Here is a 144,179-nt window from a genome sequence, read left to right as displayed (position 1 = left end):
GCAAATGCTTTGTAAACATTTTGGGTACCTTTAGTTTGTTTCTGAATAGCCGGGGTGATAACTTTAAGCTCCTATGTATATAAACTTAGAATACTTAAAATTTAAATATCCTTTATAGTACGTAGCTCTCTCTTTAAACGTAAATTTAGACGTTATATTTTTGTAATATTGACGTTCATATGAATAAATTAATTTCGATTTGATTTTGATTCAACTTGGCTGTTTTATTTAAAGATTAAATCAGAAAGTTATACTAGTTGTATGTATGTAGTGTGGACCCAATTTTCACACTTAAACGCTCATTTAGTCCGTTCTGCGTAAATTCCTGGTTAATTAGGTCAGCCTGGCTCCTTCCGGATGCTCGACGAGAAGAGACAAGCTGTATGAGTAGTTTATTATCTGACTGTGATGAAACACCTGTGACGGTACTCTGTAACGCCCAATAGCGACAGCTAGCAGTTTTATCAAAATTCGATATATTTCTGTAAATATCCGTAGACGTGTCAAAGTCATGGAATTGCGTGATCGATAAACTTAACATCGAAGTAAATAATAGCGGGTATAGATTGTAGAGTACCGAAACTGTAACTTTTATCCAAGGTACTGTAGTGAAAATAATTTGAGTGAATAATAGAAAAAAATATATATTTAAGGAAACAATATTAATGAATTTATGTGAAAAAATTACTTAAGTCAAATAAGTACCCCGTAAATTTGATTAAAAAAACTAAAAATAGATATCGCGTAAGGACATTAACAATTTCCTATTTAAACAAATAAACCGGATATTGTTTCACAAGTCACCATTGTTACTAGAGATTAGAAATGTTTCGCGTAATAGAAAAGTATTATTTATCTTAATTACTTACTTACCTTTCATTCCATTTCTTTAGTTATCGGCGGAAATTTATTTGAATCGGTCTAAATTAGGCTTACAAGATATACTTGACCATTTCATCTAGCCTTCGTACGTACGTTTTAAGTAAAATGTAATGGACAAAACCTTCAATTCAGACTTCAAATAATACAGAGTACGGTTAGAAACTTCTACTTGATATCATCTTAGTGGTAGCTAGGTAGGAGAATGGTTTGAACATACATAATATATACAGGTAAAATCTGGTCAGTATTGCTTATGTAATTCTATGATGCCAAATAAAGTTGGAGGTGCTTTTAAAGCCTCTTTTAATATTAATTGTTTTATTTTACTTTTCATTTTTAACAAAAAAATATAAGTAATTGAATTTTATATAGATAACTCTGTATCTATACGTACAGAGCCTCATATTATTGTGTTTAATTTCAACCAAAATATCTGTTCGGAATGACTACTCTATATTTAGGTATTACGCGTTCAATAACTTTTAAAACCACTACAAGTAAACATAAATAGAGCAATGAAGGCTTGCCCGTCCGAGTTGGGGACAAATTGCTTGTCCGCTAACGACTTTGACTAAACTGCTACAACTTGAGATTACGTACATAATGTTTTAAAATTTAATGCCTATTCAAGACAAAACTGTATAGGAATATAAACCCTTACCACGTGAAAACAAAGGTAGTTTTAGGGTGGCGTTTTTTGTATAATTTTCTAAGACATGACAATAGATCTTCAAAGTATTGTTAACTCTTAGTATGTAATAACTTTAAGTACTTGGGTACTTAGATTCGAGTACAGAATACTGTGAGGTGTAGTGTAGTAACGTCATAACTGCATATTGTTATATTTTAATTCGAGATAAAAATTCATTCGTGTGATCTAGCCTCAGAACGTTTCGACATTTTTAGTTTGGCAGAAAAATTAATTCAATAAATTTACGAAAAGTAATTAGTAGTTCTAAACGAAACCATAAGTGCCGTATCTCACGTATCTTGTATATTATTTACAGTGAAATATTGCTGAAAGTTGGGCGTCGGACGGCAGTTAAGGAGGAGTTCCGATGAAATATGTCTTGGGGTGGACTGGGGTGGCTTAAATTAAGGACGTAGCCTTAAGCTGGCACCGGCTTACGATAGGACTTATTAAGTAATTAATTTCTCCGTATGGTCTTAATTTAAAAGAGGATTATTTTCCGAAATTCGCGAGATGAGTGCGATCTTCAATTGTTTTTAATCGCTGTTTTTAAATGCTCAGTTCAAAAAATTATACCGATAATTCTTAATATAATATATCTTATTAACGATAAACATTCCATGTACAGTACATTACATTAAAAACGCCTTATATCATGCTTTTAAAACGAAATGGAATGTTTATCAAATATTATCAACAATGATGATGACAGGCATGTCCGGTAGGTATGTTAAGAAATATCGCTATAAAATCACTAATGTCACTCAAATTAATTGGCTCTCTCATACAAGTTTTTATATTATCCTAGTTTTATCTATCGTAATTAATCAATAACTGCAGGTTATTGCTTAAAGTTGGAGATTGACGGACTAATAAGTGGGGGTGTGGCCCCAGGGGGCGTTGCACCCCTTCGCGATAGGGGTCGCAGGGGTGAAGATAAGGTACGATTTAAGATGAAGGGGCGAAATTGCAAAATGGCGAAATTTGGTCTTCAAAATATCTTTTAATAATAAGTGAATACATCTTCAACGATAAACTTTTTTTTTTATTACCAATTGAATATACAACAAAAATAAATTCACCTTTTCAAGGACCTATTATGTATTGATGAAAAAAAATCAGTGGCGCTACAGCCTGTTTCATGATTATTTGTCATCTGGTAAGTAGGTGATCAACCTTCTATACCTGACACAGGCCGTCGACTTTTTGTGTCTAAGGCATGCCGGTTTCCTAGCGATGTTTTCTTCACGTTTCGAGCGAATGTTGAATGCGCAAATAGAAAGAAAATCCATTGGTGCATAGCCGGGAATCGAACCTACGACTTTAGGGATGAGAGTTGCAAACTGATGCCACTATGTCGACACTGCTCTATACGTATTGGTGAAACCGTACAAAATTCCACTTGGCAGTTTTTAAGTATATCGCGTTCATACTGACGCGGTCTTATCCTTAGATAAGACATCTGTAATGCATCATGTACATGTATATATGTACATTGCAGTACAATTCTATTGGTACTAGAAAGTTAGAAAATCGCTGAACTTACACATTCTTACACACAAGGGCCGTGCAAGTATAACGTATGCAGATTTACAGACCCCCCCCCCCCCGCGCTAATCTTGTCAGCAAAAGTAAGCAAAGCCCTCATAATAGTACATAAACGTATTAATTTTTTGGAAGGAATTCTCGAAAATAATATTTTCGTTTTCTAGCATAGACAATGTGTGGGTAATATGTGTAAAAAAAGTAAATAAGTACTGTTGTTGTATGTCTATGGTGTTTACGTATAGTGCTTACGTATTACTTGAACGACCACTTGAAACGGTATGTTATATTATTAGGAATTTAATCCCCTTTTAGGTGTACCTATTTAGTCTGTACAATGCGGAAAATATTTAAAAATAAAAGCGACTATGAAAACCCTTTACGGGCGAGTAAAGATTATTGAAGGGCTCGAGGATCACTCAAGGAAATTGGGTCATTTGTCCCTTCGCTCCCACTTGTACGGCGACTTGCTTTAACTCTATTGATTTTCTGTTTCCCTAGTATTTAGAATCGGCAATGAGTTTTACAAATAGTTTTAAACTAACAATAACGTAGTAGGTATGCCTATAAAGGCTTTTAAAATGACGTTAATCTCGGTATTCATATAACAACAATATTAATTCAAAATGTCAATAGCTGGTCCAATTCTGATAAACCGAAAATTTTAACCTTTTATCCAGTTAAGAATATGCTAAAGTAAAATTGTTAATTCAGTTACATTTTAATTCGTCTGGCGACGCTGTCCATGACGTGTCCGTAAAACGCTGCTCAAAACAGAACAATTTTAAATGGTTTATCAAGGATAAAAAGTCAATTTTTTTTGACAATTCAACGGTTTTTGATAGATAGATTTGTGACATATTTGACAGATATCAATTAATTAACAAAGGTTATTACAGTCCTTATGTCGGTAAATGTTTAGTCACTGGACTGGCTACAAGCCTGAATATGAATCTTAGTGTCGGATTGTATCTGTTTGGTCTTATTTATTTTATACTACGTTCGGATGTTTTCCTATACAGTGCGAACGAGTGTTAGATGCGCATTTAGAAAGTCCACTGGTGCACAGCCGGGGATCAAACCTACGACCTCAGGGATGACAGTACCTGAAGACACTAGGCCAGAAAATTCGATTAAAAATAATGAATTTAAACTTGCAATACTCGTATACACAAATATAAAAAAGCCGTTCAAATATTTTTCTCTGGCTCAAATATAAGATTATTTCTTCTACTTTGACTTTGTTCCCTTTGGAGTAGAGACTCTTGGGCCTTGGCCGCTTATTAAATATTTAAGTTGACGCTTGGTACATAGTAGCGGTTACCCCAGAGATCGTGCTTTCCTCGCTCAACGAATAAGTATCACAATACAACGAGAAAATGCTGCCAGAGTTAAAGGTACACTGGCACAGGGACCAAACTTATTATTACTATGTAGGTTAAGAAGATTTTTAATACTGTACTGTATTGAAACAATTGAAAATGTTCTCATCGCTTTACATGTATTTAAAGTCATTATTATCCTCATATGAAGAATAGATGGTGTAGAGACGAGGCTCATTCTTGTGGTTAGTAGCCACTCGGTCTATATTAGGTCACCCCAGCTTGCGGCTAATGAACTATTACTTTCAAACTTCACTTACATATAAGTCTTTATTGATATTAGTTTTCCAATAATTATATAGAAATTAAATACTGTAGGCTACATCGTCTATTTCAAATTTAAGTCTCATCTATATATTAGTTTTTTTTTATTTATTAAATTATACGTTCAAGCTTTTTTCCCTAAGGCAAAGACCTCCACTTGCTACGGTCCTGACATGCCTCTCTCGCTTAATCCACTTTCATGACGTTCACCATGTATACTCATAAGTTATAGGTACTTTTAACTTGTCCCTTCTCTAGTACTTGGTGCAGGTATGTCCGACAAAGCCTACTCAATCGGACTTCATCATACACGGTTTCCTTGTACTCGTATATCCTACTTGTAAGCCGCTTTTCACTCATCCGCTTCTGGCCAAACAATCTGGTTAGTAAAACATATAATAGTAAAATAATTTATCGTAAGATTCCCAAAGAACTTCAATCATAATTACCAAAGTTAAATTGAACATTAGTCGTCATCATTTTACGGTAAAAAAAATGTATCTCACACAAGGGTTACATTATACATCTGTAAAGATCCAAGCAAGGACAGGCTACTTATTTATATACAACATTTTCCTCTAGCTATGGTATATTTGGAAATTAAACAGGTTTCGTTAAGCAATTGAAACTCAGACAAAGAGTGTGTGGAAAATTTAAATCCGACCCGCAGCTGCGAACTTGTAGGACCTTAGGAACAAACAAATCGTACCACCTCCCCGGGTAGGGGGGGTTAACAGGAATGGCCGCCTTATACGACCGCATCTTACAGGCCCCAATTCCTACTTCCTTTCCATTACACAGCCAGAACTGACTACACATAATCGAGGAACTTCCTTACGACTATACCCTTCCGGAATCAGCTCCACTATTAACCCGCGATAATACCAACTTTATTAGCGCACTCTAGAGCATACTTTCCGTTGTCGTGTTCCAACGTAATCATCAATGACACCCATTGTGAATTAGACTAAATCACTTCATATTAAAGTCGAGTTTTCCTTGGCGGTATTTAATTTTCCAATTTTCCTGACGCTACAGCAGTCGGCCGAGTTAAGAACAGCGCCGAACAACTTGCGACGTTAACCGCTCATGTTTGAATAGTTTTAGTTGTCAGAACTTGTTTGGCCGACCGTTGCGGGTTCTTACACAAAAGACGAGGGGGTGAGTGATGATAAATGGTGGAGTATTAATATACGGACGTGTTATATAGTACTTTTATGATCTTAGTTGGGTTGAAGTATAAATCTGCTTTTCCGGTCAGCATCCCTTGATGTTTATATTTAGTATTTCAAAATGGTTGGGTGGTTTAATGCTTTCGCTATTAGTTCAAAGATCAGGGTGTTTTTATTAACTATTACCTATTTCTGGGGATTTATATACACTCCCTTGTGTGGACAACCTCCCACAAAGCCTTAACCCAGGAATGTAACATTGTATTAAGTTTTATACTGAAAATTAGACTATATGAAATTTAATAAAATAATAAAGCCTTTTAATTCTTACAGCTTATAAAACAAGAAGTTAGATTAACAAACTAAGTTTATTACAACTAATAGTTGTAACTAACTAACTGCAATGCATAATAAACTAAGTTTGTATCCTAAATTTACTTGTATTCGTTTTATCTATTATATATACATACAGTTAAACTAATATTCTTCATTCCGTAAGAAGTCTGTAGGTTAATGCCTCCTCCAAATATAGCCAGTCCTCTCTAGATTGGGCTACTTGAATTAAGTTGGAAGCAGCTTTTTTATGTCGTCTTCCCAGTACAGGTCTACCTCTCTTTCTTTTACTCTGTGGACCCGCCCATGTGGTCACCGTTTTAGTCCATCTCTTATCACCTAGAACTTTAAGTAACATTTGAAATTTAAGAAAAGTATTAACATAGCTCGAGCACAATTTGATATTAGTAAATAAAATAAAAATATTATTATAAGAATTATTTGCAAGACAGTACTTCTGCCAAGAATGCGGCTAGATTATCACTATTGTGGATAGCATTTAGAATATTTGTATAAATATTCTTAATTGAGCGCGTTATTGCCAACCCTCTCAGTTTTCATAGACATTTCTATTTTATAAGTGTCCTTAATAAAGTAAATTGTCACGACTTATATTGAACATTTTGAATCGTATTCAATCAGGCATGAGGCAGACAACTATAAGTTTAGCAATAGTGAATCATTTCTGTATTTTTTGCCATAAATCGATGTAATACTAAGCGACAATCTTAAATCACAGGTTCTAAATTCAAAAAAACACAAATTAGCCCGTGGCAATTTTCACGCGGCAATTCTGAGAACAATAAAAGGCCCTAGGAAAGTTATTTATCTCGGAGTGGTTTGGCAAGCCTTATCTTTTACAGAGCCAACACAATATTCATAAAGCGTCTGTCGACGGCAAGATTTTATTACAACGCGCCTCTAGAGTATTCTACTTTGTATATTGTTTCGCTGCATAGCTTTACAATTTCTTTTTAGTTCCGCTTAAAGATATTATAAGTAACTTACATAACAATAACATCAACATATATTGGTGCCATTTTAAAAGCTATAAGTAATATAAATCATTAAACTAATTCTGGTGGAAATACCTTAAAACACTTAAGGAAATTAATTTTTAATTAACAACATATATATCGCACAGCGTCAATGTCTTGCTTGTTCATTTAGGAATTAAATGGTTTTGTAAAAATATACAAAATTATATCGATACAAAAGTATCTAAGGTAATTAGACCAAGTCACAAATAAAGTTATAAAACATTTGCTTGCGTTGTAGTGTTTTGTTTTTCAGTGTCCAGCCATATCTATTACACCCCAAACATGAAAATAGCAAGTCATCAAAGGCGCGGTACCTCTTATATTGATCGCGGTTCGGAACATCTAATAATACACAATAATACATGGATCTACAGTTTGGAGGTTATAAAATATTTAAGCAAGTGTTTTTATATATTTATTTTATATCTAAATACGAGATACTATTGTCATTGCTACGAGCGGTTAAAGCTGTAGAGTGAATTTTGACTGTCTCATGGACTTTATAGATTTCTCATTACTCAAGTAAAATACATTTTAAATGTAATAAGAGGCTAACGGTTAGGCGGCTCCACAAGTCTTTAAGTGATACCGCCGCCCATGGTCACTCACATTGCCAGAAGGGATACATATGCATTGTAAGACTATTTAAGTAATAAACATATATAAATAAGTTTAGCGTTGCACATTTAAATCCTAGTACAAATATACCTTAAACAACGACTGGAGCCTAAATATAATGTTACAATTGTTTTCTTTAAAACAATCAAAATATTTATTAATTGTAACACATATTGTAAAGGAAAATAACCCCTTTTCAAATCACCTATGATCCCCATGGCTTGAACTTCACCTAAAGGGTCATATTGTTATTATAATGTTATAAAAAAAACCACTTACTTTTACGGTACTTTTCTAGAGTAATTGATTCGAAGATATATTAAAATTTTACATAATAAAGCAAAAGTTTGAACGTAAACAATGATAAAATTTACGACTTCATTTAAATTAATTACTAACAATCTTGAAATAGAATAACATTGCCGTTAATAATAATAATAATAATTTATTGCAAAAATATGGTATAAAAAGATTGTACAATAATAATTTCGTAAATTCTGCCATACAATGGCGCGCAAATTTGTCTTTGAAGGAGTTTTACATTTTACAGAATAAATATCAAATAGGTGTCTAAATTTTTAAAGCCAAGGTGCCTTTATAGCGAGTATTTAGACCATAAGTTTGACAACAATTAAACTTAACTTTATAATGACATTATATGCCTATGTACGAGTTTATGACTGATTTTTATAAGGAACCGATCTAAATGTACCACTTTCTTTTGCAAATAAACGATTTGTTTATTTAGTTTAGCATCCTTCATTAAAATCATTAAATTTTAACCAAAACACTATTTCTTTTTGACATATTGTGATAGTTTGAGAAAAGTTTACAAATTTTATGAATAACGAGACAATCGAAAATTTTGCCTCTCTAAGATTAATTCATTGTTAGTAATGTTAATGTAATTAAATAAATTAGCGGCGCTACAATCTTTTTAGGTCTGGGTCTCAGACTTCTGTATCGGTTACATATTTCAATCTAATAGGCAAGTAAGTGATCAGCCTGTGCCTGACACACGGCGTCAACTATTTGAGATTAAAAGCAAACCGGTTTCCTCGCGATGTGTCGCAAAGTCCATGCAAAGCTGGGTATCGACCTCAGGCATGAGAGTTGCTGAAGCCACTGCCGGCCAACACTACTGTCAATTATTTTTTTTTATAATTGTTTGCAATGGCAATAATTTTAATTGCGCAAGCACATTTTTTTTATCTTTTAGCAGTGAGAGTTTACATCATTTGTGTTAATTTAATAAATTTTACGTTTCTCCCATTTCTTGTTATTGTGATGAGTGTTATTATTATTACAAAAAAACCTAAAGCGCTAAACAGAGTTCTATTATTTTGTATTCTTAGAAATAATCTCGTACGTTGTAGTCTTGTCTCTCATCTTTGACCTTAGGTCGCGGTAACCCTTTTTTATCTGCGTTCTCACGTCCAGCATCCAATGGGTTGAATATCCAGTTGGATTTGACCGTTATCCTGAGAAAATGTTAATAAAACCTGTCTTTGTAGATAATAAAAATCTATACTGATGAATGACTGTTATGCTAACGAATCTCGCGGGACGTCAAAAATATTTTATTCCAACCAGAGACAACAATTTTTTTTAAAGATTTTTCTGCCTAATATTTACGTACTTCTATTTTTTTAATGTCCCAATTCATGAGTTACTATAGAAGGAAGTTTACTCGTTTACCCGTTTATACTTATTGTAATTTAATTTCCAAACGGCTGGAACGAATTTAATGAGATTTGTGTTCAAGTAGAATCGAAAATGGTTTAGATTTAGTTAGATGATTATTTTTGAATATAAGGCGTATGTGACAGGACAGGGATATAAAGTGCATTTTTGACAGAGTTCAAAATGGAGGACAAATTATACATTTCCGTGTATATTTTTTTTTAAACATAATAATTGCAATACTTAATAAATTTTACAAATTTTGGAATTTTCACAAAGCGTTATCGTATATTATAATTGCTGAGCAACAAGATACTTTAATAATAGTGATCAAGCGAGTTTCAATATGATATGAATTAATTTATTATAATTTAATAAAGGAAAATTTTATGTCAAACTTACTGTACATATATTATATAATATTAATAATAAAATACTTATCCTAGTACATAAAAATGTAAAGTAAACTATAAACACTAATAGTTACCGGCAAGCTGGTTAATTTCTATTTTACAGCTTGACCTTCGACATAGGCCTCTTATAAGAGCTTGCACTCTTCTCGGTGTGTAGGTACACATAATAACATTGGGCCAGCTGCTCTACTTATATAATCATCCCATCTTTTATTTGTCTACCTCGTTATGTTTTGTCATAGCGAGGAAGCCGTTCTGTCGCTTCTTTCGTCCATTTATTTATTTATTATTTATTAACACTTCGTTACATAACAATATAAAAAATTGAACATAATTAAATCAAAATGACGGCAACTGGCGGCCTTATCGCTTTCGAGCGATGTCTTCCAGGCAAACATAACTTATCTTTGTCTCATAATGTGTCATTTCCATCAATATTTTATTAGAAGTAACAACATTTCTAAACTTTGTCACACCTTTCTAGTATTACTGTATCTTTCAATTTTAGACCAAGAACACTCAATAACCACTCGCTCAATCTGCGACTATAAAAATGTCTTAGTCTCCGGAATGAATATTCCAGCACTCCCTGTCCTGTGCCACCTTCCGCCAATTGCTGGACAACTCTGTCGATCCAGCGATACGTTCATAACCACCAAATCATATTTACACAAAATTCTAGTTTTTAGAATGTACATTAAAGACCAACAACACAAATACAAAATTCAAATATAATTTAACATTCGTACATACACTAAAAACGGAGAAGGTATAAGATACGTGTGGGGGGTAACGAAATGTTCGCGGGAGAGGGTTGAGGCTTACGTGAAGACAGCGAGACGAAGACGTGCTAAAATCTATATGGAGCTGTTAAAATGTACTTTATTTATGCTTTCTGTGTTTATTAATTCTTAATGTAATCTTGAATACAGCAAATGCTGTCTTGTTTTGGTAATCGGGGCAAAGTTTTTGGCGTAACATAAGAAATTGTGTAATTAACAGACTTATCGACAACCTCTCAGCATTTTACTCTGAGTTGTCTAGATACCTACAGCTGAATTTCATCGGGAGTCGAGACAGAATACGAAAGTCACCTCGTTCGTCGTTCTACAACTGAGCGTTTTTTTAAGTCAGTTTTTGCGGCGCACTAGCACTATGTGGAACCGGCTGCCCACAGATGTATTTCCGAACCAATTCCACATAGGGTGCTTCAAGAAAAGAGTATACAAATTCTTTAAACGCACTCGCGAGCCCTCTGGCATTGAGAGTGTCCATGGGTATCACTTATCATCAGATAAGTGTCCTGCCCGTTAACCCTCTGTTCAACTTTAAAAATATACATTATAACTTTAATACTATTGATATGATATTATAAGTGTCTCATCTCAACATAAAGAACTCTTGGAAATATTTACATATAAATAAGCTATGTATTTTTTGTTTCAGGTCACATCTGAAACCATGTAAAAGGCAAGCAGTCAAAGAATCTAATTACAATCATTTCATACACAAAGTTAACATTCATTCAAAAAAACTGTGAATATGTGAAAAACAAGATATACAAGCTTCAACATGCAGTTTATTTACGGAACATCATGTCAACACAACGTCAAACTATATTCATGAGCTTACTTCGGACTATGCCTGTGACGTATTAGCAGCTCCATACAAATCCATCAGGGTCCACTCGGTTGGAGACCGGGCGACTTTCGTGAGGGTGAAAACAGTTTGAAAGTCGGGTCGGTATTGATCGAGTGTCTTGCCTCCCGACCCCCGCACCCCGCACCAAGGAGAACCCAATTCTGAGGATCTGCTTATCTTTAATATGGGACTATTTACACGGCTACGTAAACTAATAACTGTAATATATAAACAGTTTATTAGGGTTTCTGAACTATCATAACCACTATATGTTTACAGTTATGTTCGAAATTTAAATAATTAACTAATGTCCTTTTAATGGAGTAAGATATAAATCAAATGCATCGAATATTATCCTAAAAATACTACATCCAGTAATTGAAGCAGTTAAAGTCTGTAACAACAGTACCTCATACTTAGTTAAGTTAAATAAGCTTGTCTTTTAAACTTTCATTGATCAAAAGAATTTCACACCTCATACCAAAAGTCTTATTTTAAAAACAGTGTTTTGGGTACCGTCTTCGGAATTATTACTTTATTTCTAGGTGTTAAAAATTCTACCCCTTAAATTTACTTCAATTAGTATAGAATTCTTAAACAAAAAAACTGTGTAAATTTAAAAAAAGAACGTCAAAATTAAAAAAATAACTTTGTCAGCGTTTAAAAATTGCCAGTTGTAAATAACACGCGGCGCGACGTTCGGAAACAGTATACTTTCGCCCGCGCTCGTCTTACACAGATGATTAATGTGTGTACGATGTTAATTATCCACTAGAGACCGCCGATCGATTAAATAGGAAGATTATTTGTGTACTCGTGAACTGTCAGTAAGTAACACAGATTATATTTCTATAGACATTTCACAGTTAAACCATAGACGATTCGGAATGTGTTATGTCAAAAGAAAATATATAAATTGAATGAATACTGTGTAATATAAAACAGCATTCCTTAAATTTTACTAATAAACAAAAAATAAATAATTCATAAACGGTAAAACTATTTTCGAAGAGACTGAAATGATTAAATGCAAAATCGAATTTCAAGTTAAGATAAGAATTTAACGCCGATACCCAATTAGAATTCTCTAGAGCATCCGAATTACACTCGCCCTTATCGAAAGGTTCTATTTAACGCTGTCCAGAATAATTAATGTACATCCAACAAAGTGGGCATTAAGAACATGAAAGGGGCGTAGATCGATATGGTCTCCACTTAAGGCTTGCTTCTTGCGTGGGCGGACTGTCCAGTTTCGTTGCGGTGAACACGGGGGGTTTCTTCTTTCGTTCCTTAACCCCCCGGCTCCCTGCGGCCGTCCAGTTTACGAAGAACTCCGAGAACTCATTGCTTGTTGCTTGACCATGTAATTTATTACGAGAACCGCGGGGAGAAAGGGGTCACATTACATTGGTAGTGTATATCTTCTTCCTTTCCTTGATGGGTGGGTTGGGGTGGCGTTTGCGTGTGTGAGTGGGTTCCGAAACTTTAAGACTGTTAAAGGGGTCGCAATCAGAACTAGCTAGTGCTTTTCATTAGAGGAAACGGTTATCACTGTACATGTTTTGTTTGACGAAGCGTTTGGATAATCTCTTTGTTCGTTTGCCTAATGGTATTTCAGTTTTCGATGAATAGAGTTGACATTAGAAAAATCGCCAATCATAGTTACTTTTAAAGCAGAAATATTTCGATAAAAATAAATATACTTGCTAATTTAAATATGAGTGATGCAGTGATGCTAATACTGTATGTAATGTGTAATATATCTATTAATATATTGTATGAACAAAAATCAGTGAAGTATTTTCGAAAATTTAAAACAACCAAAAACTTTTTCTGACGCGTAAACGGTCAATTTTAATCAGTCTATATATTTATCTTCATAAATACTTACGTCTGGGAAAAGACCGTAATTTACAGTAATTTAACAAAAGAAGTTAAAGTAAATCCTCGCTTCCCTAATTAGTATTCACAGCTGCGACTCCTCCACTTCTTTACAGACTCAATGTTGATAGCGCGTGGCGGGAATTCTAGATTGTCAGTTTAAAATTGCTTGACCAATGACAACTCTCCACGAAATTGATTATTTGGAAAAAAAATGCGAGGCTGTGGTATTGTAATGTAGCTACTATACATATTTTTAATAATAATATATGTCATTGTTTTCTCCCAGTATGGTATGTATAATGAGTCGAATAAATTAAATTCGTGCGTAAATTGAGATATATAATCAAAAAAGTAAATTGACGAGATTCAATTGGGAATCATAGTTAGGCTTTTTCAGTTGTAAATAACAACTGAAAAAGCCTGAAAGTCTGTCAGAATTATGGCCATTGATTCTTCTTGCGTTTGAGCGTTTTTAAATTGTTTACAATAATAGGTTGGGAAAAAGTTTCTTCGCATTTTTTAAGCAAATTCACAAAAAATTTTAATATAGTTTCTTTACGTTTAACTAAAATATGTAGATACCATTTTTTGTCATGATCCCATTGCTATAGAAATTTTTGTGCTTCTGATCAAAATACCGCGACAATTGGTTTTGGCAAAGGAATTCTAAAGAGATCGAAACATGTGGAAATCTGAAGGTGAGGACTATACGGTGGATGCATTAACACCTCCAAGCCAATCTCTGTTATTTTTTTCTGATTGGCTAAAGATGTGTGAGGTCTAGCGTTATCATGTTGAAAAACCACACCCTTTCTGTTGATTAATTCCTGATATACCGATTTACTCATCTTGACACTACGAAAATTAAATAAAAATCACACATTTTCCTAATTTGAATTTGGAATTAGCTTCTTTAAAATTTAAACTTTTAATGATACCAAAACCAGCGAGATACAAATAGTATAGCCAAAGAGATTTTATTACAATTTCATACATACTATAATGCAAAAAATCTTTTTCCCCAATCTAATAATAATATTTCCCGACACACAAATAAGTAAATTGACGTGATTCAATTGGGATCCATAGTTGGGCTTTTAGTTGCTATTTTTATCCTGAAAGGCTTTTAATATTCAAACAATTAATTTCTCACTTTGATGTTATGTAAGCATAAAACTTAATAATGTTCCAATGAGAAATATAATAACAGATAATTTTAGAAAGCTTTTAATTTACTTTAGAGCAAAATGGCTCGGGTTTACCCCTATTTCTTAGTACCGATTTCGTTCGAAGAACCTATGTGCCTACTTAACTCCTAATTAGAAATTCTCTCACGCAATCGAAACGTTAATCACCTTTTACAATAGAGAGTATCTGCAATAAAGAAATTCCGCTACGTACTTGTTATACTCGGTACGGACGAAACCCGTGGAAATCTCTAAGTGTCCCGCGTGAAATCGTAAACGGCCAAGCTGGCTGAATACAAAACATCGACCCTCCCCAAATCCCACCCGTCTTTGCCCTTCCTTAATGTAACAAAGAGACCCCTCTTATGGTTCAATGTGTTGGTCCCGGACTGTGTGTGAGTTTAGTTCCACGTCAGTGTGTGTGCGTGAAATATTTGATATTAATTTCAAGGCCTGTGCCAGATAAGATTATATTTTAGACTGAATAATTTTGTGCTCAAAATAATTTTGGTGATATTTTGTTACGATAAAATGAAATTGTACGCAACGAATAATTTAAATAATTGGTTTAACGGGAGTTCTATTTATAAATTTTCAATTAAGCAAACATTAAAAATTGCTTCAAAATAACGTCATCGTAGCTAACATATATTTTTATTAGTATTAATCCTATATAATTAAAAATGTATGTTATCACTTCACATATGCTGTGGTTTTGAGGAACATAAATCATTGGATTACAAGTATCGATCACTTTCACCAGAGTACAAAGTCGTAAAGCACTATTACGACCGTTTTAATGTTATCTCATTTTTGACTTCCTTGGGTACTGTAACTGTATTATTTCAGATTTTTTTAAAAACATTTTACAATCAAAAATTACGAGGATGTCTTTATTCTACGTACTTTATTTTGTGCACAATGTTAGTAGTACTTACAACCATAAAGATAGTTTTAGTTCAAATTGTAATTCTACCATAAAAGTTATAAAAATCTAATAAAATATCTCTATTTCACCATCGTCGGAAAAAAATGCTTTATTTTTGGTATGTATATTTTTATACGAAATGTACTCACTAGATTTTACTTTTACGCTTTTGTTTCCCAGGGCAACCAAAATTATGAAGGCCATTCGGCATTCTTTATACAGTTAAAGAGTTAACTTATTCACTTTATAGAAGCGATATTAAGAATATCAGTCCTCAAGAAACCTTTGACGCTAAATTAAAACCTAAAAACATAAATTCAAAAATTGTGTAATAATCGAAATAAAAGTCGATCGAACTGCGTCCATTATATATTTTCTCTAAAATTTTCACATCTATTTCTCCTCAGGTATTCGCATCTGAACTCAAATAGCTAGCCTGTTAATAGCAGAAAAACCACGTCGCGGCGGCACTTTGCGGAAGGCGGGAAAGTGAAAACTTTTCTCGGGTGAAAAACTGCTCCCATTTAATTTATTTGCAATTTAAATCAACCGCCATTTAACCGCTTTTATTTTTATTACATTTAGGGATCGTTAATGTTGCGATTTGGATTGAGATAACTAAATAAGTTATATAATATATCATCATAATTTTAAGTTATTAAATTAAAAATAATGGTTTTTATAACATTTAATTTCTAAAGGTTGGTTAAGCATGCGACTTCGATGTTTGAGGTCGTGAGTTCGACCCACGGTTGGTTACGCGATAGATACGCACACGTCAAACATTTTTGCAATAAATTTATTAAAATATATTTCATAAAAGTTGCTATCTAAAACAAATCTCTTAGCGCGGTAATGTTAATAATAATCAAACAAAGAGTCGTGCTACGATGCTACGGCGTAGCATAATTTTTATGGAACTGAAATTTTCCGTATTCTGAATTTAGGCTTTCTATAAAAACTGATCAGAGTGCTTAATTTCGTGAGTTTTGGTTAATTGCTTCAGGTATTCTATATATATATATATATCCTAGTGAAGGACATGACTTATTATTAAAGTAAAAACAATGGTATAAGCTAGGTCCATACATACAGCTAGAGATTATATAATTATCGTGAAACTAAATTTAGTCGAATAAAAAAAAGTATTGACTAGAAATTATTTATATTCACGTTAACAATGTCCGCACATCTTATGCTATTACATTGTCGGTTATCATTAAAAAGCGTCAGAGCTCAGGCGGGAAACTGAGAGAGGCTGATATTTTTATACATTTATAGTAAATTATTTCCATCCTTCGCCTGTTCATACGATTTGCATATTTTACAGAAGACGTATTTAGTACTCGGAGGAATTTAATTTTTCCATTTTTATAATGATTTGTTTTAATTGTTCTAAATTTGCAAATTTAAATCTGATACACTGATACTAAAATAATACATAGAACTGAAGCTCTATGGCAAATCAATTAAATATGTGGAAGACGAATAAATGTATTTTTTTCGTCTTCCAGTAGGCCATACCGTCTTGTCTGACATACTGTTAAAAAAATCGTGTTTCAAATCAGGTCATTCAATCAAAAATATCGAATTCAATAGACAAGCGACCCAATTTTTTTCTTCTTTGTACCATAAACTTGCATTTCTAAACTTAAAATAAATAGTTGATTAGACAACGCGAATTATTAACACAGATACTAAAGGACTTAGTTCTAGATTAAAAGTAATAAATAATACTCCGTAATTGCAACGTTTAAACAATTTTTTATATAAAAATATATAGCTATTATATGGTTTTCCCAGTTAGTGTATACAAGGTGTATGAATGAAAAATTAACATTAACCCCTTTATTGCATACCCTATTAGCATAATGAAGCCGGATTTCGGAAGAGACGAACATAAATCAGACAAGTGGAAGCAGAATTCGCAAAATAAAAATTTGCTATTTTTAATCATTTTGAGAGTACTTAGAACTTATAAAAATACATGTATGTTAAGAGAAATCAAATTTTAAAAAAAATATCAGTATAACGTACAACTCGAAAAATATTGTGATTTTATTTTTAAAAAAATATTTTAAATTTTACAATTACTGACCTTTTCCAAAGCAGAACTAAGTTCTGGTTGAAAAAATCAACAAGTTCTGTTTGCGATATGATTATTACATAGTTCTACATACCAATGAATTGAATATCTATATGTGATTTTAAAATAAGTGCGAAAAATTACAAACCTGTAACCTGTAACCCTCTTTCATCTCTAATCGTATAAAGTATCTTTTAAAAAAAAGTAACAATGTCAAAACGCTTTCGGCGAACGTCGTGTAATTATATTTATAACGCTCCGATGATGCGATAAATTTTATAAAGAAAGTAGCTATTATATCTTTGCCTTTTAGCACAAAATAATTTCTGAAAATTCCTTATAGGGGTCGTATAACTACGCTACATATATACATAATATGATGATTGTGCACTTCACATATTTGTGTATGTATTATTGTGTTTAACTAGACACAGCCTTTTTGTGCGCTCAGAAAGAAACTTAATGAATACAGGAAAAAAATGTTTAACCTTAAATTATAACTAAAATGTTAACAGAAGAAACTATTTTCAAATTTGTCTACTACTTTCCCAATAATACGTATTGGACAGTATATTGCCATCTATATTCGGATAGTTAAAATAGTTCTTCTTCTATTCGATACTAGATGTCACTATATTTAATACAATAACAATTCGCAAGAGGCGCTTTACTGAAAGTTTGTAGTGACATCTACCGTCGAAAAGAAATATAATAACAGTACATACAGCATTAAAGATTTATTTTATGTGTTTACTCATGGCCTGAAATTAAATCAAATACTCCAAAATATTTTAACGTGCCAATTAACGGATTTATATTTTGCGGTTGATTATCAGTATAATAAAAAAAGAGTTATAAATTTACTACATTATTAGATTTTCTAACTTCAAGTAATTACTTGACAAAAAATGCAATGCAATTAACGACATTAATTTATAATTTTGATGATAATAATAATTTTGAAAGTTACGAAAAAAAAATTTATTTATTAAAATATTCATCATTTCCAAAAAATATGAAAAATAAATTCAAATTTAACAAATTTGTAAAACTTGATTCAATAAAGCAAACATGGTCAATAGCTCAGCTGCTGGACCGGTCCACCCTTACGTAAAGCCCTTGAGGGTATTCAAATTCAGCCAGTACTAAATATGAAAAATGTTAAGGATAAATAATATCGCGTGTTTCATGTATATGATAGTCTCACACTCAGAGTAGTGTGATAAAAATTAATTAGTGATCTTAATAAAATATAAAAATGTATTCTTTCAACTTCAGGCAAGCAAATTATCGTCAGAAATCTTAACTTAACTTAAAGTTATTTTTTAAAATCTTCTACTGCTTGCTTATATAATAGCTTACTGCAGTCTTTAATATAATTAATTATCGTTTGAACACATAACATTTATAACAATGTATTTATATAGTCTGTATTAACATATTTGTGGGTTGTTGTCAATGTCTATAGAAAGTTAAATATCTGTGGTTTAAAACAATATTAATTGACATCATGCTTTTTGTCTTAAAACTATTTATAAATTCGTGAACTTCAATATTTAATATCTTATATAGGCATAATACGTAATATATTTTCTATACAAAAATACATGCTCGCATAAATTGCAATTAAAATTACACAGTACTGTTGATCATATCTTATGAGTCAGTACCGTGCGTAAAAACAAATACAAAACATTGAATGAATTCGGGGCAAACTCAGGCCAGTATTCGAAAAACTAATTTTATCAAAAACTTCTTTTAAACGTAAAAAATGTTACACACATTACAAATAAATCTACGTGATGATGTAAATTTTGATAATGTTACAACTATTTTGTTTCAAAATTTAATCGGAAAGCATATTAACTACGTTACAGAGCACGAATTATCTATGTCAACATAACCGGTGTTCCGGTTAAATTGATACTCGATAGCTATTATACAACGCCAAACAACGCGAGCGACTAAGGAAATAAAAGAAGTCGAGGACAATCGCGCACAAAGTTTTTAAACATTTCCATATAAATTAACAATGATTTTAGTGGTTCAAAATTTATATTCAATATATGACAATATGTAAATCTAACATTTAATCATTTTTAAAATTGATATGATAAGTTTGTTCAGCATGCATAATGCAACTAATTATAATTCCGAATTGAACTTGTAAACAAATTATTTATTATTATGCATCATTAAATATAACATTGTCTTAAAGGAAACATTGATTCCATAAAATTCTTAATTTAAATTTGAATATTTTTACTTCTATACGTTTTCATTCATAGAAGCACTTTTAACACAATTAGACAAATGACAGCTGAAATTTGACATATGATTCAATTCAATACAAATGTATCGAGATATTATGTATTAAGATTATGCATTTAATGGAAAATATACGCCTGTGGCATTATTGTACCGTTAAAAGGTTTTTAAATAACTGCCGTTAGAATGTAGTTCATATTAATTACATATTACACGTGTGTGTCAATTTAAAAACCTACTGACGATTTTTGTCACGGGCGTAATGTCTGTTCCTAATAACTTTTAGACTACTTACACACCTGTTATGTATCAAATTAAATAATAAATATTGGTAACGTAAAATTAAAACTCGATAAAAGTTGTTGGGAACAGTGGAGGTTCTATTTCATTATTACACTTAACCTGTATTTATCATATATCAATAAAATTATTCATCAGCTAATAACATTTTTTTACTTATCACTGAAACACATTTCTACACGACGGTACCTGTTGAGTTTAATTCCCACACGGCATTCAGTAAAAATCGAATAAATCAAAATAGCTAATACAAAAGTTTATTCAAAAAAACCAGTTCTAGATCACAGCATCCGCGGCCGCGGCCATCTGGACTCAACTTTTGTTTGAAAACGACAATTTTTGATAACCGGTTCCCTTTTGATGTTCAGTGGGTTTTAGGTCATCAAGGGATTTAAACATTTAGTTCAGAATTGATTTTGAAACGAGATGAGTGTGTCAGCCGAAGGTGAGTTCTTTTTAAACATTTACTAAAATTGTAACGACAAAGAATTATGTTTGTTTATAAATTTCACTATTCTAACGCTACAATAATCTTGCAATATAGGTTATAATATTGCGAAAATAGTTTTAAAATATCCAGTCGGGACAGGCTAAATAGTATAGTGTAATAATTGCCGACTTAAATTCTTTAAAAAATATATACAGTACATGACTTTTATCTGTAATATTAAACGATTCATTGTGTGTAAACAATTAGTGATTATTCCTTGACGGATATTACAATGTGTTTACGTATGATTAAAATTAATACAAATACCATTCATTGTTTACTAATAGCGTTAGTGTTCCTATTAATATTTCTAGCTGTGTATTTTGCGAAGAAATTAAGTATGTTACGAAAAACCTAAATTAAAGGTATGTATTATTATTAAAACTTATAGTTATTTATATAATTCTAAATTTTTTCCGACGTTTCGCGTACTTTTCAGCGTGCGTGGTCACGGTGACCTAATATAATACATAGCTTTAATCCGTTCAAAAAGTGTTTTTCTTAATGTGTAAAAGCTATTTTAACAAAAGACAATTAACTATGTGCTAGAAAATTAATTATTTGTGTATTTCGTTGAAAAAATTAGAATTAGTCCCAAGGTTTAACCGTTCTACCACCAAACTTTCCAAAGACGCCCAATACGTGGCACGGTATTTGAGTATCGATTTTAAGATCCCCTTTCTCCTATTATTATTTTTTTACATAACAAAGAAAATATAAGGAGGAGTTCGTAAGGGCCAAGCGCCCCTCGCGAAATGTTTGCGTGTGTGCGTCGGTGTAATCGCGAATAGTGGCGTGCGTTTGTGTGCGTGCAACTTTGAGACGATCGACGGAGTCGGGCGAAATAAGGGTGATTTGTTGAGCGAACAGCTACTCTTAAACATTGGTAAATAAATATTGAAATAATGTCATAAAATAGCTTTTAAGGACTCAGTTTAAACTATTATAAATTCTGGTTTTTAAATAAAAGTTTCTGTGCCTATAATCTGAGAAAAAAAAATTTAAACTGTTAAGGTGCTTTTAAAGCCATGTTTCAGCTATCTCAATCGGTCTAAATAACCCTTAATATATTTGATAATCGTTCATTTATTTTCCATTTAACACCGGTTACTAAGGTTAAGACATTGAATAGTTAAATAAGATTTACAGTTTATTTTATGATCGATTGGGGGATACGGAAGTAATGTATCAAAAATATTAATATTACGTTCGAAATTACCTTTAATAAGCCTAATTATATTCGCCGTAGATAGATTTGAATATGATAATAAGGTATATATATGGCATGGTGTATTTCAAACAGAGCGTTTATGTAGTTTGAAATAAACTAGAAACGATGAAAACATCTCGGTCGAGCTATAAGAAAATAGGGGCCAAAGAAAGCGTCTCTTACCTTCCCCCTTCTTCACGCACACCACCAAGGACATTTGTGTTTTTAAAAAATACTTATACACATATATAGCTTGAGCTATCAATACATTCATTAGACGCATTTCTTTGATACAGCCAGCGCTTTTAGCGAACGAAACTACAAGATATTATACGCAACGATATTATTTTGACTGGCAATTTTGAACTTTATTTGCATTAATATAGTACACGCAATTTGTGAAGTAGAATAAAGTAAAGTTTGCGGAGAAATAATTGCGTCTTTACTTGGGGATTTTTTTTTTCTTTACAATTTTAGCAAGGGTAGAAAAGTGTGTTCGTTTGATGTACGTCTTTAAGATGGATTTGGGAAGGGTTGTGCGTAGGTACGTATGAAAACATCAGTATTTTATTGTTGATATTTTTCACGGAGTTTGTAGAATTAAATCGCGTCTTATATTAAAGTATATGGTGTATAAGGTAGCTATGTATCTTTCTTAATAATTCTTATTTATCTTACTATATACAATTTTATGTACTTTAAAAAATATAAGCATTGTCTTTTAAGCTAACCGCGAACAAAAATAAATATAAACGCAGTGTATTTCTAAGAAATATATTATCTATGTAACAATGCGTTAAAAGGAGTTATCGTAGTTTTATATAACGTTGCCACGTATTTTTATGCAGTTTTTTGTAGTGCAGGACGCTCATATGATGTTATGTGATACTGCTTCTGTAGATACTAACATTGTCAGAAGGCTCGCAAGTGGATTGCCTTGGAAAAAATGGTATGCTGTTTTCTTAAAGGACCCTAAGTTGAAGTTGTTCGGAAATACTCTCGTTCGTCATAGTGGTGGTACAGCAAAAAGTGCTTTAATAAACGCTTAGCTGTGGAACGACGGACGTTCTATAGACATATGATCTATATCTGTACTCTATTGATGTTACTCTAAGCATGTATGGATATAAGATGTTATTGAATTCGAATTCATAGGCAAGAGGAATGTAAGGGGACCAAAACCACTAATATCGTAGATACAACTATAAATTATTATAAATCGTCTGTTAACATACAGTTACATATATTGTTCATCCTTGTATAAGTTAGGTTAGGAACACAAAATTTGGTAAAAAAGGATTGAAGCGTATTCCTTTGAACGCCTACGTCACACGTTCTATACCTACAATATGTAATAAGAATATTTCAATTGAGAGAATTTGAAAAAGTTATGCGTGGCACGTCATTAATTTGAGAATATTATTGTTTACGACATTGGGGTATACATATGCATCTTAGTCATTGATAATTATTAGGACAAGTTGGCAACCTTCAACCTTTGAACTCAAATCAATTAGCGTAGGAGAACTTTCACATAATACGCCTTGTGCGTTAACCACGAAGAGGGTTGTGTTCGTTGCATAATGTAAATCATCCATATCTCAAGGTCTTATTTATCATACCATGTGAGAAATCCTATGTTTTAACACCTAAAACATAAGAAGCTCCAGTCATTCAGTAGATTACTACGTTTCGTTATGTTAAACCATTATATAAATTAATAATAAATGTACTGATTAAATTACGAAACTATTCAGTGCTCATGAAACGGATACGGTCTGCTATTGAAAAGGCGACCTGCTGAGACGAACGGCTTGTACTCGAAGCTGTGGTGTAAAGTACAGACTTATACATAAATTTAAAATAATTCCATCCGCAATTTCGCGTATTTGTCAAAATTTTCGACCCATTCAACTGTATTGTATATCGGGGTATGTACTTAAAACTAAGAGACACTGACGGCCAACCTAGAGTTATCGCCTCTCCAACCTTGAAGCGAGTCATGGCATTGCAGCATTTCTTCCGCATCCGCATCCCTGACGTTGCCAAAGGCATGATTTCTTCATTCCACCAACACCCTGTTTACCATGGAATTTACCCAGTATAATGAATTGAAGGTCATAGCGGTCATGACGCAACACGTGTCCCATGTACATAACACTCCATTGTTTAATGTTCTGCATATGCAGACCTTCTTTATCCAGCTTGTACGAAGTATGCGACGATAGTACCACATCTCAATATAATAAATAATACACCTGAACATTTTTAAATTTCGAACTCTTTGGTCATTTCAAATCCATTCGTAAAATAAAATAATTATTCGGAAAATTTATCCAAAATGTCGCTGTAACTCTATAACTTGTGGTGTAAATGTTTTAGCTATTTGTTATTAATATTATTCGGTGAATGAGCTCTGTCTATGGAAAACGTGACTAATGTTGTGTCTACCTTCGGCTATTTTAAACCTATATATGTTCATACTATACCGTAATATATGCTTTTAGTTAACTTAAGTAAATAGTCATGCAATTCTCATTTTTTATTAGCATCTAACCGCAAATAGCACTCAATAAAGTTTCATTCATGTACTTTATATATTATATTATATACGACACAAATTGTGATGAGCAAAAAGATGGGAAAGTGAATATCAAAAGTAAGTAAATGCGTTTTTTTGCAATAACTAAAAAAGACCATCTCTTCGTAAATCAACGGCTAGGGGAAGACACCCTTCAAATGTACTCAATGAAACGAATGCTGAGCTCGCTCTATAAATTCGCATTTCGATATGAAACGCCTATAAATAAGTCTCCATTCCCCCTCAAAAAAATGGCGGCATCTTGTCTTTATCTTTTCCTTATGTAAATGGAGATGAAATTCAATGAGGTTAAGAAACTTTCCCGCCACGGCGCCATTCCCCGGCTATCCACAGACTTCATTTCAATTTTACGTCAGAGACAAAGAGAATTTAAAATTGTTTATGATTTCTTATTCTAGTCTGTTACAAATATATAAAATAAGAAAAAAGTTTAACCAAAATGTTTCCATACCAGATTAAAATTAGTTTATTTTTTCTTCAATACATTTGGCATTGATTGTTTCAGTTTTACAATATTGACATTTAACATATTAGGTCTTTATTTTTATTCCAGTAGTGAACTAGACAGTTATTTTGTAAGTGGGTTTGCAGCTGCCTTTATTTTTGTAAAATCCTGACAATATTCATCAACATGAGCTATTTACAATTCATAAAATACAATTTAATTTATGCGGCCTAAAATATTTGCGGACATTAGATAGAGAATACATAGATGTTATAATCTTTGTATTTGGTACATTAGAATTGAGAAACCTGTAATACTGAGAATAATTAATTACTCATGTTCAAGAATAGACTTGAGCTAAGTCTAAAGTAGTTGCCAAAATTTCTAAACATACAGTCAGCAACACAGTTGGGTATGTTATTCTAAATTTTTATTTGAAAAAAACCTAACAATACGTTTACTAAGTAAAATATTGTCGTTATTTATGTTGAACTGGATGGGAAAAGTTTTCAAATCTTAAATAATATTATCGTAATTATGTAGTATAATACTATACTAAGGAATGATATATACATATGGAAGGTTTTGACTTGCGAGTTCAAGTGATTAATAAACATTTGAAATATAATCGAAATTATAAAATAATTATTTAATCAAAGTAATGTTACAAATTAACGTTATTATAAATTATATATTATAGGACTTTTTATGCGAATGCTCTGTACGGAAGTCTTGCTCCCTCATCACAATGGCTCCACCGGTTTCCGAATCTCCCCTGAATGTACTACTTCCTTGGCCTTCGTGCCACATAAATTATTATACTGTATGCAAATTTTATTTGTAGTATAGTGATCACATTTACTTTTCCCTCCTCTATAATATAAAATTCTTAAACCATATTCATATGTAGATAGAGATTTTAATTTCATACTAGTTATGTGTTTTCTAATTAAATATCTTGCCTCATAGATCTTTCTTCATTGTGTAATGAAAGACTAGTGGACGTGGCGACATTGATTCTAGTCTAAAAATAGTTGAAGATCTATCCAACTGTATATGTATTATATATTGATTTTAATTTTAGTAATATGTTTTTTTTTTGTTACTTACATGCCTACCACTTTCCAAAGGCTTGGAATACGAGTGTACTATTGTAATACGAATTCAAAACACGGCATTCCGCCGCAAGGATAAAGGGATAATTAATATAAGTTCAATAATAGCCCGCACAAAACACTCACGAAATAATTTTTTTTATTGCAATAAAGTTCACAAAAATAATATTATGTTGACTTCATTTTCTAAAAACTAATGAATTAAACTAAGAAAATGTTCATTAACAGTCTTAGTGTTCTGTAATGAAATAATAAAAAATTAAATAAAATGGCCGATGATCGAAACAATTTTATGGGCGTCTAAACAACTGTGCAAAAGTGAAATCAAAGATGGCGATCGGCCGTGTCAAAAATTACTAAAAAGGTATTTATTGCGAACGCACGGAGATGTTTTTTTTAACGTTTCCAGATAAATGTCAAGAATATGTATTGAGGGAGATACATACATCTATGTAAATTTTCATTAATTTTACATTCGTAATGGGGACATTCAGACTTGAATTAACCGTATTGGAATTTGGCACACGAGAATTTAATTTTGACTGGAATCTTACCTTTAGTGTTGCCATACCTTAAGACCTTCTACTCCACTGACATTGTGTCCAGGGACTTTTCTATATCTAAAATTTTTACTCTCTCTTAATTTTACTTTTAGAAGATATTACTACAAATAGTTCCCGAATGGTGTGTTACGGGTCTCGCAAGATACGTCCCGGCTTTATCAGTAAATTGAACGACAGTAAATGCTCCTTCAATAACAGTACATGTCACGCAGGTCACATACGCACTTTTCTTCGCATCGAGTCCAAAGACAGATTCCAAGTGTTTTATAATGAAATTCTTTCTTCTATGTCACTTACACTAGAATAGTTCACGCTCTTTGTTCTTTTGATAAATACGAAAATGAGGTAGAAAAAAAATCCACTTCCGACGAAGAAGATACGTTTTCCTGTGATTTATATTTCTACTAATGTCTGTTATTTATTTTATTCCGTTTTTAATTGATGAATTTATGAGGACTGGATGTTGACGTTGCGCTTACCCACAATCGAAATATAATAAGACCTGAAAGGTCATTGATATAGTCATCCAGCTGGTCATCTAATAATAAAAATATTTTAGTTTTGGAAAATAAAAACCTTAATCACTTAAAATACATTTTCTTCTGACTCGGTTTCTCATTTAGGGGCCTTTGAATTTGTCCCGGAATGATGTACTGTCATGTTCAACAAATTGGTTCGTGTTTGGGCCGTCTAGACTTGCTAATCTGTGACCTACTTTAGCTTCGATCTTAAGTAATGGCAAGTAACTTTTACAGTGAGAGGCTTCAGTCAAAATTTACGATAGTCAAGTAATCGTATGCGTTAATAATTTTTATATCAAGGCGACAAGAATATTATTATACGAATTCGATTTGAACAAGTCGAAGTTTCTAGTTGGTTCACGAAGCGCTTCTTAAACATACATAAATGTATTAAAACGTTTATATCACCATAGCTACTCCATCTTACATGTTGCTCAAACAATAGTTATACACGCTTATATTAGGTAAAGTATTTTTCATATCTTTACAAAACACATTTTATTTGTGCAAACAACATTATAATAAAAAAAAAACGTAAATATCTCTCGCAATCCCAACCTTATAAAAGTGTAACGTTAAAGCTTAATTATAATATCCATAATCCACATCCGTCATCAAAATAATTCCCTCCTGCTTTCGATTTAAAAAAAAAACGTTATTAATTAATAAGTGGCAGGCATCAACTAAATCTTAGGGTACAGAAATGACATATTCATTGTTTATTACTTAAAAAAACAGTTTTACTTCAATTCAAATTTCAAGTAACGTAATTTAGCCACAGCCACAAGCCTCATATGGGTCTTGGGATTCAGATTGGATCCGTTTCTCTGACATTTTTATTAAGTTTTAAAACAGGCTTAAACATATAATAAAATATGACGTAACCTTTACACACATACACATCAAATTAGAACCTACATATACCGCAGGAACAGAGGCAAACCTGTTTCATAGAGCCTTTGGTATCTGAGTCGTCAATTTATGGGGTTGAGACATGCTGGTATCTCGTTTTCACCGTAGAAGCAAGTGTTTGTTGTGCATATAGAAGAAAGTTCCTCTGCAACAGTGATTCTGGTTTTGTTTATATTCAGATTGAGACCGACTTGTGTACATTGAGTATTATGACAAAGAGAACGATAAATAATGCCAAGACACTACCTGAGTAAATAATTATTTAACAATCGGGTTGATAGTATTGTCTTTTCTTAACATAGCTTTCACACATTTAAAGAAAACACTTTTTTACCGGATTGAAGCTATTTATTATTATAAACTTATATCAGGAGGGATCCTCTCAGAATATCGCGTTTTGAAAAAGTCTCATCGATATCCAGATTGAGTATTCTGATAAACGAGCTAGGTCTGGTGATAATTGCTCTTCCACACTTTGGAATCGATTTGCGTTTAGTTTTTATAATTCATTTGTTTTGTTTATTTTGCCTATAAGTGCTTGTCACATTAAAATTTCGTTTTATTTTTCTTGTACTAATGTTTCACAGTGCGGATCGCTGGCAAGCTTTTAAAATAAATAAACAAGTTCTGTAGGCAATCAAACAGACAAGAAGTCACTCAAAGAATCTGCATTACCTGAAAGTTGTGATTTTTAAACTTCTTGATCAGATCTCGAACGAAAAAAACAGCGATTAAAAAGAGGGACGGAGAGTTTATTGCCAGTTCTTCTCTTCCATTATGCCATTAATTTGAGAACTGGCAGTAAATGTAAAATTAAAAGCATTTATTATGTATTTCTTTTTTGACGTTCATAAATGTTCATTTTACCTATATGAATAAATGATTTTGACTTTGACTTTAAAAGTAATTCTTTACTTTTAAATGGACGTTGTTTTTGACAACTTCTGCCGTATCTCCTATACAAATGTCAAAATTAAACCATTGTACCAATACTGCTCTTAGATCTTAGTAAGCAAGTGAAACTCACTACAAACTCGTTACAATTATAGAAAATATATTTAAAGAATTCATACAGAAGGATGCAAGAAGGCCGAGAGGGCGGGGGGCGGTACTTCCGGCGGAAATGTGCCCTTACCTTCCTTTAATTGCTATCCAGATGAACGTAATCACATTCATGAAACCATTTACATATAGGAAATTTCTATCAGTCATGAAATTAAGCATAAACGTAAACATAAACATTTCTTAACCATATTCTAGTCTGTACAATCGTGACTTTTGTATTTCTTATTAATTTGTATCCCATCGCAATTCATGAATCCGTGAGATTAGCTTATAGTTCTTAGTTTTTTTAGCTTTTTTCCTTACTAGTATTGCTTGGCAGAGATTGCTTGTCGAGACGACCGTAATATGTTATTTTTCTATAAATGTAACGAGTGTAAATAAATAAAAAAAAATGTTTAATTACTTATGAGTAATTTGTTCAATACTTATGCTATATATGTAAGATAATATTATAACTTATTAGGCAGTTTCGTAAATGCATAAATAAATTAAACAAAGGTATCTCCTATCTTTAATTACCTAGTAATAACTCGAACAACTAAGTGCTTAACAACTGGCTAAGTGAAACTTCGGCAACAATTTGTATCGATAACTTAATTTGCTAGACAATATCGCTGTACAGCAATTACTGTTCAAGACAAACTATAAATCTGGGCAAATTCTCTCAACTATTTATACAATAAATCCAATTGCCAACTTGGTAAAGACCGGACTTACAACCGAAGAAAGATTCGACAAGGCCAGTGACTAAGTAGGCATGTGCTATAATTGTGTCGGTGAATTTTTATCGATAGTTTTATTTACAGCTAATTTTCGCGCGTTAATTGGGAACAAAAAAAATATTAAACAAAACTTCGATCGGTTAGACAACTATACTGCCGACGTTTTTGGGTAGAAACAACGACCACACCACATCATATACAACGCAAAACTACATACAAGCTACCCAAGAAAGACTTTTTTGTCCCTTCGTTTTTTTCTCTTCGCCTCTGCGCTTTCAACTTTATCAAAAACAAAACTTCTCTTCTATTTATATACAATCTTAAGCAACATATTGTAAACCTGATGCTCAAACCTAAAGTATTCTTGTGCAATAGTACCTAAATTAAATATAGTAAGTGTTTTGTATATATATGCACTTTCTCATGTACAGTTATATTATGTGCTATAAAGATTTTCTTTCTAATATGGAAATCACCATATTCCTTATGAATATATATATATATATATATATATATATATATATATATATGAATTGTTTAATTTATAACAAATTATTCAGTTTAAAAAAATAAATCAATGGCGCTATAACCTTTTAGGTCTGGGCCTCAGATTTCTGTATCTGTTTCATGTTCATTTGTCAATCTAATAGGCAAGTAGGTGATCAGCCTTCTGTGCCTGACACATTCCGTTGACTTTTAGGGTCCAAGGCAATCCGGTTATCCTTCACCGTTCAAGCGAATGTTAAATGCGCACATAGAAAGAAAGTCCATTGGTGCACAGCCAGGGATGGAACCTACGACCTCAGAGATGAGAGTCGCACGCTGTAGCCACTAGGCCAATACTGCTATAATTAAATATATTTTTTATATAATTGGGATACCAAAAATAGAGCCACAAAATAACTAATATAATTTTTAACAATTCTGAGTAATACTAAAAATCCTTTATGAAAGAATAAAATAATAAGTTAGTGAAAAATTTATAATTATCGACCAGTGGCAAGTTCACGAAGCTGTTTCATAACAATGTGTCCAAGTATTAACAACTTAAGTCCGCAACTTACCGGACCGGCCTTGCTTACGAAGTTCATCGTAGTTTTGCTTGCAACACTATAATGTTTATGATATGGTCCAGTAAACACCCTAATATCTATGCTATTTAAGTACTGGCCAGTTAATGGATATTGTAAAAAAAAGAATAATTTTTTTTATAAAAAATAATCATACGTCCACATAAACATAGTATTTTTTTCATATGCTTGGGTGTACTAAATAGATTTCATTATGTGTATTCTAGGTATTGAGTCTACACTTTTAAGTTATATTTTCCGTTTAATCATTTGAAAGCCTTTTATGTTCTTATTGTGTAAAAATAAAAGAAAAACATCGACGATAAAAGTGGAATCAATCTCCTACGTAGACGTAGACTTTTGTGATCGGATTGTCTTCGCAGATCTTTTTAGTTTATATTCGAACAACAAAGTGTAGCGTTTTACTTTTACCTAACCGAAAGAAACATGGTTCTTGAGTTGTTCGGATCGGACCTGCAGCTGAGTTTCATCATCGGACGTCGAGGCAGAATACGATATTCCACCCGTACCACCTCAACGTCCGCCGTTCCACGACTGAGCGTTTTCCAGGTCATTTTTGCCCACTAAAGTATTTCCGAAACAATTCGACTTAGGGTCCTTCAAGAAAAGAGCGTACCAATACTTGAAAGGCTGGCAATGCACTCGCGAGCCCTCTGGCGTTGAGAGTGTCCATGGGCGGCGGTATCACTTAACATCATCTTCCTGCCCATTTGCCCCCCGTTCTATAAAAAAAAGAACAAGAAACTTGTAATTTTATATTAGTTATATCAAGTTTTAGTGGATATGGAAAAATTGTTTTTAAAATCATTTAGTAGATTGCTTTACAATCAAATTTAACAGAAAACTACTAAGCTGCGAGAGCAAGCGGGGAACTTACTGACGCTGTACTGTGCGAGTAGTCGAGAGAGTGTAGAGAGTTTTAAATAGAACACGGGCATTTGCCCGAATGGGCAGAAGGTTCTCCAAATGTTTTGTGATACCGCCCGTGGACACTCACACTACCCACCGTAAGAATTGGTACGCTCTTATCTAGAAGGACCCTTAGTCGAGTTGGTTCGGAAGTACTACTGTGGACAGCTGGTTTCACAAATTAGTTGTACGCGGCAAAAATTGACTTAAACCGTTCAGTTGTAGAACGACAGATATACAGGTAATACGGGTGGAATTGTCTGGAACTTACAGTTTTAAAATCGATGCTAGCAAGTATGCGCTTTCCGTCTGGTTATATCTTCAGATCATTTTTAATTAATCTAACCCCTTCGAATTTCTTGTGAGTCATACCTAAAATCCCATTAAGGACTTGGTAGAGATTTACTCTGTATTTTCATTTAAATAAGATTCAAAGGAACTTCTTTTGTATGTTTTTAATATTATTCTCATAAGCAGCATTAAACGACTTGTATGTTGTATGCGACATCATTTCTCATACAAGTTTTGAAACGTTTGGTTCGTTATAAATTCGTAATTCTTGTATTTAACTGGATTCTCTTCATTTACAAATACGAGGCCAAAAATCCTACGCGTTTCAGGAATCCTAGCGGCCTATGAAAACTCAAGTTGTATAGTGTATAGTTCTATCTAGTTATAATAAACATAACTTAACTATGGGAGAGGATCTTGAATTAATCTTCGTAAACATAATTGAATGATCACAATTATATATATAGTTGTTAAGTGACCCTCCGTCTGCCGCTTGTTTGCCGTAGAGATGTAGTTAAGAGGTCTTTGAGTGAACATTAGTGACCACTCAAGATAGTACTACATTCTTGACCACTTTAGGGTTGTCATTTTGTTAAATACAGATAAGTTTTACCTTCACATATTGTTACTATGAATGTTATATTATTTCTAGGAAATAAGTTATACAAAGTAAATATAGGTAATTACTACCATGGAAATTATTAACATATAGGTAACAAATATACAGTATATATAATTTTCCTGCCTATATAGTAATAATAAAAATGATTAAAAATTAATGAAAAGAAAATTTAAACAAATTTAAAAAGTTTGGTCCCTTTGGCAGTGTACCTTTAATGCCGGCAGCATTTCCTCGCTGTATACCTACACATTAATTATAACTTTATCACATAGTAAATCTTTTTCATTTGCTCTATAACGTAGAATACTGGCTTCGACTCCCGTGGAAACAATGATTGACCTTCACTCCACTCTTTATTTTAAAAAAAACGTATAATTAAGACAAACCTAACGTCTTGAAAAGGGCATACATGCACAATGTATGAAAATAATTATTGAACTAATGAATAGAATAACAGAAGTTTGTAATTAAAGATAAAACAATTTTGTAAATGTTTTAATTTATTACCTATTATTGAATATGTTCTGTTGTTTTAATATATGTATTTATTGCATAGTAGGTGATGTAAATGTAAGTTACCGCATTGGACTAATCTGTAATGGTGGCATATTTTGTTCAATAAATAAGAAACAGTCATTCAAACCACGATTAAACAAAATATTCTATAAATAATAGCCTCCTTTCGATAGTAATCTCTAAACATTAGTCAGTATTTTTATTTACATAAGTTAATATTTCCCTCTTTAATATACAAACGATTTACCCCAATCCAAGTGTATATACGTCATTTAATAAACTCTTAAAGAGATTGCCAACCCTGGCGTGGCAGGGGTAGCTTTCTCCCCTACTAATTTGCTAAGATTCGTGCAGCCCGCATCTTTGATTAGGAATCTATGCGTCCCTAAACGGGCCGTCTATCGATTGCTCATTTCAATCAATATGTATATTTACGTAGTAATAACAGTAAATGTCTTGTACAATTGGACATCAAGGGGAATAATTAAATGAAATAAAATAAACTGTAATCTCTTCCAAGTTATATTAACTGAGAATTATATTAAACTAAATTGCGATTACACTATATACACATTACACTATACCTATGAAGAATGCGATGGTAATAATTTTCGTTTTATATTCGTAGGTGTACATTGTACACCTAAATAAAAATATATAATGTGTTCACGAATATTTACAGTATCCCGTATACACACTACAGTTTACAGTATTCTTAGACGTCTTTGTAATTTTCTTCCCTTTAGCACTAAAACCTCACTGGCACAAACTCTCCTTCTGCCATTACTGGACCGCGCCGATTTCTGCTCTTCCCATCTAACCGAGGAATTTCTTAATAAACTGGATCGTCTACAAAATATCTGTATCCATTTTATATTCGGTCGAAGAGTACGACCGTATCTCTGCTTTCCGTAAGCGGCTAGGCTTACCCATTCGTCAGCAACGTGATGCTCACGATCTCCATTTCTTATATTCCATCCTGTTAAATCCTGAAACTTCTTCCTATCTCAAAAACGATTTCAAATTTTTGGGAGCCCATAGCTACGCTACGCTCTTCCGAAAACTATATCTGTGAAATCCCATCAAATAACTCTTACTTGGCGAATCCTTTAAAGCAGTGAGGCTATGGAATTCACTTCTCGTCTCTATTCGCTTAGCTCTTTCGCTGTCTTACTTTAAATCTCTACTGTACAAACATTACCTATCTACCTTGTATCCCTAACTTTCGTATTAACTGATGTAAGACTGATCTAAAATTATCGTGATTTTTAGTTTAGTTTTTTGTTCCTGTTTTAGTTTTGTCTAAATAACTATATGTATTATGTATTTTTCACTTATTCCTTACCTTACCTAATTTTTTTTCACAGGCCGCCATTTGCCCCTTTTATATTTAATTATGTCAATTGTAATGTTTTTTTTTTCCCTTTCTTGGCCTGCACGGTTTGTGCGTCAGCCATGAATTGTAATGTTTCTGCAACGAAGTGTTAATAAAAATGTTTTTTAAACTCAGCACGTTAGAAATAAATCACATACAACTTTGTGACCCGCTCTCGGCGACAATGACAGTGACATCGAAATGTCTCGGTGTTAAAGCTATGACATTTACGTATTAGAAAAAAAATCTTACTAATGAGCGTAATCTGTTATCTGAAAACATCAATGAAACTAATATGAGGCGCATGTTCGTCAAGAAACATGCATTCATTCTTAAAAAATTTTACATTTCGGGCTTTAGTATGACACTAGTTTTAAAATAATTTCAAACTTGACAGAGAAATTAATAAATGTGCTACTAACTGCAGGTTATAGGCATCAATTCCTTGCCCAGTAAAATCATAATATTAAAAATAAATGTATCCAAAAAGTTATATTGATAAACTTAAAACATGTTGAAGTGACATCTAGTATCGAATAGCAGCAACCTCAAAACTATGCTGTATCCATAGTTGCAAAATACTTTCGTAAATAAAAGGAATTAAATAATTCGTTAATATTTTGAAAATAAGAGATTTTTGGTCACATAATAATCACAGATAAAATATTACATAAATCCTCTTTCGTAAATGTGACAGCAAAAAAAGAAGATTACCTCACGTTGACAGTAGTTACATTTTCTACTGAAAGATGTTTTATTGGAAGAAATATACATTTAATTAAATTATATTTATCGTATGTAATATGATTAGACGCAGACTATTTAGAATTGTAAGTATTAGGATAATTTAAATAACATGCCGAAAATAAATTAAAATACCAAGTTTTATTTATACTTGTGTTTTTAGATCGCACGAGCAACATCACGGTATATAGGACAGTATCATATCGTATATCTCAAACATGAAAACCAATCTATGGTTCAAGTTTCAAGGTATTTTATACTCATATCCATAAATTTCTTAAGCGACACTTATTTTTTAAAAGTACTTATGTTTTAGAGATTAATCTATTACCATTTAACTCTGTCCGTATGATTTTACAAGTTATAAGTTAAGCAGTATAAGTGTCTCATCTAGTCGTGAAATATATATTAATATATAATTTCTAGATCAAAGTTCAATTGAAGCTACTGCTATAGAGATACTCTCACAGCCTTTAGCCGCGCACCACGACTATGTGAAACCGATTTCCAAACCTATTCGACTTAGAGTCGTATCAAAGAGCGTACCATTTTTTTAAAGGCTGGCAATACACTTACCACTCCTCTGGTATACAATATAAGAATATAAGTGTTTATAGGTATCACTTAACATCAGGTGAGCCTTGCTCGTTTTCCCCCATATATAAAAACAACTACACGCCAGGATCTTGAACAAAAATGTGTATTATTTGCTGTCCTGTAATTTTTTTCTTTGTTTAGGTTTACGGATAACGTAGAAATACCGGTATACAGCCACCAGAGACATATCCATACGAGCAGGTTTCTGCTTGCTGTCGAAGATGTGAAGGCACCGACGTTTCCAGACTCTGTGTCAAGTGGTGATATAAAGTGAGTTATTTCAGCTGACTTCAAAAATTAATGATGAGGTTATCAGTACGGCGTGTGTTTTTTGGGTTAGTTCAAGCATAGCTCCGCCGTCCGGGGGCTGACTTAGGTGATCAAGAAAAAGGTTCTATAAGATTTTATATTAAACCTATATGAAATGAAACTATTAATTAGTGTCAAATGTTTAAATTTGTAGTCTTTAAATAGAAACTGATGATAATCAAAGCGTATTTGTTTACGTTTTGTGTAATTTAATCCAACACTGAAAGTATTCACGGGTTTCTTTATATTATTAAAAATTATTGCAAATATTATGTGTCGTTTATATACGTATAATTAATTAGTTTAAGAATGTATTGTACATGTATTTATTTCTATATTAATACATATTATATTTCAGTACCTTAGATGATATTAGCAGAAGATTGTGACAAATACCTAGCTATTATGGAACGGTTATTTTTCTTTGGCTTTAAGGTTGATAAAAAATGAAGGAGATGCAGTGGCAATGGACGAGGTGGTGCTGGAGATTGAGACCGATAAAACAGCTCTGCCTGTTATGTCGCCAGGCAATGGGAAGATCGTTAAAATGCTCGTTAAAAATGGACAATCTGTCAAATCACAGCAGCCATTGTTCCAGGTATTTTCAACTTTATAGATAGAGACTAATAATTTTAATGTTAATCTCATTCTCGTTCTCTGACAGTAGCCAATAAGATTAATATAAAAAAACAGTCAGGTTTGTCAGAATCTTATTATATAATTCGACAATGGTTATACCGATTTTCATTTGGTTGATGTATTAGTCTCCGGATTGGAAAATTCTAACAGAAAATAGAAAAAAAAATCCAATACAAAATTTTCATGGGTTTCGTTACTGTCAAACATTTAATTTTCATCCCGTCGATACGGTAAACTGCCTTAAAGAACGCATTTAAATAAAGGTTTCAAATCGGCAAGATATTATATAAATAGTCTGGCCAAGTTCCTTTACAATTTTTTTTAATTATTTTAAATTTTAAAAACTTCTTTCGATTTTGTGCCATTTCACATATTTTTGTGTTCACAAATTACCATATGGAATGGGGTGTTAAAGAAAATAGGATTGCAGTGATCGCCTTGCACCAAGTGGGTAAGGAGCCGTCGGTCATACTTCAGACACATAAAAAGCTTGGTATCAGCCGTATGTTCGTATATCGTACTATCAACAGATACACGGTCACTTCCTCTATCGGCCACGTGCTGTTAGAACTACAAAGGCCGTTAATGCTGTTGAAGCCAGATTCCGTCGAAACCCCATTAGGAAGAAAATAATGTTATCGCGAGAAATAATATGGATGAATGATGATTTTAGATTTTTTAAATAGAGAATAATAGCAGTTCAGATTTCATTTGAACATCGACCAACTCGACCTGACACGACTCACGTGGCTGTTCTTATTTTATAAACAATTCCAAAACAAAGTGCTCAGGGGAATAGTCAATGCTCCCTGGTACATTCACAATAACGACCTCCATCGAGACCCTTGTAGAGGATGTCGCCACAAAAATAAAAATAGACTGCTGGAGTCCTCGAACGTAGGCTCCACCCACACGTGAATATCGAGGCTATTCAACTCCTTGACACCACGGGCAAAGCGACAAAACGATTTGAACCAGTGACCACTTAGTGTTACTGCATGTTCATATTAACTGCTAAACAGTGAGTGAAAAAATAGAACACAAGAACAGAGTGTCTTCCCGTTAATAGAGACTGTAAGTAGTGTTATTGGACACATTGTTATGTTAAATATCCTTTTAGTAAATTAGGTGAGACTTAAATTACTTATTAGTCTTAAGTTAGGCTAGATCGCTCCATGATGTCTTAGTAAAGACACATGTGTAAAAGAACGTGGCTGTTCTAAATTTTAACAGCTGAAGGTGCGCGTTTCACCAAGAGATACTTGGATCTTTTTATCCTATCTTAGGTCTCTTGGTACATTCCGTACTTATTTATATATTCACTATTTATGTGTTAGGGTACATCTGTATGGCTTAGAGATCCGTACGGTTGTTAGGTTCTTACATTTCACCATCTCGTCTCGTCTCGTTCTTTCTTAGTTATCTAGTGCAGCTTCCTCATACATAAACTACATATACTATACAAATACTCTTCACATTTAATACATATAAGTTTTACCGCAGTTTTCACAGTCCACTGGCTGGCAACCTGTACAATGGTCTTTCGAGCTGGGTCGAATGATAGAATGTAGCCTGACCCGTATTTCTTTTTGTGTTAATTTCTTAATGAAGTAATGAACTTAATACTTATTTTGTATTCATTGTATGTTTTGTATTTTTTTTTTGTGTTTTATATGTATCCTTTTATATATTATGGTAACGAAGTGTAAATAAATACTTTCATAAAGGTATCACTAAGTTCAGCTAATCTGTAACATGACATTAATTGACTGTTAGGCGGTCTATGTTCGCTGAGTCAGCTACTCCATAATATAAATGCTAGATGATGATTTTATTTTCTAAACGATATAAATATATTATTATGTTAACGTAAAGAGTACCTAAATTTATAATTTTCATGTATAGGTAATTAATGTAGAATTTATCGTAATTATCAAAACGATTGTTTTTTTTTCAAAGTAAATACGAGTTTTATCCAAATATTAATTTTTATACATATTTTCAGGTAGACGTCACTGGCGTGGCACCAGCAAAGCCCGCTGCGGCGCCAGCTCCAGCCGCTGCTCCTGCCAAACCAGCAGCCGCCCCTGCCGCTGCTGCTCCCGCCCCCGCCGCTGCTGCTCCTGCCCCTGCCCGAGCTGCCGCAACACCTGCTGCTGCCGCGCCAGCTGCTGCTCCAGCTAAAGCCTCAAAAGCAGCCGGTCCAACGGCAAGTTTTAGATTTTGAGTTTACATATAATATTAATATTTTTTTATAATATTTCCAGCACTGCAATTAGGAAAGATTTTTAAGGTATTTAATTAAATTTACAGTTGGCAGCACAGAGACTTGGCGATCCAACACAAATGATATCCGGCTCACGTACGGAGTTTCCGGTTCCGATGAACAAAATGAGAAAAATAATCGCCGAAAGACTGAAGAATGCACAGAATACGTGTGCTATGTTGACAACCTTTAATGAATGTGATATGAGGTATCGATAAGAGGAGTTATTTATGTGGTATCTTTGCCAAAAAACCTTAATAATATAATAAGTACTGTAAGTTTCACGTGACGGTATATGAATAACTTAAATTAATAATCTACCTAGTCCAGCCATAAGTTCTGTTACAAATGATAATGATTTTTTTAATGAAATATTATTAAAATGTATATCTACATATTTATTAAAGTCTCAGCAAAAAATATTCTATGACAAATTGCCATCTTTGGCTTTTATACAGACCTTTAATCTGTTTGGCCACGAATCTATGGATTAACGCACTGTTTCCAAGGGAAATTTCGCCACTACTTGCTCCTACTATTACTAAAGAGACTCAATGTTTCGTTTAAATCAATCAATAGAGGACATGCCTCTAAAATTTACCATAATTTGAAGTCTAACGGGTTGAGGTCTGGGCTAGATGAGGGCCAGTTTTCACCTCTTATAAAGTCCGGAACGTTGGTTTCAAGCCACGATTGGGTAGTTCGTTCGTCCTTGTGACCAGGTGCAGAATCCTGCTGCAAAGTCCACTGTATATTTTTAAAAATTGTATTGCTGAGAGGTTTCACAACATGATCCACGACTATATCTTGATCACTTCGGCTGAAGTTTTCACTCTTTTTTAACAAAAATATAACCATCACTATATCATTTTGGTTATTGTCTCTTCTTCTTCAATCTTCTTCAGTCGTGTCTATTTTTTCATCGGTAAAGAGGATATTTCTCTGCTTTTACGCAGGTGTATCGCGAAAGAAGGCGTTTTGATCGATCCACTCTCTTTAATTGTAAAGATTGATTTAGGACAAGTCATATACATGAAGATAAGCACCGAGCTTCAGGTCTTGTTTAGTATTACGCGACAGAGCCCTAGCAGGAATCATTATTTCTCGTGATAACATTTGTTGCTTCCTAATGGGGTTTCGACGAATTCTGGCTTTAGCAGCATTAACCGCCTTTGTAGTTATAACGGCACGCGGTCGCCTCGATCTTTTCACACCAAGCTGTGTCTGGAATATCACCGACGGCTCCATACCAATTTTGTGCAAGGCGATCACTGCAATCCTATTTTAAAGAAAAAACATGTGAAAAGGCGCATAATCGAAATAATTTTTTTAAATAATACACGTGTTCCAAGTTCAAAATAATAAAATAGTTTTAAAAAAACTTTTACTTCTTTTAAAACTATTTTATATATATGAGCTGTGTCAAGTGTCAGTGGCTTCAACGTGCGACTCCCGTCCCTAAGGTCGTAGGTTCGATCCCCGGCTGTGCATCAATCTACTTATTTCTATTCTATTAAACATTCGCTCGAACGGTGAAGGAAAAAATCGTAAGGAAACCGGCTTGCCAAACCCAGAAAGTCGACGGCCGCGAAGTGTGTCAGGCACAGGGCCTATCATTGACAAATGATCAGGAAATAGTTTTTATTTAATAATTTATATAAAAATAATCTGGAACTGGTGGTAACGTATCAGTTGCGTTCGAATAAAAAAAAACATACTGGATTTCCTGTTTTATTTGTTTTAAAATTTCTACTTTCAAGTAAGCTGATGGAGTTCCGCAAAGCGAATCTGGCGGCGTTCACGAAGAAATGGGGAGTGAAACTATCCTTCATGTCACCGTTCCTCAAGGCATCTGCAAATGCTTTACTTGACCAACCGGTCTTGAATGCTGTTATCATTGGACCTGATGTTATTTACAGGTGCGCTTAAACCATACCCATTTTCTTATTTTTGAAATGCTTGTAAATATTAAGTGACTGAACATGTTCGTTAGCGCTCATTTCCAGTGGCGGATTTACCAGCAGGCGGAGCTATGCTGGAGCCTAAGGCTGCAAAGAGAACCGAACATTTTTTTTTTTTGCTTCTGAGATTTCTGCATGACGGTTTTCTCATGTTTTAAAGATAGTCTGTAACAAATTTTGCCAATGACTTTCCTCTCTAACTTTTCATTGTACATTATGTGTAGCAAACTACAATATAGTATTGTCTTTTGTTAACATAGCTTTTACACATTAAGAAAACACTTTTTAAACGGATTGAAGCTATGTATTATTATTAAAAACATATATGGTGGCTGGTGGTTGATTAGTGGTTGTGGGTGTGTAATATGTGTTAGAGTGTGTTAATAAAACGTGTGTGAAGAGAGAAAGAATTTAATTTAAACTCTACCTCAAATAGATAACAGTGTACTTACCAACTGTTTCAATCTTTATAGAGACTATGTGGATATATCTGTAGCTGTGGCGACTCCAAAAGGTTTAGTAACACCTGTGTTGCGAAATGTAGAGTCGATGGACTACCCTCGCATCGAACTTGCGATGAACGCGCTCGCGGAGAAAGCAAGAGCGGGTAACTATGTATTTGTTTAGATTGGATTGAATGGTGGATCTTCCTCATTCATAAAAAATATATTGGTCTAACTGTATCGCTTTAATTGAAATGCATCTGTCTCTTTTTATAACAACGTTCACACAATTTGACAGAAAGGGCTGACTGTAGTTAAGACTGCTATTACAGTTCTTTTATAAATAAGTGGGATGTACACGGACGCGGCGTTTTATCATAAAGCCTTAATTCTTAAAACGAGTAATAGTAGTCGTCTATATTTGTATTAAAGTCCTATTAAGAGAGTCACGAAAGACTAAAAAGTCCTTAAAGACTATAAAGGCAACATGTTGAATGAACACGAATAACCTGCATACGAGCAATTCGCCAATGTTTCGGGTTTTATCTAACTATGACACGAGGATGTTCCACCTCAGCTAAGAGGATGTGAGGAAATATTTGAAGAGGTGGGAAGACTTTGACTTTGTTTAGCAGTAATAGTTTAGTTAATAATTTAATATCAAGTATTAGTTGTCGTTTGTTTAATGTTAAATTTGAGTTTTCTTTTTGTCTATTATTGTAATTACTTATGTTTTCTGTTTACTATATATTGTTTATCTATGTAATCTGTTTTGGTTTTGTTTATTGTTTAAGTGTTTTGTTTTATAGTATTGTTACGAGCAAGGGGATCGGTTAAAAAACGCCTCAGAACTCTTCGATTGTTTATTTTTGAATTACTCAACGAGGAATTTGTTTATTAAGTATAAAGCCTCAAATTACGCGCAGAAACACACTAATTACTAGACACAAAATTCGGTGACTAGCTTCTTCAACTCCACGCACTTCACACAGTACTTTATCACTTATCTTCACTATTCGCACTTTACCACTTCGAAATTATGTGATTGGTCTCGTTCTGGCTCGCTTATAGATCCCAGGGAATAATCTTGAACGATATTCAAGAACTCTCTAGGCAGAATTGCTATTGAGTAGCGATTGCACAATTCTAGAATTTTTTATCTCTTTTGCACATTGCTCCGTCATTGTCGTACGGCGTTCTAGAGTGTTCAATCTGGCTTCGAGAAGGTTCTGATCTTCCCTCTCGCTCGCGTATCATTACATATTTGTCCCACACCTAGAGAATTCGGTCTATACTATTCTTATTAAAGGGGTATAACTAGTTCTGAATACGCCTGAAAATGGGTTTCCTGAATCTCGACTATATATATGTTCTGTAACTGCCTGAAAAAAAGTTTTGGTCTCCTAAAAACGAGGGTTACGAGGGTATACAAATTAAGTGCAATTTTCTAATAGGTGATAGAGCCTCTCCTGAAACCATAAAACACTTTCAGCTTACTGAAATAATTTCCTGTAGAAAAATCGAGTCACATTTCAGTCAACCCGTCTTTGTAACAATATGTTAGCTGTAAGCTTACTAATAAATAAATAACTTGAGACAGTTCGTGTTATGAGCCATGCACCCAGATTAACGACAATGATATTTTTATCTTATATTATTGATATTTAATTTTACCTACTACATTATTATTATAGTATAGTTATTAATACATTGTTTTTCTACATAAAGGGAAAATGCAACTATCGGAAATGCAAGGAGGAACATTCACAATTAGCAACGGAGGTGTCTTCGGTTCGCTATTGTCTATGCCTATAATTAATATGCCTCAGTCTGCAATTTTGGGCATGCATGCGATTTTCCAACGACCAGTCGCAATAAATGGCAAGGTAATAATTTTGGTATAGTTTGAAATAGCGTTTGGTCGAATTGTGTACTAGAAACTTCTAATTCCATTTCACACAAATCAATAATTTGATGTTCAATTGTTTTTTCACGCCTTACGATTGTGATGCCTGCGTTACACTTCAGGATTTAGACGTGACTTTTATAAATAATGCAATTCATGAAAATTCAACATAAACAGTTTGAAAAGATATAGGATATACGCTCATACTATGATGGAATTTCTACTAATTGGACGTACGACTTTAACCATACGCTACGTCATGTTATTGCATGTGAGACGGATATATTTAGTTTCACACTGGCTGAATTCACGATTGCATTATTTATAAAAAGGTTTAGGTTTTTGTTTTGTTTTTATTATGCTTTTAGTTTAATTTTTATATTAATAAGTAAGTAAGTTTCTGTAGTATTGTCTTTTGGTAACATAGATTTTACACATTTAAAGAAAACACTTTTTTACCGGATTGAAGCTATGTATTATTATAAACTTATAATTATTTTATATAATTTTAGCTGTGATACTTTTTGACATTCAACACCTTTTGCCTTTAGTTACCGTGACCGCGCACGCTGTAAAAAAAGTTTTCTATTGTGTTAGTATTAAGTTACTGTAACAATAATAAAAAAGGAAATAAATAAGTTCCAGGGTCGAGTCTTAACAATAAGTATGAATCCCGTAATTCGTACAAAAACTCAGCTCTACCTTACCCTAAGAATACAGCTATTTTGCAATACCAGACAGAGATAGATATATCCATGTTTTCATAACGAAAACAGTCCAATAACATAGATTAAAGTGATCTCTGCCGTATTGTATTTGCGCTGTGGTAAATAAAACTTATGAAATCATATATTTTCAGGTTGAAATAAGACCTATGATGTATCTAGCGCTGTCGTATGACCACAGATTAGTAGATGGGCGTGAAGCTGTTCTTTTTCTTCGGAAAGTGAAATCGGGAGTCGAAGATCCAACATCAATTATAGCGGGACTTTAATAGCTTATGTCTAGGTTTAGGTAGATTCCAGAACAACAAACATGTACTGTTTCTTCAGGTTTCTTACACAGCACATTCCCCTGTCGATATCACAATACAGGGGAAAGAGCTATTGGTTTGGTGGTATTTCATAACACATTATTGAGAACACTGCCTAGCATGATCCCTAACATGAATCTTGTTCCGAAATAATAATTAGCTAACTAGGTTCTAAATAAATTTGATGTAACTAGTGCCGTGCCGTCCTTTGTATCCATAAAAGATACCATTTTGCATGCTCAAGTTGTCTGATTTTACCCGTTTATATATTTTAGCTGTATGTAACAATTTGTTGTAATAAATAAAAGTTATAGCGGCTCTTTTGTACTCACTCTTATTCCAATTTATATAAAATGTACCTTGTACCCGATCAATACCAACATTAAACCATTACAGTCTTACTAATAAAGATTTATGCACATCATATAAGTGTGAATGTTATTAATAATTCCAGAATAGGCAAGTCTGATGTATTCCGCTGTAATAACAAGTGTTTTGTTTGTATGAAGACTTGTACAATGCTTAGTTTAAGCATTGTACAAGTCAAGTCGCAGAGGCCTAGTTTAACGGGTGTGTAAGACATAAATGGCGTCTTTGATCTGATTTCGTATTTTTTGACAATTCAGTTCAAAGAAAGTTTTGGGTAGTAGGTATTTTTGTTTGTTAAAAATTAATAATTTTCCTGCACACTCCGTGAATAGGAAGAAGTATCTGCCGGGATTCATAAGTGAATTTAGAGTTGTGATTAGGGCTATCGACTGCACCGACCTGTTAGAATTAAAATAATTGGTGGTGAAATTGGGAAATACTACATAAACAGGAAAGGATTTGTATCCTTCAATGGACATCTTCATAGATTAAATCCAAAAGCGACGAACAAAATAGAAAGTGATGCTTATTTTATTATTATTATTATATTCTTTTATTATATTATATATATATATATTATTATTATTATTTAATTACTAAATGACATAGCGTTTACGACACGTAAAAAGGAAATAAAAGTCCTTGATAATTAGTAAGTAGGCACAGATACCGGAAACCTTCTTGAGCATTAAACAAGGGAGTGAGGGAAAGTTTGCGCATCGGACACAGAGCGGGATACAAACGTCAAATGATTTACCAATCACACGATCGACAAGTCACTCTCCCGCCACCGCGCACCGGTACCCGTGCAGTATTTTACACTGTTGATATTTTTTCAAAATGGGAAAAAACTACAAACCTATTTACTTGTTGAAATGGAGGCGAGAGAGGACAAAATGGGCCTTCTTGCGAACGGCGGCTATGTGCTTACGGAAAGACATGCCGCTATCGAGCGTGACTCCTAGATATTTGACGGACTTTTGCCAAGGGATGGCTTGCCCGTATAGGGTTACCTCTGTCTTGAGGTGAAATTTATCCCTAGCGTTAGCACCGGGGGTTGCCCCTGGCAAAGAGAACTGCTACGCTTTTCTCGGGATTTATTTGGAAGCCCCATTTCCGAAACCATTCGCCTAACGACGTGGTAGCGGTCTGGAGTCTGTCCACGATGACACCTCTATCTTTGTGGGTGGTATAGAGAGCGGTCGGACAAGAAGTCGTGTACGATACGCACGAGTCTTAGTGGCACATTAAGGTGGTAGAGCTTGTAAACCAAGCCGTTGTGCCAGACCTTGTCGAAAGCTTTCGCTATGTCGAAGAAGAGCGCACCCGTGGCGCACCTCGGTTTCAGGGAGCTATTCATCCCGGAGAGGATGTGCTCCGTGATTCGATGGACTTGATGAACGCACGAGTGGGCCGGCCTGAAGCCAAACTGCTCATCGGGAATGAGCTCCTTATCTAGGGCAAAGTCTAGGAGGCGCTTTTTAAGTACCTTCTCGTAAAGCTTGCTAAGCGTATTGAGAAGGCTGATAGGGCGGTAACTGGAGGGGTTGTTACGGGGTTTGCCTGGTTTGTGAATACCAATGACAATGGCCTCTTTCCACTGCGCCGGGAAGGTGCAGTTTTCAAGGAGGCAATTGAAAATGGACACTAGTAGGCATATCAGATGGGGCGGGAGGCACCGGAGGACCTTGTTCGAGATGGCGTCGAGACCTGGAGATTTACGAGGCAGTGAACTCTTTATTAGAGTTTTGACCTCGGCGATCGACGTAGGAGGGAGTGACTCGGGAGGGAGGGGCAGTGCTACGATGCGTTCGACCTCGCGGTTCACGTGTTCGACGTGCGCCGGGTCGCTATGATCGAGATACGGGGTGCACTGCTCCACTAGGTTGACGGCTAAGCACTCGGCTTTTTCGTCGTCGTCGAATGCGTCAGGCAGATTTGGACGCTTGAGAGGGGGCATGGACGCCACCGTGTCGGTTTTAAGGGAACGCGCGAGAGACCAATAGGCCGTGTGCCAAGGTGACAATTCGCTGGTAAGACGGTCCCAGCGTTCGTTTCTAATTTCCCGCATGTGCTCTTTGACCTTGGTCTGAATGTGATTAGTGACCGAGGAGATCGCGTCTAACGCGTGAGCGGACGAGAAAGGACAACTTTTTGCCGCGCCTCGATTTTATTGTCTACGCACCCTTCGCATCTTGGTACCACATGTTACCACTAGTGGCCAGTGTAGGATAACTTTTGTATATAAATCTACAGTTTTTAAAAATTAAACACATTCCACATTCCATCTTCACCTCTTCTCAACGAATTATTAGGAAGTTTTATTTTAACCAAATAAGGACTAATCAACATAAACCAAAACAACCTAAAGTGGTGACCCCGAGAAGAACACCAAGAAAATTGAAGATGACGAACACAGAAAATTCCGGTGCAGAGCGTCAAGTTTCATCACATCCGTCGAGCCAAGAAGTCTCCGGTATCTCACTGTCGCTCCGTGTGCCGCCATTCTGGCGCGACCAGCCGCTCCTCTGGTTCTGCAGTTTCGAAGCAGCAACCGCCGATCTGAAACGAAGCCAGGCCCAGCTCGGCCAGATGGTCATCGCACAGCTTGAAAAGCAAGATATCCAAAACATCGCTGATCTCATTTGCTCGCCGCCGGAAGCAGATTACTACAACGCCATTAAAGACCGTTTAATATCGCTATACGAAGAATCTAACAGCGCACAAACGAAGAAGCTACTGTCGGAAGTTGAGCTTGGAGACCAGAAACCCAGCCAGCTGATGAGGCAAATGAAGCAGCTTAACAAGGACAAATTTCCCGAGAGCACCATCAAAATGATGTGGCTCGAGCATCTGCCGCCACACATTCGTTCCGTGCTAGCCGTCAGCGAAGCGTTTAAAATCAAAACGACGCTTGACGACCTGACCTTGCTCGCGGACAAAATGATGGAAGTCCACACGCCGTTGCAATACATCGCTGCCGTCGCAACGCCTTACGTACCTGTAGCATCGCCACCATCTTACCAACAACAACCAACCATCGACACCCTCATCGGTGAAATAAGAAGGTTGTCTTTGGAAGTTGCCGAGCTACGAGCACAACCTCGCGACAACTATCGCAACAGTCGTTCTCGCCACCATTCACATTCACAATCACGCTCGCGGAACGCATTAACAAATCGAAACGAAAACCGACGAGAGTCACAGATGGAAGATCGAAGCCGGAAAAAATCTCCAATGCCGTACTGCTATTACCATCATCGCTACGGTATGGACGCGAAGAAATGCGCACCACCATGCAGTTTCAAGCCCATAAACCAGTCGGAAAACTAAAAGTAACGTTGGCCGCGGCGGGAACCGGCGTTACCGAATCATCACACCGCTTTTTCGTTACCGACAGGGTAACGAAACTTACCTTTTTGGTCGACACAGGAGCCAATATCTCCGTGCTACCAAAGACTAAAGGCTCACGTGAAAAACCACTGCCATTTCAACTCTACGCCGCCAACAACACGGTCATTCCAACATACGGAGAGAAGTCACTCCAACTTGATCTTAACCTCCGAAGACCATACACATGGAAATTCGTCGTAGCAGATGTGTCTAAGGCAATCCTGGGAGCAGATTTCTTGCAGCACCACCACCTCATTGTCGATGTCAAAAACCGAAGATTGATCGACGGGAAAACAAAACTGGTAACAAACGCTCAACTCAGTACTGCAGACATACCTACAGTTCGTAGTATTGACATTGAGCAAAATTACCACAGTATACTAGCAGATTTCCCAGGCACAACCAGAATCACTTCAATGAAACTTAAACCCAAACTACCTAAAAATCTCAAAATGCAGCCGCAGATGCATTATCACGTGTCGAAGCAATCACCTGTCCATCGCCGATCGACTACAATCTACTTGCAGAAGCTCAAGAACGCGATAGCGATACCATTAAAGCACTCAGTCTACAGAGCAACTTATGTTTCAAGAAAGTCAACCTGCCCGTCTCAAATACCAAATTACACTGCGAAACTTCAACCTCACAGTTACGTCCGTACCTACCAAAAGAATACCGACGTACCGCATTCAACGCAGTACATAACGTTAGCCACCCTGGAATCAAGACTACGAGAAAATTAATTACGCAACGTTACTTCTGGCCCTCAATGAACGCAGACGTCGGCAAGTGGGCAAAAGTATGCCTACAGTGTCAGCGCGCCAAAATACAACGCCACACATCAAGATTATCAATTTTTTCACCAACCGGACGATTCGAACACGTTCACATTGATATCGTTGGTCCGCTACCTACCGCGGCCAGCGGTCATCGATACCTCGTGACAATGATCGACAGAGCAACAAGATGGCCCGAAGCATACCCATTATGCGAAATATCAGCTGAAGACGTCGCCAAAGCGGTATACGAAGGTTTGATTTCCCGTTTCGGTTGTCCTGTAACAATAACAACGGACCAAGGACGCCAATTTGAAAGCAGAGTATTTGCATCTCTTTCTCGCTTACTAGGAACCGAAAAAACGCGTACAACTTCATACCACGCACAGTGTAACGGTATCATCGAACGATGGCACCGTGTGCTTAAAGCCGCATTAAAAGCAAGACTACAGACCGCAAGAAGCTGGATCAACGAGCTACCAACCGTCCTACTCGGATTACGCGCCGCTATGCGAAGTGACACCGGCGTAAGCGCCGCCCAACTTACCTACGGATGCAATATACGCTTACCCGGTGATTTCTTATCAACGACCCGCAATGACGTCATCATGGACTCTGGCTACATCGATCAGCTGCGCGACGCAATACGTAACCTGCAACCAATGCCGAGTCAACCACACAGCAACACAAAACCCATATTTGTACACCGCGACCTGCAATCATGTGAATACGTATTCGTACGCATAGACGCCGTAAAGAAGCCATTACAAGCACCTTACGACGGACCCTATCGCGTGCTGAAACGAGATAGCAAGATATTCACGCTGCAGTTACCTAACCGTGAAATGAATATCTCTATCGACAGACTCAAACCTGCCTACACTATCGCCGAGCAAGATGTGCCTACTGATACAACAACGAGTACCTGCAACAAGCAAAACACATCAAGTGCGAGCGAACTACATGAACCATCAAATAGCCTGAATCATCAAGATGACAACAACCTGAAACATCAAGGCACTGGGAACACCTCAATACCTACAAGAACAACTCGCCGAGGCCGCGTTATACGCCTGCCGGTACGCTTCGCTAGAGGGGGAATCCTGTAGGTGATTAGTACGTGTCGTAATGAAACAGTGATGTGTCCTGACAAGGACAGTTGTAAACGTTATCGTCATGAAACAATAATTTGTTCTGAAAAGAACAGTTAATTGCGTTATCGTTAGACCACGATATCGAACTGTTCTGAGAAGAACACGTTCGTACCCTTCGACAGTTGCGCGCAGAAAAGGACAACTTTTTGCCGCGCCTCGATTTTATTGTCTACGCACCCTTCGCATCTTGGTACCACATGTTACCACTAGTGGCCAGTGCAGGATAACTTTTGTATATAAATCTACAGTTTTTAAAAATTAAACACATTCCACATTCCATCTTCACCTCTTCTCAACGAATTATTAGGAAGTTTTATTTTAACCAAATAAGGACCAATCAACATAAACCAAAACAACCTAAATTTTTTTTGTTTAAATGTGTATGGGACTTATATAATCCAGTTAGACAAGATATCTTAACATAATTTATGTTATAGTAGGCAAGCCCACGGTGCTAAATGGGGATTTATTTAAGGTTTGTTCATCAAGTTTTTATATCATTAGTTATTTCTACGAAATGTCTTATTAAGCCAATTGCACGTTTATTTAAGTATTATTTGTGATTGTTACCTTTTGTTTACTCACTAAAGTTATTTCAAGTCTTGACTTTCTAATATGAGAATGTTGGGGAAAATAAATCCGTATCCGTTTGACCCGTTTAGTTATTCTATTATGTCCTTCCTAACTAAGGAATATTTTAACAGTTTTTTGACAACTTTAATTTGGCTGTATTGTAAACCAATATCATATGGCAAAACTTTTTAAGGGACGCCAAAAGAACTTCATAACGCAGTTTAGAAAACCAGGAATTTGGCCTTATGATCCAAATGTTTTTGGAGTCGAAGATTACGTTGCACCAAAGATGACAAAGAAGTGAAGACCATCCTTTTCCTCTACTATGAATGGAGTGGACTGGCCACCGTCGACAGTGGGCATAGATCACTTTAAAGGCACTTCGTCGACTGTAACCGTCTGCGCTTTAAAAGATTATCCAGCAACAACAGTGAACGCAATGGAGGCTGTAGCTCAGTCACTCATTTAAGAAATAGAGACTGAAAGATCATGTTCACTTTTGCCCAATTCCGATATATAGAAGAAGGATCTGATATAATCAATGCAGAAGTTGGGTGCATGTAAAGTGCACTTCTCATGTGTTGTAGGAGTTGGCAGCTACTTCCATGATGAAGGCGAAGACTTATCTTAATTAATTCAACATTATCCTTTTTTCCCTTGGAGCGAATTCGCTTTGCCAGGAGGGTCCGGGCAAAACCAGTTTAAAAAAAATATATTTTTTTTATTTCCACAGCAGATTCAAATAGTTTTGTAGCCGGCTACTCAGCAGTCACCAGTTAGTTATCAAAGTCAGTCTGTGAATATTTTACATCCACTTGATCTGTAGTGAATATCAACAATTGTCAACTGTCACGTTAATCATTATTGATAATGTTCTGTTTGTATTCTCGCAAGTAAAAAATTGATCAAACTTGTTTATTTCGCAATATTGTTGCTGTTTTGCAAAGAGTTGAAATCTGAGTAGTTTTAAATAATTATAGTTTCTAGTGTAGTATTAGGTACTTAGTTATGCTAATATAACAATATGAGACGAGGTCATCAAGGTATTGGTGGATGGCGTAGTGAAAACCCACGAATCTTCAGACAGCGAAACTGTGGTAATTCACCATACCGAAGTCAAAGAAACTATAACCAACTAAATACTAGCAGGTAAGAAACAGCAATATATACCTACTATTTAAGATACCCCAGACTTATTGTTTTGCAACAAATACATTGCCGCCATAACTGTATTTATAACTATGTACACATAATTTGTTTTTTTTACCAATATAATCAAGACCCAATAATATAATCTTCCTTCAACAATAGAATAAAGACTAAACTTATTTTAAATGATCAACAGATATCCGCTAGGCTCCAGGCCTCATAGACCATATTTCAACCCTCACATTAGAAATAAATATGGAAGTCAGGACCATGAATGGACTAGATATAGACAAGAATCCCAATTTTCTTTTGCTAGAGCAAAAGATAAGGAACCATACCAAAAATCTTTTATGAAAGAAATTAAACATGCAGACAGCTCTAGTAATTATAAAGGGTCTTCTCACAATTCTGAGGGATATTTAATAAACAACATGGGTGATATTGATCAGAGACAAATCAATCAAAATAGAATTCATACAATATCACCTTGGAATCACGATGTTGATGAAAGAAACTACATTGAACATGAAAAATCTCAGTATAATAAACAGCAATATGACTACGCTGGTCATAGGCCACCTTCATCAGACCATTATGGTGGCAATCCTATACCTACAAATGAAAATTCAAACACTTTTAGTAGGTCTGTTGATGACACAGTTAATATTATAAGAAAGAGATTATTAAATCGAGAAGAAACACACCAAACAAATGAAGATATAAAGGATAATGCCAATCATATGCATGAAAACATTAAAGCCATAGAGGGGTATAGTCAATATGATCAAAACCTAATAAAAAAGAAAACACCTAAGCCAAGAAAAGTGAGTTGTGAAAGAATTAAAAATAAAATTGTCCATCAATTATTTAAAATGGACAAAGAAAAAATTCATAAATTACTAGATAACCCAAACTCTTCTACAAAATTTGAATATGCTCTAAATAGTCTACTAACTGAGTCTCAAAACAGTTTTAACCGACATAAGAGATCTGTAGCTGAGAAATCACTCTGCTCATCAAGTAAAGATTTTATGCAAAATGATAATAACACGATTTATGAAGATACTTTTATGAAACAGATGCAATGTATTCTTGATCCACAAGATACTATTTTATTAGAAGATATTAAACCAGTTGTTATGGCAGAGTTAAGCAACCTCTTACAATTAGATGAAGTTGATAGTAGATATTCTTACGACCAGCCCTCTAATTATTCCTATCATAATGATAAGGATCCAGCTGAATATCCTCAAGATTTCCATACATATAACTATTTAAATAAACAAGAGTGTGATAATTATTATGAAAATTTTGAAGTAGAGGTGAGTAATCAGACTCTAGAGCATTCTCAGCCTTTATATGAAAGAACTGTCCGAAATAAAATTATTACATTCTCATCTGATGCAGACACAGGAACAGGTCAGAGATCTTCTACTGTGATTGATAATAAAGATATCTCTCCAAGAAATGAACCATCAAAATCAAGTGACCAAAGTGCACCACTCTTCGAAACTAATGCTGAATTTTTAGATGAAGAAGATACCTTTGCCGAGTTAGATAGACAGTATCATGTTGTTGTTGACCATAATTTTATTGAGGATGATGAGTTATCCAGCCCAATTCAATTTTCACCTTCATCTCGACCAGAAATAAAAAGCGATACTCTCAAAGGTCATGTGATCAAAAAAGAAAATGATATATTGACAGCTCCCGAAAAAAATGACCCACATCTTAAAGACACGATAGTTAATGAATTGCAACATTTTGCATCAATAAAACTTGAGTCGCTTAGGGTTCCTACAGCTGAAGTTAATAGTGATGAAAACTGTAATGGGCAAAGTGTGACATGGTCAATGACAAAAGAAGCTGAAGAAAATCAATCATTGGATATTGAGACAAAAAAGAAAGCTAACGAATTTATACATTCAGAAACAACTGAAACATCAACCCCAACATCTAATTCAAGAAAACGATCTATAGACCAAAGACCATCTCATAGAAAGGAAAAACGAAAAAAATCCCAGGACAAGGATGAAAATAAAAAACTATGTCAAGAGAAGTTTGCTGGAACCATAAATAAAGATAAAATTTCTAGTAATAGTGAAAATGTCTTAAATACTCTTTCAAAAACATGTTCAGATCCTAAACAAAACAAAGAAAAGAATTTCCACTTAGATAACGATAAACAAATTGACACTAATGACAGAAATAGTTCGGAAAAGTATGTAAAGGACAGAGAAGCACTCATTAAAGCAAAAACTTTAGAAAACAGAAAAAGACAAAACTCTACCTCATCAAATCATTCCACCAGTCCTAAGAATTTAGCATGTATACAAACCACAACCTCAAGCAAAGTTGATTCAAAATCTTCATTGAAGTCTATAGATATGTTTACAGAAGTTCCCAAAAAAGTCAATATTCATCAAGCATTCAGGAACACAGCTGTTAATAATACAGGCAAACAAATAGCTCAGATATCCCCTAAACCTTTATTACTTCCGAATCACAAATTACAAAAAAAGCATGAGGGTTACTATGGTCCAAAGAAATTTTTATCAAAACAAACACAAACAGGTAAACCTTCCGTAACATCGCAATTTACACAAACTGGTAGAAAAAAGTTTGTTGCAAAAGCTATTCAGGTAAATTTAGAGAAACTTGAAAGTAAAAAACATACTAGATCCACTGATGCCTTAGAAAGAATGAAACAAATAGATTTAGAAATACAAGAATTGCTTCAAGAAAAATTTAAGCTATACAGCTCTCTAGAAAACACAGGTGGTACTGCTCATATACCAATGCAACATTTAGGTATGACTGTGTTAAATGTGAGTTCCTTTGAAAATAATAAAGAAGATAATGAAGCTGATGATATAGAAGATACCATTGTTGACAATTTTACAAATATTCCTGCTGAAGAGTTAGAACAAATTACATTTGAAAGTGTAGAAAACCACAGTCCATCCCCTGCTAGAAGTCAACGACGACAGAAACAAAAAGTCTGCTCTAATATAGATAATGATGTTAATTCACACGTGATGAATATACACAAAGCCAAAACACTTAATTTTTCGCTTATTGAACAGATTATTACTGACGATAGACCTCTGGAAGATATTATATCACTAGATAATCTCGAGACTACTCCGAGCAAATGTAAAAAGAAGCAAGTCAAACCAAAAAAGGCAAAAAGGAAAGCTGTCAGTAAAACGAAAAATAAAAATTGTCAAGTATATAATAGCATTGACTTAAAAGAATGTTACATATTATTATTACGTGAAGATTTGAGTAAATATATGATTGGTAATAAATTTACAACAGAAGGAGAGACAGACAATACAAGTAATATTGAAGTGAAGGCAGTTCTGGAACCTGAAGTAATGGAATATTCAATTAGTCCAATTGCAGAAGGATCAGATGTTGGATCAACTTTATGTGAAGAACTAGTCGAGGAAACAGTTATCAGCAGCGAGATTCAATTCGACATGTTGGACGTTTCTGAAGATATTGTTATTGGTGAAATCTTTGACGACAAAGCTGCAACTGATAAAGTAGAACATGTGCCAATAAGTGAAGAAATAATTTTGGATAACAGTCAGTCGTCAATAGAGGATGTCACTACGCCGATTGAAACACGAGGCGGCGAATGTAAACTGTATGATTACCTTGCTGATGAAAATCTGCAGCGCGATTCACTTGTTGCAAATGGAAACGCTGATGCTATTCTGGCTATAGAGGTGCGTAATTCTAACTATGCTGTTAAAATTTTCCAATGTAGTAACGTAAGTCGATCGATATTGATAAAAAAACAATAAGCTCTATAAATGACTTACACTATAATTCTATATTTAATTTTTTTTTTTTTTATTTATTCTCTAACACTGTTTTTAGATTTGTTAAGTGACATTGTCTTATAGAAAAGTATCTAATTGTATTGTCTTTTGTTAAAATTGCTTTTACACATTAAGAAAAACACTTTTTGATCGGATTAAAGCTATGTATAATTATGTAAATAACTGTAAGTTTTATTAATAATACATAGCTTTAATCCGTTCAAAAAGTGTTTTTGTTAGTATTTAATTGTGTTTTCAGTGTGTTGGACCAAACTTCTTAGCGGCTGGTCTCGACGGAAATGTTTATTATTTTAACGGTGACGGACATTTGATTAGCACGCTCAGGGGATCTAATTTAGCAGTAACATGCCTTTGTGTTGTTAAAGAGAAGTATGGTACTACGGTGTACACTGGCTCCCTGGATTCACGTATACGTAATTATGATCTAGAGGTATTTATTTATTATCAGTTGGGTCTAGGGTTTAGGTAGTGAGATAGTATTATTATAATATTAAATAAATTCCATACTAAAATTATACAATAACCTTCATACTAAATAAAAAATCTGATAAATCAGTTCCAATATATAGTATAGTTATTTTTAAGAGTTTTATTTACATAAAATACTTTGTATTAGGGATGGAATTTTATATAGAAAATAATAATTTCGGAATCGGCACTTAGAAATATGTTATTTTAGATTTTTAACATCCAATGTTCGTGATACATCTTCAACATATTTTACGCCTTTATTTAATTACTATATTAAATTTATTATAAGTGCATAACAAATATATATACATAAGGGCCCGTGTTTTACAGAAAATAAAGAGAAATAAAAAGTCGTTTGCCCATAGACCTCAGTAAGATCGAAAAGATGTAGGTATATATGCTTAGTTGGAAATGCTTCGTTAGCGCGTTTCAGGGTGTGACGTCATCGGAGTTATTTGTAGATTGTAGGTGTCGCTCCATATCTGATATTCAATTGTTAAATGTTAATAATTTTCAGTTTCAATTAGGATATTCTCAACATAAAGCAAACATTATGGGCAACCCTATTCTTTTGTTTAAAATTATATAATTTGTACTGCACCAGCACATTGCTCACATATTTTTATTCTCATTTCAGACGGGACTAGAGAAAGGCCCCGAGTGTAATGTACTAAGTCCCATACAAACGATGGATCGCGCTTGGGACACGGTATTCGTTGGTACAAGGACTGGTTTTGTACTTCAATTTGAATGCAAAGTAAGTTTTTTTTTATATATAGACCAGTGTGTAATTAAAATAACAAAGTTTATCTGTACTAATATTATAAAGAGAAAATATATATATTGTTTTAACTAAAGAATAAAAGAAATCAGTGGCGCTACAACCTTTTTAGGTCTGGGCCTCAGATTACTGTTTCATGATCATTAGTCAACCTAATAGTCAAGTAGGTGATCAGCCTCCTGTGCCTGACACACGCCGACCTTTTGGGTTTAAGGCAAGCCGGGTTCCTCACGAATTTTTTCGTTACCTTTCCAGCAAATGTCACATAGATAGAAAGTCCATTGGTACGCAGCCGGGGATCGAACCTACGACCTTAATAAGAGTCGCACGCTGAAATCATTAGGCCAACACTGCTTTAACTTACTATTTAATACAAAAACTATTGGACTGTTTTAAAATTTATAAATTCCTTCAAACAGTAGGCTCTAAATGTATCTGTAGAATTTTGACTGTTGCCAAAAAACAATGTTCCTATAGTAAAAAGTGTGGCTAAATAGACATGAGTCCTATAACATATCAATTCTGGGTTTGATTCCCACTAAATGATTTTTTTATGGTTAAAGGCTTAAATATTATGAATTATAAAAAAATCTTATTTGTATGTGTATGTGGGAACTTGGCACCCTGGAACTTAAATGACTATAATTCCATTCCAGAACAACTTACTTATACCGGTGAGTACAGTGAAGTTTTCGGACCAATCAATCTTGGCACTGCGGGCAATGAAGGAAGGACCCAGAAAGGTTTTGTTGGTAGCTGCTCGCTCTGAGAATGTGACAATAAAAGATGCTCAGACTGGCCTCTTACTCCGGACCCTCAATGGACCTAAGATGACAGTATATACCCTGTTGTATGAAGATGGGAAGGTTTATTGTGGAACCAGCAGCCATCAGATACAAGTTTTTGATTATACTGTGAGTAATTGACCTATACTCTGATTTTTCATTCCGTAGAATTCTCACATTTCATAAGTAATGCTACTAAAAAAATTCTCCACCGAAAAAGGGACAAATTTGTACAAATTTAAGGCAATAAAATAAAATGTACGTATTTTTTATGTTTTACTCACAAAAACGTAAACCTTAATATTTACTTACTCAAGTGACCCAATACAAAAATAACAAATATTTCAATATCACGAACAATATATCGAATTAATTTTCATTACTTTATTTTATTCTTTTACTGGCATCACTGCCTATTAATTCCAGCTTTAGCTGACCTTTAAAAAAATATAAAGTATTATGTTTACTTGAGCGTTTTTGCTGTTTGTGATGAAAAATAAAATTAATAATAATATTATTATTTACTTAATAAAATTTTGAATATATCCAACATTCACTAACAAATGAAATGTATGCATAGACTATGTTCACTCGAATTAAAATTGAAAAATGTGCCAAAAAGGTTTGCAATCTCTGACATGTCAAAAAATGACGCTGTCAGAATTCTACGGAATTAATAATCAGAGTATAGTCTATATGAAGCCAAAAAACATTAAGATTAGTTTTATAAGCAACTATGGCAAGAAATCCTTAGAACCCAAACACCAGAATTACAACAATAAAAGCTTTAAAACTACCTTGTCGTGTTTAATTATGGCGGTTACTTCACGATGTGTGAAGTAACCGCCATAATTTCAAAGTCAAAAATCATTTATTCATATAGGTAACATGAACACTTATGAACGTCAAAAAAGAAATACATAATAAATGCTTCTAATTTTACATTTACTGCCAGTTCTCAAATTAATGGCATAATGGAAGAGAAGAACTAGCAATAAACACTCCGCCACTCTTTTTAATCGCCAAGTTTTTTTTTGTATTACACGTGTGTAAAGGAGCTGCAACCATTACACCATGTTCCACATGACATCAGCAGGAGGCATGGTGAAATAGGCACACACACTTACATTCTCGTGGGAAAAACATGCAAATACATAGTCAAGAATAACTAATATCACCGCGTACACGAATTCAAGTACGACCACTCACCACAAGCAATGACATTTAAGCGAGCATGACGATCCTTGAAATGTGAACTTGACTATATATAAGAAAATAATAATAACTCTAATTATATCGAAATAATTTGATACCACATGGATCACGGTTTGTTCCCACTTTACATTAAAACAGTAGTGGATGTTAACTAACGCCCCAGAGTCAGGAAATTGCTGCATTGCAGCTGAGAGATTCAGTCGTGTTACCTTTTTATACTGGAGCAATTTCTATCCAAGCACTAGGGTCGTTTAAATATTCATTTCTATTATTATACGCTTTAGCAAGCAGTTTTACTTTAATATACGATTTATTTATTGACAACGCTTGTATCTCACTAGGGATTTTGTTGAATTGATTGAAATTTTTGACCCAAAAAATCAATAATTTAAATAGAAAAATCAGTTTTATTAATACTGGTTCAGTACTTTATCTGATGATGATGATCCATTCATTTGGTTGCTGTAAATAATAGAGGATTTTATTTTTATATTAGGTCCTTACATATGAAATTGGCGTTTTGTATGGGAGGAACAAAAAGTCGAATATTTTTTAATATAATATATTTAATTAATCAAAGTATGAACCATTGTTTTCTATGCACTTTTGCCATCTCATAGGTAGTTCATTGATCCCTTTACTAAAAAAACCAGTCGAACGGGAATCAATAAAATCTGTGAAGGTGATTTGGACTGCCCCATCAGAGTTAAATTTTTTCCCTTGCAAGAAGTTGTCCAAATTTCGAAAAAAATGGTAATCTGTTGGGGCAAGGTCCGGGGAGTACGGAGGATGTCTTAGACATTCCAATTGAAGCTCTTCTAATTTGGTAGCCGTCTGTTGTGCAGTGTGTGGTCTAGCGTTGTCGTGAAGTAGCAGTGGCGTGGAGCGATTGACCAGCCTAGGTTGTTTAGCCGCTAGCTTTTCCATCATGGTTTGCAATTGCTGACCATAGACATCAGCCGTAATAGTCTGGCCAGATTTGAGAAAACTGTACTGAACAATACCGGCACTAGTCCACCAAACGCTTACAAGTAACTTTTTTGGGGTTGATTTTCGCTTGGGGCAGGATTTGGCTGGCTGGCCAGGATCCAACCATTGCGCTGAGCGCTTCCGATTATCGTAAAGAATCCATTTTTCATCACAGGTAATACTTCGGTTTAAAATACCTTCATTATTGTGCCGGTTCAGTAATTTAACGCAGCAGTCGACGCGGGTTTGCCGGTTTGCTCCAGTCAATTCGTGAGGTACCCACCTTTCAAGCTTTTTAATCTTCCCAATTTGCTTCAAGTGAATTAAAACAGTTTTATCACTAACACCGCAGCCTGCAGCTAACTCGGACGTGGTTTGCGATGGATCCGCTTCCACAATAGCCTTCAATACTTCATTATCAACTTGGGTCTCAGGCCGTCCACGGGGCTTGTTCTGCAGGTCGAAATTTCCAGAACGAAAACGTTGGAACCAAAAACGAACTGTGTTTTCTTTTGCAACATGACCGCCATACACATCATTCACCCTTCGAGTCGTTTCCGCAGCACTAGTGCCACGGCGGAACTCGTACTCGTAAATAATGCGATACTTTAAGTTTTCCATTTTGTAAAATGAGTGACGCAAACAGAAAAAAAACAGAAGAAAAAAACAAATGAATGACGGTCATCGAAGCGCAAATACATGAGTAAATAGCTGTACAAATTTGAATTTGGAATTCCTTACCAAAGAGGAGAACATCGTGATTAAAGTGGCCAGTACGAAATACGCCAATATCATATGTAAGGACCTAATATTAACTACTCGCGTACAAGAATAGAAGCGAAATAATTAAATTTGAATTGCTATGTAACGAATTAATGCAATGTAACAGTCGCAGAGAGTGCCTACGTCTGGCTATACTCTCGGGGCGTAACTCCCACGATCCTCCTGGGCTGTACAGGAGTCATGTTTAATATATACCTAAGAAACATGTCACTGTACAGATATTTCAATATTTTTTATTAATAATAATTTTATTTTATTATATTTTCTAGAGTGGCACCCATGTCGGAACCCACGAAGGGGGTAAAGGCGCAGTGTGTTTACGGGCGGTGGGAGGACTTTTGTTCGCGGGCTGCTACGATGGATGTATTTATGTATATAGGGAGGGTGAACCCAGGCCTTTCGCACAACTACGCGGACCCAGCCTTATGTTATTATGCCTGACTATAGTCGGTACCAAGGTATGTTTTTTCAAACACAAAATTTGTGTTATAAGGATATTAAATTAGTATGTTTAGTAACATCACATCAGACAAAGTCACTTTTCGCTGAATTCACAGGAATTTGTATGAGAATGAAACGCTCACGCTTTGTCACGTGAACGTTTCATTCTCCTCCTCCTACCTCCATACAAATCGTTTGGCGTTCTTTTTTTTATGGAACATAAGATACAAGTATCACTTACACCACGTCATTAAATTTAAATAAGTAGACAGCCCTACTCATCGGCAAAGAAGACAGAGGATGTAGGCCGAGAGAAAAAGCCGGCGTAAAAAACTCTCGGTACTCTTAATTAAGTAGCAAATCATCAAAGAACACTTATTTTAAAACTAATTAATTGAATTTGATTTAATATCGGCAAGCTAATTAGTTTGTCTTCATTGATCAGTATGATTTAATATAGATTTCTGCTTTGTTTCAGATTATCGCTGGTTTCAAAGACCGGAGTCTGTATATATGGAAGATACCATTAAGTATATTGCAAGAGATGATATTGTAAAACCTGTAATTAATTAGTAGGTTCATAGTTCACCTTTATTCTTGATTCATTTACCTCGTTTGTACATAAAAGAAGGATTTAATAAGATGAAGTTTGTTTTATTTATTAATAATATATATATAGTAATTAAAATTAGTTTAATACAGAAATTTCACCGCATCATTTAGTAAATCTTGTTTGCCATGTGTCATAAATAAATGCAAGCTACCTACTGTCCACTAAGTTCTAAGGAATATTAATTTATTTTTGGTTAAATTTTAGAAAAGATTGTTATATTTGTTTGGAATAATAAGCTGAGATTTTATTTAGTACTTAGGAGCTTGAGACAGAATCGCTTTTCGACAGGCGTAACCCTCTATTGCCAAACGAATTAGTATCAAAATGTTCAGTTGACAAAGCAGCTGCTTCTTCATAGTGATGGTGTGCGACAAAACATACATTAAATATGCTAGGTTTTGAGGTGTGAACAGTTCACCTAAAACACTTGGAAGTCCGTCTTGTCTTAATAAGGCTTTCCTTCCAATAGAATGGTCAGGGCCACAATTCTGTGAGACCCCTGGGTCATGGGTTTATTCCGTCAATGACGACCTTGATTCTTCGATCAGCTAAAAAGCTGTGCAGTGGCATATTTTCTCAGGGAGCCTATAGGATGTAAGCTTCCAGAGAAGCGCTTTATGCTACACCCGATCGAAGTCTATCGCTATATTCAAATTAACTGTTATCGCCTACCCATTGTACTCAATTGCAGTCTAAGTGTGAGGTAGACCTACTGAGCGGCCACGACGAAAGCCGTATTGAAAATCACTAAATAGCTGGTGGCCCTCTAGGAGCTGGCTGATGATAATAGTTTTTATAAAGAGCAAGGAGACTATGGCTATTGGATGGATCAGAGCGATCTCTCAGCAGTTTGTGAGAGTGCCGAGCGAGTACAGGTACCGGGAAAGGCGGGCAATTCAAAAGCGCGCAATAACTGAGGGAATATTATCCTACCTTCTCCACTTATGATTGACCACAGAGCATAAGTCAGCAACGTAATCAGCAGCATCCTGCAAAACTAATCAGCCAAAAAACATCACATGCCATCGCAATCTATTTCTCTCAAGTACCAGTTATTTTATCTATACAAAGGAACACTCATCGAACTATCCTATTACAGTTATTTTTGAATTTCATTTTTATTTCTCATATTTTTACTTTAAAAATAAAAGTCAAAACAATATTATTAATTATTGAAATAATATACTGTTTTTAAATTTTATTCCGATTATATGATATTGATTGTCATAAACACGTTTCTGAACAAAATATAATTTTTGCCAAGTGGCAGTACATCTGTCATCTGTGCATTTATGACTTACGTCAGTGTGGGTGTTCACGGCAGCCATTATTCCTAATTTCTACGTAAAAAATTACTTTAGTTTTCTATTTTACGCCGCACTTTTTCGAAACAAAGGAGTTCGTTATTTTTGATAATTTGTACTACTTCATCAAAGTGTTCGAAATAAAATTATAGTACAAAATGAATCCAGAATAGTAAGTATTGGTGTCACGATATTGTGTGAAACAAGGATGGGCTTAAATTTTATTCAAAAGTTAATAAATTTTATCTAAGACTACAAATGCTATCGTGGTATTTTTTGATTGACTACTAAAGATTCGTTTGTTCATGTTAATTTCTTTGTCTAAATGTAATAAGAAGATGTGGTGACTCATAAAGTTGACCAAAAAAATCGAAACGTAATCGTTAACAATGTGAATGGCGTTTAAATAAACTTAAAATTGAATACATTTGAAACTTCCGGATTATGTCTTACATTTGATATCTCATATTGCAATGTTTGTATTATTAAAGTGTGATTCTTTGTCCGTGTTCTTAATACGCCTCCTTTATTGCATGTGTTATTTATACACGTAACTAATGAACGCAATACGTAGAGCTTTAAGAATGTCTTGTTTTGGTTTTCAGCGACTACTTGTTCAAGCTTTTGTTGATCGGCGATTCCGGTGTTGGAAAATCGTGTCTTTTGTTAAGATTTGCAGACGACACATACACAGAGAGCTACATAAGTACCATTGGTGTGGACTTTAAGATAAGGACTGTAGAATTAGATGGCAAGACAATAAAATTACAAATATGGGATACAGCAGGACAGGAGAGGTTTAGAACAATCACATCATCATACTACAGAGGAGCCCATGGAATCATCATTGTTTACGATTGTACAGACCAGGTAATTAAAAAGAATTAACGTATAGTTTTCTAATTCCCAGTAACTAAAACCAAAAAAATACCTGGGTACACCCTTGTCTACAAAGCTGAGTGTTAACTTAAATTAAACTTTTAAATAACATTGTACTTATACATATTAAAATATAATGAGACAACTATCTTGACATGATATTACATTATATGAATATATTTTACATGAAATAATTGTAAACAACAAAAATGTGTGTGATTGTAAACAAAAGCTAAGAAAGCTTTTTATGCCTTTAGTGACAGACAGTATCCTATGGTAGGAAATTGTTGCAAATTATTTCTTGAAAACAATAGCTATACCCAATATATTTATAGCTAAATAGTTACTACAACCAAGGTTATAATAAATGAAATCCACTGTACTATTAATTTGCTCAAAAGTTTATGATTGTGTGCATTTGTATATTAAATTCAACATTCTTTATTAATTGATGATAATTTCGCCTTGATATTAATTATCATCAATAATTCATGAAACATATTGGATGTTTATAATTAATTCAATATTACTTACTCTTCATGATTATTATTTCTCATGAAACTTATTAAGGTGGGGTTGTCAAACTTATATTTTAACTTTTTGTATGTTAAATGTCTTTAATGTATAAAAAGAAGATCAAAGCTGTAAAGATGATAACTGAAAAACTTTGACTATAATTAATCTATGACATCTTCTCCTTTTAATTGTTCCGACACCAAAATAATAATCATAAATGGTCTGCTAATGAATAATTAATATTAAACTACTTATAGCCTATATATACCTATGGTACTTGTATTATAATTTTTTATGAAGTTGGCCATGTATATATCTTTGTTTGTATACTTTAAAAAACTATTACATACCCCTTTTTATTAACTAGTCTAACATAACAAACTTTGTGTGCCTTTAAAATACATTAATCTTTGTTTATATACTTATGAAATACATGCATCTTTGTTTATATTTTAAAGTTAAAGAATTTGTTAATCAGTCTTTCGCAGCAGTAATTGTCAAGATAATTTTATTGTATGGATTAATCTTCAAAATATTAATGTGTTTTTCTATTTTTAAAGGACTCATTTAGCAATGTCAAGCAGTGGTTGGAGGAAATTGACCGCTATGCATGTGATAATGTCAATAAGCTGCTGGTCGGCAACAAGTGTGATCTCACTACAAAGAAAGCTGTTGATTATACTACAGCCAATGTAAGTTCACGAATACTGTTTCTGTACCAGTAGCTCTGTTATATGCTTAAAAGTGTAAGGACATGGATTTCTGTATGAATATACTGGATAAAATCCCACCTTAGTGTGACTTCCTTATGTCAAATGCAATTTGTTTATGACATTTGGGAGTACTTATAGAGTACTATAGTAATACTTATAGCTAAGTTTCAACTGTCATTACTACCTTACGAGCCAATAGTTACTTGCAATAGATATATTTTAAACAAATATTTTATACTAACACTTGTGTTGAATATTCTATGGAACTCATAGCTTCACTCTAATTATGATATTGATAATTTATATACAGACACAGGTAGCAATTTAAAAATAAGTATACTTAAAACAATAACATTATAGAAGTGTAATGGTACATAGGCGAGGCTTTGAATATTTCTTAGTAAACTATCAGTTTACTCGTTAAGGAGTGGCATCCATTATTGACATAAAAACCATGTTTGGCATTGATTAAATTATTTTAAATACTTTGTTTGATTGGTGTCGTTTTAGTAGTTAGATTTGTTAGTAACAACTATACTTTTTCTTAGGTGCCTTTTGCATGCTACATAATATGTGATTCCACTAGTGTAATTTTTAGATAAATGCATCTGCTAATGTTTACTTAAGCTAAAAAGCAGGTACTTAAGAATGAGATTAAGTTGAATGACACCTTATCTTTAAAGGGCATTGAAATTTTGTTTTTAGTACATTATTTTTTGCAATTATATTAAGAATTTGAATTTAATATAAATAATAATAATAATAAAGCCATTTGATTTCGAATCTTTACAAATTTTTAAATAATTTTTTTTCTTGTCACTCGTTATCCTTCCTTCGGTACAATTAATTTTAACACCTTCACAGGTATGGGCCTCCTCTAGGTTTTTCACTTATATCTACCTTTTTTTACCTCACCGCTTCTCCTTATTACCCTTGATCCTATGCATATAGTTGGTCCACCTATTATCTGTGCATCTTGTCAGTTTTGTTTTAGAGCATAATGTAATGTAACTTTTGTTTTTCGTTCTATTTTTTCGTTTTTTTACTTTATGTATTCTTATTGTTAGTACGCTTCTTTCCTTGCTTTCTGGAATGCTACTAGTTTGTTTTTATTTTTGTGTTGTATGTTCATGTTTGGCGGCCGTATGTGAGAGTAGGTTAGATACAAATATCAAAGACAATTTTAAAGGCTCCAATATATTCTTATGTTATTTGAATGTAATTCACGAAATCACCAGAAAAATATGATCAAATTGTTGAATGATGATCATCAATATTAAAAAAAGATGTTAATTTGTCTCATGAAATAACCCCAGTTATAAAAGTATTTATTGATTGGATTGTTTCTGTAAATGTTAACATCCTAGCACCGACATGTATACAACAATATTCCAAACCATTGTTATGTGCAATTTGATGATTGAATCTTTATTTTCCAGCAATATGCTGAACAGTTAGGTATTCCATTCTTGGAGACCAGCGCGAAGAACTCCACGAATGTTGAGCAAGCGTTCATGACGATGGCAGCTGAGATTAAGGCGCGCGTTGGTCCGCCATCTGCCGGTTCACCGACATCCAGTATGTCCGTCAAGATCGACCAGGGACGGCCCATTGATACCGGCAAGTCGTCTTGCTGCTGAATATTACTCACACTTGGTAAGTTACACACTATTAAATACCTTCAAAAAATATTGATCGTGTTTTTATCCTATTACTTATCTTATCTCCACAGATTAGACAATAATGGTAATAAGTTAGAATAAAAGTAGTCAACTAAATTACAATGAGCGGGGTCTCTTGTAAGTTACAGATTTATGATTATAGATTTTGTATTTTATAATGTTTATTTGACACAACTGACAATTTTTTTTCAAGTAATACATATATACACCCCAATTATTCTACGGATTTAACTTTTGAATTTCCAGTGACTTCGTGCAAAAACCCGAGTCATAAATGCAACCTATCGTTATCGTTAATAATTCAAATGCGGTGTACAAAATACATAGCTATTCAGCTTGATAGTTATTATGCCTTTGTATTTCTATATAAAGAGATGTACATACAAACATTATATATATATTTATATACTTTTCCATCTCATTTTAGGCTGGCGAGATAATGGAGCCGTCCGGGCCACAGCTCGCCTCACCACACTATTAAACGCAAATACAACAATCGTTTTATTGCATTAATTATTATAAACAAATCTAAAAAAATAGTGAACTTATTTTAAGCTAACTTCTCTTAAGTTGCAACGTCCAACATATTGTTAGTTCAACGGAACGGTGAAATGTATGGGTGTATGTTTATACATATTTATATATAATGATTATCGTAGGTATAATTTTACGTGCTCCGTGCAGATCATCCATGCGTCGCGGGAAATTTCATGTTTTTGTATTTAGGATTATAGTGAAATAATAAAAATCTAAAGGTTCACTCGGTATGTTTGTTCTGGGCTAATTAGCCGGCTTCTTCACTCGAGGTACTAATTTTGCACTGAGTGTTATTCCATTATATTTGTATTGATCCGCAATGGCTATACCACATTTTGTGTTAGGATCCGATTTCCTTGACTGTGCCGTGTGTGATACAACTAAAATAGTTCCAGGTTTCTAGCATTACCGTTGTTCATATCTTCATTACTTAACACAAAATTGTAGATATAGCAAATTGGCCTTAGCGTTAGACGGATGTATAGTAATAATGTTTAGTCAACAATTTGGATTCAGCGGGAACATAGTATTGAAAGACATTCATTAATATCACTGCAGTGGTTGTCGTGCGATTTTTCAACTTTCACGTTAATTTTAAAGTCCTTAAGTATTATGAAATTATTTTAATCGCAATAATACATGTGGCATTTGAAAAATTGCATGCTAATTTTATTGATTGATCATATGAAACTTAATTATTTTTGTACTGTTATTTGAAGGAGTTAAGTTTAGTTAGATCCGCTAACCCACTGTAATTCTGTATTGAGGATTTCTTAGAAATTAAAACAATATGCTATTAAGGATGTTTTATTTACAATCTCAATACCCAACTATTGTTGTTATTTAATAAGAAGGATATAAACGAGAATTATAACAGATCGTAGTAAACACAAAATCACTAGATTTGAGGCTAAGGGCGTGTTTCACAATGTACGGATAAGTTCTACATAAGTTCCAAATAAGCTTTTTGTTACTTATTGGTAGGATAAACACTATTGTTCACGACTGTCAGATAGCGCTATTCGTCGCATATAGTCCATCATAATTTATGAAACGCAAAGTTTCCTAATCGGAACTTTTATCTTCCAAATAATTTGTGTTGAATAGCTATTTGGTATTTATCCGTACATTGTGAGACAGACCCTAAGTGTTATAGAAAATCGTAAATGATTAATAAATCAAAGACTTTGTTCGGTTTTTAAAATTATACAAGTTTTAACAATCAAACTGGAGATTCAACAACAACATCTCATCATATATTCATAGTCGTGGCAGAGGCCGTGCAAGTTGAGAGGACATTGGAGAAACTCTGGACATAGTATTGGTAAATTATCTGTAATAAATTAGAATCATGAGAAGTATAGGAAACTACCTCTACCTACAAGGTTGAGATTCAGATATGACATGGAAGTCATAGTTCGAGCTAACGTCACGTATACAGATATATTCCCAGTTTTATTAATTTTTTACACTTTTCACATGGTATAAAGAAAATTGAACATAACATACTGTTCATTTTCACTTACCTTTAGTTGGCGCAGCTCTTTAAAATAGTAAACGTAAGACATATGTCTGCTCAAAGACCTAAGTTCTAGTTAACAGGTAATCGACTTTATTTTAATTATATTGACAAAAAACTAGCCCTGTATTGCTCAAATAACGTGAAGCTATTTAATATAATAATAACTAGAACTTTGAAGATTATGGCGTAGAACGCTGTAGGGCTGAGTTCGATCCCAGCGAAATAAGATTTTTAGAAATAAGGTCTATAGGTGGTCTCAAAAAGAATCATGGTAATTCAAAAATATGATCTATGCGCCATTGGGCTATTACAAGACTTACCGAACACATGCTTACATCCACAACAGTACCCATGTATTATTGCTTCATCGTCCTCGCAACCTAGCGGTGGACATCCATTGCACCATAAACCAACACCCAGCCAGGGCATATTCCCTAAATTAAAAATACGAAATATAAATGTATCCAATTCAAAACTATTAGGAAGTCGGTTGCGAAACTAATATTGGTTTTTTCTTTCTCAGACGATGTTTTAGACATCTTACATTATCTTAAAAGCCTTGAACAATTGTATGCTGATTTGCTATCGAATAGTTTTTAATGGCGGAAAACTTAGTTTATTTGTCTCAATACTTTACAAAATTGCGGGGACATTTATAAGATTTCAAAATAGACGATTGTTTTGAAGAATTTTATACTCCCATTTGTTTACTGAGCTCGTCATATTTTAAAATTATTATTAGTATTTAATTAACACGAAATGCATATTCTAACTAACTTCCGATTTCTGATAGATTTCTTAACTCTGTCCTTGATTGTGATATGGTATATGTGTCGCAGTAAAGTAGTCAGAGAGTTAATTGAATCTCTAGACAGTTCGAAGTTCCGTCAGACAAGTGAGTAAACGAAATGTTTAACAAGTTTCCTAAACGTTCCTAAGTAACAAGACTTACCTAACCATTTACAATAAAGCAAAACACGGAATATCCAAGCTCTCAGTTCTTCACGATCACACTAAAATAACAATAACAAATGAAATAACTATGGCGGAGTCACGCTGGCTTTCGGTCAGACAGATAGTTAAACATTTTCGACGCTGCTTTATTTAAATCAAAATACTAGTGACTTGATTGAATATCAACATTTAAGTAACTGTCAAGAGATTCAATTAACTACTCTGCGACATATGCATATTGTTTTTGCAAAATCCTGAACACAATTATTAGTTAGTATTAGTTAAAAATTTGTAACTTTACTTACATCTGGGTGCTTTCCGAACAACACTTATACCAGTTTCCATGGAAGGTTTATAGAAAAAACTAAAAGTGCTTGCTATAAAATAGCAAAAAATGTATACAATTTTTAAATTCATGACTACGAGTAAGCTTCTTATTTTCCTGCTTTGGTTTATATTATGGAGTAAATGACTTAATTAGGTGACCACTTATAGGTCACTGCCATACAGATAGTTCTAATTACCTTTTATGAATATATTTTAACATTTATAGTTATCTCTACCTTTAGAAGTATTTCCCTTCCCTTTAAAAACATCGATCTGATGACAATTCACCAAAATATGGACAGTGTTTTAGTGACACTTCAGCTAAATACAATTTCTTAGGAAAAAATATTAGGTAAAATAACGTTGCCAAACTCATTTAGTTTTTATTTATATTAAATCAACACGATATTCAAAGACGAGACCCGGCGCCAAGGACACTGTATTTTTTAATACGAATAATGAAATTCAAGAATCACGAATTTTGCTTCTTTATTCTAGGCTTTATGATGTGAGCAGCTGTAATTAATAAAATACAAGAAATTTTTCAACATTTATTGAATTCAACGTAACTATTTGGCACAAGTCTAATAGAAGGAAAATCTATTGTTTTGGCAATTTTTTGATAAAGTATTATAATTATTACGCAATTTAAATTTTACAATGCATTTAGTGGCAAAAAATCCGAAATAATTTTTGTTTTGCTGGGAATCGATAGGGGTAAGGGTAAATTGTAGGACTTGATAATATAGGTATAAAATTCTACCACTTAACCATGGAGGTGGTGTAAACACTTGTGCAAATGTTTCGTCAGTTTCTAGAATAAAATGTGGGTACAAAAGATGATTCTACAATCTTATTTCTAATAAAAATACAATAGAGAAATATGAATGTTAACATTCATAATAAACAATTTCTTGGTTATGGCAACCGGAGAGTTACTTGTCTATGGCAACCACAAACTTTGTGGCTTTGACATTTAAAAGGTTTCTTGGCACAGATAATTATATTTTTTTTTTAAATAGAAGCTCGTTCAATCAGCTCTGTGCACAGGGAATGGTCGAGAAATTCATGAGATGGGACCGGCGGTAAGAGGGCGCCACTGTCCCAAGTTTTGTTTCCCAAACAGTTGCAGGAACAAACCTGAAATATTTTTTTAAATATTGTCATATGAATTACATAAAGTCATATTAGTGTCTCATTCTTACAAATATAAAAAAATATCATAATAGTTATTACATTTGAAATATTAAAAAGTTTACTCCTATAACAAGGGGCCTGGATTTTTATGATTAAAGTTTGTAAGTGATAGATATTTCAAAACAGTTTCAATCGAATTTCTGGAAAATGAAGTAAATTGTGTTAATATCATACTGAAGCCTGGTCATCGTGGGATCTCTGTCGGGTAGTAATAATATGACCATCTATTGGCAGCAACGTCTTCGATCCATCCTTGTCTTCGTCACGAGCGCTTTCTTCGGCTTGCCTGGAAATATTTCAAAGTTAATCTCTTAAGTTAATTAAATTCTACTGATTGTTTTCATTGTTATGTGTGAATGCACAACTAATGAGAGAGTTTTATGAAAACATTGTACTGACTAAATGTAACTTACATAGTCATAAATCGTAGAACCAACAAGTTGATGCTGGCTGCAACCACGGCCAATCCAAACAGAATGAAAACCAAACTCAGCGCTACATACCCCGGCTTACTTGTGAGGGCTTGATCATTCTGTAAGTATTTTCGTGTATTATTTTGTATACTAAACAAAATTGCATTTCATAACATATATACAACATGTAACACACTTGCTAGATAAAATGTGAAAGTGGTTTAGATTACATATACATAGACTCACATAAATCAGCTATTAGTATGGTGTACTACAATAAGCCTCATAGCCTAGCGGTCTTATTAAGTGTCTGCTAGGTGAGGGGTATCGGGTTCGATTCCCGGTTCGAGTACAAGTTTTAATTAAATTTAAATTTGTTCTCGGTTTTTGGGAGGGTTTTGCGGTAACGGGGCACGGTCGAATTTCTAAGGCAAGCAGTGACTATGCTAAGAAAAGACTGTGTAGGTTTAGAATGTATCAATACGTTCTAGGCTGACGATGGAAATTACAAGGTCAAGGCCATAAACCCCGCGTGATGCTCAACATCCAAGGCGCGGGCCTGCGTAAGCGCATTTTTACCTCATTAAAAAAAAGGTGTACTATTTCTACTACTCTACCTGTAAAGCAACATAATCTCCAAATCCTATAGTAGTAAGGGTGACAAAGCAGTAGTAGAAGCTGTCAAAATAGCTCCATCCTTCATATCTTGAAAACACTGCTGCACCTGTTATATTTTAATGACAGCGATAGATTCAATTCCCGGAAAGATCTTCCAGACAAAAAGCTGTACTAAAGAATTCGTAACAAAACATGTGGAAGTCTACCATATTGGAGAATTAGGGGACATTCCGATGCAATAATATATGGTCATATTTTATTGATAATTTTCATTCTAATTCATGTTTTTATAAAGTAATGATAAAACTTTTATGGTCAGACAGTAACAAATGCAACGCAAGTGTTTGTTAGATTATTAATAAAATTATCAGTACAGTCAATAAAATACAATAATATAGTCATTCACAAATGTTTATTCGAAAAGGAGTCCGTCATCTTTATTTGAGTGATGTACTTCAGTCTATCATTGTCTAAAGAATTTTTTGTAAATATTTGACGGGTCTGAAATATTTGTCATGATATTTCAAATTATTGCATGTTGTCGAGCAAGATCGAGTAATATTGATTTTATTAAATTTATCGAGTATTTTTCATGGGACGAGAAAAAAACTTAACGAGTGCCACATTATCGAGAGATTGTATTTAGAATTAGGATAGGGTTAAAAACGATTGATATATCTCTTAAGTTTAAATTTTAGAGATTAGGATTTATAAGTTTACCTGTTGTAATTATAATAGAAGACAACATTCCAGTGGCAAACATAAGATTCATTTCCGTTGCCTCAGTGGTATTACATCGCAAATAACATTTAGCTCGCCGTATAACCACTGACGCGAATTTGTTCAGACGCTCACCAATACTTTGGAACATTACTAGACCCAGGGGTATGCCAACCTAAAATAATAACAACAAACTCATTATTTATTCTTTAAATAAGCAATAAAATTAATTTGTAATTCTATAGCATAATGAACACACAATTAATCTTGATATTATAAACGTTATTTTTTATGTACATACATATACATTTCGTATGGATAAGTAATAATGAAAGAAAAATATTTCTGTTCACAGAGGAGTTGTGACTTGAGAGCTAATACACAAAATAAAAAAATGTGTATATGTACTAGTGTACACATGTAAGTGAAACTTCTTTGACGTTATTTTTCTAAAAATGATCTACTATATGCAACTGCAGGGAAATTGGTTAAATAAAGTTAAACAAAAGGCTTTTATTATCATAGACATGAATAAAAGTAATATAATCATTTCATTTCACCTTCTTACTACTAAGATTATTATAGAATTTCATTAATTGTAATAGAATTATTACTATCATTGTTATCGTTATTATATATATTTGTTATTAATGACTTCAAATCTCTTCGAATCAAACGTGCTAGGGACAAGAAAAAGATGGCAAGTAACGGAAAAATGTGACGCGTAAACGAAAAATGTGACGGTTAATTGTTTACCAACGCCGATAAAGAAGTTTCACTTCAATAAAAAACAAAATTTAACAGAGACAGAGAGAAAAAATCAGTCCAAACTTAAAGTTTACAACATATACCTTAATGTTAAGTATTACAACTCAGATAAGAATATTACTTAGAATATATTCATTTGAATATTAAATTATTATAAAAGTATTAATAAAGTTCCATATTTTTTAAGTTATGTCTGTACTTACCTCAATTTTTCCTTTATATTACCTAAATTATTTTTAAATATGGTTAAGGCAACAATAATGTTTATAGTATACCCAATTTCTGGCGACATCCAGAATCATTATGTCCTTAAAAGTCTGCAGTGGTTCAAATTAAAAACAAAATTTGCCAAACTATGGGTAGAACACTAAAAATAATAAGGAATAAATTAAAATGAAATAAGGAAATATGTGTTTGCAACACCATCCACTTATAAAACTCAAGATCAAGGTTAAATTAATAACACTCAAATAAATTAAACAAAATAAACACCGTCAAAACCGAGAACAACGATGTTGTTTAGAACAATATACTGGTTATATTGCCAAAATCAAAGGTCCCAAAATTCTATTATATATTAGGTACTTAATATCAACGGCTGTTACGACTATTGGTTTTTACAACCAAATATGAGTAGTCCCTTTGATGTCGTTATAACAGATTTTGACTGTAATTGTTTCACATAAGCAAAAAAAAATGGTTTTTCAAAGCTATGGCAATAGCAGTTCCCTCTTTATAATATCTTTAAAGAAACACAAAAAACTTACCATAGCATATGCCATACAAAAAGCTTTGCCACCGACAGTGACTGGAGTAGAATGGCCATACCCAATCATGGCTAGCACAACGGTTGCAAAGTAGAATGCACCAGCAAACTTCCATTGAGGACCAGCTTTGTGAGGCTTGTTCTCTATAATCACTATTTCTATCATATGATAGTCTTCTGGTGTGATATTGTATTTTCGTACCAAACCATTCTTCATGTCTGAAATACCATAACAAACAATATTGAGTTAAAGTATTTTTTTTTAAGTAGGGTTGTCTGAAATAAGATTAATAATAATTCTGGTAGTTTATAGTTCTCCTCCAAAGATAGAAGATAATGGATGACAAAAAGGGATTGGTCAAGTAAAGCACTAATGGGTAAAAAAAATTATTTATCTAAGATACAACAATTCGTAGCCATTTTCTCGAGCACATTACAAAGTGTTTAAGAAAACAGCTTAAGTTCTTACCAGACAAAACTTCCCATCTTTTACTTTCTGTGTCAGACTCCAACGCATCAAAAACTGCTGCTCCTATAAGTAAATAGGTAAAGGTGCAAACAACCAAAGACAGCGTACGAACATTTTGTCGTTTCATTCTTTTCAAATTTTTATTCACCAAAATATCAATAATTTCAAAACATTTCTTTTGTTTTTGTTTTCAGATTTTATGGATTTAACTTTTTTTTTTAATTTTATGACCTGGCAACATAGACCTTTAAGTCATTGGATTTAACAGGCTTAAAGGTCTCGTTACCAGGCCATAAAATTTATTAAAAAAAATTGGATTTAACTTGTTAAAAATGTTAAACACAGATGTTAAGTGTTAATAATAGAGTACAATGTATATGCTAGCCCTAATCATGATAGGGACGAGATGGCATCGTTTATCACGATTTGATTTTCAAAGCTCCATCGATTTCAAGATTTGATCATCAATACATTGATTTAGTTAGTTACCCATGGTCGAACGTCAGCTTTGTGTTCAATCATTGTCAGTCATTTGACGATTCGTTACTAGAGTGACAATGTTCATTTTACAAACGTGTGGACTGTTCACTCATCTCATCACTGGTGTGGCGGGTCTACACGGCATTAAATTCGTTATCCGATAAAATTTTCAATTAATTTAGTTTAATAAACATTACACAAAGATTGCATCATGAAAGTAGTTTGTAGTAAAACAAATCCACCGCTCGGTAAGGGGAATTTTTAGTGCACTTAATGCACTTATATTTTCATATGCCGTAAAGTTCATTAGTTCTAAAAATATATTAATTCCCAGGTGGTTTGCTAGCAGTGGAACTCTACCGGTCCTCAGCAGGAGATGTAGAGATCGTTTGGGGTGCCGAATCAACCATTACTCTTCCCAAATCTACTAAAGCACTGGCATATGGGACTAGTAATGATTTGATACGGATTTTGGAGAATTATTTTAATAAATCTGTTGGAACCTTGCAGAGGGTAACAATGAATCATTGGCTTTCATTCAGCCTTATTTTAGAAGAGGATATTCAGGAATCTTTGTGCTACTTGAACAAAACCCTTGGACCATTAACTTACTTGGTGGGGGAATCATTATCAGTGTCTGATTTGGCTGTCTTCAGTGTTTTATATGGTAAATTACAAAGTCTTGGCATATTTAATGATAAAAATAAATAAAAATCTTAGATGCTTTTGATTAATTATTAAATATTCTTGTGACTTCAGTCAGTCTGCTGAAACATAAATATTTTTAATACTTTTAGCCTCAAACAACTTTAAGGAAATATCTAAGAAGAACCCTCTAAACAATATATTAAGATGGATGAAGCTTATTCAAGCTCAGAAGCCAGTTGAGAAAGCTCTGAAAGAAATACCTTCTGATATACTGGAGAAGATCAGTAAGGCTTCATTTAGGTTTGTTATCATTTTTTTTTAAACAAAACAATTCTAACCATACAGGAAAAGACAGGTTTACCTACAAAGTTGAATGCCCATCTGTTGTCACACAAATAACTGTTTTAATGAAGCATAGACATTGTATTTTTTTTATAATATGAGTTTGTTTTGATCCTGTAAGAATTAAATTACTTAAATTTGTTACAGGAGATCACCACCTTCTAGTAAAGAAACAAGTTCTGGTCGCCAGCAAGAAGGAAAATTTGTTGAGTTACCTCATGCTGAAATGGGAAAAGTTGTGGTGCGTTTTCCACCTGAAGCGTCTGGGTATGTAAATGTAACATCTTTAAATTTTAATGTGGACAAATTGTAACAAATAACATAGTTTTAACTCCAAAATAAAAATAATGATACTGTCATGGCAACCTTCATAGTGTTACAAAACAGGTCTCTAACTGAAATAATGAGGCACAAGTAGTACAATATAATTATTTTTGTTTCAGATATTTGCACATTGGACATGCTAAGGCAGCTTTGCTCAATCAATACTACCAGCTGGCTTTCGAAGGCAAGCTTATTATGAGATTTGATGATACAAATCCTGCTAAAGAAAATGCTGATTTTGAAAAGGTAATTCTATTGGAAGCAGTGTTCAGGCCTAGTGGCTTCAGCATACAAATCTCATCCCTGAGGTCGTAGGTTTGATCCCTGGCTGTGCACCAATGGACTTTCTTTGTATGTAGGCATTTAACATTCGCTTGACTGGTAAAGGAAACATTGTGAGGAAACCAGCTTGCGTTAGACTCAAAAAGTTGACGGCGTGCGTGGGGCACAGAAGGCTGATCACCTACTTGTCTATTAGATTAACATATGATCATTAAACAGATACAGAAAAGCCCAGACCTAACAAGGTTGTAGCGCCACTAATATATATTAATTTTTAAATTAATTCTATTAAACATTGTGATAAACTGTTGGCATTGGTTTAGTGAATGTTTAAATTAATGCTCACCCATACATGAGATTATAGTTTTTTTCTTATAAATATTTAGTTTTACTTAGTATAGTTTAAGTATGAATGTATTGTTTGGGATCTCATAAATCTCCAATGGGGGGTTTAGGGAAGGCATGCCATTGTGGAATTAATTATAATAGTTTTTTTATGGACCTACCAACAAAAAAATTGTTTCAAACAGGTAATCCTGGAAGATGTAAAGATGTTAGAGATAAAACCAGATATGTTCACACACACATCTCAATACTTTGACCTGATGATGCAATACTGCGAGAAGCTTATAAAGGAAAGCAAAGCGTTTGTAGATGACACACCAGCAGAGCAGATGAAAAACGAGAGAGAACAGAAAGTTGAAAGCAAGAATAGAAACAATTGTATGTATTTTCTTCTAGGAATATATAGTTTTTTTGGTTTGATAAATAAAATAAATTATGCATTTTTTAATCATATATAGTCTTAATATGCTGTTATAGACATTAACATTTCAAATAGTTATTAGAATTTTTATTTATTACTAGCGGCCTGTTGCAGGTTACAAAGGCTGGACTTTATTTTGTTATATTATATAAAATAAATTATTATATATGAATATAGCCTAGGTTATGAATATAGCCTAGGTTATGAATATAGCCTAGCCTTAGTTAGAGCATTCGTACAGTGAAATAATGTAGTATAGTTTCTCTTATAATATTACTATAGATAAGGAAACAGAGCCATCACAACAAAAAACATAAGACATACAAGATAAAAATATATGTGTCCTTAACCATGTTTCATAAAATAAAAATAAAAATAGTTGAAAAAAAAAACACTTTTTAACCGTATTGAAGCTATGTATTATTATAAATTTATAATTATTTTACAACAACTCCGGGGAAATAAAAACAAATAACACAACATTCTCTACAGCTGTGATACTTTTGACATTCAACACCTTTTGCCTCAGTCACAGTGAGCACGCGTTAAGCACGCGAAACGTCAGAAATTTTTTTTATGTAAAATATTATTCTTGATATTCTTTCAATGTGTAAAAGCTAAGTTAACAAAAGACAATACTATATTTATAGTTTACAAATGTTTATATTTTATAAATGATAAACTTTTCATTCTGGCCATGTATGAGATTTAAAAATGTGTAATTTTTGTAATTTTTAGCGGTAGAGAAAAATCTTCAACTGTGGGAAGAAATGAAAAAGGGCAGTGATATTGGCATACAAAATTGTGTGCGCGCTAAAATTGATATGCAATCACCGAATGGATGTCTTCGGGATCCTACCATCTACCGTTGTAAACCTGAAGTACATCCAAGAACTGGAAACCAATATAAGTATGTATTTATCCATATAAAAACAACCGTTTTACTATTTATTTATAAGCTTTCTATATATTTCGTATATTGCATAATAACTCCACAGACTTTTCAATCCAAAATTCTCCCGTGCGTGGTGCACGAGATATATGTATGTTTTATTGATAATATTGAACATGCGTCAAAATTTATTAGCGATGTTAAAGAATTGATCACGTGTGTTTTCGTTTTATGTTATACATTTATTTAACTAGAATTGATGATGCCATGGCGCCCATAGACACTAGCATTGGTAGAGGGCTCACAAGTGCCGGCCCTTAACAATTTTAATAATTGAAATATTTAAAATTATTTCAGAGTATACCCAACATATGATTTCGCTTGTCCAATAGTGGATGCGATTGAGGGCGTGACTCACGTACTACGTACTATGGAGTATCACGACAGAGATCCACAGTTTTACTGGTTTATAGATGCCCTGGAGCTACGCAAACCATACATATGGGAGTACAGCAGGTATATTTTTTATGTTAATTAATATTGTCTTTGTACGCGTGTACACGTTTTTTTACTCTAAGTAAATACCAAAGAAAATTAAAGTAATAAAAAATATTTAAAAAAAAAACTCAAGAATTTTCTGGAATGCCAACACTAACAAGCGAAATCAATGAATCAAAGGAAACATTTGAAATTCATTCATTGATAAATTCTTCTAAAAATTATGTTTAATCTTTACATTATAGTGTAGAGGATTTTGTTCATTTCATATTTCGGATCATATATTTATATATTGTAGTATTTAGCCATAATCAGTAACAGATACTACTTCTTACTAGATGGTGCTATACTTAAATTTATTACAACAAATTCTCAAATAAGAGGGGAGGGGTAAGGGGAGTCAGGCGTAACCAAAGTAACGTATGTGTCGATGATGTGTACGAGTAGCGACTTTCCCGTACGTTTTGTACCTATTTGGTATTCGTGTCTATATAAGGTACTGAGTATCGTAATGAAAGGCTCTTCAAGACACGACTATTTAATACGAATGTTAGTACAATACTGATCTATATTAAACATCAATAATTTCTTTAAATATTTTAAGATATTTTTTTGTTAATTTACAGACTCAGTATGACCAATACAGTGCTTTCAAAACGGAAGTTAACTTGGTTTGTCGAGCAAGGTCTAGTCGATGGATGGTAAGTAAATTGTTTATAGTTATTATTTAATTAAAAACATGATTAAATTGTTTGGCATAAATTATAAAACATCAATCAAATTTAAATATAGTCTCATGACCTGACACACTATGGAGTTGGCTTGTTTGATTGCGCTAAGCCCTTTTTGCTTAAAAATAAAACAAAAAATATAAGTTCTATCTGTAACATCAATTTGTACAATTTCTTGTATTTCCTTACTAGTTCAAATTGTTCTCTATTTGATTTATATGGCACAATTAAACACAAACATTAAATACAGCTAACATTTATTATAAAAAAAGTCCTTTTTTTACTATAAATGTCTAATTATAAGTTAAGAAGCAATTCTTTGCAGAGTACTCTAGCAAACCCATTGTATCTACTATTATATAATAATAATTGTAAATTTATTTACAATCCTTAAATGTTAAATATATACACTACAGTTTAGATTTGTTAAATATTTTGAAGTGAAATTTCTTTATCGGCGAAAAAAAAATACCGTCACATTTTTCCGTTACGTGCCATCTTTTTCTTGTCCCTACCACGGTTGATTCGAAGAGATTTGAAGCCATTAATAACAAAAATATATAATAACGATAACAATTATAGTAATAATTCTATTACAATTAATGAAATTCTATAATAATCTTAGTAGTATTAAGGTAAAATGAAATAATTGTATTATTTGTATTAATGTCTATGATAATAAAAGCCTTTTGTTAAGCTTTATTTAACCAATTTCTGTAAAGCTGCATATATTAGATCATTTTTCGAAAAATAAGGTTCATAAAGAAGTTTCACTTCTTACGTGTGGAGTACACACACACTTCTTTTCTTGTTGCTCGATATCCTAACTTCCTTGAGTGACAGTGATCGGAACACCTTTAGGGGTAAAAGCTTCCTTCAGGTTTTTTAGGGCGCCATTTTCATTTTCTTGCCCGTCCATAGTCATTAAAGTCCAACTTTTATCTGTGCATCTTGCTATATACCCCGACCATTGCCACTTCTGTTTTAGGCAATTATATAAAGCATCTTTAACTTTTGTTTTTGTCTTATATATTCGCTTTTCACATTATGTATTCTTATTTTAAGTACGCTTCCTTCCATTACTTTCTGACATGCTACAATCAACTATTAAGATGATCTTTATTATTACAGGGATGACCCGAGAATGCCAACAGTGCGTGGTGTGTTACGTCGCGGTATGTCTGTGGAAGGTTTAAGGCAGTTCATACAAGCGCAAGGCTCTTCACGATCGGTCGTATTCATGGAATGGGATAAAATATGGGCTATTAATAAGAAGGTATGAATTATACTTACTGTTTTGTCACTCTCTATCGAATTGTCTTTACCCAGTGATGAAAAGAGATAGGCGACAATGTACTATTGTATTGTCACTGAAATTAGTGAGTTTTCTTCTGGTATAAAGCTAAGTCCTTTGTCATATTCAGTGGTATGTCAGTTTCCGATAAACAAATCGATGCTGAAATTTTCATGCGGTTTCTACTAAATAAGTAAATTGTGAGGAAGGTTTGGATTTGTCATGGTGCGGGTATGTGAGAAGCTGGAGTTGGTGGCTAGTGTTCAATTAAAGATTTTTTTGAATATTAAAATAATAATAATTTATTGCAAGAATATGGTACAAAAAGGTAGTACAATAGTAAGTTCGCATATTCTGCCACACACAACGGCGCGCAAATGTGTCTTTAAAGGAGTTTTACATTTTACATTATTAGTCATATGAATTGGTCAATTCTTATATTATTTGTATCATACATATCATATCAGACGTTATTAAATTTATATCAACTAAAGTGTCTCACGCACTTAATAATTTAATGAATAATACATTTTTTCCAAACGTAATACACACACCAAGTTGATTTTTAAAGACTCTAGTTGGAAGATATTTTAATTCTTTTGTTAAATTATTGTAAACCTTAGTTGCCATACAAAAGGTGTTTTTGCTAAACAGTTCCAGATTAATTTTTACAAAATAATGAGAAGTATTGGTCTAGTGGCTTCATCGTGCGACTCTCATCCCTAAAAGTTGTAGGTTCAATCCTCCGGCTGTGCACCTATGGACTTTTCGTCTATGTGTGCATTTAACATTCGCTAAAACGGTGAAGGAGAGCATCCTGAGGAAACCAACTTGCCTGAGACCTAAAAAGTCGACGGCACGTGTCAGGCACTACTTGCCTATTACATCGATAAATAGTCTTAGATTTCTGTATCTGTTTCTAATGAAAATCTGAGGTCCAGACCTAAAAGACTTGTAGATGTTGATCGTCTGAAACATATGGGTTCATATATTTTTTATTAAACTAAAAATACTAGTAAAGGCGGAGATGTGTTCTATAACTTTAAATAAAAAGACTTTTACTGGCTTATTATGGTTTTAGTCTATTGTCTCTGGAATGATAATGTTGAAATATATATTATAGTATTATAAGAAAATTAAAATTCTTTTAGTAGTGCTTAATAAAATTAAAATGATTGAATCTGATAACTGTTGACAAAACTATGGCTAAGAAAAAAACTTTTTAAAATTTGTTTTAGCTCGCAAATGACATTACAAATCAAAAACATTATTATCTTTCAGGTAATTGATCCGATAGCACCGCGTTACACAGCCCTCGAATCAAACCCAGTACCGGTGAACCTTAAAGGTTCATCCGAGTCCACATTGACAGTGGCCCTTCACCCCAAGAACCCAGATGTAGGGTCAAAAACTGTCTGGGTGGGTCCAAGACTCCTAATTGACCAGGTAGACGCTCAAGCCCTAAAGGAAGGAGAAAATACTACATTTATTAATTATGGCAATATCAAGATTGATAAAATACATAGGTAAGTTACAATTATCTATATATTTAGATAATAGGCAAGTACATCTAAGATAATTATGTCTTATTTTAAAAATCTGCGTTAATTTTGTTTACTGCACAAGACGTTATGCGACAGAATTGCCACCTAAAGTTCTAATAAGTAACCACTAAACGATTACATCAACCAATAGCGTGTATTTTTTCTCGATCTCCCTTTCTCACTCTCTTTCAATCGATCTCAATATCTCTATCCCTTTTCTTCAAAAACGCTGCACATCTTCGTGATGTTTCCGTCAAAATTTTACCCTCATGCTAAATTTACACTTCCAAAATAAGAAGTTTTGAATTTTTATATCTATGCCATGTCGTACGAACATGTAATCATTGCGTACAATATCAATTGCACAGTCGTGATTCGAACGTACGACCTCACTGTTAAGAGGCGTCCGCCCAGATACACTAGGCCAATACTACTCTTAAATCATTTATGCTATACTCTTTGGAGTAGATAAAAATTGTCTTTTCTGTTGTTGAATCTATAAAGAGTTTTTTTTTATAGAGGTCCTGACGGAAAAGTGATAAGCGTGGATGGTACTCCGAACCTAGAAAATAAAGACTATAAAAAAACCCTCAAGATCACTTGGCTAGCGGATACTGAGAAGTCTCCACGCCTTGAAGTCTACTGCGTCTATTTTGACCATATTATTTCGAAACCTTTGTTGGGAAAAGACGAAGACTTCAAACAGTATATTGGACATCAAACTAGGGTAAGTTTTGAACAAATGCTCTTAAATTTTATAGCTGTAGCATTATTCAGACGAATCCCGGTGAATTATATTTTTATTAGGTAGTCAATACTTTTCGTTCAATTTACCGAGTTTATAAGTGAACGCACTGGTATATAGAGCTACAAAACATTCTTAAAGAATAATACTATTTAAAAAAATTTTTTATAAAAGGAGTCAACTAACAATGTAGAACATTTGTGTTCATCTAAAGGGTCCATTAGCAAAGGTGAATCTAATACGGGTTCTGACTAGATCTGATAGTTGTAGCGTTGCTGTCCGTAAATGTCCGACGAATATTATGGCGATAAATTTACTGGTCATTTTGGATAGTTTTTTTTTATAGATCTAAAAGTAATTATAAAAATGTATTTTTTAGTATGATTTTTTATGTATTTATTGATTTATTCACACTTCGTTGCATTAAAAATATACACAAATAACACAATACATAAAAATTATAAGAGATGCAACGGGCAGCCTTATCGCTAACAAGCGATCCCATCCAGTCTTAGTACGAGAAAAACTAAAAAATGAAAATTATGAGTGAAGTGCAAGAAAAAAAATGTTATAAAAAAAATTATACATTCATCAAGATAGGATTAGGTTAAAAAAAATTATGCAGAAGAGTTTTAAAAGATAATATCGTATTGAAAGAAAACACTTTTTTACCGGATTGAAGCTATGTATTACTATAATCTTATAATTTTTTTGCATAATTTTAAATTTTTGCGAAAATAGACGACAGAGTCCGTACCAACTCCGTCCTTTTAGTCCATACCAACTCCGGGGAAATAAATACAAATTAAATACAGAAACACAACTTTCTCTACAGCTGTGATACTTTTTGACATTCAACACCTTTTGTCTTCAGTCACCGTGACCACGCACGCTGTAATGTAAATATAGAATTATGTAAAATAATTATAAATTTATAATAATGCATAGCTTCAATCCGGTAAAAAAGTGTTTTCTTTCAATGTGTAAAAGCTATGTTAACAAAAGACAATACTATGATAATATAGTAGCCAATCGTATGTCGCCACGACTTAATGGCGGAGATCCTAAATGAATGCCTGAGCTTCATAGGCAATTTATTTATATTTTGAAATTCATAATTGATTAAGTATTTGTACAAATCTTAGCTAATTAGCGAGTGATTATGATTTTAACTACAATTTGATCTATATACATTGCGGACTTTAGTAATATTTTGTATTATGGAAACAAATTAACAAACAAATGAAAGCATGTTTTTCAATTGTTCCCGTGTTTGTTATGTACGCTAATGTTATTCAAGGTTCCCGCTATCCGGTCACTGAATATAAATAATACATTTGTCCGCAGTGGGAGATACCAATGTTGGGTGAACCAGAATTGGCCAAAGTCAAAGTCGGAGATATCATACAACTGCAGCGCCGTGGCTTCTTCCGTGTGGATGTTGCATCTGCTGGACCATCACCACACACAGGAAGAGTCACGCCGTTAGTGCTGTTCCATGTTCCCGATGGGCATACTAAGGAAATGCCTGGCCAGGTGAGTGTTTTGAACTTACAAAAGATTTAGAATCGAGAACTGTCACTCCCGCATGTCAAAATGGCATACGTTTACGAAAATTAGCACACGTCAATCACCCTCTATGAGGAAGCAGCTTCATGGTGTTTCCAATACGAATTTATGACTTTGGCCCATCTGGATGACCGGCCTGCGCTTTTGCCCCCGTTCAATAATTATTTAATTTATAACAAATTCAGCTCTATTTCTTTAAAACAATCTTGCTATCAATTGTGTATGCTATATGTGTATCCTATAGGCAACAATAAATTCATAGGAATTGTCATACATTTTATTTCGTATTTATTTTTACTTAAATAAACTAATCTTTAAATACACACATATCTTAATGTATTATTTTTTATGATGATGTTAAGTGATACCGCCGTGGATACTGACATTTCCAGAAGGCTCGCAAGTGAGTTGCCGGCCTTTCAAGAATTGGTACGCTCTTTTATTGAACGACCCTAAGTCGAATTGGTTCGGAAATTCTTCAGTGGGCAGCTGGTTTCAAAAAGGGGTGGTGCGCGGCAAAAACTGCTTTAATAAACGCAATATAAGTTTTAACTATCTTTTTTTATAATTTTGTATTATACTTATTTTATATGTAATTAACTAAAGTACAGAATTATTTTTATTCAGCTAAGTATTGACTTTAAGAATACAAATTGAACATTAATAATTTCAAAAGCCCGCCAAAATGTTTCTCCAGTTAAGATGGCGTCGCAATATGTCATATGAGATACCATTCTTGTAAACACAAACATTACACTTAATTTTTATAAATAAGTACGTGCCGTGTAGCAGCAAGAAGTCAGTCTAGTTCAAACTCTGATTCTAAAGAGCGGACGTCTTCATAAATTTACACATTAAATGAGGATTTTCTTTTCGTCGTCTGACATATTCCTATATGTTAATAACTAGTTGCCCCGGCAAACCTCGTTTCTCCTTAATGTGGTTTTAGTTTGCCTTAATACCGTGACACGAAATAATAATTTCACTGTATTATCGTCACTATAATTTGAATTTGATTTATACTTCGGTCTAAGTGACACGTGGTTGGCTATGCTTACACCAAAATTAAAAAAATTAGAAATAATTGAATTTCACGGTATTTCGTTTACTACAAAATAAGTTTAATTTATACTTTAGCCTCAATAACACGTGGTAATCATGATATTGAATTGTAGCTTATATGTTTGTCGGTTTACCATAGCAGTGCCATCTAATGATTACTTACTCAATCCAGTCGAAAAGTATCGACATCTGTTAGAACCTTTTGGAGTTAACAGATAATTGTGACTGTCAATTAATTATAGACAAATAATTTGCAATAAAATAAATTTGCGACTATAATTAAAGATCTAAGATATCCTATCTCTTAAGTTGGACCAGACTGCTCACGGTGTGCCAATTTAATTTAAAATCGGTTAAGTAGTTTAGGAGTCCATCGCGGACAAACATCGTGAGAGGAGATTTATATATATATATATATTAAGAAATAAGATGAGCGAAAATAGCTGCGAGGCGACCTGAACACTATATTTCTTATTTGCTATGTGTCATTAATGTTTTCATATGAAGTATTACTGTCAAATTATAAGATCGTAACAGTGTTGTCAACATAACAAAAATATATTTTGACACTGACACCTCAAAGCCCAGGAGCATTCTTTTTTTACTTCTCAAATAAAAATAATTTTGCGTCTCAGGACGCACAACAGAAGTGAAAACTTAAAATAATCTAAGTTGAACTATTCAATCCTGTAAAGTTCCGAGGATCATCTTCTGCTTCATTCATCATATTTTTTATAAACATTTTTAAAAACGGTGATGGACTGTCAACAGTGAATGTCTAACGCTCACTAAACACGGCGTAGAGAGACAGGAAAACGTTTGTCCTAAATACGGCTAACGCTGAGGTTTAGAGTGAGAGAAGACGAGGCCTGCCTACCGCTGCCGTATGCGTGAGAAAAAGAGAAGCTAGATAGACTGTCGCCGTTACGCGATACGTAACGAAGCGGTTTACCCTCCTATAAGAAGTTATCACTTTAAAACAAAAAGAAAGTTTTATATGTATATTTAATTAAGCCTTTATATTACCAAAAGCGTATCATATTTTAGCTTGCTTGATTTTGTATTTAATAATATTTTTTGACTAGTCTGTTCCGTGTCTTCATTCCGGTTTTTTGAGTATATTATATAAGCTAGTTATCATACCGACGTGATGAACGTAAAATGTATTACAGTTACAAAACCTACAATGTTTTTTTTTCGGGACGGAGACATACAATAAATAAAAAACCATAAACATCGGATCGCATCTAGAATCGGAATCCAACATGCTCGACTTTGTTTAATATATTAAGATATATATTGATCAAACCTAAACATAAAATTCAAATATACAGTATTTACAATTTTCTTAGCCTACATAGTAATAATATTTTTTTTTAAATGTACCTTTGAGTAGAGACTCTTGGGCCTTGTGGTTCAAGTACACAGGCGCTAATTAAAGATTAAAGTTGACGTCTGGTAGCTACCGGTGACTTCCTAGGTGACTAGAGAAGCTGGAGTGTTCCTCACCCAACGCATAAGTATCGCAATACAGCGAGTAAATGCTGCCAGCGTTAAAAATACACTACCACAGGGACCAAACTGTTTAAATTATTTTAATTTAATTATGTTAAAATTATTCTATATTTGTAATTACCGTAAAGCAATAATTTTCTTGTGGGCATATTTATTATTATATTGTTACCTATTAAATAGTTTTTTGAAAATCCTAAATCTCGTAAATGTGTAATATAATGTTGACAGTTGAACTGACATTTTTAAAGAATATTATCAGAAGTATAAAAAATGTTGAATTTCCAAAACAACTTACTATATTACTGTTATCAATTTAATTATTGTCTATAATGTAATTTTAAACAGTCCAATAGTGTTAGCAATCTATAGCAATTGTCAAAATTAACAAATGCGAAATCCATAGAATAAAAAAAAATATTATTGTCATCTTTAATCTTTTATATTCACGAGAGTGTAAATAGAGTTCTAACGAATATTAACCGGAATTTGTACATTTTTTAAATGTTGTATCTAACTGACCCCTGAAGAATCGCCATACTGGTACAAATGACCCATAAATCCCGGTCTATAACATGTAAATAGTGGAGCGTATGATAATAATTACGATATACGAGATACGATCTTTTACCATACAATATTAGCAGAAATTTTATCAAATTAATAACAATTGTAAGGTTGACGTTAATTAGAGCACATAGGTGTTTATACAGCATGTATAAACATTTTCTGCATTTCATTCAATGTATAGTATTAGGTCCTTACATATGAAAGTGGCGTATTTCGTACTGGTCACTTTAATCACGATGTTCTCCTCTTTGGTAAGGAATTCCAAATTCAAATTTGTACAGCTATTTACTCATGTATTTGCGCTTCGATGACCGTCATTCATTTGTTTTTTTCTTCTGTTTTTTTTCTGTTTGCGTCACTCATTTTACAAAATGGAAAACTTAAAGTATCGCATTATTTACGAGTACGAGGCACTAGTGTTGCGGAAACGACTCGAAGGGTGAATGATGTGTATGGCGGTCATGTTGCAAAAGAAAACACAGTCCGTTTTTGGTTCCAACGTTTTCGTTCTGGAAATTTTGAGCTGCAGAACAAGCCCTGTGGACGGCCTGAGACCCAAGTTGATAATGAAGTATTGAAGGCTATTGTGGAAGCGGATCCATCGCAAACCACGGCCGAGTTAGATGCAGGCTGCGGTGTTAGTGATAAAACTGTTTTAATTCACTTGAAGCAAATTGGGAACATTAAAAAGCTTGAAAGGTGGGTACCTCACGAATTGACTGGAGCAAACCGGCAAACCCGCGTCGACTGCTGCGTTAAATTACTGAACCGGCACAATAATGAAGGTATTTTAAACCGAAGTATTACCTGTGATGAAAAATGGATTCTTTACGATAATCGGAAGCGCTCAGCGCAATGGTTGGATCCTGGCCAGCCAGCCAAATCCTGCCCCAAGCGAAAATTAACCCCAAAAAAGTTACTTGTAAGCGTTTGGTGGACTAGTGCCGGTATTGTTCATTACAGTTTTCTCAAATCTGGCCAGACTATTAGGGCTGATGTCTATGGTCAGCAATTGCAAACCATGATGGAAAAGCTAGCGGCTAAACAACCTTGGCTGGTCAATCGCTCCACGCCACTGCTACTTCACAACAACGCTAGACCACACACTGCACAACAGACGGCTACCAAATTAGAAGAGCTTCAATTGGAATGTCTAAGACATCCTCCGTACTCCCCGGACCTTGCCCCAACAGATTACCATTTTTTTCGAAATTCGGACAACTTCTTGCAAGGGAAAAAAAATAACTCTGATGGGGCAGTCCAAATCGCCTTCACAGATTTTATTGATTCCCGTCAGACTGTTTTTTTTAGTAAAGGGATCAATAAACTACCTATGAGATGGCAAAAGTGCATAGAAAACAATGGTTCATACTTTGATTAATTAAATATATTATATTAAAAAATATTCGACTTTTTGTTCCTCCCATACAAAACGCCAATTTCATATGTAAGGACCTAATATTTTGTAAATGTTAAGCATGAAGAAAGTGAAAGGTCGAGAATCGCGTCACAGTTGTGAGTGTGACTTTATGTTATCCACGTGTAAGTTGCTAAGTTTGCGTATAGAAATACAAAAATTGCTTTTAATTATAACTTATATTATTGTTTTTAATTTTTTTTAAAGTTTACTTAACCGTGTAATAATTCGAGGGAATTTGTTCAGTGCAGAATTTTCTTTTAAATGTCTTTATATGGTTCTTAGGTCATGGGGGTGGGGTGCTTCTATTAACAATAGAATATAAGCGAAATAATGAATTGATATGTAACGAATGAATGCAATGTAACAGTTAAAGAGAGTGCCTACGTCTGGCTATACTCTCGGGGCGTAACTCACACTATTCAGGAAATCGTAAGGCTTATAAAACTAAAACAGCCTGAGTGAGCAAAATGTACAGCCTTGGCTTGTACTAGCCATATTGTTTTATACGTTGAATAATTCATATTGTTATAATTGTTTTACTATATATAATTGTTTATTATATTGGATTATTAAATATAAGTACATTGCAATATTAATACATCGCGTCCGAGTATTATAAAGGAAGGGAAGGGCGTCGTAAACAAGGTATAAAGATCGTGTATAATAACGTACCGGAATACAATGATTTTGACATATTATGAGTTGTATTCGTACAGGTTTATAGTGCAATTAGGGACAAGAATAATATTCTAACGAAACGCGCTAACGAATTATTTCCAACTAAGCATATATACCTACAATTTCTCGACCTTACTGAAGTCTTTGTGCAATCAGTAGTTAAACTCAGTGGAGTAATAATAGGGTGGCAGGGCTGGTAAAATGCCGCGGGCCGCCGACCCAAGAGGCCCCTGCCCAAGAGGCCGCGAAACATTGTTATTTTTATTTCATTGTAAATGAATGCAGGTTATCTCACGTTTCCTTCACCGAGATATTATGTTCTATGGATGAATGCAATACGCATTGGGCTAGCTTTAGGCCTACTGACCATTCCCTCTCGCCTAAGAGAGAACTTACTTTTGTGGTATTAGTGGGACACACACAACGTGTAATTAAGTACGCTGAAAATTTCGAAGTTTATTAAAATTAAAGTGAGATAGGGCCCCATCAAAAGAAATTGCCACGGGCCCCAGATGGTATAGTTATGCCACTGGTTAGACTGTTCGAGGATTCTCCGTTTAGGTTGGAGTAGCAGTACACCATCTTTTCTCTACAATAATAATTCTTTAAAAGCAATATTCACCTCGGAATATGGTTTTTGAAGTCACCTAAGTCAGCTCCAATCCATTCGGCCGGACGCTGTTCAAAGTTGAATAATAAACTATTTATTGCATATATTCTTCTCTATTATCCAATTAAGTAGCCACTGTGAAGAATAGAATTTTTTCTTTAGGTTTCTCTAAAGACAGCGCCGTGCACATATACGTGTAATATGATATAATTTCTTTCCAGCCAAAATCAGTACAAACAACACAAGTGAAACAAGCACCAGCGGTTGATGCGTCACAGCTGAACCAAGAAATTACTAAGCAAGGGGAGTTGGTGAGATCCCTGAAGAGTGAGAAGGCTGAAAAGGCCAAGGTGGATGAGGCCGTTAAAACCCTCTTGGAGCTTAAAACCAAGTACAAGACAGCTACTGGACAGGTGAATATTAAAGTTTCCTTTCTTAAGGTCAAAAATGTACACGCTAATACGCAAACAAACCCAGTAGCAGCGTAATGAATATGCTGCAGTAAAGTAGTTAAATCAGAGAGTTAATTGAATCTCTAGACAGTTCATTAAACATCGATATTCAATCAAGTCGCTAGCATTTTGCATAAAGCAGCGTCGAAAACGTTAAACTATCTGTCTGAACGAAATCCACTTACTGTTCTTATGTACTACGTAAACGACTTAAGGAAATTCATAAATAAAAATTTGTTTCTTTCGCCAAAATATCAAGTACTAACCTACAGCTGTATCTGCATCAACATAACATTTTTGTATTATTATTGTAGGAGTGGAAACCTGGTGCAGCTCCAGCTTCGAATGCTCCTAAGGCATCTGGTGATGCGGAGAGTATCAACGAAGAGATCGTGAAGCAAGGTGATCTCGTCCGCTCTCTGAAGACTGCCAAAGCCGAGAAAGCTAAAGTAGATGAAGCTGTAAAGCTCCTTCTGGAACTTAAAGCTAAATACAAGACAGCGACCGGACAGGTATGAAATTCCCGTCAATTTATTTTGTTTAAGATTACCAAAAAAAAATATTTTGAATCCGTATCAGTAACTGATTATAAAATGATATATTACTAACGCTGGAGGTCTCCACTCCACAACTCCTCTGCACGCTAATTGATCAATCCGCTGGGACAGTGATTGGTCGTCGACGATCGCAGCGCTCGTCGGAAGGAGCTGGTACTGGTGTGAGCTCGGAGCCCATAGGTGAGAACAGTATTCCATGTGGGACCGAATTTCCACTTTATACTGTTGCAATCAGTGGACTGGAGTGAAGTACCTTTCCGCTTTGCTGAGCACAGTCAGTTTCTTGGAGACTAACTTACCCATTCCTTCCAAAAACTACGAAACTGAACGTCTTTCGATATGACAACACCCAGTACCCCGATGCTGGCTATGGCTATAAGAAGAGTGTCTTCAAAGAGGGGAGTAACGACAAAGGATGTTTTAAACACGCAAACATGTGTCTTATTGGAATTTAAATTGGACTAGATTTAGTCTACCCCATTTTGAGACTTCACGTAGCAGAGTCTCGACTTCAGACACTAAAATATACCTGCACGGCCAGTGCTTAGTTGAAGCATGTCATTGATATGCAGTAGAAAAAAAAGTTTGCGGAAAGAACCCAGCCTTGTATCAGCCCCAGCGTTCAGGGGTCTTCAAAATTTTTCATACCATATTTATGATTTTCGGCTACGTCAAAGTCTCCGCACATAGGACATGATTTCCAAACTCTTCAAATATTTCTTTTGGAAAATTACCTACTTCTCACCTACCTAGGCTCTAATATTAATGCCTTAAAAGGACAGGACTTTTGTATTATTATATGTTACTTTTTTGACAATTGTAGGAGTGGAAACCTGGTGCAGCTCCAGCTTCGAATGCCCCTAAGGCATCTGGTGATGCAGAGGGTATCAACCAGGAGATCGTGAAGCAAGGCGATCTCGTTCGCTCTCTGAAGACTGCCAAAGCCGAGAAAGCTAAAGTAGATGAAGCTGTCAAACTGCTTCTAGAGCTTAAAGCTAAATACAAGGCAGCGACGGGACAGGTATGATAGTCCCATCGATTCATTTCTTTAAGATTATAAATATTTCCTACAAAGGAGTTTTTATTTGAATCAGTAAGTTAAGATATTTTTTTTAATAAATATTATTACTAGATTGCACACACAGAAACAAAATTCATCGGTGCACAGCCGAGATTTAAACTCGTGACCCCATTGACTCTTCAATCTGAGATCAGCAGCTTTAAGTTGATAACGTAGATTTTTTATCAATCTTGATATATTTTTAACCGTCGGCCAACATTGCAAACGTCTTTTTGTCAGCAAAAATTTTTACAACACAAAATGTCTTTAAGGAGTGGAAACCTGGTGCAGCCCCAGCATCCAATACTCCAAAAGCCTCTGGAGATGCAGAGAGTATCAACCAGGAGATCGTGAAGCAAGGTGACCTCGTCCGCTCTCTGAAGACTGCCAAAGCCGAGAAAACTAAAGTAGATGAAGCTGTAAAGCTCCTTCTGGAACTTAAAGCTAAATACAAGGCAGCGACCGGACAGGTATAATTTACATATAAAAATGTTTTTCTTACAGTAGAAGTATCGCACTATAGATTTGTTTGCAACAAATTTAGTTTAATTTGAAACTGACACATTTAATATCTATCATCAGAGTAAATCTCATAAAAACCAATTAGACGAGAGACATTGATTAGAATTTCCATCTAGTAAAGTGGATTGTAGTGAGATATTTTTTTAATACGCAATAAATACACCAAATTTTCGTTACTATATCAATCCCATTGCTTTTCTTTCATTTATTTATTGGTATTTCTAGAAAAGAATAAGAAATAATAGAAGAAGACAATCAGTGGTTCTAGAAACCTTGGTCGAGCTCAAACCTTTTATGATAATTTATAAATTATTATTTAGGCAGGCAGGCAGGGTTCCTTAGACATATAGATTTTTTCGTAAGGCTTAGCAGTATCCTAACGTTTAACGTTTTAGTTACTAGTATTAAAAGGCTGGCAACGCACTCGCGAGGCGGTATCACTTAACATCAGATGAAAAAAACTATGAGCATAATATTAGTTGTTTCCCCCATTTAATTGGACTAATCAACACAATTTCTTTTAATTGCAGTAGTTGAACTGAGATCAGAACATAAAAACAAATTATAGTTTAGTTTTTCTTTGAGTAGTGTTTAGAGGAACATATTATTCTTTAATTAAAAAAATATTTTTACAGGATTGGAAGCCCAGTGCAGCTCCTTCGCCCGTTAAAACTGCTGCTGCAGATAATATTAGTGATATTTTAACAAAAATAACAGCACAAGGGGATAAAGTACGCAAGCTGAAAGGGGAGAAAGCCGACAAAAGTGCCGTTGATGTCGAGGTAATTATACTTTTAGTAATTTTGTACACAATTTAAACAATTATAAATAATGTTTTATATACAAAAAGTCGACTCCTGTGCCTGTACGTAACTAAAAATATGATTAATAATACTAATAATGACTTTATTCATGACAAATCTATAATTAAATGAGCAAAGGCTGTACAGTTTCCGCACTCAGGTTTCTTAGTTCTAGCGTGACGATTCCCTAAATCATTGTAGTTACGCCCGGAGAGTATAGCCGGACGCAGGCACTCTCTTCAACATTAGTCTTATTTATACATTGAAAGAAAACAATGTTTTAACCGGATTAAAGCTATTTGTATTATTATAAACTTATAATTATTTACATAATTTTAAATTTAACTTTTCCGACGTTTCGCGTGCTTTACAGCGTGCGTGGTCACGCTGACTGAAGACAAAAGGTGTCGAAAGTCAAAAGTATCACAGCTGTAGAGAAAGTTGTGTTATCTGTATTTATTTCCCCGGAGTTGGCATCGACTAAAAGATGACGGGTTTTTGCAGACATGAATCACGGTGTCAAGGTGTATTTTCGCGACAAAAAATCCGGTTAAAAAATTGTTTTCTTTCAATTACAGTCATTCTTTGTATAGCAACTAGCTAAATCATGGGAGTTACACCCCAAGAGTATAGCCAGACGTAGGCACTCTCTTTGACTGTTAAAATTGCATTCATTCGGTACATAGCAATTAGCACGTCATTATTTCGCTCATATTCTATTGTAATACGCGAATGGTTAATATAGAGTAAAACTCGAAACCTCTATTATTTAAAGCACGATGACCCAGGGGAACCGTACATTTTGGTCCTTCGAGCCGGGGAGTATGTACGAGCCGAGGCTGTACAATAATTATATTATAAGATTCCGCCTATCTTTGTATACCATTAATTCTAAAAAAAAAATATAAGTTTCTTTGACATAAATAATTTCTTTTGTCAATAATTAATTTTACCTATAAAATATGTACAGTGAGAAAATTCTAAGCTGTGGTCTGTGCAGTACGTTCGTTATAAAGCATGGCCAATCTTTTACTGCATATTGATGAATATCTTCACTTTTGCAGGGACATGAATGAAAAAATTTAACTAATTGAAATCCGACCTGGATTTTTTATGGTTATTTAAACCTGATTGTGATTTAGACACATTTAGATAAGTTTTTTTCTTATTAGAGTCAGCGGAGTGAGATCGATTGGTAGCGATAAAGTATTATAACCATTTAAGTTGCCCGTATTTTGTATTCTTAAATAAAACTCTAAGAAGATATTAAAACATATAATTTGCTATTCAATCTGTTGACAATACAACATTGTAATATTTTGAATTATTTGTTTTAGTAATTTTCAGTTAGATAGTCGTCCTGTTTTTCTATAGCGATAATTTTACTGTTTCAGGTGAAAAATCTACTCAATCTAAAAGCTCAGTACAAATCAATAACCGGAAAGGATTGGACTCCCGCTGCAACCCCACCAGTCAAAGCTGAAACTGTTAAACAGGTATTTATAGTTAATAATGATTCAATTTAGATGTTATTTTGAAATTTTCCACGTAAGTTAACTAATTTTTAATATATGTAATTTTATTGTTTAATGGGTAATTTGTGTAAAGAGTGCTCAAGCATTTTTTAGATAGAATTTGCTTGTATGGTGCTTTAAATTAAAAAAATCTACACGTACGTGATCAGCCTCCTGTGCCTGACACACGCCGTCGACTATTTTGGGTGGGCAAGCCGGTTTCCTCGCGATGTCTTCGTTCACCGTTCGAGCAAATATTAAATGCGTACATAGAAAGAAAGTCCATTGGTGCACAGCCGCGGATCGAACCTACGACCTCTGATCGCACGCCGAAGTTAGTCCAACACTGCTCTAGGATGCTTTACTGTAAGCGTATTGCTTGTTTCCTTACGTTGTTATATTTTAATTTTAATCTTAAACTCAAATTGTACCGTCCAACTTGTACCAGGTATATAAAGCAAGGAAACAAACGCAATTTCAAACCTATATTGTAGCGCTACTGGATTATCATTTACAAAATACAAATATTTAACAAGTTTTATCATGTACACTTAAACTGCCACAGAGCTCGAGTATGCGTTGCTGGCCTTTTTTAATCGGTACTGTTGTCCTATTTGTACAGAAATACCTCAAGTTAGACAACTTAGTAGGTTACAGAGTGACACAGTGCATAGAGGAATGGCAGGATTCGAAGGAGGCCTTTGCCCAAAAGGCCGCACGGATAACTAAAAGAATATTGAAATAGAAACGTGTTTAAATATAAAAGTATATGAATGAAAGGTTCAAGTTAACTCTGTGTTTATAATAAAAAAATTTTTAATAGGAAACAATGAACGGTGTTGACGGAGAAGCATTAGCGGTGGAAATTGTAAAGCAAGGTGACGTCGTACGCGATCTGAAAGCGAAGAAAGCGGACAAGGTAGATATTTTAATGTTCAAATATTATAATAATTATTATATATTAAATGACACGGTGAACTTCGTACTCACCTACATATGTGTCTAAACTTAATAAAAAACTTTAAAACATATAAAAGAGATTTTTAAAATCGTCTATGAGGAAGGACCAAGTGACAACTAGGAACAGTATTTATTGGTAAATACTGTCTCGTTTATAGTATTTTTCTTATTGACATAGTCCCTAAACTTTAACAAAATATTTAAGATCAAAACTAGCCGCCAGTCCAGTCATTCTCGAGTTTTAGCGAGACAAACGAAATAATTAAATTAATTTAAAAGTATAATCCTGTAGACATTTATTTTAATTAGACGGGCATATTATGTTAAAATAATAACAATTAAACATTTAAAAACGAATTTGATGATATTTTTTAAATCAACTATAATTTAATAAACTTCCTGATCCTTTTGTTTTAATTGATGTGTTATATTTATGTCGCAGCCAACTAGCCTAATCAGCCGTACAATTAACAGCCTAGCCGTTTAACCAACGGCCTGAAAGATGTTCAGCCAGTTGATTGAACAGCTAGGCAAATGACTTGGATCGATGTCGTTTCATAACTTGCCTAGCCTGTTGACTGTTAATTTAAATTTAATTTCACTTTCTGCCACTCTCAAACTCGAAACGAAACTCTTCAAACTGTTTTCCAAAGTTTCATGAAAAACAACAAGTACAATGCAAGAGTGTAGTGACAGTAATGTGAATTTGACTTAAGCAATTTAATTTAAAAAATATATATATTTTATGTCATATGTTTCATCTATTTTATTTTATGTCATATGTTTCATCTATTTTATTTTTGTCAAATAATGACTGTATCGTACGAATGGCCTAAGCATTAGCCAAGTTTATTGAATGTTGTAACAAACGCTACGGCTGAATATCTTTAAGGCCGTTAGTTAAACGGCGCCGTTTAGTTAAAAGGCTAGGCTGTTAATTGAACAGCTAATTAAGCATATACATAGTCCAAAGACAACGCTCATTCCTACTATATAATTACAGTCAAAACCCGTTATAACGACATCGAAGGGACTACGTAAAAACCCAAAGTCGTAACAGCCGATTACGTTGTTATTAAGTACCTAATACATAGAATTCCGGGATCTTTGATTTTGGTCAATATAACCGGTATTGTGTACTAAACAATGTCGTCGTCTGTATGTAGTCGTAAACAGTTACGACTGTATATTAAAAAACTCATTCCATTTTAACTAACATATTAAAATTAATCATAAATATTAATTAAGTCAAAAACTGATATAGTTTTAATTAATGTAGGGTTCCTGGATCAGTGGGACTGTTTGAAGTAATGTTAAAATATAATGTACACCCACCTATCATCGTATGTATTATCAACCCGCGATACACGAATAAATCTAAATAAATGCTAAAAAGAGTTTGTCTGGAGCCTGTTGGGGCTTACCTCTAACGATTTAGATAATCGCCATGGTTTTAGAATATGAGTGACCAAAAGCGGATCATACAATTAATATTACTAATTACAATTTAAATATATATTTTTTTGTGTTTTAAATTGATAGTTTTAAACAAACTTTGATCCTAGACGACCATAGATGCAGAGGTAAAGAAGTTGCTAGAATTAAAAGCGAAATATCAGCAAGAGACTGGCACAGCATTTGCAGCTGCTCCAACTAGGGACAGCAAACCCAAAGAGAAGAAAGAGAAAGAGATAAAGAAAGAGAAGCCAAAGGAACAGGTGAGATACTTTCATGATTTATACTTATAAATATGTATAAAACATGGCTTCGCAACTGATTTTTCTATAAATAAAAGGCTCAGTAGCGGCTGAGCCCTTATTCTTAGAATTTAAATTAAAGAAAAACACAAATGTATAAATTATCATAGAACACAAAAGGAATAAAAAATCTACTTTTATCCAACATCAAAAGAGGGCTTTTATGTGTGTGATCTATGAAGCGTTCCATAAACATGTGCTAAGTGCATGTATTTTTATCCACAAATTTGTCGTAAGCCAGAAGTCTGGAGGGAACATACTTAATATAGGTATCTAAGTAAGTAATATTGATATGTATTATTATTAACATTAATAAATAATATGGTGTTTTAGACGCCGAAGCCTAAAGAGGAATCCTCAAGTGGGGTGAAGAAAATAACTCGACTCGGATTAGAGGCTTCAAAAGACACTGATCTTTCAGAATGGTACCAGCAAGTTATTACTAAAGGTATGTATGATTTAAAATTTAAAATCTACAAAATTTTGAAAGAAAACACTTTAACCGGATTAAAGCTATCTGTATTAAAAACTTATAATTATTTTATATAATTTTAAATTTATTTTTTTCCGACGTTTCGCGTGGTTTACAGCGTGCGTGGTCACGGTGACTGAAGACAAAAGGTGTTGAATGTCAAAAGTATCATAGCTGTAGAGAAAGTTGTGGTATCTGTATTTATTTCCCCGGAGTTGGTATCGACTAAAAGATGACAAATAACTTTAATCCGGTTAAAAAAGTGTTTTCTTTCAATGTGTAACAAACAAAATTTAGTTTTTTCTTTTTTTACAAAAAACAACATGTATGTAGTAAATATATAATGGATAGTTCGTATTGACAATATTTACAAGAGACAATGTCGTTTTGTCTTATGATGTTGTACGCAAGGAAATATCTATCCAGTAGTAGGAACACTTGCCCCTATTTGCCTTTTGACCTCTCAGTCGATTCGTCGCTGTGACCGAAATTGGTTATGTTCGCCAATCGCAGGTGTATATCCCTTATGCGCGTATTAATCTTAGGTCTTACGTACACAGAAGTTGTGATTTGTAAAAACCCAATATGAATGAATGGATTTAATATTTACGTCCCGATTGTAAGTATTACTTTATTAATACCGAACTAGCATGTTGCCATTTTTCATCGATATCTATGTATCAATGAATTTGCAATGGTGTTAATTATTGACTGATTTTACCTCAATTTGTTTGTATGGGAAAATGGGTTTCTTAATTATTTACATTTTCCTTGTACTTTTATGTTAATATGCATATTGGCATCGATATCATTTAAATGAAAAGAAATCGGTTGTCTGTAAAGTCGGTTTACTGATAAGAAAATACTGATTGAATGATGAATTTTATTTGTTTGATAGATATTTTGTATGGATATAGAGAAGTAGGTAAATACTAAACTACTAATGTAGGTAATAAATAGGAAATCACAATTGAATTGATCAAGTTACATTAATTTGTACGCATAAATACAATTATGTAAATTTTGTCGAACGCGGTGGCCGGTTGTGCCTCTTTGTCGCTCGTTTCGCGCTCTCGCTTGCACTTCAAGCCTTAAATGGAACGCCGCATGAGTCATGGTTTTTGGTGCTTGGAGCCAGCTCCATCGAATTATAAGAGATTGTCACGCCAACGCCATAACGTATAAAAAACATTGTATGTTTTGAATTGTCTATATATATTATTGCTTAAAAGCAGTGGTGCGAATGGCTTGAGGTCGCGGGTTTGAAGGAACACTTTAAAAAAATCAACAACATGTGTCAGTCAGAAAGACGCCTACTATGAAGTGAAAATAATCAAACGGATGCAATCTCTCAGGCCAAAGCCTGTATAGGGTTGTAGCGCCACTAATGTTGTTTACGACACGTATTGGGACACGCCAATATTTAAATTATATTTCTCTAGGGTAGGCCAATTTTGATTTCATACATTTAGGATTATAATTTAAAATATTTTGTATATTTTAGCGGAAATGATCGACTACTACGATATCTCCGGATGTTACATCCTACGCCCATGGGCGTATAGTATTTGGGAAATCATTCGCGCATTCTTCAGCGATAGTATAAAACGTATGGGAGTGAAGGATGTGTATTTCCCTATGTTTGTGTCTAAGGTAATATTTTACTTTTTTTCCACCTTGTAAAAATAATAGCAAAGGTTTAACTATATCAATATATAATATTTAAAACATTACAGCCTGACCTGACATACGGATTAGTTAAAACATATTTTGGAAATGGGTCGGTAAAGTGGGACAGCTTTTTTGTCTTGCGAAATAAATTACGATGCAAAGACTTTTAAATTTTTAATCTAACATTTATACCTATTTAGTACAGAAGGTCCATTTAAGGCGATTATATGGGACTAAGCTAAGTGTCTGCGGGAAAACAGATATTGATTTTTATCATCTGGATAAATTAATTAAATTAAACCATTTAAATTGAGATTTAGCGCGAACAATGTCTCCCGTATCTGAAAATTACAATAAAAGTGTCTACCCTCAACTTTAATATTATTTTTAGGCGGCATTAGAACGCGAGAAGACCCACATAGCTGACTTTGCACCAGAAGTGGCTTGGGTCACGCATTCTGGTTCTAGCGAGTTGGCGGAACATATAGCTATACGACCCACATCAGAAACCGTTATGTACCCGGCCTATGCCAAGTGGATACAGAGCCATAGAGACTTACCCCTTAAGCTTAACCAGTGGAATAACGTCGTTGTAAGTATATTTAGATAATTGAGAGGTAGAAGATTGTTCATATATTTTTTATTATTGCTTATACATAATAAACGAAAACTTAATTTCATATACCAGTTCGTATCTAAAGACATAATCGTGTCTAACATGTGTTCTTCATACAGAAAAAAGGGTTGTTAATTGTGAGTTACAAAGACAACAAAAAAATAATCAAACGATCTTGATAGCGCTTTAAAATAACACAAATCCACTGAACACTGGTTGGTGGACGGCCACGTGATCTTTTGCCCTATGTGTTACCAACCACGATCAGTTTCTCCAAGTTCTGATCTCTCATCTAGTTTTCCATTGTTTAAGATTAAAAGTGTATCGGTAGCAGTCGGTTCTATTTTTAGTCAATGTTTTTTTTAAATTTAATTCTTAACTTTAGAGAGTGTATAGTTTATTTTGACAGTTAATTATAATATGTTCGATACTCAATTGTCAAATTTAATGTTAAAAGCGATGGGAGTTCAAGCAACCGCAACCATTCCTGCGAACGCGAGAATTCCTTTGGCAAGAGGGTCACTCCGCGTTCCGACTTCAGGACGAAGCCGAGGCGGAAGTGCTGCAGATATTGGGTATTTAATAAGACTTTAATAACCTTAAATTATAGATGTTATACATAATAAAATATTACTTTAAAATTTAGGCAATACATTTTAAGTAAGGAAGCCGGAATAACGTAGGACCTTGTTTTATTTTTTAAATATTTATTACAGATCTATACGCCCGGGTATATGAAGAGTACTTAGCCATTCCAGTCATTAGGGGCAGAAAAACTGAGAAGGAAAAGTTCGCGGGTGGAGACTATACTACCACCGTTGAAGCATACATTGGTGCTAGTGGCAGAGCTATACAGGTAAAACTAAAGAATTTGGAGAATGTTTAACTTCTTTAATACAATCATACATTTATGGTATCCAGAAACTTCCAAAAGTTTCACTTTATAATCTCGTGGTGGTTCCGGTGTACATGGGCTGGCGGTAAACACTTTAGGTGACTGTTCATGTGCGTCGTATCGTCGTAATAAAATAAATAAATCAGCGGCGCTACAACCTTTTTAGGTCTGGGCCTCAGATTTCTGTATCTGTTTCATAATCATTTGTTAAACTAATAGGCAAGTAGGTGATCAGCCTTCTGTGCCTGACGCACGCCGTTGACTTTTTGGGTCAACAGCAAGGCGGTTTCCTTACGATGTTTTCCTTCACCGTTCGAGCGAGTGTTAAATGAGCACATAGAAAGAAAATCCATTCGTGCACAGCCGGGGATCGAACTTACGACCTCAGGGATGAAAGTCGCACGTTGAAGCCACTAGGCCAACACTGCTCATATCGCAACACTGCTGCTGTTTCGTCGTAATAAAGGATTAAAATATAAATTCTGACACCAGCAGCCTTTCCCTACAGGATACTAAAAATTCGTTTAGAGATTAATACTGTTTTTATATGAATTTTAATATTATAAAATGACAATTCGTAATATTATGTATTGATATCCAATAAAATACATATTAACCCCGCAATTCATTCAAAAATATCCAGTCTACGTGTATCGTTTTAACATAACTGTTTTTTTTTTCATCTTGTGGATAATATAATTTGACAAAAAGAGACGAAAGATAACATTTTTCAAATATTTTTTTTAGATAAAGTTATAATAGTAAATGCTCTATACTCAAGTACATAAATAATTGCATATAATTACTGAAGTAAATGGTTGATTGAATAAATCTTTTATTTTTTCTTAGGGCGCAACAAGTCATCACCTGGGCCAGAACTTCTCCCGTATGTTTGACATTGTGTACGATGATCCAGAAACCCAAGAGAAGATGTTTGTCTATCAAAACTCTTGGGGTATAACGACAAGAACTATTGGTAAGTTTATAAAATAAATAAACTTTCAACTTACGATTTACTGTAATTTATACCCCCTCCCCCTTCCTCTTGTCAGATAAAAGTAAGTAAAGCTCTCAAAATAGACAATGTGTGTAAAAAATTAATTACTGTTGACGTAATCACCAAATAAGAAAATCAAAGGAAAAAATCCTGTAGTGCTTACATAATACTTCAACTGCTTCTATCTACAATTATACTCTTTCTTTGTAAAAAATTTTTTTTAAATTATTTTAACTCAATTTAATATGAAGCCATAGTCACTTACAGGTATATATAATAGTACTGTGTGCCTATCTTAGGGCTGATAATCTACTCGGTTTAAGTCATCCAAACAATCACCACTTAACATACAATGACATGATGTAACTTAGAATAAAATAATTGTATTAAAGCGAGGTAATTTTTTAAATTGCTAATAATTAAAATACCGGAAGAATGCTCTTCTGAATTTCGCCAATTGTAAGTAATTAAGTTAATTTTGACAAACTAATGAAAATTGACACTTACTATCTGTGACCATTTTTAAAGTTTATTATAGGCATGTGTTTAAAAATAAGCAAGCATTGAAGAGGCTACATTTATTTTGGAAATGAATATACCACTTATATGTGTTTGACAGGTGTAATGGTCCTGGTACATGGCGACGACAGAGGTTTAGTTCTACCACCACGAGTAGCAGACATACAGGCGATAGTGGTACCTTGCGGTATCACGGCGTCCAGTAACGCTGAAGAGAGGAAGGGACTTATGGACTCTTGTCAGAGCCTGGTGGATGAATTGAAGGCAGCTGGTATCAGAGCTGATGGTGACTATAGGGATAACTACTCGCCTGGGTGGAAGTTTAACCATTGGGAGTTGAAGGTATGTTCGGAAGATATTATAGTGTAAGTCTATGCCCAAGGACACGCTCTATGGATATACTAGTTGTTGGCTCCATTGGGACGGATATTCGAATCTCCATGACACTCAATGCCAGAGGGTTCGTGAGTGCGTTACCGGCCTTTAAAGAATTGGTACACTGTTTTCTGGAAGGACCCTCAGTCGTATTGGTTCGGATATATTTCAAAAAATAGCAATGGCATATTAGTTTTGTCTCTGCCCGAGATTTGAATCAAGTCTCAGGATCTACATATTATATTACGACTTAACAAATATTTTGCCCCTAGAGTAATTAGTCAGTTTTAAAGTATTGTAAATGTCGCAGGAAGCTGGTTTAATTAGCCTTTTAATTAATAGGCTAGCCTTTTAAGTAAACAGTGCCGTTTAACTAGCGACACGAAAGATTTTCCAGAGCCGTTGCGTTTGTTACAACATTTAATAAACTGGCTGGCTAATGTTTAGGCCATTCGTACAATAGAGTGACCATGCGATAGAAAACAAGATGACACATCTGACATTGCAAAAAATATTTATTTAAAAATTAAATTGCTTAGATTCAGTCACAGCTAAATTCACGTTATTATTTTTACTTCACTCTTCCACTTGTTGATTTTCATACTTTGGAAAACACCATCAAAATTGTGGTTTGCCTACTTCATATTGACAGTTTGAAGAGTTTCATTTCGAATTGAGAGTAGCAGAAAGTGGATTTAAATTTAAATTAACAGTCAATAGGCTAGACAAGTCATCGATCCAAGCATTTGCCTAGCTGTAGAGCTAGAAGCCTGAAAGATATTCAAACCTAACTGTTTGAATCTTTCAGGCTTCTTGTTGAATGGCGTTGTTTAGTTAAGAGGCTAGGCTGTTGATTGAACGGCTAATTGAGCTAGTTGACTGCGACATACACTTAGCAATAATTAGTGTTTACATGTCCACCAGAGAAGTGAACACTTATATAATTTCCCTGTCTTATATTATTATATCTATATTATTCCAAATAAGCAATATTTGAAAACTTATTTTCAGGGTGTACCAATCCGTGTGGAATTGGGACCGAAAGATATATCACGCGGTGAGGTGGTTGCCGTGATCAGACTGACAGGAGAAAAGCAAACCTTTAAGAGGAACACGGCGCCGACGCAGCTTCGAGAGAAATTAAATACTATACACGAGGAAATGTTCAAGAAGTATGTATAACTTATATATAATAATTCAGCTTAATCCCCGATTTGAGCAGTGTAGGCCTAGTAGCTTTAGCTTGCTATTCTCATCCCTGAGGTCGTAGGTTTAATCCCCGGCTGTATGCCAATGGATTTTCTTTCTATGTGCGCATTAACATTCGCTCGAAGGGTGAAGAAAAACATCGTGAGGTAACCGGCTTGTCTTAGACCCAAAAAGTCGACGGCGTGGGTCAGGCACAGAAGGCTGATCACCTTTTTGCCTATTTGATTAACAAATGATCATGAAACAGATACAGAAATCTGAGACCCAGACCAAGATTTATTTTTAATCCCTCATTTATAAATATATATAAATATAAGCCTTAAATATATAATTAGCTTGTTTGTCACACCAATTAATAAATATAGGGATATCTTTCTAATATAGTATGTAATTGCTTTGTGGCTTTATATTTAAAAAAAGCGAATGAGTGTCTCTAAAACTATTGAACCAAATGTTTTGCGTTCTCCACTCATTGATTTAGCTTAGCAATGTAGGAAAGTGTGTAAGAAAAAATGTTTTTTTTTATGTAGTAGGCAAACGGGCAAGAAGCTCACCTGATGTTAAGCGATACCGCCGCCCATGGACACATTGCCAGAAGGCTTGCAGGTGCGTTGCCGGCGTTACAAGAATTGTTACGCTCTTTTCTTGAAGCACCCTAAGTCGAATTAGTTCGGAAATACTTCAGTGGGCAGCTGGTTCCAAATAGCAGTGGTGCGCGGCAAAAACTGCCTTAGAAAACGCTCAGTTGTGGAACGACGGACGTCGAGGTGATACGGATGGTATTTTGTATTCTGCCTTGACGTCCGATAATGAAACTCGGCTGCGGTGAATGTAGATAACATTTGAAGATATTTCCTCAAAATGTATAATTATTTCAATGTAGTATGTTTATATATAGTATAGATAGAGTAATAAACTATTTTTCGTAGAGCAACTAAAGAGAGAGATGAGAGATTGTCACTTGTCACAAAATGGGAGGACTTTACAAATGCACTGGAACGCAAGCACATCATTCTTGCTCCGTTCTGTGGAGATATACCCTGCGAAGACAACATTAAGAATGATAGTGCCAGGTAATGTTTTCATCTATTGGGCTTCTCATATTCACATCATTAAGAAAACACTTTTTAAACGGATTGAAGCTATGTATTATTATTATAAACTTATAATTATTTATATAATTTAAATTTTTCCGACGTTTCGCGTGCTTTACAGCGTGCGTGGTCACGGTGACTGAAGACATTATCTTATATATAGCTTCAATGTCATGCCATGTTAACAAAACACAATACTATATTGACATCATTCATGAACATATCTAAAAGCTATAAAAAGTTAACTCATACTTTGTAATTTTTTTTAAAAGTCGCTCAAACGATGAAGGAAAATATCGTTAGGAAACCGGGTTGCCTTACACTCAAAAAGTCGACGGCGTGTGTCAGGCACAGGAGGCTGATCACCTAGATACCGGCAAACTCCTTAAAACAAGGGAGTGGGGGAAAGTGCGCATCGTACACAGCGCGGGATACAAACGTCAACTGATTTACCAATCACGCGATCGACACGTCACTCTCCCGCCACCGCCCCCCTCCCAGTGATACCTAAAAATCGCTAGAACATTTGTTCAACATGTTTGCCGGTATCTATATATATCAAGTATATTGTGTAGTAATGGAACTATAGATTGACAAATGATCATGTAACTGACTCAAGAATCTAGGGCCCAGACCTAAAAAGACCACTGGTTTATTTTATAATTATTTGTTTTTTTAACAGGAATGAAGATGATCAAACAACCGAGGTTAAAGCTCCATCTATGGGTGCTAAGTCACTTTGCATACCATTTGAACAGCCTCGTGAATTATCAGCGGATGACCGTTGCATACATCCAGCTTGTAAAAACAAGCCTAAATTCATTACTCTGTTTGGAAGGAGTTATTAAAGTCAACTTATATAATTTGTTACATATTTAAATAAATAATTATGATATGAATTTTTATTGACATTTTTTATAAAAACCATGTAATCTCTTATTAATAGTAATAATCTAATTTTAAAAACAAATAAATATTTAAGATATATAAGGCTATTGGTATATTTTACTAGATTTTATAATTGCAAAAGTACTTCAAGAACATTAAGGTCTTGTCAGAATTGATGGTTATTTTAAAGATCTTTAGCAAGCTTCAAAGGGCATTTCAGATATATATTAGTCAATTAAATAGTGTTACATATTAGGACTAGAAAGTGGAGATTATGAACATACGGATAGCACAGTACCAAGAATTAAAAAAGTATCAAAAGTAAATAGACAAATCATTGCTATGGAAGAGGTAAGGATAAGATATGATAAGAGAGCCGCCGCTGGATATCGCTTTAAAATCAGTTTCACACACTGACGCCTAGGCGAGGTTGCCAATCATAGAATAGCGACGGCTGGACTGTAAGGGCAGCAACGTCGCACATGTTCTGGGATGCAGCACTTAAGATTAATAGAATTGTACAAAAGCAGAGATCTAAGCAATGACGTTCGAATAAGTATTTACGTTCATACGCTGGTCAATATAAAATTAATAAAATCACTTATTTCATAATATAATCTTCATCTCTATACTTCACCTTATATTTCTAACTCTATATTCGACATAGGAAATAATTTTAAAACCATATAATCTATTATGGAAACGATTTTACCTATCTAGGTAGACAGCAAAAAATTAAAAAAACTTTATTTTATATGTATAGAAATATTGGTGGGAATCAAATTGTTACATTTGTTTGTAATTGCAAGAGAAACTTGCAATTGAATTGAACATTAAATTTTTAATATTTCGTTAAAAAGAGAGCTCTCAATATTATTTATTTAAGTAGTTGTAAGTAATCATTAAAAAGTACCTATAATTATACATAGAAGCAATGAAATGTAAGCGCCATAATATGTTTCGTCCTTCGGTTGCTGCTCTTAAAGTCAAATAAGACAATTGCATATTATATTATTATTGTCCCATTATAATTACTAACTATCATAGATGATACATTTTTACAAATGTGTAAATAACTATAAATACCTACTAAATTAGACAAAATTGTTTTTGTCTTTGAAGAGATTTAAATATAACTTATATTAAAATCTTCAAATTGCCATTGGTTTGCTTACTAGAGATAAATATATATCTGAAAAAATAATATATTTAAACAATTCACTTTAAGATTCGACTTTGAGTAGTAGAGACATACGGGAATCAGTGATATAATGTTCCCCAACTTCAAATACCCCTATATATTGAAATTAAAATACATATAATGATCATTCAAGTGGCATGAAATAGCTGTTGCATTTTACACATTTACATAATATTTAATTAATGACCTAATAGTATGTATTAATGATTATATATCTTAACTTTTCTTGACACATACTTTTCGCTTTTTCCACATTTTTTAGAGCTTTTGGTACTTTTTTAACCAAAATATTTCGATCTTGGGGTATTAGTTATTGTTTATATTTGGTTGGGTTTGAAGATTGATATAAATTGTGTAGAAATGTGCATTTTAAGTTCTTGAAAACAATATCCCATAATGAACCCCCTAAATATAGAGATAAAAGTTGGAATCACTGACAGGAAGGTACTAAGCATTATGCTTGCCATCCCTCCCCCTTCCCTATCATTCAATAATTTGTTGCTATAAATTTAAATATAGTACCATCAAGTAGAGTATGATATTGATTATGGCTAAACACTACAAATATTGTGTTCATGCCATCTACTCTAAATGTATTAAAGATTTCTTTCTTGATTTGGACCCAAAACAAGAAAATTACAAGATTTTATTTACACTGGATTGATTATGTTGTAATGAAGTGAAATAAAGTTTAGCATGACTTCACAATTATTAAATCTTGAATTTTCATTTAGATGAAGGATGATTATCAGGGATTACCTACTTATCTGTGCCACCATCCCACTATAGCCAGAATTTTCCATATATTTATTATAATAAGAAGATAGCTGGTGTTTTACTTTAATTGCATTTGCTAGTACTAATGAGGTATGTTTAAATAGAGACAAAAACACAGACATTTAAATGTTTTTAATATTATTTTATAACAATTGCATTAAAATATAACATTATTTTTGAGTAAAAATATATATATACATTATATTATTAATTTTTAATTTTCCTTAAGGAGTTCTTCAAGCAACTGAATTCTTTTTTTCTTCGCATTTAATAACAAAAGAAATTTACTATACAGGGTAGACTCTAGAGAGATTTTTGTGTCAGCAAATGCCTCTAATTCTTTTTTACATTTTTCCAATTCTGAAGACAAGTTGTCACTAGTTTCTTTAGATTTTTTAATGATTTGCGATAATTCCTTATTTTTATCCAAGAGAAAATCTATGAGTCTGTTTTTGGGTTCTGGTAATGTATCTCTAATTAAATTAACCTTACCATGTTCTAAAACTGCAGTTGAACCCTCATATCTTTTTTTCCAACAAAAATTTGGTTCATCACTTGATACAAAATCAAATAAATAATCACTACTACGATTTTTCAAACATTGTCTCACATTATTCTCATATATTTCTAAAGTTTCCTCAACAAGTTCTGCATACAGTTTAGCACTTTCTAAAGAATAGTTTCCATACCAACTTGATGTATTTTCCAATACCTGAATATGAAACAGATCATCTTCGTTGTGTTTCCAAAGAATCTTTATATAAACATGCTCACCTTTTATTTCAAATCTTGATATGAAACTTTCTTGGCACTCCATAACTATTCTTAAGTAAAAACTTGAATTTAATGACTAATAGAAAATGCTAACCCCTTTTTTATCGACACATTCACTAAAAAAATTTAACAATTTTTAAATATTTTATATAAAAATAAATACATATATTATTGATTTTCTTCAGAGTTTTAACCACAGAGTACTTCAAGTAAAACAGTACTCTGTGCTTGAAGTTTAAATGGTTTGAAGATATTTGACTGTAAACATTATACGACTCATGGGTATGGGTGAAAGAGACACCTAACTTAAACGCATGTGCTTTTTACTTACACGTACATTCATTTATCAAATTCGGATGTTATTGGACAGTAAAAAAAGATTTATTCTTTAACAAAATGGAGTTATTTGTTTTTAACTAATAATAATTTTTTTTATTCCAATTTTAAATGTAAAGTCAATAAAAAATAAAATAATGAAACAAAAAAAGCGACACTAAAAATAGACAGACACATAAATTCATAAGATTTACTGTGGGAGGGAATAAGATGAAAAGCATTATACAGTGTATAAACTTTAATTATTGTATTCTAGTAAGAATTTTTCACTTCAAATTTTAAAAAAAAATGATATTACTAGTGGGAGTGCCATGCTGTTGCTTTCGGGCTTCAGCCAATCGGGCAGGCACGACCGGGGCAGTACCACTGTCTCACAGAAAACCGGCGTGAAGTGATGCAATAGGTTCATCTTATTGTACTCGCGTTTCGTGCGGTGAGTGAGACTCCCGGAGCCCATCAATTCCCCCCTCCCCCAGAATATGAAGATGCAGTTTAAACAGAGATTACCCCAGGGGGGTACCACACGTTTCCGCTGTGGAGAATCCCCCTCTGAGCGTCCATCATCGGAACAATCAGTATTCGGTGGTGGATGCACAGGCTGCCCTTCGTATTCTGGGGTGGGCAAAAACTGCTCAAAAAACTATAAGTTTCGATCTCGGGGCAAACGGAAGAATTTACCGAAGGCATCCCCTTCCACGCTCTCAGTGGACTTTACCAATGTTAGGGGGCTCAACTCTAATCTTAACGCGGTTCACTTTCACCTCGAAACTGCGAAGCCGGCCTTATTCTTCCTTTCTGAGACTCAGATATCCTTCCCGGCTGATACTTCCTACCTCTCCTACCCGGGGTACAAATTGGAACATTCATTTGTGCCGCGGGCGGGAGTTTGCGTGTACGTCAGAGAGGATATCTGTTCTCGTCGCCTCGGGTCGCTTGAAGGAAGGGACCTATCTAGCCTCTGGCTGCGCGTAGACTGCGATGACCATCCGCGATTCTACGCATGCCTGTATAGGTCCCATAGCGGAAATACCGAAACTGAGCGACTCATTGAGCACATCCAAATGGCTACAGATTCCCTGCTCGAAGGGGTTCCTACCGCTGAAATCGTGATACTTGGCGATTTTAACGCTCACCATGCCGATTGGCTCGGTTCGGAAACCACCGATCACGCGGGAAGATCCTTTCACGACTTTGCTTTAGCTTACGACCTGTCACAAATGGTCCCTGCGATTACGCGAATACCAGATGTGGATGGTCATAAACCCTCTTTGTTGGACCTTCTGCTGACCTCACATCCGGAGACCTATCAAGTCTCTGTTGACCCGCCATTGGGTTCATCGGATCATTGTGTGGTCCGGAGTACTGTGCCTACTACGCGCCCTCCTCGGCCCCGTTTTTCGGGTTGTCGTCGTATTTGGCACTATCGGTCAGCAGATTGGGATGGGATGCGGTCTTTCTTTGCGTCCTACCCTTGGGGGCCTATGTGCTTTTCGTCGGAAGCTCCAGATTCCGTCGCTGCCTCTGTCGCCGAAGTGGTTCTGCAGGGCATGGAACTTTTTATTCCATTCTCTGCGGTGCCGATCGGTGGCAGGTCACAGCCCTGGTTTAAGCGTTCTTGCAAGGCGGCATCGCGTCGAAAGCGAGAATGCTTTAATGCATGGGCGGAGGCGGCGATATCTCGTGATGCCAATACCAGCGAACATAAAAAAGCATATAACTCAGCCTCCAGGTCCTTCAAACGGGAAATCGCTAAGGCAAAGTCAGAGCACATCGCCAGATTTGGCGAGAGATTGGCCCAACTCCCTTCTGGGACCCGAGCTTTCTGGTCTCTCGCCAAAGCTGTACAAGGGAATTTTTGTCAGCCATCGATACCACCGCTGCACAGAGAGGATGACTCGCTCGCCCACACTGCGAAGGAGAAGGCCGACCTCTTGGGCTGTCTCTTTGCGTCCAACTCGACTTTGGATGACCGGGGGAGATTACCACCGGCGATTTCGCGGTGTGATAACTCAATGCCGGAAATCACATTCCAGCAACGTGCTGTTCGCAGAGCACTATCTTCCTTGGACATTCATAAGTCGAGCGGGCCGGATGGTATCCCTCCAATTGTGCTGCGTACATGTGCTCCTGAGTTGGCTCCGGTCCTGACGCGCCTTTTCCGGTACCTGTACTCGCTCGGCACTGTCCCGAAGTGCTGGAAGATCGCTTCGATACATCCGATCCCTAAAAAAGGCGATCGCACTGATCCATCCAACTATCGCCCAATCGCAATAACCTCCTTGTTCTCCAAAATAATGGAATCCATTATTAATGGCCAGCTCTTGAGTTATCTAGAGGGCCACCAGCTGATTAGCGATTATCAGTACGGCTTTCGTCGTGGTCGTTCAGCTGGTGACCTTCTAGTATACCTTACTCATAGATGGGCAGAGGCAATTGAGTCCAAGGGGGAGGCACTAGCGGTTAGTTTGGACATAGCGAAAGCCTTCGATCGGGTGTGGCACAAAGCACTGCTCTCGAAGCTACCAGCCTACGGGCTTCCTGAGAAATTATGCGACTGGATCTCCAGCTTTCTAGCCGATCGGAGCATCAAGGTCGTCGTCGACGGAGCATGTTCCGACCTTAAACCCGTGAATGCTGGGGTCCCACAAGGCTGTGTTCTGTCCCCGACCCTGTTTCTTCTGCATATCAATGACATGTTGCAACTTAGCAACATTCATTGCTATGCGGACGACAGCACTGGGGATACTCTTTACACTGGCCGGGCAGGTATTTCTCGGGCAGTTGTCGATGAGTACCGGAACAAACTTGTGTCTGAAGTCGAAACTCTTTTACGTGGAGTCTCGGACTGGGGTAGACTAAACCTAGTCCAATTTAACCCCAAGAAGACACAAGTTTGCGCGTTTTCCGCGAAAAAAATACCCTTTGTCGCTACTCCTCTTTTCGAAAACACTCTTCTTGAAGCCACAGCCAGCATCGGAATACTTGGCGTTGACATATCGAACGACGTTCAGTTTCGCGGTCATTTGGAGGGAAAGGCTAAATTAGCCTCCAAAAAGCTTGGTGTGCTCAGCAAGGCGAGACGGTACTTCACTCCGGGCCACCGCTTGCAACTCTATAAAGCGCAAATACGGCCCCACATGGAATACTGTTCTCACCTCTGGGCGGGGGCTCCCCAGTACCAGCTCCTTCCACTTGACCGTATCCAACGAAGAGCGGTTCGAATCGTCGATGACCAATCCCTCTCCGAGCGGCTCGATCCTTTGGCGTTGCGTAGAGATGTGGGGTCACTCTGCATCTTCTACCGCATTTACCATGGAGAGTGTTCAGAGGAGTTGTTCGGATTAATACCTGCAGCTGAGTTTCAGCATCGGACGTCGAGGCAAAATACAAAATTCCACCCGTATCACCTCGACGTCCGACGTTCCACGACTGAGCGTTTCTCAAGGCAATTTTTGCCGCGCACCACCGCTATGTGGAACCAGCTGCCCACTGAAGTATTTCCGAACCAATTCGACTTAGGGTCCTTCAAGAAAAGAGCGTACAAATTCTTAAAAGGCCGGCAACGCACTCGCGAGCCCTCTGGCATTGAGAGTGTCCATGGGCGGCGGTATCACTTAACATCAGGTGAGCCTCCTGCCCGTTTGCCCCCTATTTTATAAAAAAAAAAAAAAAAAAAACATTAATAAATTTAAATCCTGATACAAAATAACTGTGGAGGAAAGATATTGTGAGCCAAACTTACCAACTAACTAGTCTAACGATTGATTCGAATGTCCTAAGGCCAAATTATCATATATAATTAGCAGTCGGAACAACTATTGTCGCTAAAATAACCTAAAAAATTATAATTAGAATATCTTCTAATAAATTCTAATGAAAACGCGTAAAGATCGAAGGACTATAGAAAAAGAGCATATTCTTATGATTTAGTGCTTTAATGCTATTGTGATTATTTTAACGCAAAGGTTTTTCTGAAAAAAAAAAAAAAAAAAATATTTGTAACTTTTTATTTTTGACAAGTAAAATATTTTGAAACATAGGTCAAAACAATTTTTTTGCAAAATAAAAATAAAAGCCAAAATGGGTGTGAAATATAAAGAATCAATATAATAATATTGTTTATGATTATTCAATATGGATTTAGATGAAGTTATAACTGTGACAAAAATAAATACATTGACAGAGTGTCTTTATTTATTAATCGGCTGGCAAAGAACTTCTTTCGAAATCTATATATATGCTAAAGAAAAGGTTTGGAAAGGAAAATTTTCGCCAAATCGTTTAGCAAGTTTTAGCAGAAACCTTCAAATATCAGAAAAAGAGTATTTTAACAATCTCAAACAATGCTTATCCCTACAAAAAAATAATTACGTGTTTGAATTAAAAAGTGGTTTCTTTTATTGGAAACGAAAAGTAGATAATACGATTATTATAGAAGGTTTTCTTCCAGTCGAAACAGATACATCACCAAAAAACATGCAACCAGATTTAGTAGAAGTATTGCTTGCCTTAAATAAACAATTAACACGCAAAGCATACTACTGGGAACAAAAATGCAGGAATATGCATTTAGAGTATGAAAAATGTCTTAAAGATACAGAAGAATTTTTAAATCTTAAAATAGACATGGAAAAAGCACTTTGCGATAAATTCCTTAATCTGTTAAAATTAAAAAAGGAAAAATTTTTAGAGAGTCGTGGTAATAATAAGAAAAATATGAAATTTGAAGATATAAAGGAACTTTTGGAAGGACTATAAAATGTAAAAATGTTTAAAAAACGACCAAATCTTTTCAAGACTTAAACAGCCTTCTCAAATATGAAGAATATCAAATTAAAAGTTTATGAAAGGATGAGAACTACATTGATTATTATTAAATAATTACTCGGGATTATAAAGATACGATAATTATACAATACGATTTTGTACGTATTCTAAATATGTTTGTATCAGTTTTTAATAAAGTGCTTCATGATAAATTATAAATACAATTCAATAGCGTTTATCTCAATTATAAATAGTATTTTAATATATTATGAAAACAGAAACGTCCTGAGGAAGATGTTCCCAGCGATTTCCCTTTCTATGACATATCTTTGTTTTATAACAACTTTGTTACAGTCGTAATAATTTGCCGTTAACTTATAGCCGGTTAACAATCCGGTGATTATCTATCTATCTATTGAAGTAAATTGCAAAATGTATGGTTTTATCTTGTTTAAAAATTCATCGTCACTTCGATGGTGACAAGCAAACAAACTATTCTTATTTGTCGACTGAAATACGTGATAAAAACGCACACACTTTACACATTCAGCAATTGTTTTTGTTAGTGCATAATTTTTAGGGATCCATCGATTCGCCTTTTTGCCGATACGATACCGATGCCGATATTCTTATAGAAATATCGTCGATACCGATACCAACGCTTATTGAATTAAAATCAAATAAAGGTAAAATATATCAAGTTTTTAATTATTATTGAAAAATATAAACAGTCAAAAATGTTAATAAGAAAAAAGGTTTAGTTATTAAAATTAAGAATTAAGAGTAAAAATTAAATTAAAACAAAATAAATAACTATTAATAATTAAAATTAACATTAATAAGATTTTGTATTTGTAATGTGTCTAGCTAAATGGAATACTTTCTACTAACTACTAATTCACTACTACTTCTACTGCTACTGGAATTCACATCAATCTGAATAGAATGCGGGGATTCCCCGGGCATAGATAGTCCTTGTCTCGTTTGCAACGAACTAGATCAAACAAATGCGCGTTTACATTACTTTTTTAAAATTTGAAAAGTATCGTTGTATCGGCAATTCAAATAATGCCGTTGCCGATAAAATCGGCAAACCCAAAGTATCGGTATCGGATGCATCCCTAATAATTTTCTTGTATATATGCGTTGTAATCAGTTTTTTTATCTATATTATTAATTTAAAAATAGTAAATATTATCTTTAAATAACCTGTGGTTTTATAAATAAACTGTTAAAGTAAATATTCAAATGTATCTGGGCGTGATTTGTGATCGAATAATGGCGCTTATTAGATATATAGCCTGTAGACCGTACGATTTTTTGTAGGTCTTTTTTTATTATGGAAATAGTTTTAACTTTATACCAGTTTCAAGTAAAGATTTCCAGTCTGTGCTTACCCTTATAATAATAAAAAAACATCGTTCTCTGCACAATCCGTGGTTAATACCTCTTGTGATCGTTCTAATCTGTGCTTAATAACATATATTTGTAATAAAAGTATTTTGATTTTTGTTCTATGTTGAGTACCAAAAAGCTTATTTTCATAAAATCCCAAACATAACAAAAACTTATTCTGTTAGACTTCATAATTTAGAACATATCTTCATTCCATAGTTTCAATTCGATTTTCATTCACTGTGTGACAGAGATAACCTATTAATTCCATTTGGTACATAATTCCTATACCTAATAAAAATTTATTTATCTTTTACACAAATATAACTTAAAAAGATCATGGAAAATAGTGATAACGAACAGCTCTCTGATATTGATGATGATGAGAGGGTAAGTAATTTTAATCCAATGGTACTTGAGATACCTTGTTATCAACTATTGCTTTTTGATTTTAACTATTGTAGACTGCTATTAAGGAAGAATTATCAACCATGTCCTTTGAAGATCTCCAGAAGCTAAAAGAAAAAGTTGGTGCTAAAGTTTATAAAGAGGTAGTATTTGGCACCAGTAATATTGAACCAAAGCATAAAGTGTTTAAAAGGGAGAATAAAAATAGACCTAGGGAAATGAGTTCCAAAAGACCAGTAAAAATGCATCTTGATATTGGTTCTGTGCAAAAGATAGAGACCCGTGATCCAAGGTAATTTTTTATTCATTTTTAGGAACTATTAATTTGATTTTTTTAGGCTTGATTTGATACTTCTAGGCAAACTTTAGCGATAAGTAAGCTAATTTATTACCATTACCATATTTTATCAAAATATGGTCATAGATAGTTCATAGATTTTGAATGAAAAGAAAGTTTGTTGGTATCCTAAATCCTAAATCTTGTCAATATTTAGAACTAGGTTAATTTAACACTTATATGCAATTCTTTGTTTTATAAATTAATTTGTATTGCCTGCCTGAACATAACTTTACACTTTTATAGTTTTGAAATTAATAATTGTACTAGTAGTAGTAGTACTACATAAAATATTAGTATAATAAAACAGAGCTTTAAATACCATAGCATTAAAAAAATATATCATCTACAGCATTTGCACAGTAATTTATAAAAGTCAAATATATTGTTAAAATTCATTTCTGAAGTCACTTATGAAGACAATTTCAGTTACCAGTTACCCGGACTCTAAATTTTCTCTGTTTGTCTGTAATGGTTCAACTGATTAGAAATCATTTGACCTTCAAGCCAAAATGTAATATAGCATCACTTTAAGTTACACATTCCTTTTTAATATTTAAATCATATTGTCTTTCTTTATTATGTTTTATATGTAAAACCATAAGTATAAAAACTTCTTATTTCTAATTATTTTTATAAGTAAATGGATGTATGGACATTCATTATATATTTAGACTAAATCAACTGATTGCCTTACATCAACAACTAGTACTTTGTAGTAATTTTATTTCTTAACACAGGTTTGATCCATTATGTGGAACTTTTGATAAGAAACAATTTTCTCAAGACTATGGTTTCCTAACTGATATGCAAGTTAGTGATATGAAAGCTATAAAGGCAGAATTAAAACTAACCACAGATCCGGAAAAACAAATGCAGTTGAAGCGTCTCTTACAAAGGCTAAAGGATAAGATAAGAACTAACAAGAATGATAGGAAAGAGAAAGAAAGAAGAAGTAGAGAGGCCCAGCAAGTAGAAGAAGAGTTTAAGCAGGGGAAACAACCTCACTTTAAAAAGAAATGTAAGTTGATGATATATTCCAAATCTATGAATAAGACCTTCCTCCTTAGTATTATATATATAATAAAGAGTTTACATAATTATCTAAAGATTAACCTTAGATTTTATTATATTTATAATTGTTTTGATAAGGATTTGTTACTAAATAATAAAAAATCTTATTGCACAACATATAATATATTTTTTTTTAAATGTTCATCACTAATTAATTGAAGTGGGGCTTATTAAAAATGCTGAATTAAATTTAACAAATAATACATTAAGTATGCATATAAGCGTTTTAATGGTTATACTTATTAACCTAATTTGATGAATTTGAATATTGGGATTGAAAGAACATAAATTAGAATTATTAAATAAATCCACACAGGCTATGCCAATTGAAGCAGCTAATGGACTAATAAATACAAGAGTGTTTATCAATTATTGTTTTAACTATTTTGTTTAAAAAACATTGGTACCATCAGTCATTTGAGACAAAAATTACATACACTTTTTAATTTATAGCGGAAATGCGAGTTGAATCATTGGTGAAGCAATATGAAGATCTAAAGAAAGAAGGTTCTAGCAGAATACAGAGGCATCTTAAGCGAAGACAACAGAAGATCAAGAAGAAATCATTCAAAACTCCAATTGGTGTTGATTAATGTATTTTATGTGAATACAAGTTTATAATGTTTTAAGTCTATTCTTTGTGTATCCATTACAAATTCTTTCATTACAAGTACTTGATAAAGGGTTAAGTTTAATTAATATTTTTAAGTGAATCTTCTTTATAGCCGTTGGGAATAATTTATAATAGTCACATTTTTCGGTTACGCGGTTATCTTTTTCTTGTCCTTACCACGGTTGATTCAAAGAGTACTTTCTCCAGTACGTAGTAGGGAAACATGTCGTTTAACAATGATAGTATTAAAATTATTGAAATTCTGTAATAATCTTAGTAGTAATAAGGTAAAATGAAATAATTTTATTATTTGTATTCATGTCTATGATAATAAAAGCCTTTTGTTAAACTTTATCTAATTTAACTTTATTTAACCAATTTCTGTAAAGTTGCATATAGTAGATCGTTTTTCTACATTAAGGTCTTAAAGAATTTTTAGTTTTAAATGGTCTAAGGTAAATATAAAAAAAACACAATGTCATTTTAATAATTTAATTATAACTTATAATTTAACCTTTTACCAAAGGGGGCAACCAATGTACCAAGGTTGGTCAGTGAAGTAAATGTGCATGGTAACAATTCCGACGGTCCTAGCCAAGTCATAGAGGCACTGAGGTCCCCTGGGTACGATTGCCTAAAAAAAAAATTAAAATATAGTTAATAAATAAATTGGCCAGTTTTAAGATGCATAGAAGTCGATTCGAGCTTCCTCGCTATGCATAAATTAGGCAATTTAGGCGCCAAAATTAATTCTTATCATAGTCGGTACCAAAAATGAGAGGGCGGTGAAAGCTCAAAAAACGCAAGGTTTACGCTGCCCCAACAAAATGCCAAGCGTTGACGAATCTATTCGCTAGGACTGGCGCAGAAACTACTTCACTACTTTCTATAACTAGAAATTTTTAAATCCTTTTTTTAGACGTATTAATGTAGCTAAAATTCCAAGTTACCAAGTAATATTGGTTTGAGTCTCTTAATAAAAATTTTATATTTTTATACTCAACTACCCACCGGTAGGTGCCTACTACTATTTAAATTGATAATTTCGTTATATTGCTAGAGAGCAATAATTATTTATTTATTAACACTTCGTTGTACATAATATTATTATAATAATAATACATAGCTTCAGTCCGTTTAAAAAGTGTTTTCTTAATGTGTAAAAGCAATGTTAACAAAATACTAAGTGAACATAATTAAATTAGAAGGAGGGCAACTGGCGGCCTTATCGCTTTCGAGCGATCTCTTCCAGGCAACCAATGTGAGAAGAGAAAAAAATGTATTATATACGGATAAGGTAGGCAAGAAGTGCAAAAATACATCTGCGAGACGTTTTTTTCTATACTGGAACGCGTTTAACAGTATTAACATTCTTGATTGATATGCCGTCTTTATGGCACTGAAATTTGTGTGGCTAAGTAGTATTATCAACAATGCTCATAAAAACTCACCTTGACAGCGCCTTCTCCGGGTCGCTCGAACCAATCACGTCTGCCGCTAATAAGATCCAATTTGCCAACAACTAAGTACCCAACACCTTCCAATTTGCCAGAGTCGACAAGAGGGAACCATGGGAAGATTCCTTCCGCGGTACAGGGAGTGGTTTCGGTCATGTTGTAGTAGTAGTGTTCACCTGATGTAGACATAAGACATACTTAGTAGGTAATAATTGTATTACTACAGTTTATATCGTAGAATCTATGTCGGGTGTCGTTAAGTTTAGTTTCATGAATTTTGTTTCACCTATTCGATCGAACGTTCAGGATCTGGATCGCGCTGATCCAGATCCAGATCCAGCGCTGATATATTGACTAAATTGGTATAAGTACAAAACTCATTATTAACTACAGAAATGTACAGAGTACGGGCGCTGATATTGTTAAGTAATGTTAAATATTAGTCTAGCTTGTAGGAGGTAATTTATGGTCAATCCACTCAAAATGATATCATATGTAAACATAGTCTGATTCAATTACACAAACGTTTCAATGTGGAACTAGTAAAATGTAACCAATTTGTTTACTTGAATCCATTGAGTGATTGATTTTTTGCCAATCCAACGGCCACGCTTCGGGCGTTTTAATAAAACTAAGTTACTATGACTACATTTAAATTTGATATAACGGGAATTCTTTTATTCAAAATTTGCTTTCATTTAATGGTAAATTAATAATGTTACTTTAATAGATTGTAGATAGTTATAAAGATAGAAACATGTAAATCATAATTAAATCTAATTTAGACTCTCTTACGATTTATTTATGTTTACATACATAGATTTGTATCATTTACTCACCCATCCATGGGATGCAGGCTTGTTTGGTGAAAATGGTATTTTTGATGTCTTCCTCGTCACCGGAGATTTTGTAAATCTCTTTGTTAAGGCCAGTCACCCAGAGAGCGTCCTCTCTCAGAACACTTTCTTCGTTGTTCGTGGGAGTTATTGGTACGCCCATTGCGGCGGTTTCTGCATGAAATAATATAAATAACAATATGAGAAGGTTGGATGAATGGTTTTACAATATTTAGATCACATAAAGGTGTGCTAATTTTCGCAAGTATAGTCAATACAGAGAAGATTATTTTATTCTACTCGGGTATATTCTTGGTGTTAATATTCTTCAAGTTTCATAGAAATCGGCTTAGTTTTTGAAATATGGGTATCTACGGATTACATGTAGGGCATTTCTCTAGGTTTTAGGTAAAATAACTTAGTTAGTTACACTTATTAGAAATCGGTTAATTTTGATAAATAAATTACTATTATTCAAAAAATATATGTACCAGAAAAAACTGGGATGAGCTAAAATTATGTAAATTATTTGTATATATCTTAAACAAACGAGCTATAGAAAGACGTTCACGGTTCGTTTGGTTGTCATTGGTAAAAAGCATCATGAAAACTAACTCGATGCAAAGATGTACAGTTTTACAGTAAAATTAGTTAGTTTAACTTCCGTCGAAGTATAGTATGGTATCCAAGTATAAAGAAACCATATTTACCCGGGGAAATGAAGAAAATCTGGGTGACCCAGTAAGTTCTGCGCCTTTGTCCGAAGCTGACAGGGGGAGTCCATAATGAGTGACCTTGTGTGGCCCAATCGTAAGGGTTATTTGAGAACTCGCTTTGGTCGTGCTGTTTAACATAATTTTTTATTATGAAAGCAATAAAGTCACTGGATTTGCGACTTGAGTTATCACAATTTTAATATTCTTAATCACACTATCATATCATGGCAGATAATATTAATCAAATAGCGAAAGCTAGGGTAATATTAAAATAATTTGTACCTTAACACATTTAAAAACTTAATTTTTAGTAAAGATATTATTTTGTTTTAAGACAACTTTATTATTTCTATGAGCATATATAATGCAGGCCGGTTATTGCTTTAGATAAATAAAATCCAATATACTAACAGCAATTTGAAGACCAGCGATTCTGTCTGTGGTGTCGTAGAAAGCGCACAGAATACGGTCTGTAGCACAGTACAAGGTGAGGTTGGAGTTAGGAATGTTAGCTGTTCCTTGGGTTACACTCCAGCCGTTGAAGATAGCATTAAGAGTTGTGCGGGGCACGTCGAAGAAAAAGTCTGTGCCGGGGCGGAGGCCGATGTTGAATTTTACTGAAAGGCGTTAATAAAACTAATTTATATAAAAATATTTAAATTAGCATAGTTGACACTACGAATCAAGTAATAAGAAATGTAAGTATAGAAAGTTAGCATTGGCAAAGATAGTACTGGTGACCCCAGAGCTGGTGTTTTCCTCACCCAAAGCATAAGTATCGCAATACAGCGAGGAAATGCTGCCAGCGTTAAAGGTACACTGCCACAGGGACCAAACTTTTTATATTTGTTTTAATTTTCTTTTATAATTTTTTTTATTTTTATTATTACTATGTAGGTTAAGATATATTTGATTGCTATGTTTAGTTTTAATAAACAATTATTTAGTATTTAAATATACGCACCTCTAAGTCCACGTAGCCGCGCGCCCTCTGAAAGAACAAAAGTGTGTTATTTATGGAACATGTGATGCACGTTGTTCTAAAAAGAACCTAAACAGTAATAGCAATTAAAATTATATATTTTATTCAATAAAAAAATTGCCTTCAAAGTATTTTTTTTTAAATGAAAACATTATTTCTTCTACATTTAAATCGGAGCTGTAGAACATTTTGATGGAAGAATTTCTATATTGTATCGAACTCACTCAATACTTTGCACCAAGCATGACCCACTAACGCCAAAAGAATTGGTAAGGAAATGGTCACTTGACAAAGCGAGAGCTAATGTCATCATGATATTGAATTGTAGCTTATATGACACGTTTGTCGGTTTACCATAACAGTGCCATCTTATGATTACTTACTCAATCCAGTCGAAAAGTATCGACATCTGTTAAAATATTTTGGAGTTAACAGATAATTGTGACTGTCAATTAATTATAGACAAATAATTTGCAATAAAATAAAATTGCGACTATAATTAAATATCTAAGCTATCCTATCTCTTAAGTTGGACCAGACTGCTCACGGTGTGCCAATTAAATTTGAAATCGGTTAAGTAGTTTAGGAGTCCATCGCGGACAAACATCGTGACAGGAGATTTATATATTATATTAAGATATATAGGATAAAATACGCCAACAAAATTTAATGGAATTAATGTGAAAGTATCTCAGAGAAAAATAATTATTAATTATCTATATCCAAGTTAGTTAGTATTTAGGCATAATGTGTGAAATTCCTATTCACAATATAATAAAATTTTAAAAAGTAAACATCGTGAGAAACAGCTATGTGTTAAACCCGAAAATTGACGTTACGCCCAGAAAGCTTATCTATGAAATAAAACTGACAAAGTAACTATCACAAAAAAATTCACTTTTGAACTCAGCTTTAAATTTAAATCGTAAACATACACAGACAACTTAACAATTCCTTACCTGTGCCGGAGCACCCAAGAGCAATTACCGCCAATACTAACAATAGGCGATTCATAATTCCTGTTCCTAAACACAAAACATCACCTCTAAATATATAGTGAAGCCAAAGATATTGTTATCGATAAGATTGTATGCATATTCACCAATTGATATGTTTTCGGATACACTGATTCGCTTTGACTTCGCTTGATACAAAGATATTCTCGCTGCTTAATGGGTTACTCAACTCTTCACCCGAGAGCGGCCTATTTGTGAAGCATATAGGGGTAATATACTGTGATTTAAAAATGTACTTGGAAAAGATTAGTAGATACTGTATTTTAGCTTAATGTATTTTATTTTAGTTTTATGTTATTTTTATATAATTTGGTCATAAATAAATAAATATTTCACTTACAACCAAACAATTCAACAGTGTAAGAAGAAATTTACTTAGTTTGTCTTAGTTTCCAGGTATCGCGGAAAATTGTAAGGTATTTTAAATGAAATTGCCTTATTCATTAAAATGATATAAAATTAAATGAATTAGAAATTAGTATTTAATTGTATAGTTAGTTAATGAAACTAACAAAAAATATACAATTATCTCTTTCTTTGTTTAACTTGTTTTTTAAATGATTACGTTTGTCATATTACAGGCGAATTCATTTTTAAAATCATTAGAAACAAACATATAAAAACGATTTCTCTTTATAATATATTTATAGTTTCTGATTAGCACTTATTATTCAGAGGCTATTATATAATTCTTATACTCTAAAGAACCTAAAATGTCATATATCAATTATCGTAAGTAGCTATAATTCTAAGTTTTGAATACAGATAATTTGTAATCTTTTAAATATACAGTAGCATGTTTTAGTACTTGAAACTAGAATAATACTATTAATTTTATACCTCATTCATATTGATGTACTATGCTGTTGTGTTTCGTTATGCCCATTAACCGTTTATTATGAATCATAATACATTTATGGAGCCAAGTGTAATAGTTGCAACCATGTTGGTGGTGCTTTACGGGAGTCACGGAGATTTTCTTATCGGTTTTGTCCGTACAACGCTCTTTTTGTCGAATGAAATTTATTGTAAATTTTGAGAAATGTTGTTTTTTTTACCTAGTTATGTAAGTTACAGCAAAAAAATATTGTTTCTTGATAATATTAGTTCTTATAACTTGTAATGATCTTTGAATCACTTAGTGGAAAAGTATTTAACAACAAAATATTCTTGCTTTTACGGTCATCGTCACATACTGTAAAATAGCAATTAGCTAAAGCAAAAAATATTTCAAAATAATTGTGTGTTAAAAGTACGTATTGTACACTTTTAGGCAATAGGGAATCAAGATTGTTGGGAAATTAGAACACAGTATTGTATTAAGAAGATATATTTAAAATGAATTCCTTTTTAATTATTCATGAAAAATAACTTTTCACTTCGTCGTACATCTTGTTCGCGTATCTTGCACCATTCAGCTTTACTCGATCCAGGACAGGTACAGACTTTGCTGAATCTCCGGGCCTGAATAATAATGACCATGAAAATTAAAGCCCTGATAATACGAAAGAAAATAAATTTAGTGATAAATAGTCTATATATAATCTTATAAGTTTTTAATCATCACAAACAATTATGTGACAAACAACGAAATTTTTATCTTTAAATAAGTAGGACAAAAGTATTAAGGAAGTACGTTTTTCTATAATGATTTATTATTATATAGTGGACTAAAATTGGGAATTATTTATTTATTTACACTTCGTTACACTACAATATAAAAAAAAATTGAACATTATTAAATCAAAAGGAGGGCAACTGGCGGCCTTATCGCTTTCGAGCGATCTCTTCCAGGCAACCACTGTGAGTAAAGAATTTTTTTTTAATTACATAAGATAGGCAAGTAGTGCAAAAATACATGTAATACACATTTATTAAGACAAAACTAAACAGGAACAAGAAAAAACAAACTAAACTAAAAATATAAAGTAAAAAGACACAAAATCACGATAATTTAAGATAAGTCTCACGTCAGTTAGTAAGAAAGTTAGGGATACGATGTGGGCAGGTAATGTTTTTACAGAAGAAATACATAATATTAAGTTTCTCATGTAAATAAAATATAATTATGTAATGAGAAATAAAGTTTTTTAAACATAAACATTATTTGTATTAATATGGCGAAAGAGCCTTTCTTGGCTGTCCTTTTTAGATTTCGGCGCGTTTTTGAATGATATGTCCATAATTGATGATGATGCACATATGATATAGTAATTGTAAACAGTAGATGAGTAGCCAATACTCACTCGCAACGAATGTTCCACGGGTCATCAATGAAGTAGACGTGAAGACCAATACCATTATACTTTGAGGCGTAATCGAGGTAGCATTTGGGTGCAAATGGAATCACCATCTCGTACTGCAATAAAATTGTTGCATTTATAACAAACAGCTCCTTGAAGTTTCCAGAATAATAATGCGTGTCTACTGAGCCGGGTGCTTAAGAGATGGCTTTTGAACCATGGGATAACTTCCTGGGATAACGACTTGGTTAGTCGTACAGTACTACTAGAACTATTTTAATGTTTTCTCATTTTTGACTTTCTTGAGTGATATTTTTATAATTATGTGTAGTGTTTTTGCAAAACTTTTTTTTATCGTATTTTAGTTTCCTGTAAATAGATCGTAAAAACTATAAAGATTTATTAATGTTTAATTATTTACACTAAATACATAACGACAATGTTTAAATCGTCGAATAGGAAAATAATAACTTTCAATTGATATAAATTTGTATATGTAATGTACTTAGTATCCTAGTAATAATAGCATTACCATCTATTATACTTCTTTAAAGAAAAATAAATTTTGCTTTTACGATTATGTTCCCCGTTGCAATCGAATTGTTAACGGCTAAGATAAGAATGTAAGGTCTCATATGTGGAAGAATTTTTTTATTATTAAATTCTCGTGAAAATGTTTTGACGGTTTCGCAGCGCTTACTTACACCTGCCTAAAGTATTTCCAAATAAGCAAACTTACGCTTGAGGGATTCTTTTCTGTGTAACGCTCGAACCAGTCCCGTTTGCCAGCAGGCGTGGGTGGAAGGTCGGCGAAGAACTGAAAGCCCACTCCGATGAGGTCTGATTTGCTGGTCAACGCGAACCACTGCAGAATATCATCACAGTTCTTTTCGGGGGTCATGTTCCAGTGATAATGAGTTCCTGTATTGTTACATTTTATTAATTATAACCAGACTCTAGATATAATGCAAAATTAACTGTCGGTGCTGTCAAGCGCTTGAGTTATTATTACATTCGTTTAACTTGTAGGTTTGATTCCCGTCCAAATAATACTTCATTGCAGAAGGTTTTTATCTTCAGAGACAATTAAGACTTAAAATAAACTCTTTAGCTTCTATTATTATTTAAATTATTCTGTTGTTTTTTGTATTATATAATTAATAAAAGCCGACATACTGGTATAAAAATAATACTTGAATGTAAACTGCATACTGTGGTTTTTATTCTTACCCATATTGGGAATGCAGTTTTGTTTCTTAAACAAGGTCGTGTTCAGCTCGGCTTCGGTACTTGGGATCCTGATGAGTTGTCCTTCAAGGTCACTAACCCATACACCGCCATCTTGCAATGTCGCACCGTTCTCTACTGTAGGACCCGCGCCCGCTTTCAGAGATTCTATAAAAAAATCTATATCAATATTTCCTCTTAATAGGCTTTGTAATACCTTGCCGTATTAGATTACGGCATATGACGTATAATAGGATAGTATGTATCTAGAAAAACAACAATTTTTCGGGTTCCGAGTAGAAGCAACCTGCGTCCTACGCCTAGTTACAACGTTGTCTTGAAACTTTTAAAGTATCGCAAGTCAAACAAACCTGCAGAGACATAATAATGTGTGGCCGTCCAGTAGTCTCTAGCTGGTTCGGAATCCGTAGCTGGAGCACGCCATTTCACGAATCTCTTCTCGGGTTTTATGGTTGGAGATTCGAACTCATCCACCGGGAACTACAACAAAATAGGTTGTAATATTACAAAATATTCTTAATAAAAAAAGATGGTCTTAAATAAATTTCTACATCTGTGTTAGGTATATTACGGTGTTATTTGTAAATGTGGCATAAGCCTCAATTAATAGGTTTATTGATTTTTAATATGAACCGCGAAAAGATAATAAAGGCTATTAAATGCTGTAGCGGCGAAGACAAATAAAAGTAGGCCGAGGGGCAAGTAGAATGCGGCGTAAAAATATGGAAATGTGGGAGAAGACCACAAATAAAAGTTTAAGCACAAAAAAGCGGAAGCGTAAGCAAACGAAGCGCAAGCGTAAGCACACGCGTGAACTTGCGTCGGCGGTTTAGTCTTCCTAAGGCGTGGGAGCATGTAGAATGGTCCCCTCCTCTTACACTTGAAGATAGTAAAAGAGAAAGAGTAGTGTTTAGGGAATTGGTGCGGTAAGGATATAAAATGTGAACAGAGAGGACTATAGATAACTGGATGGCGTGAACAAATGCTATTACTAGGGTCATGTGTGTTAAGGGCATCACAGCGTAGCGATGTTATTAAGTATCCGCTAGGGGAGGATAATCGGTTTAGCTTCCCGATCGAAGCGCAAGTTCTCTATCTTTAGCAGGGTTGTGCAGTACCGGACGAGTGCTTCAGCCGTACATGGAGGGCACGATCGAATTTCTAAGACAAACAGTGAGTTTGCTACCTAAGATACTACACTGTGAGGATTAGGATTTATGTATCAATCGTTTCTAGGCCGAGGATGGAAATTACAAGTGCTAATTCCACATTCCTTGTTTTGCTCACTCAGTCTCTGAAAATTAGAAATTCTGGTGTGCGTCGAGTCCCACATACGCAATTTCCATCTCGGATATCAAAAAAAATGTCGTGTGTGTTTGTGGGTTCATAAAGCAAAAATGTAATCAAATAAGACATGTATACTAAGGTTTTTAGACAATGTTAATTGATCAGACTTTGCCTTCAATTGCAAATGTCATGAAGTTGTCAAAAATGCCCAATTTTTGAGTTTAAAACATATTTTTAATTACATAACTTATAATCTGATATTCGTATCTCCTAATATGGAAACCGTTTAACCGTAAATAGATAATTTTTATCAGTAGCGATTATTAATAGCATTATTTATTTGTCATGCATGGTTACAAGTAAGTGATTTTATACCACATATAATCCGATACAAAGTGTGAATTAGCGATACGCTTTAATCCCGTGAAACTGTATATTTATTATACTTATCTAATGTAATCATAATGAAGCTTATTATCATGATGTTGATGAATGATAATTTTGTGGCGTGATTACTGAACTACAAATACTGAAATACAACTTAAAATAATTAAATCATTTTCTTCTGCGCAGACTAAGTTGGCGAATGAATGAAATCAGTTTTACTGTCTTGGCCTCAGATATCTGCTTTATACAGCAGCTTATTTCCGAGCCTGACTGTTTTGTTTTCAGATTGTTTTTTTTTTTCATCGTTAGAGCAAGTGCGGTGTATATGTCGCAGTAAAGTAGTTAAATCAGAGAGTTAATTGAATCTCTAGACAGTTAATTAAAAATCGATATTCAATCCAGGGCAGGTACACTGTAACTTCTATTAAGGTTACGACATCGATAGGTATTTTGAGAGAAATATTACGAATTGCATACAAAAACATCGGCATCGATCGGCTACTGGAAGTTACAGAGTACTTGACCCAGGTTCGATATTATGACCTCAGAGTTGAGGCCTCCTTAGCCATTACGCTTACACAGCACAATATAGAGAAACCAATTTTATCTATATAATTTGTAAAAGTTAGCCAAAACGATGTTACTTCATGGCAGATGGATTAAATTAGATAAACGGTTGTTCGTTGAACATTGAGGGCTGAGCGGTGCTTACAATAAGCGTATTGTAATACGTGATTACGAGTGTCATGGAAATTTCTAGAGAAAATGGGTAAATAATTGAATGATTATTGGTCTAACGGCAAATTAAAGCGCTTTTAAAGTTAGCGATCCAGTTTTTGCCGCGCACCACCACTACATAGAACCGGCTACCCACTGAAGTATTTCCAAAACAACTCGACTTGGGGTCGTTCAAGAAAGGAACGTACCAATTCCTACAAGGCCTGCCCTCTGCGTGCGCCACCTTATTGTCTATGGGCGGCGGTATATCATAACATCAGATGAGCCTCCTGCCCGTTTGCCGCCTAATCAAGGTGAGCTCAGATGAAATGTATAAATGTCTCGCTATAATACCTTGGAATAGCTAGAAGATTACTTAAACACGATATAATATACTGAAGTATGAATTGAATGCAAAGTTCATTTACCTATGTCGTTTATATTGGAAATATGAAAAATAAAAACACAACTTGTTTTAGATACCAGTTCAGCGTTGCCTTTTTCCCTATCACTTGGTTTTGTAAACAAGAAAACCTACAAGGAAAATATGTATTTTAATATTTTAACGCTTAAATCAGTTAATGTTAATTTTTTAAATTAGTGGACCCCTGTTGCGCTTGACACATGTCCTGGGTCAATTGTCGGCAAAACAGAAAATTTTCCGCTTGGACAGTTGATATTCCAATTATAAATAAAAAAACAGCTTTAACGTTACGGCTGTACTATGCCAGTGGTGCAGATTTCAATAAAGTACGTTCTAAGTATAAGTAGCCCAATTCCTATTTCGATTAAGAAAGTTTCCCGAGACTTTATTTAATAATATACATAATTACCTTCAAGTAAATACCACACAAAAACATCTAAACGTCATTTAATGATAAAATTTTTACCCATGATAATACATTTTGTTAAAAACATCTCGATTTCGTTATTTTTACAATAGGTACATGGATTCTGTCAGCGACCGCATAATTTACATAATGTTTTGCAAAGCATTTTTTGTTTGTCAATTAATAAGGAAAAAATAAGTTTATATTTAAGCCACCTTTTTGAGAAAAATAAAAGTAACGATGGTTTGAAATCATTAATATCAAAACTGTCTGTGTAAAATACACAAAAAATACGTCAAATTCAGTACCTCCTTCGTCGGGTTTTTGGAGTTGTTTAAAAAGTATATTATGCTTGAATCAACGAAAAGACAATACTAAATATCTGAAGAGTTCAGAGAACCAACCGTTCCATGTATACGTATATTGGCAAATTCATTTTTTGTTTTTGCTTACCTTAATTATTAGGTAAATTAATCCTAGAGAGCTTTGGTTTGAGGCTTAGAAGGATATTATAATGAGATTTACCGTACCAAGCTTGTCAAGAATTCGTGCCAAATATACTTACAGCGATTTGCAATCCAGCGACGAATCCAGCGGTGTCAAATAGGGGGCATACGTATCTATCAGAGGGGCAATATAGCCTTAACTCGGGCAGAGGGCCTGGTGGTCTCTCAATCCTTCGCCAACCTTCTTTTTCCGCTTGAGCGATCGTTCTGGGGATATTGTAGAAGTACTCTTTGTCCACCAGCGCATCTGACCAGCCGAATTTTACTGAAAGTTTAAATTGAATTAGGATTTTGACCGCAATTTTGACGTATTACTAGATTTTATATTGACACATTACTATTAGAATGATCTTAGAACTAAAATATATGTAATTTAAGTTGAGCTTTTCAAATGATTACCTCTTAGTCCATTGTACTGGACACCTGAAAAAAAAAGACATATTAGATTGATGTTTAAACGAAAATTACAACAAACGATTTTTAATACTGTAAAATTTTTATATTTTGCTGCTCTGATACTGATACTCAGACGCTTTAGAAATCTAAGAATGTAACGAAGCCTATTCGAATTGATAAACAAAATATATGTATATTATTTTCGCTGTTCTTATTTATTTTTTAAGTAAATCAAATCAACATCGCTTTATTAGAAACAAAAGAAGAAAAACAATATTTATTTTGAATATCCTTGAACAGATTCACACAGAAAAAATCTCACAGTAATCTTTATGAAAATAGAGTAAGTGTTCTAATACTTTACACTTATCGAGTGAATATAGAGTTTCAGATATTGGGAACTGAATCTGTGACTATATAGGGACATTAATATGTAATAAAGGCGAATTTTTAAGTAAATTAATAACCAGCTTTTACTTACCACAAGCAAAAGTTGCGATTGAGAGGATAATTATTAAACTCTTCATGTTGACAATGTGCGTCCGCGACGAGGTCCTGGAGCACAATGGGTACAATTTATTCTTGATTCGTTTAAATAGACGGCTCCGACATGATCTCTATATTGACCATATAAATAGACCCCATTTTCCTTTCGAACTACAATTTATTAAGAATGTGTTTTTTTAATTATAAGGAAAAGATTAATTTGTTTTCTTTAAGGGGCATACCGACATGTCTGGCCTGTATGGCAACAATTTACAGGTAAATATAGTAATGAAATATAAAGATTTGGCAATTGCAGATTTATTGCTTCCGATTTTATAATCGTAATATAAAAGCTAGTGCTAGTAGTTAACTTGACTTTTATTGCGTCAGTACCTGGAATAGTAAGAATTAAAAGTTCAGGAAAATTGATATAATACACATTGAGAATAAAAGTAATTTACTTAAAACTAATTTCTGGTACGAATTAAATAACGTGTTATACTATAATTCAAAACAAATAAACGTTTCTGCATATTATAAAAAGAAAAAAAATCGAATACCTAATACAAACAGGATTGCGCATTAAGCTCGCTTCATTCTTAATATTTTTAAGAGAACCTTTGAAATTTCTTAGAACATAATGTTTGTGTGAAATCGTCATATTATGGCAACACAAAATAATTATTTTTAAGAGATTCATCTCCTAAATTTCAATACACTTGAAACTTGTATGCGTATATAATATAATATAATGTATATATAATATTGTGAATTTGAACATGCTTTTAAATCACAATTTGGTGAAATCGAACTAATTATGAAGACAACACAAAACTGAGGCCATTAAGAACTGTTTTTTTTCGATGAAGTATAATTTAACTTTGTATACACATCTTTAGAAATAAGTTGCTTAAGGTCAAGGTCATCGTAATGGCCAGCTCATTATCCAGAGGAAGGAAGGGTTAAGTTAAGTTACCTAATGTTAAAATGGATGAGAAAAATATTAATTGTAGGTGATGTTACACTCGCACCAAAATTATTTAATAAGTTATCTATGTCTATATATAGCTATAGCTAGTCTTGCAATAAATACTGAAACAAAGAAAAAGAAAATGTTTTCTATTGTAAATAACATTTATTACTTATACAGTGTCTTAATTTAACACAGAAATATAAAACAATTTAAAACATAAAAAGCTTATTCGAAGGGGTCTCCATTGGCTGCAATACAGTCCTTTAAACGTTGAGGCCAGATATCAATAGAAGCACGCACTCTTTCCACGGGAAACTTCTACATAGCCAAGCTCACGGATTGTGTTAGGGACCGGGATTGGATTAAGATCAGGGCTAGACGACGGCCAATCTTCAGTTCTGATGAACTCCGAAGCGTTCGTTTCCAACCAAGACTGCGTAGACCGAGCTTTATGACCCGACGTTGAGTCTTGCTCGAAAGACTATTCTTGGTTATTGAACATGGTGTTGTTAAGGGGCTTCACTATCTTCTCAAGAATGGTATCTTGATACACTTTTGCCAACGGTTTGATACCTTTTTCACAAAAGTATGTCTCAGTCACTCCTTCATAGCTAACATCAAACAAACTATCACTGAAGTCGATTGTGCCCACGTTGCACTCTGTTGACTAATTGGGAAGCTTTCGTAGAGCTTTGAGCATAAATACGGTCATATTGTTTGTTAAAATGTTGCTCAATTGTAAAAAAAATCTCATCCGCAAACAAAATTTTCTGTGACCTCCCTTTGCGTACCGCTTCAGTAGTTGTTTCGGTTTTATCGCCCTATTCTTTTTTTAAAATTACCAGTTAAGAAATGACTAGTACGTCTCCTCTAGGCTACAAGTCCTAAGTCATCTTTTAAAATACGCGACATGGCTCAAGGTGTTTTCTTCAACATCCGAGATAAAATCTTTTGCTTTCAGACAGGATTTCTTCGAATCCTTTCCCTTACTGCTGTGGTGGTCATCCACCTTTTTTGTACGAACACTACAATTACGTGGATGGCCAGATCTTTTTCTGCCACAAACAGTAGAGGTCTCGTTTTACCTATTAATAGCCTGGTATACAAACAATTTACTACTACCAAGCGTATGGAGTGTTTTAAAAATTGCATTTGGCTCCATACCTACTTTGTGTAATGCAATCAGAGCGATTCGGTTCTCTTTATTACCACATTCTATTTTAATATTGTATAATGGCGCCAAAATGAGAAAACTCAGTGAACAATCATATAAAAATGACAGATTCCAAATTCAAATGTAATATTTTGTTAATTTTCAGTTGTAACAGTATTTATGGCCAGACTATACTCAGTACGTCCCAATGTTCTGTCACTGGCACATCATTTTTAAATTTCATGATTTTATATAAAAAAAAATTGCATTCTATTTTTGAATGCTTGTTTGTTTTTAAAACCAAAAACAATCATTTTCAGTAATTTTTCACGATGGAGTGGACATTGAAAGAAAACCGAATAGCTGTTATTGCGTTGCACCGCTGTGGGCACTCGCCGAGTACCATTTCCAAGTTGCTCAAAATTTTTAATATAACGCTTAGGTATGTGTACCGTACTATGTAAAGGTACCAGAAGTCTCCAGAGTTGAGGACAAGAAAAGAACTAGCCGGCCACGCTCCGCAAGAACACCAACAGTAATCAAAGCTATCAGAGCGCGGATAGCAAGAAATCCTGTTTGAAAACAGAAGTTGAAGGCTTCGCAGATGGGCGTAATTAGGAAAACAGTAAATAAAGGTTTTAAATGAAGATCTTGGTCTACGAGAATATAAAAAAGCTTATGATTTTCATATGAATTTTTTTATAAGCTCCTGCTAGCTGTCCCGTAAGCTCATTTACATACGATGTAAATGATATAAACGGCCTTTGAGGGAGGAGTAAGATAAATAATAAATTATTGGAGGTCGTATCTCAAAGGGAAGAAGAGAAGATAAAACATACATATTCACTGTTTACTTAAAGTAAAAAAACAATCACTGGCACATGCTCTATATAAAATATTTTTAAAATCACAGCTTCTGATTAACACTAAGAACAAAGCAAAAAAAATTGGCATTATAAGTCGCAGCCCAAAGCTGATATATAAAACTTGTCGACAAATTAACCTAACATTTAAGTTTATACAGTTTATAGTTAGGAAATTTTCTATGGTATTAGTTATAAAGGATAAAGGATAAATAGTTTTTAATGTTTTGTTTGTAATAGATTTTTTGTTCGATTTAATAGTCTAAGCGCCTTTTCATATAAATTGGCAAGTATTAAAACAAGATACCAATGGCGCCGAACAGGCGTAGTGATTTTAACAACTTGGCCCTCAGCCCAAGAACGGCTACTTTATCTTCCGATTATAACAGATATTTTCAATCAAATTTTGAAGAGAAACTTGTTTTATATAAGCCTATTATTGTAAAAGTCTTCATTGTATCTACCTATTATGAATATTGTATTTATTGAACATCTGTGCCCATAGGAAACTTGAATGAAATTGCCATGTAAATTGACATTACACTGACAATAGACACATATCGATGATATCACCACGTGTTCACTTCCCTCCCTCTGAAACTTTAGAGCGCCTCTAACACAGTACGAACAGTACGTAATCGAATATGTATCGTATTAGGATAATAATCGGATTCCCAATATCAATAACAACATCGTACGAAGTAGCGTTGTTAAATACTTAACGGTATCCTATTGTCGCATTCTTAAACTTGACATAATTAAACCTATATATATATATATATATATATATATATAGGATTAAGTACATATTTTTAAAGAAAGTCATATAACCTATCTTATATGACTTTGTTTAAAAATATGTACAAAATCCTTTAGGTAATTAAGCTATTTTTATTGTGTTCCAATGCTTTCTTCAGCGTAAGTATCCGTTAAATAGACTTCTTTAATATTAAATCAGTGGCGCTACAATTCTATGAACTTTCCTACAGATAGCATCCGTTTCTTTGGTCATAGACAAGTAGGTGATTAGCCTTCTGTTTGACATATGTAGATTTTATTTGTAGAGTGTGTATTAAATGTGCTTATACACAGTCCATATGTGCGCAGCCGAGGAGCGAAACTACATCCTCAGGGTTGAAAGTCGCAAGCTCCAGCTACTAGGTCAACACTACAGTAGACGTCTATATAGCTCTATTTTAAATTTAATTAATGTCTCATATCCCAGTACACTTTTAGTATACTTACCTAGAATATAGAGAAGTATTCTTTCTTGATTAGTTGAGATCTTTGAACTATTTCTTTATAAAAGCTTGCCAACGTATAAGAAGAATAAAATACAATTTTTAATGTGACAAAAACTTATACGCAAACATAACATACAAAAAGAAATAAATGTGTGCGTGTACTAGTGTACACACGTAAGAAGTGAAACTTCTTTATGACCTTATTTTTCGAAAATGATCTAATATATGCAGCTTTACAGAAATTGGTTAAATAAAGTTTAACAAAAGGCTTTTATTATCATAGATATTAATACAAATAATACAATTGTTTAATTTTACCATGTTACTACTAAGATTATTATAGAATTTTATTAATCGTAATAGATTTATTACTATCATTGTTATGGATATTATATAATTTTGTTTTTAATGGCTTCGAATTAACCGTGATAGGGACAAGAAAAAGATGGCGCAAAACGGAAAAATGTGACGCGTAACCGAAAAATATGACGGTAATGATTTTTTACAACGCCGATAAAAAAGTTTCACTTCAATAAATTTTAACAAAATAATTAAATCATAAAAACTAAACGAAAATCGATTTCGAAATGTAAGGGGAGCTATAGGAGAACTATGAATACCCAGACCTAGCCCATTTATTAGAATGCAATCTCGTTGCAAGTATCCTGAGTAGAAAATATCTACAAATGTAAGTTCCATTTTATAACAAAATGGCGTCGTTCTTATCGTCCAATAGATGGCGCCTTACTGCGGTAATATTTGCACGTAGATTTTTGGGGAGCTTAAGCGATCTCAGGTTGAGTATCGCATTTCTGTCAGCTCCTGCAGATTACTAAACTACGTCAGACTGACGTCATAAGCGGATGGTGGTTTTCTATTAACAAGGCCGAAATCCCGTCTAATATCTTCGAACAGTCTAGAGTGGCCTAGATATTAGTCAATAGTTTGCTAATACAGCTGAGTCAATGGACAGGGAATACCCAATGCCGTTGATTCGTTTGGGCTACAAGGCTGTATAGACAGAGAGCAAAAAGGATAATTTTATCTTTAAATATAGAAGAGTACGTTGTGTTCAAATTGAATCTAGGTAAATTTGTTTCCAGTAATATTCTCACGTATTCATGATTCCTGAAAGACTGGTAACGCGAGCTTTCTGGCAGTCCGTGAATATTATATTTTATCTTGCTGTGTTACAGACGATACAGAGGAAGACCGCACACGAGATGGGCGGATGATATTACCAAAACGGCTGGCTCGGGCTGGATGTATTCGCCCATGACAGAGATATCTGGAGATCCTTGGAGGCCTTCACCTGCGGCAGGGTTCTTGCAAAGTAATTAGGAAATCGATAAAACTTAGTACAGTAAAAAAATTAGTGTAATTTGATTTCTAACCAAAACAAAAATTTGGATTAGGTTTACTTCGTTCTTTTTCAAGAAATGAAAAGGTATTTTTAATTTTTATTTTCATTATCGTACTCGCAAAAGATAGTTGTTGTGTTGATTTCTTAGTATTTTTGATAAAAATACGTACATACAGTAATGACAACGGTATTCAAAATTCAAAAAAATCTAAATTCTTTAGCTTAGCTATGTACAATAGAATTCAGATTGAGGCCTCCCTAGTAAGTCAGAGACCTGTGACAGGGAAACTTCGCTCTTCTTTAAATTTACAAAGTTTCATCAAGGGTAACCAACACAATTGGTTTTAAAAACGAGGGTACTGTAAAAATAATAAATATATGAATATATTATGATGACTGTGTACTTGTGTGTGTATGTGGGAGATGAAACAAATGTGTGCGCGTGTTGCATGAAAGGATGGATTAAAGAAAAAAATATATTAGAGGATTTAAAAATGCTTCTGTTTTATTATAGTTGAGTGGTTTAAAGTTTATTGGTATTTGCTAATTAAAGTGAAATAATAAGCCAAGTACTAGGAAAACCAATAATTTAATACAATACAATTCAAAAATAGGCAACATTAATAAAACTGACGTTTTTGTATCGGAAGTTGTGTATTAAAATTCGTCGATTTATATAGCCAATTATCAGCGCTTGCACGATCTGTAGGCTGTGTATAGATACCGGCAAACATCTTGAACAAATGTCCTTGCCTGCGCATAAGCGATTTTTAGGTATCACTGGGAGAAGGGTCGGCGGGTGGTGGTGTGCGGCGGCGGGAAAGTGACGTGGCGATCGCGTGATTGGTAAATCAGTTGACGTTTGTGTCCCGCGCTGTGTACGATGCTCAAACTTTCCCTCACTCCCTTGTTAAATGTTCAAGAAGTTTGCCGGTATCTATATTTGTGCGTACTTTACGATATTTTTAAAGTGTTTTTTTTATAATTAGTTTGATACCCTCGAATATACGGAGCGCTGCTACAACATTCGTACAAAAATGTATTTTACCAATTTTATTTGCAGTACCTATTTAGATTCTTTTAGTATGTAACAAACGTATAAAAATATATCAAAAGAAAAGTTGTTTACTAGTCGGAATTTAAATCATTGTCTAATGTCTCTCTTTTGTGAAGGTCCCGGGTCTGTAGGACGGAAGTGTGGCGGAGAGTTTCTTCCAGTTCTTCTCTTCCGTTCTACGCCCTTGATTTGAGAACTGGCAGTAAATGTAAAATGCCAGATTTCTCTTTCTGACATTCATAAGTGTACCTATATGAATAAATAATTTTGAATTTGTAGCCCTTTTGCAGTCCCATAAAGCCAACACTGTGTATATGATAAGGTAGTCATCTAAAACAATAATAATAATAAAATAATTTAAAAAAATACACATACGTATTTCTACTAACATAAGCAATATCTATTAGGCATTCGCAGCAGGTTGCGTGTAGTAAATTCGAAACACAAATAATAACTGCTATTAAAGTTACAGTACTGAGATTTATCTTCGTAACCTACATTTTATACAATATACTAGAAATAACCAGACTATGGATAAATTATATTCGGATGGTAATTGTGCAATTTTCAAGCTTTCCCACGCTAAGTGTACCTACTTATGTACTTCAATATGTTACATATGGCTTCTAATGATGTACTCTTAACAGCGCGACTCCTCAAGTAATTAATATACGTATTAAGCAAAAATCTATATTTTTCAGCTAATAAATTAACATCACTCATACGCGTTGTGAGATTGCATTGGTATATACCATATGTCGATAGGTATGCCAATATAAGGCATACCTAGATTTTAGTACGAAATATGCATTAAAAGTATTTTTTTTCTAATTAAACATTTATTTATTTTCCTTATTTCCTATTTTTACAGTAACTTAATACAATTGAAAACTAAACTAAAAACATAATATATACAAGTGAAAACTTAAAACCTAAACCTTTTTATAACTAATTATAAATAATGCAATTCTTGTTAATTCAGCCAGTGAGAAACTAAATATATACGTCTCACAATCAATAATATTAAGGTTGCGCAAGAGACGCGTAAATGGTGCTTCTGAGAAAATACGTACGCGCGCGAGGCACTGCCAGCAATTGCGACCGCTTACCACGCAGAGTGTGGATATTTACCACACTCAGCACACGCAGCCCCAGTCTCTTCAACATTTTCGCATTATATATTTTACCTCTAAGGACCTTAAAAAATATAATGTGAAAGTAAGGTCCCTCCTTACCTCTAACTTGTTGTATCCCACTAGACCCAAGTCAGTCAAAGTTAGATACATAACCGGGTACAATGTACTCTGTGGAGGTTGTATGCAACCTCATGTAAAAAATGTATCTCGTAAATTTATTTTGAATACGCTCCACCGTTAGAGAATATTTTTTTCTTGTGGGGTCCAAATCATAGTGTTACAAGTGTCTCCTAACAAGAGCATTATACAATGCCGTTACCGCTTTTATATTTAAAAAGCTTTGCCCATACGGAAAATTAACCCTAAATTCCTATAAGCTTTTTCTACATTTTTTTTTTAAATTAATTCCACGTTTAAATGAGCCCCAAGAACATATCACAGTGGCTTCAACGTATGACTCTCATCCCAGAGGTCGTAGGTTCAATCCCCGGCTGTGCACCGATGGACTTTCCGTCTATGTGTGCATGTGCATGAAAACATCGTGAGGGAACCGGTTTGCGTTAGACCCAAAAAGTCGACGGCGTTTGTCAGGCACAGAAGGCTGACTACCTAATTGCTTATTAGATTGACAAATGATTATGTAACAGGTACAGAAATCTGAGGCCCAGACCTAAATAGGTCGTAGCGCCACTGATTTATTTTTATATTTAAGATACAGGAGTAAAAGAATTTGTACAGAGCAACGTTGACACTGACAAATTGGCAAACAGTTCTCACTTTCCATCAATATTTACGGATTGATTGGAAACTTTCTAGAAACTAGCACTTGCTTGAAAAAGTATTAGTGTAGTTAATGAGTTTCGTTAACACGCGTAGACAACTTAAACCACACAAACTGTGGGACAGATTAATATTTACTATATTTAACGGGAACTATCAAACACAGAGTTATTCAAATGTTATAAAAATAAGTGTTCCCTCCGAAGTTGACCGCGGTTAGACCATTGTAAACTTGTACCACTACAAATAAACATGGTATAAAATGTTATACCAAGAAGAAGAAAATGTCTACTAATAAACCCGTAATAACTTAAACTTAGTGTAATTTCTTATGACGTAACAATTTTGTTTTAAGTGGGCCGTGTAAAAAACGTAAAGTTTGGTCTGGTTCATAACAGAATCAGCACATTCATTATGATTCAGTCAGACATGTGTGGAATCTAAATCGAATCCCATCGAGTGATTACGAAAGAACAAAGAAAAAGCCTGTATGAGACAAGAACCAAGCTCACTCTACTATGTAATGTTTCAGTCCAAATGACAACTCCGTAAAGGGGAAAGTTAACAACATCAGTGTCTCGGGGCCATTCAAGTCTTACGTAAGCTGATTTACTACATTTTATTCCCCCCCCCCCCCCCCCTTAATGTTATATAGTAAGACAAGCTCTCAAAAATAATAGTACATAAACGTATGAATTTTTTGTAGGAATCGTCGAAAATGCATTTCGTGTTCAAGCTTAGATAATGTGTGTGTAATATGTGTAAAAATGTAAATAAGTACTGTTGACGGAATCACCACATTAGAAAATCAAAGACCCTAAAGTGCTCACGTAATACTTGAACGGGCCCCTTCATAATATTCCATTTAATACCAAAGTAAATGCCACCTTAGCTTATTGTTATTATTTTATACATATATTGAAATACGCATAATTGTATTTTTTACAATAACGATCATAAATCGAAACGATGAATCAATGTTTTCTAACCAAAGCCAATGCTCTATATGAGCGTATGGCCAAGCCACATTTACTAAGATGTGTATGTAGTTAGGTCATAAAGAATTCTAAGCTCAAGTTAAAACAGTAGGGGATAAATAATCTCATAATCTCTCTCAATCTTTTGAGCTAATAATTTTTAATCGTGTTTTTTGGTCTTTAAATGTGCAATATTGTTTGCCTACTGCGTAATAGTGTAGATGTTATTGTAACCGGGTGTGGGAATACTGTCAATCAAATAAATAAATCTCGTTTAAACTTTTTCATTTCGTTCTCGTTTAGGCCATTCTTGTATCGGTCACTAAATAAATTAATTCTACGTAAAGTCTTTTTAAACAAAAGAAGGCTTTGTATTTTAAATAAATACGGAGTACATCGTTAACGATTGGCCAACTAAATTATACTTTTGCAACGGTCTAGTTATTGTAATATAAATTAATATTTTATGCCAATATTGAGAATGGGTTATTACCAGATGCGTCCGTGAATGTAATACATCCTATTGAAGGAAATTACGTGACAATGACCCGCTTAACGGGTTGACGTGTCGGATCCGGCATTGTTGTATCACCTGAAATATTACGTCAATGAATATTGATGGAATGCAAATGGATGGTTTTGGGGTCTCGTTACTAAAAATGTATAATTATTGAATTGCCGACTATTGGGCGCAGTGGCGTAGCTAGGTAACCAGGGGCCCTGGGACAAATTAAAAATAGGGTGCCACTGCTATGTAAACTAAATAAAAATATGAAATATACAAATACTTTAAAAATGCTAAGAGGATTTTTAATTTACTCTATATTAACCACTCGCGTATAACAATAGAATATGAGCGAAATAATGAAGTGCTAATTGCTATGTCTACGTCTGGCTATGCTCTCGGAGTGTAACTCCGACGATTTAGGAAATCGTCACGCTTATAAGTGATCAAAATGTACAGCCATGGCACGTACATGCACTGCAGGGCAGGTAATAAAAATATTAGATTGTGCTCGAGTAGGTAGCGAAAGTTCCAAAAGTTCAGTTCCATAGAGATTTCTGGTATGGATTTGAGGGCCCCCTGAGCTTGAGGGCCCCGGGACACTGCCCCACCTAGGGTCTAGGTAGCTTCGCCACTGATTGGGAGCAATTTCCTATAGCCTACCAAACGTGAAATCTAGTGTATATTGTGTATAAGTCCCGTAACTCTTAAACAGGATGAAACTGACATTCATCTCTTTCATTTATTATATTATTATAGCCTGGTAGCCTGCTGTGCTTGACAAGTCGTCGGGTTAAAGACAAGTAGTAGTTATCCATAGTTGTTACTCTCAGACTTGAAGTAAAATTTTCTTTTTTATAATTTAAATTCTTAAAAATGTATTTTTCTCTTTCGTGTTTATGTTGGCATATATAATATATATAAGTGCTTGTCACATTAAATCTTCTATCATACATAAATATTATACAGTTGACATAACTAAATGAAACTAAGTACAACTGGCTATCTTATCGCTTTCGGGCGATCTCTTCCAGGCTACCAATGTAAGAAAATGAGAACAAGGCAAAAATATATACGAAATATAGACAAAACGAAGGAGGACGGAGGACAATGAAAAAAAAAAGGATTCAAGGATTCACATCAGTTAGTACGCGAGTTAGGGATACGACGTGCACAGTTAATGCTTGTACAGTAGATATTTAAAGGAAGATGTAGCTATGGTCGTTTTTGAGATAAGAAGTTTTAGGATTAAACAGGATGGAATGTAAGAGATGGAGAACGTGAACATCATGTCGCAGGCGAACAAAAAAATATATAAAATAAATATAGAGCCGGCTACACTGACCGGATATTGTGTTAATAATAATTGTTTAAGGAAATATTGTTAATACAGCTGAAATGTTAAAAGACTAATTATTTGCATTGTACGTTAATGGTAAATTTTGTGAAAAAAGTTTGTAGACGGCAAAATAGGCACTTCAGTGTGAAAATTCGCTCAAAATAAAAACCTCTAATGATTATTGCCGTCGTCAAGAGTCAGACTTATAAATGGTTTTGCTGCTATATGTTACAAAACATTTTTAACAATGATTCTGACTGTCCTGTCGGTCCTGTAAAAATTAAATTCAATCAAGGA

The 144,179-nt window shown here is 34.1% G+C and overlaps 11 protein-coding genes across 12 annotated transcripts; 6 read left to right on the top strand and 5 right to left on the bottom strand.

Annotated features, from left to right (window-relative positions):
• Positions 1–35,495: 35,495 nt before the first annotated feature.
• Positions 35,496–45,021, top strand: LOC123716205 (dihydrolipoyllysine-residue succinyltransferase component of 2-oxoglutarate dehydrogenase complex, mitochondrial-like). The gene is made up of 10 exons (XM_045671830.1): positions 35,496–35,596; positions 35,674–35,759; positions 36,249–36,377; positions 36,852–37,014; positions 39,061–39,264; positions 39,369–39,529; positions 41,082–41,240; positions 41,756–41,889; positions 43,454–43,611; positions 44,491–45,021. The coding sequence occupies exons 1-10, from the start codon at positions 35,570–35,572 to the stop codon at positions 44,623–44,625; spliced, it is 1,356 nt and encodes a 451-aa protein (XP_045527786.1). The 5' UTR covers positions 35,496–35,569; the 3' UTR covers positions 44,626–45,021.
• A 6,786-nt stretch (positions 45,022–51,807) lies between these two features.
• On the top strand, positions 51,808–62,020 carry LOC123716118. The gene is made up of 7 exons (XM_045671683.1): positions 51,808–52,078; positions 52,275–55,815; positions 56,171–56,362; positions 57,041–57,160; positions 57,841–58,098; positions 61,206–61,394; positions 61,856–62,020. Exons 1-7 carry the CDS (start codon positions 51,954–51,956, stop codon positions 61,931–61,933), a joined length of 4,503 nt encoding a protein of 1,500 aa, XP_045527639.1. The 5' UTR covers positions 51,808–51,953; the 3' UTR covers positions 61,934–62,020.
• A 1,260-nt stretch (positions 62,021–63,280) lies between these two features.
• LOC123716011 (ras-related protein Rab-1A) lies at positions 63,281–68,421 on the top strand. Its single transcript, XM_045671476.1, has 5 exons — positions 63,281–63,466; positions 63,900–64,164; positions 65,250–65,381; positions 66,842–67,058; positions 67,512–68,421. The coding sequence occupies exons 1-4, from the start codon at positions 63,453–63,455 to the stop codon at positions 67,040–67,042; spliced, it is 612 nt and encodes a 203-aa protein (XP_045527432.1). The 5' UTR covers positions 63,281–63,452; the 3' UTR covers positions 67,043–67,058; positions 67,512–68,421.
• Positions 68,422–68,496: 75 nt separating this feature from the next.
• LOC123716012 lies at positions 68,497–70,593 on the bottom strand. The gene is made up of 3 exons (XM_045671477.1): positions 70,403–70,593; positions 69,464–69,577; positions 68,497–68,954 (listed from the first exon to the last, which is right to left on the bottom strand). Exons 1-3 carry the CDS (start codon positions 70,512–70,514, stop codon positions 68,857–68,859), a joined length of 324 nt encoding a protein of 107 aa, XP_045527433.1. The 5' UTR covers positions 70,515–70,593; the 3' UTR covers positions 68,497–68,856.
• Positions 70,594–71,041: 448 nt separating this feature from the next.
• LOC123716010 (potassium channel subfamily K member 9-like) lies at positions 71,042–75,648 on the bottom strand. Its single transcript, XM_045671475.1, has 7 exons — positions 75,376–75,648; positions 74,908–75,125; positions 73,373–73,547; positions 72,652–72,758; positions 72,035–72,153; positions 71,796–71,907; positions 71,042–71,564 (listed from the first exon to the last, which is right to left on the bottom strand). The coding sequence occupies exons 1-7, from the start codon at positions 75,500–75,502 to the stop codon at positions 71,439–71,441; spliced, it is 984 nt and encodes a 327-aa protein (XP_045527431.1). The 5' UTR covers positions 75,503–75,648; the 3' UTR covers positions 71,042–71,438.
• A 295-nt stretch (positions 75,649–75,943) lies between these two features.
• On the top strand, positions 75,944–107,714 carry LOC123716008 (bifunctional glutamate/proline--tRNA ligase). 2 transcript variants are annotated; one of them, XM_045671473.1, is made up of 31 exons: positions 75,945–76,103; positions 76,190–76,522; positions 76,653–76,803; positions 76,993–77,112; positions 77,289–77,415; positions 77,982–78,174; positions 78,956–79,127; positions 79,467–79,625; positions 80,234–80,308; positions 81,470–81,614; positions 82,914–83,158; positions 83,696–83,903; positions 85,269–85,457; positions 91,564–91,755; positions 92,109–92,306; positions 93,175–93,372; positions 93,684–93,881; positions 94,569–94,715; positions 96,131–96,232; positions 97,074–97,169; positions 98,776–98,928; positions 99,301–99,415; positions 100,944–101,092; positions 101,502–101,702; positions 102,184–102,301; positions 102,443–102,582; positions 103,471–103,597; positions 104,238–104,479; positions 105,524–105,684; positions 106,651–106,794; positions 107,498–107,714. In XM_045671473.1, exons 1-31 carry the CDS (start codon positions 76,067–76,069, stop codon positions 107,661–107,663), a joined length of 5,001 nt encoding a protein of 1,666 aa, XP_045527429.1. In that variant the 5' UTR covers positions 75,945–76,066; the 3' UTR covers positions 107,664–107,714. The 2 variants fall into 2 exon arrangements, with proteins under 2 accessions (XP_045527430.1, XP_045527429.1); XM_045671474.1 differs by lacking the exon at positions 93,175–93,372 and having other exon boundaries at positions 75,944–76,103.
• A 2,090-nt stretch (positions 107,715–109,804) lies between these two features.
• On the bottom strand, positions 109,805–110,670 carry LOC123716663 (DNA repair protein XRCC4-like). Its single transcript, XM_045672508.1, has one exon. The coding sequence runs from the start codon at positions 110,496–110,498 to the stop codon at positions 109,896–109,898; it is 603 nt and encodes a 200-aa protein (XP_045528464.1). The 5' UTR covers positions 110,499–110,670; the 3' UTR covers positions 109,805–109,895.
• A 4,148-nt stretch (positions 110,671–114,818) lies between these two features.
• LOC123716662 lies at positions 114,819–115,790 on the top strand. The gene has a single exon (XM_045672507.1). The coding sequence runs from the start codon at positions 114,926–114,928 to the stop codon at positions 115,547–115,549; it is 624 nt and encodes a 207-aa protein (XP_045528463.1). The 5' UTR covers positions 114,819–114,925; the 3' UTR covers positions 115,550–115,790.
• Positions 115,791–116,813: 1,023 nt separating this feature from the next.
• Positions 116,814–119,397, top strand: LOC123716660 (ribosomal RNA processing protein 36 homolog). The gene is made up of 4 exons (XM_045672505.1): positions 116,814–117,343; positions 117,418–117,653; positions 118,439–118,719; positions 119,226–119,397. The coding sequence occupies exons 1-4, from the start codon at positions 117,293–117,295 to the stop codon at positions 119,363–119,365; spliced, it is 708 nt and encodes a 235-aa protein (XP_045528461.1). The 5' UTR covers positions 116,814–117,292; the 3' UTR covers positions 119,366–119,397.
• A 466-nt stretch (positions 119,398–119,863) lies between these two features.
• On the bottom strand, positions 119,864–124,425 carry LOC123716698. Its single transcript, XM_045672556.1, has 7 exons — positions 124,336–124,425; positions 123,359–123,385; positions 122,806–123,011; positions 122,389–122,521; positions 121,682–121,852; positions 120,837–121,018; positions 119,864–120,019 (listed from the first exon to the last, which is right to left on the bottom strand). The coding sequence occupies exons 1-7, from the start codon at positions 124,388–124,390 to the stop codon at positions 119,903–119,905; spliced, it is 891 nt and encodes a 296-aa protein (XP_045528512.1). The 5' UTR covers positions 124,391–124,425; the 3' UTR covers positions 119,864–119,902.
• A 1,281-nt stretch (positions 124,426–125,706) lies between these two features.
• On the bottom strand, positions 125,707–132,584 carry LOC123716189. Its single transcript, XM_045671799.1, has 8 exons — positions 132,488–132,584; positions 132,010–132,033; positions 131,670–131,875; positions 128,234–128,363; positions 127,866–128,030; positions 127,375–127,556; positions 126,639–126,751; positions 125,707–125,856 (listed from the first exon to the last, which is right to left on the bottom strand). The coding sequence occupies exons 1-8, from the start codon at positions 132,531–132,533 to the stop codon at positions 125,751–125,753; spliced, it is 972 nt and encodes a 323-aa protein (XP_045527755.1). The 5' UTR covers positions 132,534–132,584; the 3' UTR covers positions 125,707–125,750.
• Between the last annotated feature and the right edge of the window lie 11,595 nt (positions 132,585–144,179).

This window comes from Pieris brassicae, chromosome 11 (genome assembly GCF_905147105.1).
Source record: "Pieris brassicae chromosome 11, ilPieBrab1.1, whole genome shotgun sequence".
In the NCBI taxonomy this organism is placed as follows: Eukaryota; Metazoa; Arthropoda; class Insecta; order Lepidoptera; family Pieridae; genus Pieris; species Pieris brassicae.
Note: the sequence above shows the minus strand (reverse complement) of the source record. Positions and strands in the feature narration are given on the sequence as shown.

Excerpts from the sequence above, each read along its gene's own strand:
- LOC123716205 (XM_045671830.1), top strand. The coding sequence starts at position 35,570 with ATGATTAGACGCAGACTATTTAGAATT. Across the intron at positions 36,378-36,851 it reads GTGTCAAGTGGTGATATAAA|GTTGATAAAAAATGAAGGAG; the intron begins GTGAGTTATTTC and ends TTTGGCTTTAAG. Across the intron at positions 39,265-39,368 it reads CAAAAGCAGCCGGTCCAACG|TTGGCAGCACAGAGACTTGG; the intron begins GCAAGTTTTAGA and ends TTAAATTTACAG.
- LOC123716118 (XM_045671683.1), top strand. The coding sequence starts at position 51,954 with ATGAGACGAGGTCATCAAGGTATTGGTGGATGGCGTAGTGAAAACCCA. Across the intron at positions 56,363-57,040 it reads TACGTAATTATGATCTAGAG|ACGGGACTAGAGAAAGGCCC; the intron begins GTATTTATTTAT and ends TTCTCATTTCAG. Across the intron at positions 61,395-61,855 it reads TGACTATAGTCGGTACCAAG|ATTATCGCTGGTTTCAAAGA; the intron begins GTATGTTTTTTC and ends GCTTTGTTTCAG.
- LOC123716011 (XM_045671476.1), top strand. Across the intron at positions 64,165-65,249 it reads TTTACGATTGTACAGACCAG|GACTCATTTAGCAATGTCAA; the intron begins GTAATTAAAAAG and ends CTATTTTTAAAG. Across the intron at positions 65,382-66,841 it reads TTGATTATACTACAGCCAAT|CAATATGCTGAACAGTTAGG; the intron begins GTAAGTTCACGA and ends TTTATTTTCCAG.
- LOC123716012 (XM_045671477.1), bottom strand. The coding sequence starts at position 70,514 with ATGAATTTAAAAATTGTATACATTTTTTGCTATTTTATAGCAAGCACT. Across the intron at positions 69,578-70,402 it reads TGTTCGGAAAGCACCCAGAT|GGAATATGCCCTGGCTGGGT; the intron begins GTAAGTAAAGTT and ends TTTTTAATTTAG. Across the intron at positions 68,955-69,463 it reads TGGATGTAAGCATGTGTTCG|ATAATTTACCAATACTATGT; the intron begins GTAAGTCTTGTA and ends AATTTATTACAG.
- LOC123716010 (XM_045671475.1), bottom strand. The coding sequence starts at position 75,502 with ATGAAACGACAAAATGTTCGTACGCTGTCTTTGGTTGTTTGCACCTTT. Across the intron at positions 72,759-73,372 it reads TTCTATTATAATTACAACAG|GTGCAGCAGTGTTTTCAAGA; the intron begins GTAAACTTATAA and ends AAAATATAACAG. Across the intron at positions 71,908-72,034 it reads GTTCTACGATTTATGACTAT|GCAAGCCGAAGAAAGCGCTC; the intron begins GTAAGTTACATT and ends AAATATTTCCAG.
- LOC123716008 (XM_045671473.1), top strand. The coding sequence starts at position 76,067 with ATGAAAGTAGTTTGTAGTAAAACAAATCCACCGCTCG. Across the intron at positions 101,703-102,183 it reads ACCAGTGGAATAACGTCGTT|CGATGGGAGTTCAAGCAACC; the intron begins GTAAGTATATTT and ends TAATGTTAAAAG. Across the intron at positions 104,480-105,523 it reads TTAACCATTGGGAGTTGAAG|GGTGTACCAATCCGTGTGGA; the intron begins GTATGTTCGGAA and ends ACTTATTTTCAG.
- LOC123716663 (XM_045672508.1), bottom strand. The coding sequence starts at position 110,498 with ATGGAGTGCCAAGAAAGTTTCATATCAAGATTTGAAATAAAAGGTGAG.
- LOC123716662 (XM_045672507.1), top strand. The coding sequence starts at position 114,926 with ATGGATTTAGATGAAGTTATAACTGTGACAAAAATAAATACATTGACA.
- LOC123716660 (XM_045672505.1), top strand. The coding sequence starts at position 117,293 with ATGGAAAATAGTGATAACGAACAGCTCTCTGATATTGATGATGATGAG. Across the intron at positions 117,654-118,438 it reads ATAGAGACCCGTGATCCAAG|GTTTGATCCATTATGTGGAA; the intron begins GTAATTTTTTAT and ends TTCTTAACACAG. Across the intron at positions 118,720-119,225 it reads ACCTCACTTTAAAAAGAAAT|CGGAAATGCGAGTTGAATCA; the intron begins GTAAGTTGATGA and ends TTTAATTTATAG.
- LOC123716698 (XM_045672556.1), bottom strand. The coding sequence starts at position 124,390 with ATGAATCGCCTATTGTTAGTATTGGCGGTAATTGCTCTTGGGTGCTCC. Across the intron at positions 123,386-124,335 it reads TCTTGGGTGCTCCGGCACAG|AGGGCGCGCGGCTACGTGGA; the intron begins GTAAGGAATTGT and ends TTGTTCTTTCAG. Across the intron at positions 121,019-121,681 it reads AGCCTGCATCCCATGGATGG|GTGAACACTACTACTACAAC; the intron begins GTGAGTAAATGA and ends TGTCTACATCAG.
- LOC123716189 (XM_045671799.1), bottom strand. The coding sequence starts at position 132,533 with ATGAAGAGTTTAATAATTATCCTCTCAATCGCAACTTTTGCTTGTG. Across the intron at positions 132,034-132,487 it reads AATCGCAACTTTTGCTTGTG|GTGTCCAGTACAATGGACTA; the intron begins GTAAGTAAAAGC and ends TTTTTTTTTCAG. Across the intron at positions 127,557-127,865 it reads AAACTGCATTCCCAATATGG|GAACTCATTATCACTGGAAC; the intron begins GTAAGAATAAAA and ends GTAACAATACAG.